The 144,179-nt window shown below is 41.4% G+C and overlaps 1 protein-coding gene and 1 long non-coding RNA gene across 2 annotated transcripts; one reads left to right on the top strand and one right to left on the bottom strand.

Moving 5' to 3' along the window:
• Positions 1-27,987: 27,987 nt before the first annotated feature.
• pcdh1a (protocadherin 1a) lies at positions 27,988-123,787 on the top strand (the record flags this gene model as incomplete). Its single annotated transcript, XM_080435564.1, has 4 exons — positions 27,988-28,797; positions 30,264-32,447; positions 88,408-88,627; positions 123,417-123,787. The coding sequence occupies exons 1-4, from the start codon at positions 28,003-28,005 to the stop codon at positions 123,785-123,787; spliced, it is 3,570 nt and encodes a 1,189-aa protein (XP_080291690.1). The 5' UTR covers positions 27,988-28,002.
• Positions 110,057-114,486, bottom strand: LOC308090408. The gene is made up of 5 exons (XR_013933618.1): positions 114,407-114,486; positions 113,420-113,481; positions 112,718-112,809; positions 112,112-112,195; positions 110,057-110,410 (listed from the first exon to the last, which is right to left on the bottom strand). It is a non-coding gene; the product is annotated as an uncharacterized lncRNA (long non-coding RNA).
• Positions 123,788-144,179: the final 20,392 nt, after the last annotated feature.

Here is a 144,179-nt window from a genome sequence, read left to right as displayed (position 1 = left end):
TGTGTCGATCGACCAGAAGGACCCTTGAGTGACGAGGCAATCAGTCGCCCCGAGGTGGCAGACCGAAGTGGTCGGGCAGGGGTGTAGGCATCGACCATAGCCCGGAGGTAAAAAGGAGCTGTTCCTTTCACTGCCCTATAGGCTAGCACCAGGGTTTTAAACTGAATGCGAGCCGCTACGGGGAGCCAGTGCAGAGAACGGAGAAGGATAGTTGTGTGGGAGAACTTGGGGCGGTTGAACACCAGACGAGCCGCAGCTTTCTGAACAAGCTCCAGAGGTCTGATGGCTGATGCCGGAGCACCAGCAAGGAGGGAGTTGCAGTAGTCCAGGCGGGAGATGACAAGAGCCTGGATGAGCACCTGGGCTGCCTTCTCCGTGAGGAAGGGGCGAATCCTCCTGATGTTGTAGAGGAGGAATCTGCAGGACCGTGTCACTGATGTGATGTTAGCCGAGAACGACAGTTGATTGTCCAAGGTCACACCCAGATTCTTCGCAGTCCGAGTTGACGTCACCACAGCATTATCAATGGTGATGGCCATGTCTCGGTGCGGACAGCCCTTCCCCGGGAGGAACATCAGCTCGGTCTTGTCCAGGTTGAGCTTCAGGTGGTTCGTCGACATCCACTCCGAGATGTCAGCCAGACAAGCAGTAATGCGTGCCTCCACTTGTGTGTCAGAGGGGGGGAATGAGAGGATCAGCTGGGTGTCATCGGCATAGCAGTAGTAGGAAAAGCCATGGGAGTGGATGACAGCACCAAGAGATGTAGTGTAGAGAGAGAAAAGAAGAGGACCCAGAACCGAGCCTTGGGGAACCCCAGTAGTGAGCCTGTGTGGTTCTGACACAGACACTCTCAGCATCACCTGGTAGGAGCGACCCATCAGGTAGGATGCAAACAGGGAGAGTGCAGAGCCTGAGACACCCATCCCCTCGAGGGTGGAGAGGAGGATCTGATGGTTCACCGTGTCGAACGCTGCAGACAGGTCCAGGAGTATCAGGACGGAGGAGAGAGAGTTCTCCATTTGCGCTCAGCCGCTCTCAGGCTCCGTCTCTCAGTCCGCACTGAGTCCGACAACCAGGGGGCAGGTGGAGTTTGGCGTGCAGGCCTGGTGGTGAGGGGACAGAGATGGTCGAGAGAAGAGGATAGAGTAGAGAAAAGAAGATCTGTGGCGGTATCAGGGGAGGGGATAGAAGAGCAAAGGATTCAGGGGCAGGGAGAGCAGAGAGAACAGAAGAGGAAAGATCAGTGGAGGAAAGTGAGCGAAGATTGTGACGTGAGGAAATCATGTGGGTAGGGAGGGGCTGTGAGGGGGGAGAGGAGAGAGAGAGAGAGTAGGACATGAAGTAGTGATCAGAGAGTTTCTTACCCTTTTCACTGGAAAGAGGAGTGACAGACAGGTTAGCAGTAGAGCAGCCTCTGGTGAAGATCAGGTCCAGTTGGTTGCCCGCCTCATGGGTAGGAGGAGATGGGGAAATAACTAGGTCAAAGGCGGCGAGAAACAAAAGTAGTGGGTCTAGCTGCTTCTCAGTCGGGAGGTTGAAGTCACCCAGAAGGATGAATCCAGAGCCATCGACAGGGAAGTGAGAGACTAGATGGTCCAGCTCCTCCAGGAAGCCACCAGCAGGGCCAATTGCCATGTTGATACTAGGGGAGGAGTCTCCAGATTCTCAAGGTGTATTTAAAGTCTGTTCAGCCAAAGTCTCTCCAGTGTGTTATTCAATCTCCTGGAGGAACTCTGTAACTGCCTGACTCACCTGTAGTCTGAGTATATATTTTCTTGTATTATCAGGTTGCTTAGCTGTACTTTGCTTGCTTCAGAGTATCAGTGCTGTATATAGTTAGTGTGTTTAAAAGTAATTTGTTTAAAAGCATTAGAGCTATATTGTGAGGTGTGACCTGATTGCCCTATCAGAGGGAGTTTCAGCTGAACCAGGCCAATTGCCTTGTTCATACTAGGGGCTCCAGTCCTGGCAGACAATTAGCAATCAGTTGAAGTTGTTTTAAAACACCTGCTCTGAAAACGGTAGCTTTCAAAGCGCACACACACACACACACACACACACACACACACACACACACACACACACACACACACACACACACACACACACACACACACACACACAGTTTAACAATTTATTTATGCCACACACAGGGAAAGCATACAGGGACACAAATATTTTAGGTGCAGTAAAGGTTACATTCACAAACTCATGGATATGTCCTCATGATACAAGTAGCGGCGGCTCCGCCACATATGGCAGCAGAGACAGCACAATACTTTGCCAGCCTTTCTGCCTCGTCTTTGGGCATCCCAAGTTGTTCGAAAGAGGAAACAAACTGCTTAGTCTTGCACTGCTGCTTGGTGTTAAAGCGCCCTCTGTTGTGTACACACACACACACACACACACACACACACACACACACACACACACACACACACACACACACAGTCACACACACACACAGAGACAGACAGACAGACAGACAGACAGACAGACTACTAATAGCCTACACATTATTACTGATAGAAATGTCCAAGAAGAATTGTATGAAACCATACCCCAACAGGTTATCTATATTGGTGGTTGGTATAGAAATTTGGTGGTTTCAATAAAGAACCCAGCTAAGAGGATCACAGATGTCTCTCATCAAAGCCATTGCGGGTGGTCCACCTCTTGTTTCCATTAGATGTTTCGGTGAGAAAAGAGCTTTTTTCCCTCTACGTCTCCTGACATCATTAGGCTATATCACATTATTAATGCTGCTCCCGTATATGGTCGCACGCTTTCATTTTGTGCATGAGCAGATCTGTTTCCTCAGCAGAAAGTCATTTGCGTCTCTTACAACTGTGATGCGTTTTCGTTTTATTTTCGTTATTTGACGCACTATGAAGTATTTATAGTTTTAAGTGTTTAAATAACAATGTGAGACAATACTCTGATTGGTCTAATAATTTTTGTTATGCCCAAAACATACCCATTATTAATTCAAAGATTATTGCGCCTTACTTTGCGCCGAGATTATGCGCCGTCTCACTATCAAAATTGGCGTTCGACCGCAAAGGCGAAGCTTTTTGACCATACACTACCGGCTTGCACCATAAATGGTCTAAATTGGGCCCTTAAAGTCTGGTCTGGATTTGCATGATGTATGAACTATAAATATAAATGTTGACACAGTATCAATGTACAATCTGTCACCAGTAGTTTGGGCATGGGTCTGCAATTGCAGTCTTTATCCAACATGATTAACAATTTGCACTACATTCACCCATTCCACACACATTCACACACTGATGTCAGAGCCAACCAAACAAGGCACCAACCTGCTTGGTCAGGGGTTCAGTGTCTTGCTCAAGGACATTTGCCATGCAGGAGGAGCCGGGGATCGAACCAAGAACCACTGTACCTCCTGAACCACTTATAATGATCTAACTTTCATGGAATTGGCTGTCAACAAAGTACTGGTCAGATACAGTACCATGTGCATGAGATGAAGACACCACATCTCTCTTTATTCATTGACCTTGTCTTTTCCCTCTTTTAACCTATTCAAACCGGGAACGCATCTGTGTAACCACTTTATCCATATTTTATACTTTGGCTATTCAAAAATAGCAGATATGCAAGTTCATAGTGCGGCACCGAGTGCCCCGCTATTAACTTGTAGATCTTGTAGATAACTTGTAGATTGAAAATGTTTGCAAATCTTTGAATATATATTCTTTTAACATTTTTAACTCAAATCTTTGTTCCGGGGGGTTCTGGAACACGGGGGGTCCGTGGGTCCGTGGCAAAATACATTTCATTTTGGGGGTCCTTGACATGAAAAGGTTTGGGAACCACTGATATAGCAACATAAGATAAATTAAAAAAAACTGTTAGGATTTAGAAGATATTTGTAAAATATATATTCATAGATTTGCACAAATGTTCACGATTTTTCAAAATTAATTCATTTTAATTAAAGAAAATTCAAATCTGCTATTTTTTAACAGCCAAATAAATCTAAAATGACAGAGATGCGTTCCCAGATTGAATGGGTTAACACTCATCCAGATATGGCCAACAGGAAAGGTGGGTTGGAATCAAACAGAACTGTACGCTTTCAACTAACTAATTAAAAGATGAAACGAGCCAGTATCTCAGCCTGCATGTCCTTTTACATCCACTACAGACACAGCACACCTTTGTATCATATTTTTCACTTAGCTTGCACAAAACTAGATGAATTTCAGAATATAAGGTTGAAAATATTATAATTCGAACTGCCCAGTAGTTCTGGCTTTGTAATTATCTCCACCAGGCCTGAATGGCCAGCGGTGGGATATTGTGTTTTCGCCCCTTATCCGTGTGTGTGTGTGTGTGTGTGTGTGTGTGTGTGTTTGGCTGTGCACAGGTAATCTCAAAGCTGGACAGATTGGCGTGAAACTTTGCAAGCACACTCCCATAAGGCCATGGAAAGAGGCAATTTTTTTTTCAAACTGGCCTCATGGTGGTGCTTTAACAGCCCGCTCCACACTTTGGCCTATAACTGGATTCTGCATCATGATGCAACTCCCAATATAGGATACGCCCATTTCTGGCTGACTGTATTTTTCTAATTCCATTCCGATTGGCTCCCCCGATCTTCCCCAAATTGGAATCACACAACTCTAAACAATGTAGAGCCAAAGGCGATTTCACAAATGCTACAAATGTCACTGTTCATTGCAGAAATGAGACCCCCCCCCCCACACACACACACACACACACACACACACACACACACACACTATAAATTAGGTGCAAATGGTCCCCTGAATCATGTGGCAATGACCGTCAAACAGGGTTTTGATACTGGATACTTTTGACCCTGTGTGTGTGTGTGTTTGTGTTTGTCTGTGTACAGCTAATCTTTGACACTACTGGACAGATAGGCATGAAACTAGGAAGTTTTTTCCCCCTCTGAATTGGGAAGTCTTGTGAGTCATGTGACAATGACCGTCAAACAGGGTTCTGATATTCAATAACGTTTGCCTGTAATTGCCTTCAAAGATTTGTGTGTCATGAACGCATCATTCAATCGTAACCACATGTCTGTGATGTTGAGGGGCCTCTGTAGAGTGCACCTCCAAAACCGCTTTCACTTCTGCAAGGGGCACCACAAACAGTTGAACCCATTCAGCAACAGTATATTTTATCTGGAGGAGGCACAGAAAATCCCTGCCCACTCATTTCAATGAATGTTGCTCACCCAGTACATACCGCGCTCCTTCCGGGTTTGGGCCAAGTTGGGTGCTTGGTTGCACCATCTGTTGTACAAACTCCCTTGCAGCTTCCTTGTGTCCTGTACTCTGCACCCCATCACTGACACAGCCCTATAGGCAACAAGTCCTGGCTGGCAGAGAACTTTTCTAGTTCGCACATGGTAGCACTTGACCATTTCACACACACACATTAGGATATAATGAGATATCCTGAAAATTGTAATAATGAACCTACAGTATACTATTTTTCTCATGTTATAGATAAAGACTGATAGGCTCCATCCTTGTTAACCCATTCAATCCGGGAACACATGTGTGTCATTTTAGATGTCTTTGGCTATTCAAAAATAGCAGATCTACAAGCTCATAGTGCGGCACCAAGTGCCACTCCATGGGCTTGTAGACCTGCTATTTGTTTTTGAAAAATCTTTGAATATATATATTCTTTTTTTAAGCGAACGTTTGTAACTCAAATCTTTTTCGTCTTCTAAATCCTAATAGTTTTTTTTTATGTTTTAAACTTTTGTTTCTATATCAGTGGTTCTCAAACTTTTTTCATGTCAAGGACCCCCAAAATTATAGGTATTTGTCCGCGGACCCCCCCCCCCCCCATCTCAAAATATTTTGTTCCACGGACCCCCAGAAGCAAAGATTTGAGTAATTTTTTTTACATATATTCAAAGATTTGTGCAAATGTTCACGATTAAAAAAAAATAGCAGCTCTACAAGCTCATAGCGCGTCACTCAGTGCTGTATGAGCTTGTATATCTGCTATTTTTGAATAGCCAAAGAAATCTTAAAGGGATAGTTCACCCCCAAAATGATTCTATCGATTACTCACCCCATGGAGACTTGAAATCATGGATATTTTTTAGTTTTTGACGCATTCCTAAGCCAATAATTTGATGACCGGTGGTGGCTCCGGTAGGAGACTCAAAGTGTCAACTTTGAGTCTCCTACCGGAGACATTATAGCCGTCGGTTATCAAATTATTGGCTTAGGAATGCGACAAAAACAAAAAAAGTCTCCATGAATTTAAAGTTTCATGGGGTGTGTAATCGATAGAAAACGAGTCATTTTTGGGGTAGGCTGCACCAGCGCTCCTGTTTTCGTGTATAAAGGGGCGGGTGTATAGAGGCGCGGAGAGATTGCGCCTGATCCCATTGGTTCACCGATCTGTCCGTCAACCCCCGCCCCATTAACACAACATTACGAGCGACGCCCACTGCACTCTGGTTGGTTGGGGAAATGAAACACTTCCCATACCGGGTACACCGACGCGCTCCTCCAGGCTTTAATTTTTTAGCAAAACTAAACAATAAAAGCCTGGAGATCGAGGCTATTTTTGGGGTGAACTACTCCTTTAAGTGTCATAGATGCGTTCCCGGATTGAATGGGTTAATACAAAAAGAATAGTGGCTTGTGAACAGAAAGGACACTCTTTGTTTCACTAGAAACTTTCTTTCGTCATGCAGTGTACTTGTACACCATTATTCTATTCTCTCAGCACTCATTTGTCAGGTAGTAATTGTAAACTGCAATGATGAGTTCAATTTTTTAAAAAGCCACTTATGCTTTTGAAAGATATACTGTAGCCGCTTGAAAGTTTCTGCTCCCCAAACACCACACTTGAAATTGAAAATGTAGAATTACATTTTCTATTACGCTACAGTAAGTGGTCCATATTGGAGAGAATGAATGTAATTTCAAATGTCTCCAAGGAGCTTTTATTTAATTGGTTTAAGATAAGAACAATCCCTGTTTAGTAAGGCGGAATTTGATGGATTTGACTTGAACCAGAGAGGATCTGTTGTCCATCCTTATAGAGATAGCCTAACTGCTGTATTATAATCGTCCTCTATAACAAGGGTTCCCAAACTTTTCAGGCCACAACCCCCCAAAATAATGATATTTGAACTGGGGACCCCCACCCTGACAAGCACTTTAGTTTGACTCTGTTCCACAGATAAATGTTGTGAAACTAGCCGAACTACAAGCTCACAACGCCTGGCAATGTATCGGCTATTTTCACAATGCTTGCCTGTTTCTTAGGTAATAATTGAATATTTGACTAATATTTTGACTTAAAAGTCATTAAATTGTAACTTTAGGAATGTGCAGATACCCTGTTTACACTTATACTGTATGTTGGTTTGTTTACTGTTGAGTGAGAAAACAATGTTGCACATTAAGCAAATCATCTGGGGACCCCCCAAAATAATCTGGGGACCCCCTTGGGGTCCTGACCCCCAGTTTGGGAACCACTGCTCTATAACATGTGCTCATCTCCAAAACTCTTGCTTTAATAGAGCACCGAAGTCTGACGTATTTTACACATCCTATACCTGGGTCGCGTTTCCCCCCCCCCGTTCTGAATTCCCATAGATTAGACGTGTTTAATATCGCGTCAAATAAGAACTGTGTTCCAAAAATAAACAAATGACCCCGGCGGTTTTACTCTTATGGATATGAACCATCAACTGACGGAAAACTAGAGGTTACGAATGTAACCCCGGTTTTAGTAGGTTCGGAGTTTACTACTCACTATGGGATATCAGCGCCCTCAGGCGTTGGACAGAGCAACACACACGCTCCCGACGCCAAATACTGATTGGCTAAGGGTATGTCACGAGTCCGGAAGACCCGGGAGTATAAAGGCTCCCCCGTGACATAGGCTCTTCCTCTTAACATTCTCCTCTCTGCATGCCAAATGCGCACAGAAAGGGGTGTCTGGTGAGTAGTAAACTCCGAACTTACTAAAACCGGGGTTACATTCGTAACCTCTAGTTTTACCACGGTTCTCCGTTTACTAGTACTCACTATGGGATTCATAAACCCCCCTTGAGGTAATGAGCCACACAACCCTGACAGGCCCGCACGCCCCTCAGCCCCTAGGTCACGTCCCCACGGACATGACCTATGACCCCCAGGCCATAGGTCCACGACCTTATGGCCCCTGGGCGCCCCCCAGCCCACCGGGCTGGGGTGCGGGATAGATAATAAGATTAGGCCCTGACAGACTCTAGAGTCTGCCTTATTCTCTAACAGGCAGACACAATCCGCCTCATATACAATGAGGAACAGGGCCCTATTCCCCGAGACACAGCCCTGCTGGTCCCAAGGAAACCTAAAGAGGAAGTCGAAAGATATGGAGAAAGGCCCCAAGCCTACTCCCTATCCTCCACTGACCTGGAGGCAGCAGCCACACCCAGGACCGCGTGCGCCACTGATGACGCCGCCACGTCCAGGCTGTAAAAGGCCGCAAAAGTCGATGGTGACGACCAATTTGCAGCTGCACAAATCTCCTGGATCGAAGCTCCCTTGTAGAGAGCCCAGGACGTAGCCATGCCTCTAGTAGAGTGGGCCCTCAGACCCCCCGGGACTGGGACACCACTACTCACATAAGCCAGCTTAATGGCATCTCGGATCCATCTAGAAAGCGTCGCCTTGGTGACCGCCTTCCTCTGAACCCCCACGCCAAAAGAGACAAAGAGTTGCGTCGATGAACGATTGGCCGCCGTCCTCTGTCAATAGAGCTTCAAGGCTCTCACCGGACAGAGGCAATGTAACCACCTGTCCTCCGCCGAAACGAAGGGAGGTGGATGAAAAGCCACCAATTCAACCGGATCCGGGGCCACCACCCCGGTCTTTGTAACGAACGTCAGGTTTGGTTTAAGCAAAACCCTCCTGTCGTTGTTCAGAAAATTCATGCACTCCGGACTCACCGAGAGCGCGTGCATGTCACTGACCCGTTTAGCCGTAGACAGGGCCACCAAGAGGACCGTTTTGAGACTAATGACCCTCAGATCCACAGACTCAAAAGGCTCGAACGGGGGACGGCACAGTGCATTCAGCACCACCGTCAAATCCCAGACTGGGAACAGCGGCCTGTTAACCGGTCTAGCTCTCCTGGCGCCGTTCATAAACCGGCGCACAAAGTTATGCTGACCCACCGTCTTGCCATCGTCGAAACCTAGGTGGCAAGCCGAAATGGCCGCCAAATACACTTTCACTGTCGAGAAGGATAAACCCTGATCTAACCTTCTCTGTAGAAAAGTAAGAATGCTGCCCACCTGGGCCTGGAAAGCCACCACCACTGGTGACTGCTCCAGACACCAAGATGCGAACATATTCCATCTGACCTCGTAAGCCTCCCTCGTGGACATGGCCCTCGCGCCCTGGATGGTAGCCACCACGTCAGGGGGGAGGCCACACGAGTTCAAATTCGCCCTCTCACGGGCCAAACCCACAGGTCTAGGTCCTGAGGGTGCCCGTGGAACAGCTCGTCCCCTCCCTGCCTCACCAGGTCTGCTATGAGAGGGAGGGCCAGAGGCGCATCGTAAAGGAGCGGAGCTATCTCCGACCTCCACGTGCCCCACGCTGGGGCCACCAGCAACACCGACAACCCCTGGAGCCTGACCCTCTCCAAAGTGGGGAGGATCAACTCCATTGGCGGGAAGGCATAAAGCAGTTCGCTCGGCCAACTGTGTGCCAAGGCGTCCATGCCCATGGAACGGTCCCCCGCCTTCACTGAGAAAAACCGAGAACACTTCGCGTTCTCTTTGGAGGCAAACAAATCGATCTGGGGGCGACCGAACCTGCACCAGATCTGTTCCGCCACCATCGGGTTGAGTGACCACTCTCCGTACCGGAGACCGCCTCTGGACAGCAAGTCCGCTCCGTGGTTCAGGAGGCCCGGTACATGAGACGCCCGTATGGGCGCGAGGCGTGAATCGCACCAAAGCGTCATCTCGCGTGCTAGACCATCCAACACCAGGGAGGTCAGGCCTCCCTGCTTGTTGATAAAACACATGGTTGTAGTATTGTCCGTTCTGACCGAGACATGACAACCCAAGATCTGTGCCTCGAAATGTTTCAGAGCGAGGAAAACCGCCAGCAGTTCCAGGTAGTTGATGTGGGCCGACCGCAGTGTCGGACTCCACACTCCCCTGGTCCACCTGCCCTCGTGGACGGCTCCCCACCCCGTCAAACTGGCGTCCGTGGTGATGACCTTCCACGAAATCACAGCTCCTATACTGACCCCCTGGGACAGAAAATGTCGATGTAGGTCGACAGACGGATTCCCTGTCTCCGTAGTGGATATACCAAAAGGGAGAACCATGTACTCGTACACTTCCCCTTCGAAGCCGAAGCGCAGGAACTTTCTGTGCGGGGGATAAATTGGAATGTGGAAGTAAGCATCTTTCAGATCGATGCTCGTCCACCAGTCGCCCAAACGCACCGTGCATAATAACTTCACGGTTGTTAGCATTTGAAAATGAAAAACTGACAGGAACCTGTTGAGGCCCTTCAGATTCAATATGGGTCTTACGCCCCCCCCCTTCTTCTTCACCAGAAAATATTCCGAATAAAACCCCAGACGGTTCTGATCCGGAGATAATTTCCTTATCGCGCCCTTGCTCAGGAGGGAGGCTACCTCCTCTCTTAGAGTCTTGGCCGCTTGGCCCGACGCTCGAGTGTACAATACCTTGTCTGTCGTGGGCGGCTTCCTGGAAAACTGCAGTCTGTAACCCTTGCGAACGGTACGCAGCACCCAAGGGTTCAGCTTGCAAAGTTTCCATTGATCCAAGCATTGAGCGAGCGGATTGTCGCTGGATGCTGCCGTCGTTAGTTCCACTGGTCGTAATACCGTGACCATGGGAACCGGAGACGCTAAAACTCTGCTCAGCGGAGCTACAGCTGTGGAGCCCATTAGAGACAACAGAGGTCGCGTCGATCCTGACGGTCTGCGTGTAGAGATCACGTGACCTAGTGCGGAAGTGTTCCACACTATTCCCTTGTTGCCTACAAGGTCCGCCGCCATCTTGTTTAGGCCCCTTGGCCTGACTAAAGGAAGCGACGGAGCCGCCTCTACTGAAGGAGGCACTCTGTCGCCCTCCAGAGGCTGGCGTGACACGGTGCACGGCAGGCTGTAAACATTGGGGTGACCCTCGACCCGCGCCGCCATCTTGCAAACCTTCCTTCCCACAGTGGGCCTCTGGCGCCCTCTGCTGGATGGATGGTAGAAATGGAAATTTTGGCGTGACCCTTGTACATTGCCGTTTAGAATTAGCAATGGATTTATTACCTTTGTCTTGTTCATAGCATGCACAGTATTCATCCCAGCAGCGTTTGGACAGTCTCCAAAGGGACTGACCAAGCGCTGTGGGCTTATGGGTGGGGAGCATCGATACGGAGGGGCCCCCCCAAGGGGGGTCTTTGCGACGGACGTCGCCGGCTCCCAGCGACATGGGCCCTTCCACTCTGGAGGGTCGGGCCGAGGAGTTGCGAGAGCCGCCGCTGGCACTAGACTGGCGTGACGAGGAGGGTCTCCCCCTTATGGCAGACCTCTCCTGGCGAGGTCTGCCTGGTTGGGGAGGCTTCGGGGCCAAAAGACCCGCCGCTGCCTCTTTCCGAGCCCTCGTAGACTCCGTGGAGTCCTTCAGGTATTTTTCCGCCCCGCAGAAAAGGTTACCTGGTGTGAGGGGAAGGGCCAGTAACTTCTTCTTCGCGTCAATCTTCTGCGCGTCCTTTGTGAAGGTGGCGAGGTCGAGCCACCTCACCCTCTCGATGGTCGCGCAGTCGTCCAACACCCGGCCCGTCCAATTGATGGCGTGTTGGGTGCAGGAAATGGTGAGCTGGTTCAATCGATGCAGCTCTTTCGCGTCATCGCCCCATTTCTCCTTCAGCTCTGCGAGCCGCACGGCAGAGGAGCCCTGGAGGATGGTGACGGCGTTGAGGGTCTTTGCGACCTGTCCAGCGGCAGCATAGGTCTTTTTCAGCGCCGCGGAGGATTTTCTCAGCTCGTCGTTGTAGAAGGACGGTGTGGTGCCTCCAAGCACCACCGTACCTGTCTGCATGTCCTCCAGCCCTTCAGCCAGCACCGGGTCCATAGGAGGGACTTCGATCAGACCCAGGTCCCTGGCGGAGATCAGGTCAATGGGGAAGGCTAGCCTTTGTGGGTCGTTGTGATCCCCCCAGGAGCTCATCAACGCCGTCTTGAAACCCATTGCCTCTGGCAGCTTCTTGGACTCCACCACTCGTGGTGGTGGGGCCTCCAGGCCCTGGAAACCTGCTGCGAGAGCGGTAGCGTTGCGGCTCTCCACGGGCTGCATCAAACCGCACCTGCCGATGGCCCGCTTAAAAACCGCCGTCACCGGTTCGAGGACCTCTTCCTCGATGGTCTCGGGGTTTCCGCCTTCACCGTCGGCGCTCGCCATGGACACCTCCTGGACGTCCTGGTATGGCGCGAGCTCCAACTCATCTTCCTCTTCCTCCAACTCTTCGAAGGCCAGTGACTCCGTGCTGTCGGCCAACGAAGCTCCCCACTCGTAGTGTCGATGGGGGGAGGGAGAGGCGCTGCTGGTGAGCTGCGGCGGCGACAGGTCCCTGCTTGCAGCGGCAGCGGCGGAAGGTGGCATCAGCGTCGCCGACGCTAGACGCTTCAGCTTCGGCATCGGCACCGGCGGGGGTCCCATGAGTGGCTTCCCGAGCGGCACCCCTGGGGTCCCTGTGCTGGTGGCGGTGGAAGCCTCGCCGGGATCGCTCCTGACCCAGCCGACCAGGGTCTCTACCCTGGCAAGCCGGGCGTCGAGCTGCTGGCTGGTGAAGGACGCGCACCCTGGGCACTCGTCCCTCTCGCCCTGGCGTTCCTTGGCGACGAGGGCATGGTCGACCCCCAAGCAGTAGATGCAGACACGATGGGGGTCGTCTGCGGCGACGAGGAGGTCGCACCTCGGTAATCCGCAGCTCCTCTGTGGTTCCATCCTGGTCTGGGAACACAGCGGCCTAAACTTTTCAGCTAGTAGCACCTAGCCTAGCTGCTAGTAGTAGCCTAGCCGCTGAATGAATGAAACCTAGTAGCAGCTAACCGGTGTTAGCCGCTAACCGGCGTTTTCAAATAGACCAGGAAAAACGGAAAGGACTTGAGTGGATAGGAAAGAAATAAAATTAAGTTCCGGGAGAGAACTTAAACAAGATTTTCCTGTGGGGAATAATCCTTACTCCCGCTATGGGTTACGTTGAAAAATCTTGCTAAACTTTGTGTGTGAATAATCTGCGCATTCGCATGCAGAGTGGAGAAAAGAGGAAGAGCCTATGTCACGGGGGAGCCTTTATACTCCCGGGTCTTCCGGACTCGTGACATACCCTTAGCCAATCAGTATTTGGCGTCGGGAGCGTGTGTGTTGCTCTGTCCAACGCCTGAGGGCGCTGATATCCCATAGTGAGTAGTAAACGGAGAACCGTGGTAAAACGCTAATGTTACTTCCGACAAATTAGTTACATTTTCGCCAGAAACAGACTGTTTCAAATTTGAGTGATTATCATAAACTATACAGAGCCACCTCCCTGACAATATCGCTGAGACAGTTTGTTTATTTTTGGACCACAATTCTTATTTGAGAGGATTCTAAGATGACCCAATGTTATTCTCCATAGCGAAATTACTTACGAACCAGGGGATGGACGAGTGACGTCAGGACTTCTGTACTCTATACAGTAGTTGCATGAAGCCAGGCCTGCAACTATGTATGTGGTTGTGTGTGGGCGGGAGTTCTAACATGATTGGGTCCTGGGATATCGTGAGTTTGAGTGGCAGCCCTTAATGGGAGCCCTGGAGAGGTAACCCAACAGCTGTGAGTGTGCAGCTAATGAGAGACAGGAGGAGTAGCGAAGATCACATAAGAAACTCTCTGATAAACTGTTCCTTTAGAATGGCCATGCAATGACAGGAAATCATGTTTTCTCCAGAGATCATTACCGAAGGCTCTCTTTTTTTGCGATAAAGCTTGCTTTTGACGTATTGCCTGTGGTCTGTTTCTAATGCTTAGCAATTATGATCACAACAGTGCCAGGTGGAAGAAAGGATGAGGATAATGGTTTTGTGCGTGTATGGTGGCCTTTGTTCAATGACTAATGACGAAGCTGATTTATTGCAGTGAACAAGGCATAAGTAGGCCTACACTGCTGCAGTTTGAACTGATTTCACTGATAACTAACAGTATAAGAGGAGGCTACAAGGTGCCGCCTTTGTTTTGCAGTGGTGGAAAAAGTACTCACATTTGTTACTTAAAGGGTTAGTTCAGATTTTTGGACTTAAAGCTGTAGGACATACTTGCCATGAATGTAGTGGTTGCAAAGGTATTAATTGATTTCCTGAGTCCCGTGGTCAGAGTTCTGGTCCGGTTCTGGTCCGGTTCTGATGAATATTAAGTAGTTCCGGTAGATTAGTAGATTTGGTGGGGGCCGCCCATTAAAAATAAATTAATAAACAAAAACTAGAGTCATTTGTTTTGTTGACCTATTTCTACCATATAGTGCAGGTTTCGTTCAACTTCGACCCCTCTGTCCCATGGTACTATTTTTTGTGTCATATATTTTGTGGGTGAGTAGGCTGCCGCGGCGCAGTGATTCTGGACACAGACAATAGTTCCATGTGACAGAGGGGTCGAAGTTGAACGAAACCCGCACTATATGGTAGAAATAGGTCAACAATACAAATGACGCTAGTTTTGACGCTAGCGCGCTCCCACCACACTTTTATTTTACCTCTGGGGCGGAATCTGCCAATGCTTTGTCAATGTAAATGCGTGGATTCACGCAAGAGCGGATCTTTCCGCATGTCGCGCAGACCTTGCGTTTATCTGCTCTACACGACTTGTCCATTTGAAGCATATAACTGCTGGAGGCAGGAGCTGATTTTCCCCCTCTGCCCAATCAGGTGAGCCGTCCCGAGACTCAGGTCAGGAAGCACCATAGTGCTCAAGGCAGAAGGCGGTGCGGGCTACGGGGAGGGTCCTGAAAGTGAGTGACACTCCCGAAAGCGTCACTCCCGTTTTTTTGAATCCGCTGGCTGCAAAATACTGTGGCCGCGCACAACCTGCGTTTAACAGCAGCTGACCATGTTTTGGTGGGAGCGTGCCCTTATAACTAAAAGTACAGAATCAAAAATGTACTTGAGTAAAAGTACAAAAGTATTGGTATCAAAATGTACTTAAGTACCAAAAGTAGAAAGTACTTTCTATGTTCATTTTTCAGGAAATGACAAAAACAAAACAAAAAGTGGAGTTAGGAGGTTTTGTTCATCATTGATAAGAACAGCTAAATGGACCTTCAAGCACACAATGAGGTTGGAGGTCAACAGGGGGTGGAGCCTGGAGTCAGCTAAACCAGCGGACTCCACCCCCTTTGGTGGAGTCAGCTGGTTTAGCAGACAGTTTAGGATCCTATAGATGGGTTTCCGCGCGACGTCATCACAGAGCAGAGTGCGCAATCTGCGCATGCGCGGGGGAGAACGAACCGGAAGTGCCATTCACTCTCTCGTTATTTTCGGGATTTAGATAGGCATAATGCTGCTATTATAGGCATAATAGGCATAATGCTGCTATTATATACAAACAGATCCAACTTTCGACAAATCATTTTTATTGAGTAAAGAAGATATTACAAACTGCATCATTTAATCTACTTTCATTAAACCTGGTGAAGACCATTTATTTTCTGAATGTACAATGCCAGAGCTGCTGCGGGTAATAGCGCCCTCTACAGGCTACTCCCGCCACTGCGCGCGCATCATCCTCTGATGTTTACAAACAGGAAACCCATCTATGGAGTTAGCTGGTTTTGTCAGAAGCGCTTTTTAATACTTTTCATTGGTTCAATATTGTTTTTATCAACACACAGACATAAAGGGTGTTCAATAGCACTGATTTATGGAAAAAAAATGCTAAAGCATCAAAATGGAGTTAGCTGGTTTCTGCCGGACAGCAACGATATGCAGAATGTAAGTTTTCAAATGTATACAAATCTTTTGAAAATATCCGATCTACAAGCTGGCAATGCATCTCATCGTGACACACGATGTAGAGTGGCTATTTGCAAATGGCCAAAATGGGCCAGCTGAGAGTGGGTAATGTATGTATGTTTGTTTTGTAATAATAATCCAAATCTACAAAGTAACTAAAGTTTTCAAATAATTGTAGTGGAGTAAAAGTACAATATTTGCCTCTGTAGATGTAGTGAAATAGAAGTAAAAGTACTGACAATTGGAAATATTTCAGTAAAAGTTTTAAAAAAAATACCAAAAATGTTTACTTAAGTACAGTACTTGAGTAAATGTACTTAGTTACTTTAAGGTGATGCCTTATTTTGTTTTGTACGATTAGGGGCCAATTTCCTCACTGGCAATAGACCAAGTCTAAAATGCACTGACTGCTGCTCCAACATCAAACAACGTTAACAATCAATTCTCCACATTTCCCGAGATGGCTGAGACAACCAAATTATTTCCCCCACTCATAGTAATTGCCGGAGGGTGGCGCCAAATGAGTAAAGTAGCGCTCACATCTCGGGTACTCTAAACACAGAATCCATAATGATAAATTGAATCTAAAAAGTAATGTATTCGTGCAGCTTACTTTCTATAGGTCTACGTTCTGTAGACTAATAGGCATACATACATTATGCATAAGATTGATAGAGAAATTGATTAGGGCTAATCATATGTAGGCTGTCTGTTTTTATCCATCTCTCTTGCACAATATCCAGGTAACCGGAAGTCTCGCCCCAAAACACGTTCACCCCCATTTTTTTGCGGTTCTTTTATTCTTGTATTTGTTTTACTGAGGATAAGGTTAGAAATAAGTTAAGGGTTAGCCATAGCTTTACTGAGGTTAGGTTTTGGCACCGTTTTACTGAGGTTACGTTTTGGAATAATAAGGTTAGGTTTAGGCATAGTTTTACTGAGGTTATTTTTTAAGAATAAGGTTAGGTTTAGGCATAGTTTTACTGGGTAACCGCCTTCCATTCCGACATCTCACTGAGGTGGTGAATACGCCGGATTTGCCCCGGGGGGGACTGTGTTTTGGGGCGAGCGTTTTGGTATTCCAGCTAAAAAGAAACCAGATTCATAAGTGCTGCTGGCCTGATGCCCATAGCCTCTGTTGACCTTATGTCAGTCAGTGACTACATTTTAAGGCACCTGGAATGATGATGACACGGTTTAAATATCAATCTCAAGCGATGTTCTGGAGGCATAAGGAATGCGAGTGAAGTTGTTCAGTGCTGCGGTGACGGGCAGGGAGCCCCGCCTCCTCCCACGCTCCGATGAGCGGACTGTAGAGCAGTGTTGCCAGGTTTTGCGAGAGAAACAAGCAACCAGGTCTATGAAAACAAGGGCACTTCAGCAGACTATTTGAAAATAGCGGCTATTTGGAAAATACTGTAGCTTACAGATCTGCCATTTATTTAAAAAAAAAAGTAGAATATTTTTGAAACATTTTAACAACACAAATCTTGTACGGGGTCCTCCCTGGCACAAAATGTTTTCAGATGGGGGGGGGGGGTCCAAGGACACTTTAGAAACAAGCCCAAATAAGCAACTACACTTAGAAAGAAGCCCCAAAAACGCAACCTGCAACTAGCAATATCAATTACAACCAACTTTACAGAAAAACAAGCCCAAAGTCGCTTATAATAAGCCGACATGGCAACGCTGGTAGAGAGGGGGCAAGTAACCTACCGACAGTTTCTCATCACTTGCTCCCAGCTAAACGCTACAGTTGGGCTTGGCGTTCAGAGTCAGACCCGGGGTATTTATTTTGAGAGAGAGAGAGAGAGAGAGAGGGGGGAGAGAGAGAGAAAAAAAAAACAAGCTGCATTTAAACTGTTCTTAGAGGAGTCAGTGCGTCCTTAGAGTGCGCTTTCTTTCCTTATAAGAAACCAAACGCTTGATAAACTTGGACCGAAGGGATCGATGAGTCTTTGGCAACGATCCGTCAAGCATTGAAAATGGCATGCGATAGGTTTATATCCAATGGAATAACACGTTTATTTTTGCAACGATATTATCATAAACGAATCTGACACAACAGACAGGGTCGATCATTGCCTGCAAATATTTTTTATGGACAAAGATTCTATTTTTTGAACGATATGGATGGCTGCCAATAAACGACTGATCTCCGCGAATGGATTGCACAATTTTGGATGGGAAAGTTATAAATCGTTTTTAATGGATTTGCTGCTCCCTGCTCAAGTTATTTTGATAATAGGCTACTACAACTGATAGGTGGCGATTGGAGGGTTAGAGACACGGAGATCAACCAGGAGAAATATCACTAACGGACGGATTACGCGGACAAGCGCTCTTTGACAAGTCTTTGGCTCAGGTATTGGAATAATGGCATTATCCAATTATCAATTAAAACTGGTTTAGCTGCTTAATCCTTTTGTGTTTGGAATGTTTAAGCTGTAGCCTTGGATCAAGACTATCGTAGATGTATTTTATCGATTTATATATATACGAAAGTAAAAGTCAGACTCGATAAAATACGGTAGTCTTGATCCAAGGCTGTTTAAGCTGTACATTGGACAGATGGACCAATAGTTATTTTTGGGAAAATATTTTCTAAAGTCTAATGATGACTATAATAACCTGTAGACCTAACAGTAGCCTATAATGTTCATCAAACAACTTCCTCGGTATTATGACGATGAGCTTGTGTGGCCAGTGGTTCTCAAGCCTTTTTCATATCAAGGTCCATTATTTATTCGGCATTTGAGCCACGGACCACCATTTGATGAGATTTAACCTCTCAAGACCCAAAACTTAGATTATTTTGTTATCGTTGGACACATTTGTCCACAATTCCATGCTGTATTGATGTTGGCACCTTAGGAGAGATATCGGGCAAACGTTGATCAAAATAACAATAAGTAATGCAATAACGTGACTCTTGAGATCATAAAATGAAACCAAATGGACCCGTAAGGGTTCATTTGGTTTCATTTGATTCTCAAGAGTTAAAGATATATAAGGGTCCATTTGGTTACCAACTCATTTAGCTGGGGACCACCTGGAACCCTCTCAAGGACCACTGGTGGTCCCTGGACCACTGGTTGAGAACCACTGCATAGCCTCTCCTGTTTCTTGGATGTTACAGGTTGCGATGTAGGACAAGTAGCCTAGGCTCTTCTAGAGCCATATGGGAGAGAGTGATGGCATAAGTGATAAGACGACACGCTGCAATAAAAGCACATCAGAGACGAGTAGCCTAAATATAGCCTGGATAAAGGTGTCTGTATGTGGAATCACTTCATGTCTGTTCATAATATAAGTGCAATGATGCGCTTCACTCTGATCATTTGCCGCTGGCCTACTATAGCGATCGGCTGCTAATTTAATTTAATGTAATTATTCCAATCTGATTTCGTGAAGCAGAAAATGTGAGCCATTTGCCTCATCTGGTATCTATACCACCGTGTTGCATTACATTCTTTGACTAATCATAAACGCAGCGTTTCCACGGCATTCCAAGATCAAATTGAAGCCATTTGCTCAAATGACAGTTCAGAAATTAATTGGAACCACCATAGTTGTATATATAGGCTATCCACTATATTTGATCAGTAATAACGTTGTTAAAATTCGTAGGCTATTCTCATCCACTTAATCTATTCTCTCCTTTGGTGAGAGGTTGGGACGCACTGAATGTTGGCACTCTTCAGTGGTCACATTTTACAGCGCTCTAGTTTATAATTCTGCATTTGTGACGTCTGCCAATGCTCCCACACTCCAGACCATCAAAGCAGAATGTAGGCCTGTAGCTTTTGATTCCAGAAACATTGTTGTGCCTGTCTGTCTGAAAATGTATAGGCTACTATATAATAGTTGGGTTGTTTTTGAAAGCAGACAGTTGCATGTAATGTAGACACACACAACTTGACCACTTAATACAGCCTACATGGACAGAGTGGAAAGAGTCAGCAGCAAATTGGGTCGCCTAGTTGTGGAATTTGTTACTGTATGTGTGGATTTCTATTAGTCATCTTATTGCAAAATAGGTGACATACTCCCCTATAAGATTATTAAATTTCATGATCAGGTTACAATGTACCTAATAATACATAGCCTACAGTAATATAGTTTTTCATTCATCAAAATGACACTAATTCTAATTTAAATATCGAATGCTTCCTTTTGATTGTATTCGCTGCCAAATGCAAATTGTAAGGTACTATGACTTTTTATGGAGGTGAATGTATGGATTATCCATAGACTGACTAAAGTCTGATTTAAACGTTGGTGATAAATATGTGATGTATAGCTCGACAGAAACAATGTATTTTCATCTCACGAAAAGCGTTGACGTGTCACATGACACTTACTTATAATAAAATACGTTCTTTCTTTCGTGTGACATCATGTTGCATGATATTCTGTCACCAAATAATACATTAGGCTTTAAATGTCACAGCCCCATGCCTTTGTACTTTATTGTCATGGTTCTTGCAGACTAAACACATTTAGAAAATAAGCCAAAACTGGTCCCATGCTGAGGTGATACTGCATCACCTGTTGCATGGTGGTGGGAGAGCAGTGTTGGCTCGACTGTTGATTACGTGTCTGGATATTGAGGCAATCATTAGATCCATCCATGCATTCCATCATGTGCCAAAGCTGGACATCAGTGGGGTGCATTGTATTGCCTAAGCTGTAATTTGGGTTCATCAGAGCATCTCAGAGGAGATATGGAAAATCTGGTTAGTCTAATGGTGCTTAAACGGTAATGAGTCAGTAACAATAAGGAAAAGATTATATCTCACCTGTAATCGGCTGAATTTGGAGGAAAGGAGCACAACAGGGACCTTTTCTCTTGTGACAACAAAACATGCAGTCAGAATCAATGAGTTGACAGTATGCATACAGTATTTTTGACATATTCTTTGCTAGAGCTGTCGAAGGGACTAGTCTACAGACTGAATGTCATGCAGTCACTCACTGTTTCCGCACTTAGCATCTTGTCTGTTTCTATAGTAACCAGGCCAGGCACGCATCATTTACTTTGAATGAAATTTTAATAGTCTGCTTGCAAAACAGGACACGTTTTAGTCCGTCCTCAGCTTCCATCGCTAAAAAGTTGACAGCTATACTTATTAATACTTTTAGGATAAATTATTGATTCAATATTAAACTGTGCTATGTTTTCTCCCTTCAAAATTCTATTTTATTTTTTATTTTTTATTTCTAGCCTTTTTCCCCACATGCATAATGTGATCTTAATGTGAGTCAGTTGATGGGGTTCAAGTGAACAGTAGTATCGTATGATGGTGTCACAAGCCAAACATAGCCGATCTACAGATCAGCTATTTTCCACGCACCTGCGTGCAACTACTCAGGCCTTACATTATGTTGAGAACCACTGGCTTGTTCAATGTTATATCATTATTGTTATTGTGTAATATTGTTTAAAGGAGCACTTTACCCATTTTCAACCTTATCTTGTAGAATTGGCCTCACTAATGATCAATATAAGATGGCACAATTTCCATCTACTCATTATGCGTGTTATTAGTAGGCTTATGGACAGTTCAGAAACCTACCTACAATGACATCATCGATGGGGATTCCGAGCAGCCTTGCTCTTGCTCTTCCTGCAAAGTTAGCATGCTGAAATAGAAGCCATTGTTCTTACATTAATAAAACATAAGTTTGATATCTTGTTTCAAATGAACAGACCTGAACTGTCCGAAGCCCTGCTCTGAGACACAAAGCGAATAGACAGAAATGGTGCCATCTTATAATGAGCGTAGTGAGGACCAATTATGTGAAGATAGATTGAAAACGGTTGAAGTGGTCCTTCAAGACTGGGATGCCACGGTTAAAATGTTTAATAAAGAATACACTTGTTTCATTCTACATCGTGGGCAACTTTGTACTTAGAACTTCGTAATACAACCTTGAGTTATAGTTTTTACTGACCAAAACATGAATTGGCAGCCTTTGGTGTGATTAAATCATCAATCATCATCACACTATACAGTACGTCATACTACAATAATCTTCTGTATGCTCAGAAATATTCTGAAATCTGACATACTATTTGATGAATTATAGAGCTTGAATTATATTAACTATTACAAAGTATCCTACAACTGTTGAATGCGGTAATTTTACTAGAACTAGGCTATGACATTTGAGAACAGTATTATGCTATAATAGTGCAACTCAGATCTGGCATACTGTTTTGTGTCACATAAAAGACACTATTACGATTCAATTTAATAAGCCTATTGTTTTACATACAGCTTGGTATACAGTATATTTTTGTAATAAAAGCATACACATCAGTTTATCGGTTTGCACTGCATTATCAGGGATAATTAAAAAAATAATTATATATATATATATATATAATATTAATATATATATACACGCACACACACACTCTGTATTAGCTGGCCATCATTGATTTGGTTTAGAAGTTAACAAAAAACTACTAATTTCCTTACATTGCAATTTGTTCAAAAAATTGCATTGTGAGCAATATTCTGCATTCCAAATCATTATAATTCACACCAAGCTGACTGACCTGGATACATTTCATTGGGTGTTTAAAGTGTGGAAGGACTCAAAGCATGATGATGGGGTGGAACGTGCCTTTATTTTAAAGATGGCAGTAGAGTCCAATTGCTCAGGCTTCAATGATAAATAGATCATAATAATTATCTCCTTGCAAAGGACTGTAATGTGATTACCTTTTAACGAGTGTTTGGAGAGTCTTTACTGAAGGACAGTCTGGTTGGTGGCTTTATCAAATAATTTTAAATTGGAAATATGTTACGAGGAAAATTGGTAATAGCTCATTCAATTACATTTGTCTTGTTACCCTCTTGTAAAGGGACATACTGGTCACCTTGACATGCCAATATGATAGGAAGAGATCTGTTTGGGAAAGTAAAATATTGTGCTTGGATTACATTAATCCCATAATTGCATGGACCGTGACACATTGATCTTTGGGTCTGTATTCTTATTACTTAAGATGTGGAGAATGACCAATAAGTATGAGCAGAAATTGCAGATCATTCGCTTAAAATGTAATGCATGTTCCACCATCCTTAACAGAACAGAAAGTCATACCTAAAGCAATTTATTATTCACGGCCCCTTCATTTCAAGGTGGAAAAAGTATTTATTTTCAAGCCCCTCAGGGCTGATTAAAGGTCATTGCCTTGAACATAACCTGTAACTTTGCCTGGTAGAAAGAATGATTGTAAACTGCCTAGTTTGCTATGCTGCTCATTTACAAAAAGGTTGTAACTGCTATGGAATTATAATTTTTTTAAATCGAGGGACTTATTAACACAGTCTGAAACAGAGGATTTTTGGAATAATGGTTCTGAATTTGGTAAAAATGTGACCCATGTGTAGATTTTTTTCCCCACAATGCATATATATTTTATGCCCTCCAGAGTAGTGTATTCCTCAAATTTGAGTAGTTTGATAGACATATAGCTGGAAGTGTAGTTACGTAGAGAATTTGGCACATCCAGTATTCCTGTAGTTCCCCATATACACACAGGGAGGGGTTCTGTTCTGACACATAGCGATGTCTCCACCATATGTACTGCCTTATGTCTGGGCCAAGCTCAGGATCCACCAGGAAATCCAGGTGGCAACTACAAGCATTTATTGTAAAGTAATTCTGGTGTTCGGTGCAGAGTTGAAGTCAACAAATGGGCTCCTGGCCTGGAGGTGTTCTAATGTTCCCGGACAAAGTCTTGGCACTTGGTGACTTCATCTTCTACTGACTGATTTGCCCGGCAGGCAAACTGCCCGGGGGTTGAGGAATGAGTGTGACACTTCTAAAGTTGGACTGTACCAGGTGCTTAACGTTGTAGCAGCTTTGTTTTGGAAGTTGTTCAAGATTCTGGTTGAATGCTTGGGCCAGCTGGTCTGCACAGTACCTGAGAGTCCCAGGTAAGACAGGAATGTCTCCATTCCTTCACTTGTGTGATGAGCAGTGGGTAGAGGCTCTGGGCATTGGGCTGTGAAGAGTTTTGTGCTGAGCAATGATCACAGCGTCCCTGAGACAATGTTGACAAACAGAGTCTGCTCTCGCACAGGGACTTAGCAACTATGACTTTGACTGCCTTGTTGAGTTGGCTTTTGGCCAGGTGGTGTTCAGCTCCATTTCCCCATCCTTTTGATGTCCCACAGGGTTTGTAAATATTATGTACAGTGTACCACCCAGAACCATTTGAGTGAAATACATTCGCCAGCATGCTAACAGAGATCCCCTGCTTAAGTTGTCCGGTAAGATCTGTGTTAAAGTCCACTTATATCAGCTCCACAGTTAAACCAAGAAAAATCCTGAGGACTAAATCAACTATGAGAATGTTGGACCCATTTTACATTCTCCAAGTTAAATTTAACACTAAGGAGTTAACAGTGAAGTTTTGCAGAACAAACATGCTCAGATATGGGCCATTGTTAGACTATGTCGGTGGTTGTAATTCATTCATGTTGTTGCCCAGGGAGTGAACATTGCAAAGTCATATTCTAGGAAGTGCCGCAAGGAATCCTTACATCCCCAGGGGGGACTTTCCCCTTCAACACAAAATGCACTACGTTGTGTGCAAGAGTTTCCCTTAGGCTGTTAAGTGTATTATTAAATAGTCTACTGGACCGATCAGAAATGTGGTATGAAGGCCATAACATAATGATTTCAATGTTAAGTCGGGTCCTGACTGATTTCAAAATGAACACAATTCTTAATGTAAACAAAGATCACCACTTCATGGTTGCTGCCAGGCACAGTGCCATCTGGAAGACAGGCACAGCGCCAATGAACGTCGTCAACCATAACGATCATGTCACTAATGTTAGCAATGCAATACTTTTCATAAAGGAAGCAATGTGGCTAATAATAAACAATACTCACTAAGTAAGCTGTTTAATAGATGTAAATGGGATGAGTCATTTTCTATCAATATAATTGTGACTGCATTCATGCTTGTATATGTACATACTACATAGTGTTATTTTAATGTCTTAAATACGCATTGATTTAGCTTAGCATAATCTTAGTTAATGCCTTTGACCTAATTCAGGATTGTGACTTGCGGCATTTTGATGGCTGCCAAATTACAGTCCCATGTTTCTATGTCAGTGCAGGCAGCTCTCAGAAACTTTGTTCTGTTCTGCTCATTGCAGTCTCTATCCAGTGTTTTACCCCTCCCTCTCTCTCTCCCTCTCGACCACACACGCATGCAAGCTCACACGCCCGCACACTGTTCAAGCCACATCGACGAGTGGCTCCCCTACAAATGTAAAGGGGACACATCAATAACCAAGCAATTAGTGCATCAATAACCTGCACTTCCAATTTTAACGAATTCAGAGGAGTTGGATTTGTGATTGGATTTCTATATATTTGTGTTTTGCTGTCTAGCTTTCCACATTTGCTTCTTTTGAACATTGTTTCATGCAAGGAGGAGCAGAAAAAAATATTGATTCAAGTTTTTAAATTATGCACTGTCCGCGCGTACGTTCTCTTAGACTTGTTTTTCTCTCTGTTTCTCTCACACACAATATACAGAAGGGGCTTCCAGCCTGCAGCCTGTACAGAGAGCTTATGCAGAATTAAAATCACCTCATTATACACAGTAAAATCCCCAGTGTTAGTTTAACTCCAAAGGGTGTGCAGGTCCATATGGTAAAATGTTTGTATTTTTCAGAGTTAAATTGACATTAAGGACTTTACTGTGTATGTACAGACATACTGTACATTCTCTCTCTCGTGCGCACGCGCGCTCACACACACCGCACACACACACACACACACACCATGTAAAGGTTGTTAAGAGCTTTTGAGAACCTTATATTTCACCTCAATAAACTCTCTGCTCCTATTTCAAGTTACCCATAGAACTCTTCACGCATAGGAGATAATTATAGTCTAAATCCATTGCAGCATGAAAAAGTCAGAATTCTTTAGCTGCAGGGAATATGGATCAAAGAATATGCAAAAATGGTGGGTAGTAATTAATGGGGAGACATAGCAGCGTAAGAATCAAACATGATGATTACAGTGTTTAAATTGGCCAATAACAATGGAGCAGAGATGGAAATCCCTGCATTGCGCATTGATGTACTGTAAGCTGCATGAGGTGATAAGGGATACCCCCGTTAGAGAGGTGATAAAGGATAGGACCCCCAGACACCCTCCATGAGAAGAAATGCCTTTATTGCCTCTTCATGGATCTTCATCTAGCGCAGGGTCTTGGGTGTTCATGACCTATTCAATGTGAAATCCTCAGTGTTCATTTAACACTAGAGAGTGTAGCCTACACATGTCATTCAAATTTCTAACTAGTCCTGTCCAGTAAGGGACCCATAAGGTCCATTTATCATTCAGAGGGAGTTTAGGCCTGTCCTTATTATCAATATTTTTTTTCTTCAACGACCCACAGTTTCACACGGATTAGGCCACGGATCCCAATTTAATAAAACATTTTTTCCCCCCAATCTACACTGTAAAATAATCACACTCTGAAAGTGTACAAATGGAACCATTAGGTTCCTAACTGATCATTTAGCTGTAGACCCCCTGGAACCCTCTCAGGGACCCGTGGGGGTCCCCAGACGCCACATTGAGAACCAGTGCCTTGACAGATCCGTAGGTTTGTGTTTGAGGATGTGTTTTATTCTGTTGGATTTTATTTCCTGCTTTCCTCAGACATTTAATGATGTCGAGGAATGTTCTGTAATATTGAGTCTCTTAGGCTGTATGAAGTCTTTGTATCAGATCTACATTTGATTGTTCTGCTGCCATAATGCATACTGGCCCTCCAGCTTGTTTTCTGTCTGAACTCTCTAGATATTTCCACAAAATGAAATTTGTACAAAAGACGTATTCATTACAGCTCGAAGACAAAAAAAAAGAACATGTTGACCTATTGTAATAACATTTGGAAAACGCTTCTGTAAAAAAAAAAAATACCACAACAACTAAGTTCTGCAATAACTTTGCTAACTGTTGTACTGTGCTTGCAGGGCGTCTGTATTTTGGGATTTGTTTTATTGACAAATAACTGTATAGGATGATGTACATCCTTCCATAAATTCACATAATCTCTGTGTGTGTGCTTGATTGCGTGTGAGTGTGCAGTGTTGGAAATTAATGAGAGTAAAGTAATGAAAAAAGTAGTATTCTAACTTTTTTTTCCCAGTAACAAGTAATTACCTGCGAGTTCGCTTGAGAGATCCATCTGCTAAAAAGACAGGAAAAACTTCTAGTGTTGTACATGAAAAGACCCAAATTTTGAGTTGAAAGGATGCATTTACTAATTGTGTGGGGTGTAACGGAAAAGTAATGAGTTGTGTAACAAGTTACTTTTGGCAGGTAGTAATAAGTAAAGTATTAATATTATTTTTGGTAACGAGTAATGATATTATTGCTTATTACTGTTTTTGAGTAACGAGCCCAACACTGTGAGTGTGTCACCAACGTATCTCGAGAACGGCATTCCCAACTTGAATCGTTCCCGACTTACATTGTTACCGACTCTGGTGTATGAAATGCAGTGTTAAGCTGTGTGATGCTGTCTGGGTACATAGTACATAATCCTCTTCATTTTGTTGTTGTTGTTGTTGTTGTGGTCCTGTAGTATAATTAAGTTGCCACTGCGCTTTCATCATGGAAAAATGTTTTCTCGTCTGAGAGGTGAAAGGTTATCAACCATCACCGAATGTCTTTGTCTTTATCACTCTCTTTGATGTGCACTGTGTGACATCCCTATGTAATGCAAGTAAATGATTTGCCAGCCTTGAAGATTTTTAATAATAGAGCAAGTGCTTTCTATTAACTTTGCAGTCAAAATGTCAAGACGTGGTTTTCAGAAGGAAATAATGCAATAGTTAAATGTGGATTTGTTTATCATTTACAGGCAGATCATCTGATGACGAAATGGAACTGAATTTGGGAGCAGTGCTGTTGTGGTTGCTGGTTTTGGACTGTGGTTTAGCTGGAGCCAGTATCCTGTATCGCGTCCAGGAGGAACAGCCTCCCAACAGTCTCATAGGCAGCCTGGCAGCAGACCAAGGGCTGCCAGATTCAGGCCATCTCTACAAGCTGGAGGTTGGGGCACCTTACCTTCGCGTCGATGGGAAGACGGGAGACATCTTCACCACGGAAGTCCCTATGGACAGAGAAACCCTAAGGGACTGCCGTATGCTACCTAAGGGTAAGCCATGCTACCTTGAATTTGAAGTGTCTGTGACGGATCTCATCCAGAACCAGAGTCCGCGGCTCATCGAGGGACGCTTCGAGGTGCAGGACATCAACGATAACACACCCCAGTTCCCCTCCTCTGTGCTCACCATCTCTGTCCCTGAGAACACTCATATGGGGGCGTTGTTCTCGATACCCGTTGCTACAGACAGGGACTCGGAGAGGAATGGGGTGGCTGACTATGCTCTCACAGCAGGGCCAGATGCAGCAACCTTGTTTGGCTTGCAGGTGGCTGAGGACAGGGGCGAGAAGCTGCCCCAGCTCATCGTCCTGGGCAGCTTGGACCGCGAGTTAAAGGATTCCTATGACCTTACCATTAAAGCAGTTGATGGGGGAAATCCTCAGCGCTACAGTAGTGCTTTGCTGAGGGTGGTAGTCACTGATGCAAACGACAACTCTCCCAAGTTCGAGAAGTCCACGTACGAGGCGGAGGTGTCGGAGAACAGTCCTGTGGGGCATTCTGTGTTGCAGGTAAGGCTGTGTTTCATTGACTTCCTTCATGTGTTGCGTGCTTATTTTTTAATTTTTTTTTAATTTTAATTTTCATTTGCTCAATTCCTTTTTGGACCAACTGGCAGTAGTGGGGTTTGAAACTTTAATCGCAAGCAAATTATTTTGTGCTGTTGTCTGCATTAGTCTTTTAAATTTCATATTGAAGAGCTGACAAGCGAAGTACCGCTCAGCCAGTTTATTACAAAATAATAATAGCCTTTTCGTATAATTCTCTCCTTGAGATGCATAGATTGCATTTCTATTTCCATATCTCCCTTTATAGATATAACATTAATTCTCTCTGAATATCAGTTTATTTTCAGTGGAAAAATAAATTGAGGGCTAGAGATCTCTCTCTGATATGAAACTGTTATGTAACACAGGCCACAGTTAGTCCTTAAGGGATGTCCCATTTTCTTGTACTCTGTTTCCTGATTCACTGGTTATTTGCTCATTTATTTGATTTATTTATGCTGTTGGAGTCCTGCAAGTATTTTAGCATTACTAAATGTCAAGTGTAATTAAATGTTGATGTTAATTTGATGTGTTATATTGATTTGTGGTGATAAGACCACTGGAAGAAATTGATTTAGCTGGAGTGGAACCCAATAGAAAAAAATGAAAATACACCACCACTATTAGTGATGATTGATCAAAACTAATAACATAGCCACATAGTGCTCTGAAATGTATGTGATGTAACCTGTCACCTACTAGCAGCATGCATTCATTAAGTAAAAATGTGCATTTATCTAGGCCAGGGGTTCTCAAACTTTTTTATACCACGACCCCATATTATGAAGGAATTCTTTTTGGCGACCCCATCAGCTCATATTGAACATAATTCCTAAGTAAATCGTTTATGAACAGAGCTAAATCAGTTTGAGTGCCTCAGCTTCTGCAAGGACTTGTGTGTGTTGTCTTGTTGCTGCTTGACAGTTCTCGGTCGGTGTTGGAGGCGGAGCTGTGTGTATGTGTATGAGGAATCAAGACAATAGTTTGTTTGGTCGCGACAACCTCACTTTCTTTAATTTTTTTTTACCGTTTCTTGATATAAAAAAAAGACGTATTTTTTGGTTGCCACTGCGCGACCCTAACAGCACCTTCCCGCGACCCCAGTTTTATAGTTTGAGAACCGCTGATCTAGCCCAATTCCCTGCAAAAGTGTTTTAAAAAAAAGGAAAAGAGAAATACCAGTGGGGAGTGAACGCAGTGAGGAGGGGAAGTAGTGAATTATTTTATGCCTCTAAAACGGTGCACAGAACCACACACACACACACACACACACACACACACACACACACACACACACACACACACACACATGTGTATAATCATTATGACAATTAATTTGACAAAAATATGCACACATTCCCTTTGGTTCTAACCCTGAATTGTTCCCCTTAATTCAAACCTTTAACCACAGACATTCTTTTTTATTGTAGGTCAAAGCAAATGACTCTGACATGGGCCCTAATGGAGAAATTGAGTACACACTTCACCAAGCATTAGAGCCAGTGCCAAAGCTCCTACGAATCGATCGGTCCTCTGGCGTTATATACGTCAAAGGATCACTGGACAGGGAGGAAATCAGCAGCTTGTCTTTCTATGTGGTGGCACGGGATAAGGGCCCACAACCTAAGAGCTCTAAAACCTTTGTAACCATCGAGGTGACCGACCAAAACGACAATGCTCCAGCGGTGGAAATCCGAGGGATTGGTCTCGTGACTCACAGCGACGGCGTGGCCAACATATCAGAGGACATGCCTGTGGGCACGGCTGTAGCTCTGGTGCAGGTCTCTGACAGGGATGAGGGAGAGAACGCTGTCGTCACCTGTGTGGTGGCAGGGGACGTGCCCTTCCAGCTGCGGCCTGCTAGTGACTCCTCCACTGACAGCAAGAGGAAGTACTTCCTACAGACCACAACCCCTCTGGATTATGAAAGGGTGAGGGATTACCGTGTGGAAATCGTGGCCGTTGATTCTGGCAACCCTGCGCTTTCCAGCACCAACTCATTAAAGGTGCAAGTGACTGACGTGAATGATAACTCTCCGATATTTTCCCCGACCCTTTTTGAAGTAGAATTTCCTGAAGAGAATCAGCCAGGGGAGAGGGTGGTTGATGTGACGGCCTTGGACGCCGACAGTGGCACTAACGCGGAGCTCGTCTACAGCATAGTAGGGGACTCGTCCATCAAGGGCCTGTTTGAGATTGACCCAAATTCAGGGGAAGTGAGAGCCCGAACCCCACTAGATAGAGAGCATAAAGAGCACTATGAGTTCCGGGTGAGTGCAGCAGATAAAGGTTCACCAAGCCATAAAGGAACAGCAACTGTTGTGATAAAGGTTCTTGACCGCAACGACAATGACCCCAAGTTCATGCTAAGTGGCTATAGCTTCTCGGTCTTGGAGAACATGCCTCCCCTTAGTGCTGTCGGTATGGTGACAGTTATGGACATGGACATGGGTGATAATGCTTTTATTCACCTTTCTGTGGACCCCGATGGCGGGAAATTCGTGGTTCAGAATGGAACGGGCACCATTCTCTCCAGCATATCGTTTGACAGGGAGAAGGAGAGCAGCTATACCTTCCGCCTAAAAGCAGTGGATGCAGGGGAGCCCCCCAGGTCTTCATACGTAGGTGTAACCATCAACGTGTTGGACGAGAACGACAATGACCCTGTGGTCACCAAGCCATCAAATTCCTCCTTCAAGCGCCTGTCTCCTCTGGCGACACCAGACAGCCATGTGGAGTTAGTGGAAGCCGAGGACCTGGACAGCGGGCCGAACGCAGAGCTGGCCTTTAGCATCACGGGTGGAAATCCTTACCAGTTATTCCGCATCTCCCCCACCAACGGCGAGATCACTCTCGCCAAGGAGATGTCCAGAAAACATGGCGGGCTGCATCGCTTGGTTGTGCGGGTGAATGACAGGGGCAAGCCTTCACGTCACACCACCGTCCTAGTTCACATCTATGTCAATGAGACTATTTCAAATGTCAGCCTAGTGGAGGCACTGGTGGGGCACAGTCTTTACACGCCGTTGGACAGAGACATCGCCGGTGACCCCGACAATGGTCTGGCTGCTCAACGCAGTAACATTCTTTACGGCAGCCTTGCCGGCGTGACGGGCGTCGTCCTGTTGATTGTGGTGGTGGTGTTTATCCGTCACCGCATGCAGAGTGAGGCCAAGAGCGGCTACCAGGCTGGCAAGAAAGAGTCAAAGGACCTGTATGCCCCTAAACAGGGCCCGAAGAGCAGCAAAAGCAAAAGAGGACGGAAAGGTAAATCCCAAAAGTCATCAAAACCTCTCGGCGAAGAGGAAGAAGTCAGCCTTCAGAAGAGTCTCAAGTTTAACCTTGATGGAGTCAACGACAGCCCAAGGATTCACTTGCCACTTACATATTCTCCAGGAAGCCCTGATATAGGCAGGCACTACCGCTCCAACTCTCCCTTGCCATCCATCCAGCTGCAGGCCCAGTCTCCCTCTGCCTCCCAAAAGCATCAGGCAGTCCAGGATCTTCCTGCCACAAACACCTTCGTAGGAACTGGGGGAGATGATAACTCGACCGGCTCAGACCAGTATTCAGACTACAGCTACAAGGCCAGCCAGTCCAAGTACAACAAACAGGTAAGAGACACTCCTTACTGTTTATCAGAGCTGTGTGTGTGTGTGTGTGTGTGTGTGTGTGTGTGTGTGTGTGTGTGTGTGTGGGGGTGTGTGGGTGGGTGGGTGTGTGCGCGCGTGTGTGTGCGCGTGTGTGTGTGCGCGTGTGTGTGTGTGTATTCATGTATTCATGTTTGGAGGGTGTTAAAGTCAGAATACCATACAGTTTAGGAATTTGCATATGCAAATTTTATATTACGCTGCAGTCCAATCAGTTTGTGAAAATGAACAATCCTCTTAGCATCAGAAAGTCCAGGACTGAGAGCTATGATGTCCCTGTGTACTCCAGAGACAGCGAACTTCTAAAATATTTCTTTAAACATTTATGTAAGTAAACATTATAATAGATTTGTGCCATTATTCCCATTTATAAAATGGAAAGTGTTCCAGCTGGAAAAAGAATTAAGAGTGCGCAAATTATTCCTTAATTTTGCCCATACTTTCATTATGAAAATAATTTGGTTAAGTAGTTAAACACGCATGACAGAAGATTGCTCTTTTCAGATTGCAAATTTCAGGCAATTATGCATTCTGTTGTTCATCCACAGCTGAGAATGAAGGTAGAAATGCTTGCATAAATGATAGTGTATAATGCAAGGTGTGTTGGTTTAAGTATCAAAATGAATTTACAGTAATTGTGAGAATTAACTTTGAGTTGAAGAGTAATATGAGAAGTAAACATCTTTCTAGTTATGCAATGTACAACACAGTAATCCACATCTTCAATACTCATCTTCAATAAAAATAGAACTAGGCCTATTAGTTATATGACCCACATCAGAATCAAATTTACACACACACACACACACACACACACACACACACACACACACACACACACACACACACACACACACACACACACACACACACACACACACACACACACACGTACACTTTTGGCCACTCTCTTTCTTTCTTTCTTTCTTTCTTTCTCAACAAATTTAAATTGAGTTTGTTCTCAACCCATGGAAAAGTAGCTCCATGTCTATACAAAAATATAATAATAAGACCCAGTGGAATATTGTCTGTCTAGCATACCAGTTATTCACTTGTAAGCAATTGCAAAAGAATTGCAAAAGAAGAAAATCACTTTTGGCTTTGTGTTGACGCTATGTCTACAGTACCTGAAAATGAGCTCAAATATGAGAGTAGTGTTAGGACTGAGACACTATTGTGTGTCAAAACATTCAATACTCTCTCACATTACATCCTGCAGAGGCAACTGCTTTATATTTTAGATTCTGCCACCCTTGCATGAAATTGTTTTTCTATACAGTAAATGTTGCACTTACAGCAATCTTACTTTTGAGTTAAGTTCTTGCTTTGTAAACAAAACAGCCTGACCATGTCATCATTGCACGGAGAAGCTGTAATATGAGCATAATTCTAATTCATATTCAAATGACTCCCTTTACTATGGTTGAGCAGAATTCTAAGTTATAATGTTTTTACAGTCTTAAACACCCCCCCCCCTATTATTTATTTATTGCAACCCTGCTAGCGATGTCAGTCCATCCAACATTAGCCCCAAACAAGATATCTCCAAAACACCGTGGAATTTGCTGTGCCCCTTCATGATCCAGAGGAAGGCCCTTCCATTTTGTTGACCCAATGGCCATTACACCCACTCGCACATTGCCCATCCCACACTTTGATCACAAATAAGATCAATCTAAAACTACTGGCTTTATTTATGGCTGTGGAATTTGATGTGCACCTTCATGCTCTTCTAGGTCACAAGGGGTGTAAAGGAGCAGCATGACTCAACCTTTAGGGGATGCTAGCGGGGCTTTTGCTGAGCACACGTTCTGCAAAGCACTACTTTGGATCCATACCCCATATACAGCTGTACACAATTGTTTACTGCTGACCGCTGAACATTTTCACTGGACAATGTGATAGCATATATTCAGGGAACGGGGTGCTCTACTTATTCACATTCCGCACCCAGATTTCCCAGCCTGTACCAGAGATCAGAACTGGCAACTTTCCAATCACATGCACACTTCTATGCCCCTTTGCCCCCCTCCCCTCCCCCCTGTAGATTAGGCCTCATTTCTCTATATTTGTTTGGCTTACGGTGTAAAGAGTACTTTTATAAATGCACAAACAGGCCTTTGTGTTTGTCATAATGAATGCTTGTCATTGCAGCACATCTTGCAAGATGTTGACCAGTCATCAACATGGCTTCATCAATAATAGCTCTACATGCCAAGCAGTTCATCAAGTCGTGTTGTTGATTTGTTTGTTTGTTGAATGAATAATTTTCCTATATGCCTAGGAGCAACACCAGTGAAGAGAAGACAATCTGTATCATATCAATGTCATGTTGATAGAATAGCATAATTTCCTATTCCAATAGACAAAGGGTTCAGTGTATGGACCTTTTATTCACACAAATGCAATCTATTGCACCAATGGTATTAGGAAGCCCGGTTCAGAGTGAAAAAAAGGCCAGCTTGACACCGATTTGGCTGTATGACTGCAGGGAAATTGAATATATTCCAGGGCTCATTTAACAATTGGATATCCCACACTGGGCAGTATGTAGCATGGAGGGCTGGGATATTTCACAGTGGTCACCAATCTACCTTTGGAAAGTGTCAGTGGCGACAAAAAGTCAAGTGCTGTTAGCAGTTGTGTCTTTGTTTGAATGACATAAGGTCTTGTTTGCCTTGTTAAGTCTGTCCACAAGATGCTGCACAGCCTCACCATGGTTCTAGGGAATCACCATCACCTCATGACTCACTCATCACCCTCACCCAGTCAGCCTAGTGCCTGAAAATGTGCCCCCACCAGTGAACACTGGACAATTCCTCCAATAAACAGTGTATCTATATATGTACAGTATATATCTCTGTCTGTCTGTCTGTCTGTCTGTCTGTCTGTCTGTCTACATATCAGTTCAGTTATCCTTTAAACAAAAAACAGTATAGTATGGCCAATGTAATCAAATAACAATTAAAAAGCTGTAGTAGTAGTAGCCTAATAATAATACAAATAATTGAGAACAAAATGTACACACAGAGGGGTGGTCTCATGTTTTAATTAATTCCTGTCACGTTAATACAACTTTAGTAACAGCTTGATACGAAGGAAGTACTCGAAAAAGCATTTGTATATTATTAGATAAAATGAGACCCATTGTTTGGATCTGACTTTATGAAACACCAATACTTGTATCCAAGTTTCCAGCAGATTTCTTCTGAAACTTGAAGTGTTTCTGGTGGTTCTTGATCAGAGGGAAGTTCCTCATTTGGAGTTGCAGCGGGTAGCAAGGACTGGCAGTCTCTTAGATTACCCTATCATCACTGTCAAGTATGCTGATGAGATGGGCACTCGAGATCCACTTCACATCAGGAATCTAGAGGGCCCCACTCTTTTCAATCCAAGAAAACATTGGAATGTGTTGTTCAGACCTAAACCCTTTCAGATGGATGAAAACACAATTACGCGCACGCATGCGCGTGAACATTTACACACACACACACACACACACACACACACACACACACACACACACACACACACACACACACACACACACACACACACAGATACACACACACACACAGCGCACGCACACACAGAGCACACACACAGAGCACACACACACGTTCAGCAAATAAAGTTATGAATACTTAAGTAAGCCAGGGCCCACGTTTATTAATTCAGCCAGTGAACAGCAGAGGTGAGCAGACAGAGGAAGGTCCATGGCTCTCGTCTCCTGCCTGACCTCCAGTGCTCTGATCTCTGCAGGTCACTTGCACTTATCTCCCCACTCCTTCTGCGCTTATCTCCTCTTATCTTTACTGCTTTTAGCACAGCCAGAATTGCCATGGAAACCGAAATATTAATAGGCTCAGAGGGGATTACAAATGGAAAAAACGTAGAATCTAGGGGCAGAATGCTAGCTTGTCTGTTGATTTCTGTGTCCTCTCAAAGTGTCCTATGAGTGCATTGCTTTGATGAGAAGAAAAGTTTCAAATGTTATTTAATCGTTTCATAACATTCAAGAGTATGACCATTGTATTGGAAAGAAAAATCTATATTATTGATATATTGATATTGATGTTTGTTTTGATTTTATTACAAGTGTCATGCACTCTGCACACTACAGCTCACTTGGAGTAACAAATGCATCTCTAGGCATCACATCCTTTTCAAATATACAGTAATATGAACAAAAACCCTCCCTCAAAAAACTTAAAGGAATACTCAACTGTTTTTCAACCACAAATCTATGTCTTTATTGGAACATGCACTGCCAAAGCAACAAACCAAAAGCACAGCAATGTAGTTGTGTGGACATAACAAACTACAGCTATTCTCCCTTCTGCCAGTAGGGACACCCCTCTCGAGTCACCTCGAGAGGGGTGTCGAGCATTCACAGTGAATCCTGGGTATTGTAGGAACAGATGGCACAGTGTCATGTTTGTAATGGGAAATTAATATCTGTGTGTGTGTGTGTGTGTGTGTGTGTGTGTGTGTGTGTGTGTGTGTGTGTGTGTGTGTGTGTGTGTGTGTGTGTGTGTGTGTGTGTGTGTGTGTGTGTGTGTGTGTGTGTTGGGGGGGGGGGGTTATAGTGCATGTTATCAGAACGTATTTCCATCAATGAGAACAGTTAATGTCACAAATTGATAATATCCATATATTTCACAGTGGAATATTCCTTCAGGTACTGTGCCTATAATACATTTATAATCAGCTGACATGTTTACACACTTTACAAATAATAGCGTGCAATGCAGAACCTACCGTTTCTCTGGAATACTGCATTATACGTCTTTCATTCGTAATTACAGGTAAACTTCACCATCACAAAACAATGACGTGTTTTGTGACATCATCACTTGGCACCAGAGAAATACACAGAATACATAGGGTATTTTTAGCCATGCAAAAAAGTGCAAAGTCTTCCTTTCACCAAAAATAAACTGATAGAAATAGAGGTGGAAGACATGCTGCGGAGACGTGAGCTATGTGTATGTGACACATTTTGGGAGTGTTTTCCTTCAGAGCTAGTCAGTTGCACTTGGCTAGTGGGTAGTTTCAGCAGATGGTGTCCGACAGCGCGGGTGATCACAAGCTTTGGTGGGTGGAGTCAGTTTAGGGAACAGTCACCCAAAGCCACCAGTGTCTCCTTGATGGACGGCATTTGGGAACAAAGTGACTAGACGCCTTGGGGTGTGTGTGTTTGCGAACATGTGTATGTTGTAAGTCCCCGGTGCTTGTGTTTGTACAGTAGGTGTGTTATGTTCTGTCTTTAGCTGGGTTTTAATTGTATCTGTTACCTGCGTGTTAACCCATTTAGACCGGGAAAGAATCTGTGTCATTTTAAGATGTCTTTGGCTATTCAATAATATTAAATCGTGAACAACATTTGTAACTCAAATCTTTGCTTCTGGGGGTCCCTGGAGCTAAATATTTTCTAGATGGGGGTCCACGCCAAATACAAACTTTTTCATGTCAAGGACCGCCAAAATGTATATGTATTTGGCCGCGGACCCCCATCTCAAAATATTTTGTTCCAGGGACCCCCCAGAAGCAAAGATTTGATTAAAACATTTTTCCCTTTAAAACATATTTATCAAATTATTTAAAAAAAATCAAATAATTTTTCAAAAAATAGCAGATCTGCAAGCTCGTAACGCGCCACGCTATGAGCTTGTAGATCTGCTATTTTTCAATAGCCCAAAGTATAAAATAATGGTTATAGCTCAAATGTAAAATGACACGGATGCGTTACCGGATGGAATGGGTTAAGTTGTAAACCAGCTGCTCTCAGTCACACGACCATATATTCCTGTTCCTCAGCATGACAGTGTAAAGAGTTTGAGACATGATTCAGGTGATTGACAGGCTGTGTGAAAACACGGGCAGATGTTGGAACTCCTGCGACGTACCTCAGCAGATGTTGCCTCGTGTATGGTGTCCCCCTCCCACATCGGGGGGGAACAGATTGACCAAAATAAATAATGAAAGTAATTGCCAAGTGATGTGACAGATGTGTTGTGACTTGTGGTGCCCTTGGTTTTTCTTGGCTCTGTTGAATTTGCATCCTTGTGGTGGAAAGTATTTACATTCTTGCATCCACAATGAGAACTATGCTGTATAGCTCAGATGTTTTATTTGTGCATTTTCAAACAAGTTTTCTGAAACACTTATGTTGCTGTAATATCAGGGGTTCTCAAACGTTTTCATGTCAAGGATACCCAAAATGATATGTATTTGGCCGCGGACCCCCATCTAAAAAAGATTTAGTTCCAGAAGCAAAGATTTGAGTTACAAATGTTCACTTCAAAAAATAGATATTCAAAGATTTGCACACATATTCATGATTTTTCAAAAATAGCAGATCTACAACCTCATAGCGCGGCACTCGGTGCCGCGCTATGAGCTTGTAGATCTGCTATTTTTAGAATAGCCAAAGTATAAAATAATGGTTAAAGTCATCTAAAATGACATACTTTCCCGGTCTTAGAACACACATTGGTAAAATTGTGATTAACCACCGCCATTCATGAGTCATGACACAGACAGCCTGGAACTTTTGATCAGTCACAGGACCTTGATGGATTTTATGAATACACTTTAGCTCCATACTATTAAACATTATGTAACTGCTATTTGCTGCTATTTTGCCCGCTGGTTTTTCTTGCTCTTTTCTCCCTCTGGTCCTAATTAAAGCCACCGTGCTTCTTATTGGCTTTGATCTATGAATAGGTCAGATAAATGGTCAATGAGCAATTGACAAACACCCATGTGATCTGTAACCTATGGATTGTGTGCAGTGACACCCAGTAAATACAAAACGCATACACATGCATTGTGTACTACACGGGGACATGCACACGCACACACGCGCAGACACACTTTGACAAAAAATACGCTATACACGAGTGAGTTCATGTACGCACCAACGCACGCCCATATGATTTATACGTGCGTGCACACAATGCCCTTACACACACTCACTCATTTAACATTTCCATATGTGACTGTGTGTGTGTGTGTGTGTGTGTGTGTGTGTGTGTGTGAGAGAGAGGAGAGAGAGAGAGAGAGAGAGTGAATTGCGAGTGGTTAGCATTTGTATGCTGTTGTGTTCAGCTAAATCTACAGAAGTTGACATTATGGAAACGCTACAGTGCTGCTCCACTGCCGTTGCCAAGTTTTAAGGGGAATTAATTGGACTATCTTGCAGTACTGGCAAAACAGAAACCAGACTGGGAGACTTTTTTTGCATTTGCGAGGATCTAGGGCTTCTCTAATTTGTCTCCACCTTTTTGAATGTGTGATGTTGCGTGATGGTTGCTGGGGAAACCAGTGGGCTCTCAGTCAGCCCAAGGTTGATAATTGGTCCAGTTGGGCCCCAACATCTAACACCTTTCTTTGTGCACGTACGGCGGCATTTAATCGCGTATCCACTGCTCCTTTTGGACTAAACACAGTCTGAGATATATCTAACGCAGAGAACAGGATCAAGGGAAAAGGGCTCTGTTCATTTTTAAACGTCTGTGATGACAGATTGTGAGCCTTAAACCATTCAATCCGGGAACGCGTCTACTAATGTCTTCTAAATCCTAACAGGTTTCCGAAAAACTTATGTTTCTATATCAGTGGTGCTCAAACTTTTTCATGTCAAGGGTCACCCAAAATGATATATTTGGCCGTGGACCCCCTACCTCAAAATATTTTGTTCCAGGGAAGCAAAGATTTGAGTTAAAAATGTTTGCTTTAAAAAATATAAATATTCAAAGATTTGCACAAATGTGCGCCTTTTTTTTTTTTTTTTGCAGATCTACAAGCTCATAGCGCGGTACTCGGTGTCGCACTATGAGCTTGTAGATCTGCTATTTTTGATTAGCCAAAGATATCTTAAAATGACACAGGTGCGTTCCCGGATTGAACGGCTTAATATAAATTCACACAATTAAAAGGCTGTAATTGTCATAGATAAGTGAGTGTTATCCCCCTGTGGTCTGCTCCTTCATCTTCATCCCTAGGCTGCAGCTATTTACAGCCAATCAGATGGATGACAAGAGCATGGAGAGTTGCGGATGGGGTGGGGTGGGGATAAGAATCGGGGCTAGTCTTAATTAACCCGCATAATTATTAGACAGGGTGTACACTTTGTGAACTTTAGGCATCCCTTTGAGCTGGGATTAGCCCAGTTTAGCACAAAATGCCGCTATCTGAAATCAGCAGATGTATATTTTAGAGACAAGGCCCGCGGCAGAAATGTGCTCTCCTGGTAGAAAGCATGACGTAGAATTTTCGTACTTTCCAGCAGGACCAGTGAGTACTAAGAATTATTGGAGTTTTGCCATCTGGAAATCTCTTTTTTCTTTTTTTGGGTGAGGGACGGGACACAATGGTTGCAATTGAGTTATTTATCCCTGTCTTGCTATCCATCTGGCAGAAGTTCAATAGTTTTAGCAACTATTGAAACAACACACACGCGCGTCACGCACACACACACACACACACGCACGCACGCACGCACGCACGCACACAGAGAGAGAGAGAGAAGGATGGTTCTTTGTGCACAAAGTACTTGCTATGGTTGATTACACAGAGAATGAAGGCATGGAAACTGAGTATAAGAGCATTATAGAGAATAATTTACGTGATTTCTGTTTTATAGACCAATAACGCGATGTAGTAGTTTGTGCTGCCATTGCTGATGCTGAGCACTGAAAAGTGCAATTTTCAGTTATCAATATTGCTGCCTTTTCCCCCGTCCTATCTTAATGCTATTTTCACAGACATGGTATGCTCATTGACTTGCCAAAACTCACTTCCGATGAAGACTAATGGCCGTAGTTGAAAAGAGACAGTGAGAAAAAAAGGAAATCTTTGCCGGCTGTAACTCAACCAAAACATTTGAAGCATGAAGCTCGGTCACTGGCTCTGCAGATCGTTGCCGTCAGGCGGAAACCTCATATCTCCATATTTCTACTTTAGTATGCTTTTTTGTAAATGAATGCCCTACTTCGTCATACTACAACTACAGTGTCACACAAAAGTAGCAAACGTAGCCAATCTAAAAGCTCGCAGCGTGTCGCATCGCGACGCGCTGTGAGCTTATAGAAAAATAGCTATTTTTGCTATTTTTGAATATTCTTTAAGTGCAAGTGAAAGTGGTTAAGTCTGTCTGTGGGGTTTATACATATTGAACCAATGAAAAGTATTAACAAGAGCGTGTGACTGAATAACTAAATTGAATCCATTGGAACTCAGGTTATGTTTTTCCATTTCCTGAAAAGTCACGTTTCTTGGACATACAAGGTTTCTCCCCGACAGTGACGAGATGGGATAAGAGTGCACGCATCACTCATGGTTGGCTGACTGCGGAGTGGGGTAGACAAGCAGTTGGTGTCGTAGCATCTGCCCTCCAGTCCAAGGTGAGGAAACAAAACTCTCTTCGCTGGCAACAACAGTACAGTTACATGCTTTAATGAACCTGCTGGAAGGTTGCAGGTAACTACCGTGAAGCAGCAATTCATTATCAGATCAGATGGCGAAGTAACAGCACGCTGTCAGAGCACTCATAGACATTCTGTTAAAGGTTCCTGAAAATATTCAGACAATATTTCAAGCAACTGTCAGAGCTACTGTAGTAGCCTATACAAAATGTTTAGGGGCATCACATTGTTACATTATCTCTGTTTACATGTTTCTGGCTTTGGGAGTGACCTGCTCATTTAACATGTAGCTCATCTAATCGCGCTCATAAACTCTTTCATTGCATGGGCACCAACAAATTAGTAATAACTTGAAATGTTAATGACGTGTTACTGTCAGGGAAAGGTTTGCACTGATCAATTCAATTGTTAGCAAATCATTTGTTAGAAGATTTCTATAGCTCCTTTTCCTACTGACTGGAACGGCGTAGGTGTTGTCTTTGAATAATTCAAATACATCTGGAGCTTCCACTGACTTCATGGTCAACATGCTGAGGGTGAGAGAGAGTGTAGATGAAGATTACTTCAATTAGCAGGCCTGCCCTAATGAGGGAGCTGCTCTTTTAACCAGGACATACAGCGATCGATTTTTAGTTTGCCCCACATTCTTGGACTGAATGTTCTCCGATGGGTGGCCTAGCCTGGTGTTAAGGGATTAACGATCGCAGACAAACTCTCTGGGGCTCGCTTCCTCCTTGAGCGCTGATGGGCCTAGATTTTATGTGGAATGAAGCAGTCACAATATACAGCATGCGAAGGAAAATCGAGGCGCTTTCCCACTGCTGTTGAAGTGAAGAGAGCAAATTATGGATAATCTTACTCTGATTACCTCTTAAGAGAGATAGAAGTCATAGCCCACGTGAGTGTCAGTGCTGACAGTACTTGCTTCAGCTCCTCAAATGTCAAGAAGTTACTTTTGAGAATGAGAAGTGTGTGTGAAAGATGTTGATTATTAGAGGAACACTCGACTGTCGAATTTGTGACTGTTAAGTCAATTTGTGTCGTTACTGTCAATCGAGGTCAAAGTGTTTCGATTACATGCTTGCCTGGAGAGCTCCAGACAGGAAATGATGCCCCTTGTGGAATGTCATTGAAGGCAATGGGAAAGTTCTCCATGGCAATAATTGAATAAAAACAAAATACGGCCCGGTCCAATCAATGTCCACAGAGTTGAACATCAACAGTGGTGATTTATTTTCTTCCATCAATGTATGGCATTTAGTAAATTGCCTTTACTAAAATAACAATTCAATTATTTTGTTAAACTAATATGTCAGATTAGACTTGGAATATTTCTGTTTACACTGGCTAAAAAGTAGTTAGATACTTTCGTTGACATCAAACCCTCATGCCAAAGATAGTGATAAGTCTATTCCGTTTAGCTACCACCTTTAATTACAGAGGCTGTGAAAACTTAGCTCAACACCAGACTGATATTGTGGTAGCAATAAATCAGCACAGACCTCTCACGGCTAATTACATGCAATACCGGCTAAGAAAATGCAATTTTTCGGTTCCATTCCCAACATGGCACTTACTGTAGCTGCCTGATCCTACAATACCCAGAATCCACTTCAGTTTTCACTCTGACAAATCTGTGTTGCTTTCAATTTCCTGCTTCAGTGATACAGAGAGTATTGATGGCCTTATAGCAGCAGCATGTATTGAGCATTACTACTGATAAAGACATGGAGGTAAGGTTGAGTGCAGTAGGCCTACTCCTTTGAGATAAACATAATGTTTAAGCAAGAGATTAAGCTCCATATCATAATTGTATAGATGTATGCCTCATGTCAGCTTTCATAAAGGTTTTATCTATTACTGAAAATGTTATGACGGCATACCAATTTGCGTCCTCCTTGCCAAGGTTTCAGAAATACATTTCTGAAATCAATTTCTGGGTTTGCCATAGAAAGAATCTCCCCACAATAACCCTAGTTAATTCAGGATAGCACATGATGGAAGGGCAGTATTAAAATGCAGTGTTCTACCACCATTGATCATGTCTGATGAAAAGCCAAGCATTTTGGTCCTCAAAGCTCTGTTGTCATTTTCTACTGGCACATAAAGTATGTATGCTTTTTTTGCACGTGGCCGGTGGTCATATTCCCTCTTTTATGTAAAGAAAAAAAAACAAAATATACATAAAAGGAGTAACTCCTTTAGGTAAAGCTGTGTGGAGGCTCAGCTCCCTCACGGCATTGCCTTTAGCTCAGATATTTTATCACCACACATCCCAGCCTCCTTACCTTCTGCCAGGCAGATTAGTGCTTTTATCAATAAGCAGCTTAGCACCAAAGTGTCCCTCAATAATGTGCCACGGTATTTCCTCTTCTTCTGCTTGAACTACTACGCTTCTCTTTCACCGTTTATTGCTCTCACAGAACTCTTCCACTCTCATATTTCCCTGTTTTCGCCATCAGAATTCCTCACTTTCTTTAACTCTGAGCATTAACCTTTGACTTGGGAGAGAGAGAGAGAGAGAGAGAGAGAGAGAGAGAGAGAGAGAGAGAGAGAGAGAGAGAGAGAGAGAGAGAGAGAGAGAGAGAGAGAGAGAGAGAGAGAGAGAGAGAGAGAGAGAGAGAGAGAGATAGAGATAGAGATAGAGATAGAGATACATTATGTGCTCTCCTCTACAGGTTAGATTAGGAACCAAGTCCCGGCTCTATAGAGCCAGAGAGCAGCATCCCCATCAGACATATAACCCCATTAGAAGCCCTGCAGTGCACCATAAAACCCATTAAGATCCATTAGGGAGGCTCTCTGGAACACAGACACCTTTAAGACCAGGCAGCCACAAAGGTGCACAGTTACAAATGGAATAAAACTCATTTTATTTTTTGATAAAATTGTCATATTTATTCATATCTTAGTTCAAGGTCTCACGCTAGAAACCTTGACATAACAACCCAGGAGTGATGGCTGATTTGTAAATGGACTGGTTAATTTAACTGTGCTACATAATAATGATGATAAACTTCTAATTTCCCTGCATACAGACTAAATAGCATTAACACTACTGTATAAGCATCACTTTGCCTACCACTGATCATCATTGGAACCGCAGCATTTAGGCGAGGGTTCGGCATACTGCCTCTCATGTCATTCGAACACTGCTTATTACAGTACGTTTGATTTGTGTGACCCAAATCTTCCAGAGATAGGCACATTTGACAGTGAGTGGGAAATTCTGAATGCTAAATAACGCCAAAGATCAATCTTTATTTTGATCATGGCTGACGCATTGCTGTGGTTAACAAGGCAGCGCCTTGTTCTAATAGATGTGCTTGGAACACCCTGTTGAAAATTATCGACATACTGTGTATGCCCATTCTAATAATGATTGTCCTAACCCACACGCCATGAAGTTACAGGGGTGCAATAGTGAATATGCTGTAATTTAATGAAAGACTCGAAAAAGATGCACTTCTACATTGTAGACATACTGTACTGGATTTGTGGTTGGATTTTGACAATGGACAGCATAAGACATGTGTGAGAGGAAAAACAAGTCTGTGTTGCACTGGTCAGTACTATGACGTCAGGGATCTCCATAATATATTATGGGCATAAAAGGGACACAGACAGGGAGATACAGACATTTGTGGATTTATAGATATATTTATGCACAATCATCGATCCAATGGACTTCACGCTGCACATCACAGTCGATCAGTCAGATGGTTCTTGAGATATGCGAGGGACAGACAAGCTTGTAGATCTGATATTTTTGGTGAAGATTTGGTGTAGAGGGAAAAAGAAGGGGGTTAAGTATAGCCCACTGGGGGATTTCAGTCAACAAAGTATAGGGTTATGTGGTTAACTCTGGTGAGGACTCTAGCAGCTACCTTCTGACCTTATTGCAAGCATGGCGAAAAGCCTTTTAGCCGAGACAAGGATTTTTTGGCTATAGTCAAATAAAGAGGAGGTAATTACTAATTATCTTGGTTGATTTCACTAGATCAACAAAAGACAAGGCAGCAGTGAACAATCGTTTTGATTTGTTTGCCAGTTCTTAAATGTGAATTAAAAGTTAGTCCACAGTTTCTTGTGAAAGGTAATTTAAAAGTAATTTAATAGCAATTGAGTTGTTCATTAATCACATTTGTGACATTTATCAAGCTAATTTAGGCCAGTCTTAATTAATCTGGTTAAGGTTCTAAGTCATCCAACACTAAATGTCATTTAGGCAGTTGTTAAATACAGCTAAGCTGTTGGTTTAACAGATAAGGCCAATTGCATATATTGACATTCTTCATATGTGTGTGTGTCACTCTCATGAACCTTGGTGTGACTGTCTCTCCTTTGTACTTCACTATACACCCCTTAACCACAGCAGTGCAACCATAGATCTTCAAAATGTCCATATTAAATCCTTGAATTGCCACTTGAGGCCATATTTATTTCCACTGTTGGTAGAGGTTTGTGTCTGATTCTAATGGCATTTAAGTGCAGGCAAAAAAAAGATAGAGCACCAGGGATAATTATTAACATTCTTATTTGGATGACGAAAAAACAATTCCAGTGTTTTAAAACAGCCTGCAAAATTTTAGAAATGGGTCAATGACATGCTGCAGAGTAAAGAAAGAACAGTATATTCTGAGGACAAATCTATCCCTTTCGCTAGTAAGGAGACTAACCTCTTCTATCAGGAAACCAGCTCTAATTGATAAGAAGAAAGACTGCAGAGTAAGGAACCGTGTCCTTATCAAAACTGTCATGACAATTCTTTTCAGTGAAAAAAATGTTGAAATGCTTGTCTGATAATTGGCCGAGCGGTGTACTGTAGATAGCTCCCAGTTGTACATAATTGCATAGTTCGAATATACATTACAGGCAATTCAGGATTATTATCCATTGTAAAGCATCCGCACTAACCCTCTCCAACTGGGGACTTGAGCCTGCTGTCTGTTTTGACACAACACTGTACTTCCCGAGCCAAAAAATAAATAAAATTCTGCTCGATCAGAGAGGTTTTCACTGAGGAAGCACTACAGTGTTCATTACACAGCATAGGATGGGTTGACGTGGATGTAGAGCCAATGAAAGTGTGTAGAATTCTGCCTGTGATGCATCCAGGAGTGCTACATCAGCAGCCATTACAAGAGATACTACGACAGATCCTACAGAGAACAATGAGCGGGCTGTGGAAGGAATTGGAGCGGTACTCATTTCAGACCAAAAATCACACTCGTTCAAACCTTCTCTCGTATCATTCAGGGTAGAATAACAGGATTACACGGATATCGCTATGGTTATGGCACTATGGTTTCGTCATTACCATTCACCAACACACAAGAACAACAACTCAGCAATTGAAAATTTGCTTCTGAAAGAGATTCTAATAGCATTCAACCATATCTTCGGTTAGATGATTTTACTCCAGGCTATAGTTAGTGCTACTGTTAGTGGGACATACATTCAGTTAAGCTCAGTGAGCATGCCCATACAAGCAGACCAAATTGTGTGTGTGTGTGTGTGTGTGTGTGTGTGTGTGTGTGTGTGTGTGTGTGTGTGTGTGTGTGTGTGTGTGTGTGTGTGTGTGTGTGTGTGTGTGTGTGTGTGTGTGTGTGTGTGTGTGTGTGTGTGTGTGTGTGTGTGTGAATATAATGTATTGTAGCATGGGGTGCATCTCCAGTGGTGTAAGAGAAAAGGGCAGGTGCTTGCAGAGGTTGGGGGGGTAGATCATGGGTGGTTTGGTTAAAGAAAGAGGAGTATGAGTATATGGGGGCTGTGGTGTAGACCAGAGCATCGTCCTTGCAGTTATGAAGGAGAAACAAACTGATTTGACAGTGACAAATGAACCATCTCCTCTCCCGCAACTGCTGGCTTTATCCCTCTCCAATTCCTCTCTCACTCTCCGTCTCTCATCCTCTTCCAACCCCCCCAAGCTCCCTTATTCTCACCTCCCAAGCTCTTTCTCAGCCTCATAATTTCCTGTCCTACATTCTTCCCTTCTATTCGCTTTCCTCCCCATGCTTTTCTCGCTCCCTTGTCTTCCAGACATTATCTTCTTCCATATTCTCTCTTTTTTTTGTTGCATCTTTTGTTTTAGAAGTACTGTATAATAAGTTTTTATTTTTCCTCTGAAGAAGTTTCTCTGCATGCTGTTACACAGTAGACATTGATTTTAGTGCGCAATAGTTTTAGCCCCTGCTCTCACCTGATGTCGCTCATGCCCTGAACACGGCAGTATCTAAATGAAGTAGAAATTACGTAGATGTGTCAAAATTGCACTGCTGCTTTTCAGGAGAGTTATAGTTGCTAAGGGCTTGTAAGCAAAAGGAAAGTGAAGAGGCACAAAAGATGAAGGGGCACCTTTGCTTTGATTATTGTTTGGGTTTTAATGAGTGCCTTTGCCCCTGAAATAGACTTTATTTACTTGGGTGCATAAATGAGATGCCAAACAGAAAAGACAATTAATTGCTTGGCTTCCTTTGCTGTTTCTCCCCCCCCCCTCTCCACCCCTCCGTGCACCCCCATGACGTCTATTATGTGTACTAGACTGAAACCTGATAAGTTAAAGGTTTAGGGCACCCCTGATAGCCTAAGGTACTGTCTGACAATGTTTTGCATTTCTTGTGCTGAAAGGCATGACATGAGCAGCATTGTGTTGCTATAGGAAGCTCACAAAAATAATCCTCTCCTTATTCCATAAAACACCTGTCCCAGAAGGGGGAAATGGTAGTATGGCAGAGAGGATTATATTATGGGTACATGGCACAATGTACGGTATGTACACTTATTCAGGGAGTTTAACAATTTCAGGCTAGATAAAAAAAAAAAATCTTTGCATGACATCTATTTCTTCTTACACACTATCTGCAAAGGTTTCTATTATAAACGGACTAGCAATTCCACACCATCCACAGTGTACGATGACAACACCATGGTGGCATCATTTATAACTTGTTGTCACAATTGTTGGGTTACATGGTCTTTTGACCATGAATATACGGTAGTTATAACTCACATTCCATGCATCAACACATCGAGATCTCCTACACTAGGATAAGACTCGGGCTATTAATTGTGTTTCATACTGCCAGGTTAGATCTATCCACTACCACAGTTGGCTGAAGAAGCCGTAATCATTTTAACACTGGTATCCCACTCACCCCTCAGGCTTTTAAAGTTTTGAGTCATGCGACGCTAATACAAAATTCCATCGCACTTAGTAGTCGTATACAGCAGCATTCAACATTTCATACAAAAGCATTGCTGCAGACGTCACCACATTATGCAGTTACATGGTGGAGTTAAAATATTTTTCATACTAAATCTAGAATATCCATTGTTGTTCATGGGCATTAAAAATGCATTGGCGTCCTGAATCATTCTAATGCAAATTGTTAGCCTGTAAAGGAATGGTGCACAGTGCACAGTGCACATGCTCGATGAGTGCAAATCCATCAGGCAGTGATAAAAAAAGAAAAAGAAAAAAGTATTGTGTACTGAATGTAATTGGAATAACAAATAGTATATTATTCAACATATGGTCAATAGCACAGAAGATTAGACCAGGGGGAAAAAAAGTGATTGTTTGCCAGACCATTTCCTCTGGGCAGGCCCAATTTGCAATGTCATTAAGAGAATATTTGACTAAAGGTAATGGGAGGTATGATTAATAATACAATCTCACATACATATTGGTAAGCCGTTTAAGATTAATAACATAAACTTCACACTTAGTGCATCTACTGTATACAATTTAAATCGTTTTGTCTGTATCCATCTGGCAGGCTTTGAAGTTATGCTAAAATAATTTATCCAGTTACAAAAAAATACTGAAATCTTGCTTCCTCTACAAGTTTGTATAAACATAGCGCTAAAGAATGAATACTTGAGGCGTTGTACTGTGGAAATCTAGCTCTCAACAGGAAAGGAATGCCTCTTATTGCAGTCATATGAAATGTCATTTATCCAGTCCCCTCCAGAGAATGCCGCTGAACTTCATGTTGTCTGCTATCACTCTCCTGTTACAATCAAGGGCCTGTGGGTGACCGTCGTCATTGTGTGACAGAGAATTAAAAGTTATTAGCCATTGGATGATCGTGGGCTTTTACTATTTCAGAATGACTGCAGGCCTTTTTATACTCCCAAGCTGCCAAGAATAATGAACTGAGCTGATATTTCATTATGAATTCAAACAGATGTTTGGTTTGTTTGATAACTTAAGTTATTCTCCTTAAAGCACAATACAAAACTCAATTGTATTTGTTTTCTTCTGCTCAGCTGTGTTTATTCATAGGGAATGAACCAAAACAAAAGTCATCGGCAGTTGTGTGTTTCCACAACTTCCGAATTTGATTCACTCAGTGAGTTGGCTCGCTGGTTTCTATGGTAACTGGGTGCATATAGTACTTCTCAGTTCAGGGATACGCTGACCTTGTTTTCTTTGACGTTTCAATGCATCACTGTTTAAACCATCATTGTTGTTTTCCAATCTGACCATTTCGCAAATCATCTCACCTTGGTCTGTCTGAAACAAACTTACCACTCCAGGGGAAGAGACAGTGATCAAATAGGGCCTGCACATGCAGTACCCCCTGTCCTGGGTTCCAGCTGTCGGGAGGTTTAGTGGCACAGCTGGAGTGGATCTAAGTGAATCTTGTCCAACACATTGCTATTTTCATGGCTGCACTTCTTGAGCTCCGAGGCATCTTACACAGTAGGATGACTGTCCAGCTTCCACGTCAGTTCAGACAGCATGAACTGACTGCAGCTGCATCAGCTTCCACGTCAGTTCAGACAGCGTGAACTGACTGACTGCTACTTTATTGAAAGTGTAAAGTCAAACAGATGGCATCATATATCTTCCTTAAACGTAAACTTTCTTCTGTTTTCTCCCCTAAACGTTTCACAAAACAAAATATAAAAAAACATTCGGACAACAACACTAGTATATGCAAATTAGGATCTTAGATCGATGTGATCAGTGGCGTTTCTGGACGTTCTTGCACCCTGGGAGTGATCCTCAGAGTGTGTGTGTGTGTGTGTGTGTGTGTGTGTGTGTGTTCGTGTTCGTGTGTGTGTGTGGGGGGGGTCATTTCCTCGCCTAGGTTGCCTATGTATGCCTATTAACGCCCCTGTATGTGATCTGCAATGCCTAGTTTGACAGATTGATCTGACATCATGAGCCATGGGGGGGGGTGTCTTATAGTATATGCAGGCTCATCTTTATTTGGGTCAACTCTGTAGGTGCAGTATTTCTGGATCTGAAGAAGGCTTTTGAAACTATAAACCACCAGGTACTCCTGGCATTTTTTGTCTTCCTCACTGATGAATACTGTTCAGCTTGTATAATAATGACCTGCTTTTAGTTTGCCTATGTGTGAACAACAAGCTGCAAATTAACTGCAGCCTTGGTCCAAGTATCTCATTGGTTCACAATTACACCTGAACACAAACGAAACGAACCTAATGTGTTTTGTCAAAAAGGAAAAGCTCAATGTGGTGTATGATTTGAAATACCTTGGAATTTGTCTAGATTTGAACCTGACATTTGAAGGTGGCCAATATTATCAAATTCAACCTGGCTAACTTCATGCATATACTGTAAGACCATACTTAAAGGTAGGGTAAGTGATTTTATATGTATTTTTTTTATTTTTTTGTTAAAAAGGTTAAAGTACTATATTATGATAGTAATCATTGCTACAGAGCGTTTGTTTGGTCACAGGGGTCTCTCCAGCTCTTTAGTAAACAGAACATAGAACATTTTCAGGTAGGTGACACATTCCCAATCAGGAGAGAGCACTGAAAATGCATTTTCTGTTTAATAAAGAGCTGGAGAGACATTGGAGACTCCTTACATGGACAGGACACTCCATGTAACGAGCACTATCAGAACATAGACCCATTTTGCAATTATTTGAATAATTGCAAATCACTTACCCTACCTTTAACAATAGAGGCAGTCAGCCTCTTTATGCTTGCTATGATCTTTTCCCACACTAGAGGTTTGGGCCGGCCCTCACACCTACGTCGCACCCCCGATCCGACTGATATGCCCATATAAGGAGATCTCTGTATCTGTCAGTCCATGTCCCTTTTATGCCCATACTGTATATGGAGATCCCTGATGTCATCAGTATATACCCATATATGGGCATCACGATATGCCCTTATATGGAGATTTCTGTAGCTGTCAGTCCTTGTCCATTTTACCATATATGGTGATATGCCCATATATGGAGATTTCTGTGCCTGTCTGTCCTTGTCCATTTTATGCCCATATATGGAGATCCCATATCTCCCTTAAGACAATTTTAATATAGGATAACACATCGTTTTAGCTGGTCACAAACAAGCTCGAGCTTTGAACTCTGAAACCAACTTTGTAAAACATATACTAAGAATTGTGCCCAAAAGGCCAGTAGTTATCACATTGCCATATAGTTTTAAAGTAAAATGTATTTAACCACTTAAACCCCAGCATCAGTATTGACATGCAGCGTCCGATTGAAAGGCCTAAGAAGAAATGGCACCCTTTTCACATTGGCCTATTATAGCGCCACCAGGAGGCCACAATAACCTACCTGACCTGGCGGAGACCTGTGCTCCGATGAGCACTTTTTCTAGTTGTGTTTGCTTTAAACATTTTGCAGATGCTTGCCTCATTTGTAAGGTCTTACATGGGCTTGCACCTCCTCCACTGAGTCAGGTCAGTTGATAATGCAGTATAGTTTGGTAGTGTCAGTGCAACAAGGGCAACCAACAGACTGGTTGACTGACAGTGCAATACAGACCTAGGGCAAACTATCTGACTTCTCTGCTAGAGCTACCCACTACTGGAATAGTCTGCCTATTGAATTAAGAGAGAAAACAAATTACCTAATCTTTAAACATAGAGAGATATGGCTTAAAGCAAATTAAACTAGCAATCACCACTAATCATACCACCGCAATCCCTGGCTGACACTGCCTTGTACACTGACATTATTGTCTCCGCCAGGCCGAAGGCATGGCGAGAGAGTATGTTTTACCCCTTGTCCGTGTGTCCGTGTGTGTGTGTGTGTGTGTCCGTCTGTCACCAGCTAATCTCCGGCACCGTTGGCCCGGTCGCTCCGAAACTGTGCACACACACTCCCTGGATGCCAATTCAGAACCTCTGCTCCAAATCTTTCACATGGGCCTGTTATAGCGCCACCAGGAGGCCGATTTGTGCAAAACCCATTTTTTAATATTACTCCTACAAACTTTATCCAAACGTCATGCCAATCGGTACACAGTATCACTATAGTCATGTGATCAACACGGATCTGTCCGATTTCCCATATTCCATCCTCATTGCCTAAGGTTGGCTTCCAAAGTTTGCAGGATTGGTCCGTTTTGAACAAAAAGCCTCAAAGTATACACACAGCTTGGGATTTCCGTGAAATTTCACACACACATTCCCACTAGGCCGAGGAAGAAATGCCACCCTTCTCACATTGGCCTGTTATAGCGCCACCAGCAGGTCTAATTTAGCAAAACCCATTTTTGGAACAAAATGCCTCAAATCATGAATGCAGTGTCAATGCAAGAATAAATGGCACGGTTGGCACCCTTTTCACATTGGCCTATTATAGCGCCACCAGGAGGCCAGAATAACGTACCTGACCTGGCGGAGACCTGTGCTCCGAGGAGCACTTTTTCTAGTTTTCATATGTAATTGTTTCTTTTAGAATGTATTTATGTATTTAATTGTATTGTATTGTACTGTAGTGCTTGTTGAAACATTGTATCGATAATAACGCTAAGCTACCTATTTTAATAACCTGCCCAGGGAATAAAGATGGATATTTACTCTGGCTCATTTACATTGATTTGGAAACTGAAATGTTAATTAATGTGCATTGTCCCAGGTAAATAATTTAAATACATGATCATCTCCTGAATCAGTCACTGAAACACTGTCTTGTGATACCCTGTGGTCCACCCGAGACGCGGCGACTATCTTAAGTATTTCAATACCATATATATACCATACTGTATTGTATACCGTACATGTCTATCTGCTTGATAGTTCAGTTGACAATTATTCCAGAGATCAGCCTGACTCCTCTTCTCAGGTAATCAATCATGTTTGAAAGCTGCATTTAAACAGAGCACTCAAGGGAACCTGACTTCATCATACATAAAGCTGAGGAGGGCAGTTTCACAAATTTGACTGAATAGAAATTTATATTTTTTTCCCCATCACTTTCGGGAGGACCCTCTCCTCTGCCACCATTTCATGTTTTTAACTTGACAACTGATATCCCAAGAAGTGAAGTATCACTTGATGTGGATGATAAACAGTAAAATCCACACAGTAGTTTAACTCTTGAGTGTGTAGTTTGTACTTTAGTTTGTATTTTACAATTTGATGTTGCAGTGTTTGGGGGGGAAAAACAAGTACAGCTCATTACTTACCCGGTGAGAGCATATGCCTCAGAATTATAATACTGTATAGTATACTGTATGGATATAGGCGTATGCATTCACTATATTATTATGGGGTGGTCTGATAGAAACTCCTTAATGTGCTGTGTCAGCTGCATGCTCTCTTATGATTACTTTCACCTGAATTGACTTAGAGAAAACTGGTAGAAATGGACTACCGGTAAGCCAAATGCAACCTATGAGAAACCCGAAATTTTCGGGGGCTGTTTTGAGAGAGGCCCAAGATTGTGTGATATGTTTGAAAGAGAGTGCATTTGATGATGTTTCTGTGTGTGTTTGATAAGCTCATGTCTTAAATCAATGCACTGTGAGTGCATGATAAGCCCATCGTTTGATTATTGCTCCCCTTAAAGCCTGTGTCTTTGAATGGTGCTCTCTGTGAATTTGTTTAACACTATGTATTTGATCCTGACTCTGAGTAACTTCCTTTAAGCATATGGATTATTGTCTATAACAGGGAGGGTGTCTCTTATCATGGCGCTACTGCTGTGCCGAATAGGCCATGTCTTTTGGTTCTCTTTCAGATTAAACAGTTAGTACATCTCATAGCTATGGGGATTACTCATAGTAGGCCCACAGTTAAAAATCCCTTTTTAAGTCATGCCTGTAACTGTGCATGTAAAGCAAGGCATGTGTTCTTTGTGACATATCGTACATGGGGTTTAGTCTTTATAGAGGCCCTAAATGTGGCACACGCCATATTGTCAGTGGAGAGAAAGGGGGATTGTCAAGTTTCTCTTGCTCAACTGTGGGTCTGCTAGGGCTTTGACTGTACATTTCTACAATCAGTTGTACAGGCTTTAACTTACTGAAAGGCGAGAAATTATTATGAAAATAAACCCGACTTCAAACTTCATAAGCAACAAGTATTTTACAAGAGAGTGCCTGGCTTTATTGGAGTGCAGATGCAGTTGAAACATGGTTTTCAGTTATTGCATTAATGATCCCAATGGCTTTACATCTTACTGTATCCTTTTCTGCTTTAGAGATTAAGGGCATAACCTTTTTTTTCATGAACTTTTATTAGGCAATTGTTGACTTGTCACACAGACGATCCATTATACAGTATACTCTCCCTCTCTCTCTCTCTCTCTCTCTCTCTCTCTCTCTCTCTCTCTCTCTCTCTCTCTCTCTCTCTCTCTCTCTCTCTCTCCCCCTCCCTCCCTCCCTCCCTATATATATGCACCCTCCTATATATATATATATATAAATTATGTGTGTGTGTGTTAGGGCATTCACAACTAATTTTTACTAGTCGACTCATTTGACCAAGTACTAGTCGACTAGTCGAAATTTACATACAAAAAAAAAAAAAAAGGGGGGGGGGGGTTTATTAGTTTTTTTTAGGGGGGGGCAATGTTTTAATGCCATCCTACTACTATATTACTATTATTATTATCCTCCTGCCCTTATTTTTATGGCGTTTTAAGGGAAGCTCTTCTGGCACAGCAGCACAGCACCACAGCAGCGTCTCCAAGGATCCCCATTGCCCAATAATAGGCTTTTATTGTCTCCGCCAGGCCGAAAGGCATGGCGAGAGAGTATGTTTTCCCGTCCGTCCGTCCGTCCGTCCGTGTGTGTGTGTGTCCGTCCTTGTCTGCGACCAGCTAATCTGGGCCCGGTCGCTGTGAAACTGCACACACACACTCCCTGGATGTCCCAGCAGAACCTCTGCCCCACATTTTTCAGATCAGGCTGTCATAGCGCCACCATGAGGCCGACTTTTTTGGATATGACTCCTACAGATTTTCTCCAAAAAACACGCAAATCAGTACACAGTATCTCTATAGTCATGTGATCATCACGGATCTGTCCGATTTACCAGATTCCATCCTGATTGGCTAAGATTGGCTCCCAAAGTTTGCAGGATTCGATCATTTTGAACACAATGCCTCAAATCATGAACGAAGCATGCGATTTCCGTGACATTTTCCACGTAGATTCCCACTTGGCCCAGGAAGAAATGCCACTTGAAAACTTTCCTTACAGCCTCATGGTGGCGCTATAATAGGCCGATTCACGTTTTTCCCTATAACTGCACCGATCTGCGTGAAACTTTGCACGCACACTCCCCAGAGGCCAAGGAAAAACATCTGCCCTGCATTTTTCACATCTGCTTTTTATAGCGCCACCATGAGGCCGACTTTTGCAAAACACATTATTGGATATTACTCCTACAGATTTTCTCCAAAAAACACGCAAATCGGTACACAGTATCTCTATAGTCATGTGATCAACACGGATCTGTCTGATTTAGCAGATTCCATCCTGATTGGCTAAGATTGGCTCCCAAAATGTGCAGGATTGCTTCATTTTTAACACGATGCCTAAAATCATGAACAAAGCATGCGATTTCCGTGAAATTTTCCACGTAGATTCCCACTTGCCCCAAGAAAAAATGCCACTTCAAAACTTTCCAATCAGCCTCATGGTGGCGCTATAACAGGCCAATTGACGTTTTTACCTATAACTGCACCGATCTGTGTGAAACTTTGCACGGACACTCCCAAGAGTCCAAGGAAAAACAACTGCCCTGCATTTTTCACATCTGCTTTTTATAGCGCCACCAGGAGGCCGACTTTTGGAAAACACATGTTTGCATATTACTCCTTCAGATTCTATCCAAAAAACTAAAAAGCAAATCAGTACACAGTGTCTTTATAGGCACCGTTGGCCCGGTCGCTGCGAAACTGTGCACACACACTCCCTGGATGCCAATTCAGAACCTCTGCCTCAAATTTTTCACATGGGCATGTTATAGCGCCACCTGGAGGCCGATTTGTGCAAAACCATTTTTGACCTGTGCTCCGAGGAGCACTTTTTCTAGTTGACATACTTTTGACCCCCTTTTGATAAAAAATAAAGTCAGGAGGATAATAATAATAGTAAGATGGGCCATTACTATGGTATTAAAACAAATAACAACTATTCGACTAGTACCAACAAAGTCGACTAGTGGTTATACTAGTCGACTAGTCGACTAGTTGGTGAAAGCCCTAGTGTGTGTGTGTGTGTGTGTGTGTGCGTTACACACACATACATACATACATACATACACTAGGCCTGTCCCCGAATAAGCATTTGTATTGTCGAATCTGATTGGCGACTAATTGCCAATAGTGACTGGCAGTCGACTAATGCAACACCCCAAAAAAAATACAAAAATTCGACTGCCAATCTCTGTCAAATCATGCAAAAAATATGTTATGCAATAGAGGAACATTCCATTTGGGCTGTAGGGGTGCTTAGTGTCTGATTTAACATATACTATTGGTTTCTCCCAATAAATCATGATGTATATCCTATTTTTGGCAAACTATTAGTTAATTAATATAACAAACTAGGCCAATCTCTCATTCGAATAATTAATATAAATAAATAAAAAGATTTATGATTCGACGAGATTGGCAGTTGACTCAGACACCCCTCGACTAATTAGTCTAGGGGTGTCTAATTAGGTCAGGCCTAATACATACATACATACATACATACATATTTATATTAAAAAACACACACACACAGATGGGTGGATGGATGGATAGATATGTAATTTAGATGGATAGATAGATCGATAGATAGGTGTGTTTGTGCGCGCGTGCGGATGTGTGCACATTAGAAATAGAAAGAGCCTTTCATTATAGCTACATTGTTTCACTTTCATGCCGTGAATGTGTTCATTTATTTCTTCAGCTGAGGCTTGTTTGTGTCTTTCAGCATGTACGCCTTGCTGTCAGAAACACTCACTGACTCAGAAACAATTACTTAAGGCGAGGTTGGAGGGTGTGGGGGGAGCTTATGACTTGAACATAATTCAATTAATTTTCGGATATTTCAGTGGTAATAACGCTTGCCAGACTTATGTAGTCCTCTGTATTCCTACGTATGTGGAACAAGACTTCAGTGAGAAAGTGCTGCTGTGTTGGCTTCTGCTTTCTTGGAGATACCGTTCCATGGAAAATTCATTGTCGTTCATCTTCCAAATTGATACACTTTGTTCTTCCTTTGGTGGGACACACTCTCTTTTTTCCACGTTCTGTCCATCTTAAATATGTTTTGTAGAGCAGATTTGTTCTGTATTAAAACTCATATTCTTATTAAGAGTCTTATTAAAGTAATTTCACTGCTAGTTTTTTTTTTAAACCACAATGTTTAAGATTTTATTTGACAAGAATGTCTTGGATATTCTTCAGACATTCTGTTATGAAATGTTAATACATTTGGCTCGGATGTTACTTTCCAACATAAACCCTACTGTACAAGGCCTAATAGTTTGTGATGTCAATATTGAGAATTGATGTGTTTTACCAGGATTGACTCATTGTCTTTTATTTAGTTAATCTGATTTGACACTTGGCTTGGTGAATACCATGCTGTCTGGCAAGATGAAGACATTACATGAGCACAATCCGTAGTATCTGCTTCTCTCTCATTTTAAGGTTTTTCTTTTTGGCCAGTCACTATAGGCTACTGTAGTACTGTTGAGTAGGGATCGAGGGAGATTACATCTCATTTTACCTCAATGTTTTATTCCAAAAAGGCTTGTGTCGTAGAGCCATTCATCTAATTCAGCTAATTTAAATTTGACATTAATTGCGCAATTCACTTTATTATATCGTCACTGTTGGACAGAAACCTTGTATTTCCATATTTCAACTTTTTATGTTTTTCCATACGTTAATGCCCTACTTCGTCTTACAAGAATGTTGCTCAAAAGTAGCGAAAATAGCCGATCTACAAGCTCGCAACACGTTGTAGATCTTGTAAATCTGCTGTTTTCGCTATAGTAGAAATATTTTTAATGTGAAAGTTAAGTGTGTCTTTGGGGTTTATAAATATTTAACTAATATATATATACTATAATATATATATACTATAACTATTACAAACTTATTTTTTTTACATTTCCTGAAAAGTAACTGTTTCGGACATACAAGGTTTCCACCCGATGGCAACGATATGCATTACTATTTTATGGATTCACTAAAGTGCAGCATTATCTATAATCTTAATGCATGTACTGTAAACTATCACGTTGTTGTTTTTAAGAGCATGAACTGGGATATATGGCATTGCTTTAGTATGTTTATGTGCTCCTTCCCTGAAATGATCCTGTTATCCTGAAGAAATGATCCATGACTGATGCTATTCCCTGAAGGACAATCTCCCAGTAAAGATTTGAGTGGGTGGGAGGTTACAATATGATGTTCCTGCAGTTATTACAGTTGTAAAACCATCCCTTTTACAGTAATTTGATAATGCTGATGGTTTTCCCTTTCAGGTGGTATTTCCTCTCTATCCCAGACATCTTAAAGGATCCTGTAGAGAATTCTTAGTGTTAATTGTTCTCGCGAATGGAACCTTTCAAGGCTGACCCTATTATTTCCCTAGTCTCTGAGTATTTCTCTGAGATTTAATGGCTTCCCTGATGGTTTCACAGATCCGACCAAGGTTCAGGTCCATGCCCTCAGGAAAAGACCTGGGATTTCAACAGACAACAGTGGGTGTGGCCAGTTTTATATTTTGTCAAAATTTGTTGAAAGTCTTCACATTAATAAGGGAAGTGAAGCTGTCATTTCCTGTTCATGTGTGCCAGTATCTGCTAAATCCTTTGCATTATTTATGATGATGGTTGTTTTATTTTTCCCAGAGGGATATGTAGGTATTGGGTAAAGCATAATGTAATGGGACCAAGTCCCATTATGAGAAATCATGAGAAAATGACCACACGACCGGGGGGTGCTATGGCAAAAACATTAAATGTTACGTTAGAAAAGTCTTCCATGATTTTTGCAGCCGGGTGTTGCTAATTTACAAAGTAGACTACTTCTAAGAATTAAAAGCACATTTTACAGCTACAGTATGGTGAGGGTATTGACTTGTTTTTGTTATAGCTATGAACAAATTCTACACCTCCATCTCAGGAGCATTCCATCTGTTATCATTCCATCTGTTATCATTAGTAGTGTTAGAGGATTAATGGCCAATAAGAATGGCATATTTGCCCTTGTGGTCTGTTATTTTTAGGTGTTATGGCGTTATACATCTCAAAGTTATTTATTGACGAAGTACACAGAATATCCACCACAGCTTTACCCCAGCTTCAGAGAACAGTGTGTGTAAATCTGAGGAGCATATAAAGGTTCATGTTTATTATTTTATAAATGTGCCTCAGCAGAAAAGAACCAACAACAATGAGTGGGTTGGAGGTGAAGGTGCAGAAAAAGTCTTGTAGGAGATTGGAGCTCCAGCTCGTCACCTGGGGATTGAGGTCAGGCGCTGGGCGCAGAGGCAGAGGGCAGAGAGAGGTGCTCAGGATTGTTGAGTAGGAGGGATGCAGGAGGGATGATGTTTCTGTGTAGTCTGTAATGGAGGGAGTTGCTAGGATACAGGGGAGCAGGAGACGGTATGCTTTTGGAGAGCATGCACGGAGAATGTGCCAACTGAATTTTATGTCAAGCAAACGAGAGCCACTGATTGTCGATTCTTATGAGAAAGCAACCAGGAATTTGCAATTTTGTGATCATAACACTTTTATTTTTTTTGCCAAATCAGCATTCCTCCTACAAATATTGCAAGGGCTTGCAATTTTGACCAATTTGACCATTCCTCTTCTACAAGAAGCCCTTCATGCCTGATCACAATTTTACTAGGGCTGTAAAGCGGAGAGGGGATGTCAAACGTGGCTGTAAAGTCGAGGGGCACAGTGGGGTGTAGCACTAGGGCAGCGTCCGAAGTCGAAACAGATATCCAGGAGCTTTCCCTCTCAGAAGAATTGAACCTGACACAGCAGAACTTACGGCATAGTGTCAAAAGGAGAAATCATTACACACAACCTTATCAGCTCTGTGTATGCATAATTTAAAGGGAAGATGTTCAGTAATTGGCAAGGTTTAAATATCTTGAGCTGAGGTAATTGAACAGTCTCTCCACTAATGGAAATGTGTCGGACATGCTCTTCCACCCAGCAGACCGCAGACAGTGAGTGACAGCAAGCCAGGCAGAGAGAATGGAATACGTGGAGCAAAAGAAAGGAAATGCTGTCTTATTATTTGCTTGGCTGTGGAGAAGAAGATGTCATGAAGGGAAAGAGTGGCTGGGTCATGTTGTTCTGCTGCCATTGAGCTGCATGGAATTATTCCATCTCTTTCCTCTAATATTTATCTTATGATAAATCCACTGGTAGCTCCAGGGCTGTGTGAGTACTATTGTCTTTTCATCACCCACCCCTCCTGGCTATTGAGTTTGGTTTGCATGCAGTCTGAGGAGAGCTTCCCTTTCTCCCAGTGGGAGCCTGGTTCCTGAGAGGCAATGCTCCATTTTAAAGATATATGAATGTTTGCCTAATTTGATATTCGCTTTGTGATAGTTTACAAACCTTATGTGGTGCTGTGCTTTGGTTTACAGTTTACAAAGTTTACAGAAGTGTTGACTGACCCTGGACTAGACATGCAGTACAGTACCAGTCACAGCCAGCTGCATTATTGTCTCCGCCAGGCCGAAAGGCATGGCGAGAGTATGTTTTCCACCCCGTCCGTCCGTGTGTCCGTGTGTCCGTGTGTCCGTCCGTCCATCTGTCTGTGAACAGCTAATCTCCGGCACCGTTGGCCCGGTCGCAGCCAAACTGTGCACACACACTCCCTGGATGCCAATTCAGAACCTCTGGCCCAAGTTTGTGCAAAACATATTTTTTGACAGTACTCCTACAGATTTTGTCCAAAAATCACGCAAATCGGTACACAGTATCTCTATAGTCATTAAACAAAAAAGTTCTTTCAGATTTCTCATATTCCATCCTGATTGGCTAAAAATGTCTTCCAAAGTTTGCAGGAGTGCGCCTCAAATCATGAACACAGCATGCAATTTCCGTGAAATTTTGCACGCACATTCCCATTAGGCCGAGGAAGAACTACCATTTGAAAATTTTCGAATCAGCCTCATGGTGGCGCTATAACAGGCCGATTCGTGTTTTTACCTATAATTGCACCGATCTGTGTAAAACTTTGTATGCACACTCCCTAGAGGTCAAGGAAAAACCTTTTCCCTGCATTTTTCACATCTGCCTTTTATAGCGCCACCAGGAGGCCGACTTATGTAAAACACATTATTTTATACTACTCCTTCCAATTTTATCAAAATTTCACGCAAATCGGTACACATGATCTCTCAGTCATGTGATCACGACGGATGTGTTTAATTTTTCATATTCCATACTGATTGGCTAAGATTGACATCTAAAGTTTGCATTATTGGCTTGTTTTGAACAGAATTCCGCAAATCATGAACGCACCGTCCAATTGCGCTCAAACTTTGCACGCACATTCACACTATGTTGAGGAACAAATGCCACCCTTTTAACATTGGCCTGTTATAGCGCCACCAACAGGTCTAATTTGGCGAAACACATGTTTTTAACAAAATGCCTCAAATCATGAATGCAGTCAGTGTCCGATTGTCGTGCAAGGCCTAAGAAGAAATGGCACCCTTTTCACGTTGGCCTATTACAGCGCCACCAGGAGGCCACAATAGCCTACCTGACCTGGCGGAGACCTGTGCTCCGAGGAGCACTTTTTCTAGTCTTGCATAATATTTTCCTCCACTGTTCCTAAACCCTAAACCTGATTTTATACAAGGTGAACACTAGGAATATGTCAATGTGCAAAATCTAGATTAAATGTTTCAGGGTGATAACAAATGATCCACTGTAAAGAATAAAAACAGCCCTAAAGAGACAAAATAGAATGCATCCAATACAAAACAAAACAAATCCTTGTTTATTGTTTTTGGAGATGAAACGAAAGCACCCTCAGAAGATGTGCATTTCTTCAAGAGATAAAGATTCTCACAGTTTTTGCTTTTGTTCAGATGGCTGGTCCTGTCTTTGGATGCCTGTCTATTATCAAGTACAGTGCACAGTAACATACACAATATGTTTTCACCTAATTCTAACCTTTTGTCTATGTTTTAGAAGACTTCTCCAGTCTTCTGGTCAAAAGTGTGTTGGCCCAAGCCATGAGAACACTGGCTTTTTAAATCTACTTTTTACCTCCTCTGTTCATAGAGTACTTTTGTCCTGACTAACTGTGACTACGTCGGGAGAACAATTTGGGTGACGTTGGGTGATATCTCACTTTAAAAGTTACTACAGCTGACAGCTGATGGCACTGTTATGCACCTGCGTGAGAGGAAGGTACATGAATAAATAACGCTACATGCTAAAGCCTACCCCTCGCAAAAAGTCCACTGACTCTGTAATGAATGCAGCTCTTTTAGTTGTTGAACACACTCCTGCATTGGGCGGGTTTCTACAAGTGAGGTTGTTCCTGTAACATTGACCCTAAATATTGGCCTCATCACGCAATGCATCATGAAAAGTAGACAACCGATAATACATTTGAATAATAATAAATTTTATTTATATTGCACTTCACACTTGAAAGAAATCTCAAAGTGCTACAGAACAGAATAAAAACAATTGCATAAAAGCAATACATCTAAAGCAGAGTCTAAGAAAATGTTAAAATCACATGGGGGCATATAAGACCTACTAAGTTACTAGCTAAACCATTGGTTCTCAAAGTGGGGTCTAGGAGTTCCATGGGGTCCCCAGCTAAATGATGGATTGTTAGGAACCAAATGGACACTTATGGGTCTGTAACTCTGAGGCCCCTATTTTGCGTGTCTTATACCGGCAGGTCTTATTCCTTAATTTAAGACGTGGAGGCGTGACCAATGCCATTTTGCTATTATGGGTGCGGTAATTGCGCACTGCACCAAGGCGCTATGCGGTAAAACGGCCCTGAATTAGTCATGGGTGTGTTTGGGTGTTACTTTAATCAATCCAATCAGAGTACCCGCTGCCATTCCCTTTAACACATTGACTGCCAGAGTCTGTAGCCTCTGCCAGGGTTTTGAACGATTTTGGTACCTTTTCGCATAGCCACAGAATATTTTTCTCCAGTATGATTGATCCCCAGATGGTTTCTAATCACAGATGAGATTCAGGTGTGGTTTCACAAATGTCAACGAGGTCATTATGACCTTGTTGTCATGTGTTGTTTGATGTTTGAAAATAGCTCAAAACCAGTAGTTTCAAACCAAAAAACAATGTGAATTGTTTGTCCGTTTGAATTTTAACATTGAAGTGGATGGAGCAGCAAATCTTTGGAAATTGTTATCTCCCTTATTCGTTTGGAATATCGAAAGAGTGTCAATACAAAATAATTAGAGAATCTAATATTTTTTTATTTATTTTTTCAGGACGTTTTTAAACATCTTTGGCAGGCAATAGCTGAATTCCCAAAGACGTTTATAAACGTCTTTGGCAGTTAATGTGTTAAGATCAGCGCAAGACGCAGTGCTATTTTCCGTGCGTAAAGCAGTGAAACCAAAGAGAAAGAAACCTCACATTGAAAGGAGACATGTCCAACTGCAGGCATGGCCGTCATAACCACTGTAGCCTCTGTCTAATTATGTGACTGTCTCCAATATCCAAAACACATTGATATCTCTTGACAAGCTCTTGCTGCCTATATATATGCATCCATGCGCTCTGCGCGCCCATCGGGGCCGACATTTGCTTTTCGCTTGATATCGTTTGATGGAGAGACAATACAATTGAATTATAACAATCGGTTCAGAATTAACTGAGCACGGATTAGTTAAACTGCCGGTGTCCTTATAAGCAAACATTTCTTTTTGCATTTAAGACGTGGTCTGACCACGTCTTAGCGGTATGCAGCGAGTCTTTTTAAGTCAAGGTAGCAGATACCGCATTGCGCCTTTAATTAACATATTCACTGCCAGGTATTAATTAATTAATTAATTAAAATAAATATGCTGGCGAGTCTTATTCCTTAAGTGTTTGCGTTCAGCGCAACTTGCAAAATAGGGATTGCGCATACGATGTTGGCGTTATCACTTAATTACCGCATAAGACCTGGATTTAAGAAGTGCTTAATAGGGGCCTGGGTGTGTACAAATGGAACCAAATTGACCCGTTAGCGTCCATTTGGTTCCATTTGTACACTCTCAGAGTTAAATTAACATTGATTTTACAATATAAATTGGGGTCCCAGAGATTGAAATGCCATTAAATGGGGGTCCGTAGCCTAATGCATGTCAAACTGGGGGTCCTTGAAATTAAAATGGTTGAGAATCACTGCTAGAGCCGTACAAATCTTCTATTATGAGGGTCTCTGGCATATATTTTCAAATGGGGGTCCATGGGCTAATAATTGTCAATTTGTGGGTCCTTGACATGAAAAAGTTTAAGAACCACTGAGCTAAACGAAAAAACTTTGTTAAAAAGGAAAGCCTTTAGTCCATCACAAACATCAAACATCAACAATAGAGGTCCCAGGTGGTCAGGGAGGGAGTTCCGCAGTCGAGGGGCAGCTGAGCAGAAGGCCCCGTCGCCGATGATGACTATCGCAAACCCTACTGTACATCTCATCATGCATCAAGCACTGAAAGAAAAGTGATTAGTCCCCTACATATACAGTAACTCCCTGTAGGCAGTAGGGAGTATGAGTAAGTGATTTCGGACACAGCCTTTGATATTAAACTGCAGAAACAAAGAGATGGTGGTCTGTGAACTTCTGAATTCGCTACAGGAGCTACAGTGTATCCACCGTTACAATAAAACAATATCTGTCATCTTAACAGCATTCTTTTGCCAGAAATGAATGTGTTCCATAAAATTTGCATCCGTGAAGTACCAGTGATAGGCGAGTGATCTCTCTCTCTCTCGCTCGCTCTCTCTCTCGCTCGCTCGCTCTCTCTCTCTCTCTCGCTCTCTCTCGCTCTCGCTCGCTCACTCTCTCTCTCTCTCTCGCTCACTCTCTCACCCTCTCTCTCTTTCTCTCTCTTTCTCTCACACTTGTTCATTCTCATTCTCTCACTTGTCACTTGTTCTCTCTCTCTCTCTCTCTCTCTCTCTCTTTCTCTCTCTCTCTCCTACTTTCTACCTCTCTCCCATTCGGTCACTCAGTCACAGTCTCTCTCTCTCTCTCTCTCTCTTTCTCTTTCACACACACTCTGCCTCACCCCTTCTCTCTCTCGGCTTGTGCTGTCCAAATTGTTTTTTTCCCAGTTTGCAGTGGGGGAAATCCTTTGAAAAGGCTGTCCCATTGCAACACATCCCACCACAGATTCAACATGCTCGATCGTGTGGTCTGGCCCCACTAATGCCTGTCTAAAACCGATACATTATACAGTACAACAATTTTTTTGGCACAGACGCTAAGCAATGGCCCGATGGCCCAACAACTGCTGTTGCCTTTAGAGGATACAGTTTCAGTCATTGTTCTCTATTATCATAAGCAGGTATCCCACTGTCTCTAGTTATCTTTGTTGGTAATACTATCTCCTTGTTATGGCTTTCAAACAGAGTATACAAAACAATAGCTCTCGTTTCACTGAGGCAGCAATCGTTTTCCAGAGCAACTGTCATGGCAAGTTTAGCTATTATTATTGTTTGACTGAATGAGTTCTTTACATTCCAAATTATTTTTATTATTATAATTATTTATTTTTATTTGATCAATAATTGGGTATTTAGAATTACTTACTGCTGGAACAGGGCCATATTTATCTAATCAATCAATATTCACATCACAGTTACAGGTAAAAGTAGGTGAAATTCTTGTTTGTGCAGGCTCTAAATTTTGCAGTTGAAAGAGAAGTAAAAATAGAATAGTGGTGTCCGAATATATAGAGAAGAATCACAAAGTGCATAAAATAGTAGCTAGTAGCATGAATTAGTTAATTGACTAATGCTGACTGCACATTGCACATTTTGATCATTGTGTGAGCCATTGGTACAGTAGTAGTGCGGGTGGGGTTTCCCATGCACCAGGTATATGTGCTCATGTCATTCCTTTGTCTTGTCTTGTGGGGCAGCGCCCAGACATTCCTATGACCAGACCGAAATGAGGTACCGGAGGTAAGCTAGCAACAATAGCACTGTTTTATTCTTCCTTCCGTCTTCTGATTTCCTCTCCCTGCAGGGTAATACTGTGTGCCTCGAAATGAAACACCAGATGGGTGCAAATCACTTTCAAGTTACGCTCTGCCTTAGACACAAAACAAAAAGAATAACAGTGTCATATAATTTCAGTGCTGGAGCTCTATGGTAATTTGTAAATCAATGGACAAACAAATGGTATACTGTAAAACTTACAAATGGGGAATTAATTGGAGAAAAGATAGAGATGGAGAGATGGCCTGGTGGGGGTTGAGGATAAAAGCCTGACACGAAAGAAATTAATCCTCAATATCCACTGCGCCCACTGACTGCACCTTCACTATTGCAGGCTCAAGCTGTCTGGTCCATTCATGAATCACTAGAGCTGGGAGACAAGCAGGAGAAAACCACCAGCTCTCATAAATAAAGCAGGAACCTACTAGCGTCTGCCACTGACTCACCCAGCTCTGTTCTGATTCAGTTTTGGGAATGGGGAAAAAAGCCTGACAAACCTACCACAGAGACTAGAGAAAACCTGCCACTACTGCATTCAGACTAAAAAAGTAAGCCTCTTTCCTATTACCCAACGGTATTCTCTGGCTATCGGCTAACACCGTGGGATGAGAAGAAACACTTTGCTTATGGAAGAAATGAGATGTAGGTAAAGGGAATATTAAATCACACAAGTTTAATTTCCTGCTATTGATTCAGGACGGGCACCTGAATTTGAGTTCCAGCTATTCATCTGAGAGAGGATATGGGGTCGTTATCTATTACAAGTATACTGACTTTCTGCTCAGCCTACAACATACTGCAGAGTTCACATCAAAATGTCACTAAAATGCCAGCAGGAGAAAAAAAAGAGCCAATTTCTCATACTCCGCCAGTGTTTGAAGAGAAAAACATGACTGAATTCCTTGAGTGGTTGCTCATAATCTCCTTCAAATAGCAATGCTCTCAACCCAAGTATATCTGATAATCTACACTGTTTGAATTTCAATGGCAGTAAATTCCATCCAGATAAATCTGAACATTTCCTGCTTCTCAAAGTTGTCACCCATATACTGTAAAAAGCAGTCTGCTTAAATCATATTTTAAATTCTGAAATGTTGTGTGTATGTGTGTTAGAACATTGTACCTTTTAAATCAGCATGTAGCCTCTCATTTCAAACGGTTGATGTGATATCTTGGTTAAGCTGACCTTAAGTGGATATGTTTTTATTGCTTTTAACAACACAATCTCAATGCGTGCAGCCATGAGTAAAAAACAATTTAAGGGAGAAATGAAAAAGACCAATTGAATGAAATAGACCAATAGAGGGGAACAACAGGAATCACAATACCGGACAACAGAATCAAGTTAATAACTTAAAATAAATCGAAAATACAAAGTATTGTATCATTGTCATTCAAGTATTCCTCTCACAGATTCTCTCTCTCTCTCTCTCTCTCTCTCTCTCTCTCTCTCTCTCTCTCTCTCTCTCTCTCTCTCTCTCTCCATGTGGCTCTCACAGTGTAGCCCTGTATGCATCTGCTCAGTTAGTTTTTAGTGAGGTACGTATGTGTCCACATGGCGACGTATAGTAGACTAGAGATCAAACCCTTGCAATGTGTAGATGGACAGGGTCAAACAACATGAGTATTTATCAGTGGGCTGCTGCTCTGGTGCTGTAAATGTGAATTTAAAGCCTCTTTATCCTCTTTTTTCCAGCTTTACAAGGTAGGAGATCACATGCATCTCTCCACGCTTAAGCCAGAGTCTCAACAGCCCAGTGGGCTATCTGTAATACCCACGACCCTCCCAGTTTCCTTTTTTTCCCCCTTACAGTATGTGGGAAGGTGGGTGTACAGTATATATGTACTTACCCACCACCACATCTGGTCCTTATGTTGCTAGTGCGGCATCTGTCTTTGGTGCCCAACAACTTAATTCACAGATTACCTGTTCACTCTGAAAATTATCAGGTAATTGAAGATAACACCAATTCAATTTCCAGATAATAACATGTCACTGCTCATATTAAGATTGCATAATAATTGGGCCTCAGAATCTAAAGGCACATTTAGCACTTATTTCGATTGCTGTACTCCTTCCCGCGCACGAGCGCGCGTGCGCACACACACACACACACACACACACACACACACACACACACACACACACACACACACACACACACACACACACACACACACACACACACACACACACACACACACACACACATGGAAATAGAGACAGATGGAGACGTGGGAGAGATGCGCCTTCATGTGGAAAAGTGTCTCATGGACATTGATATTTTGTTAACAGATTAGGGGGGATAAAGCACATCCTGTGGTTGCTATGCATCGATGTTATGTATTTGTTTACTAATTCTTGCCACGATGAGCATGAAAGGCACAATCTAGTTCAAATCAATAGCCCACTCAAAGCATTGTAATATTGAAAGGAGAGCATTGTTGGCCGCATTGTAACGAATCAGCCCTCCGAGTGCTCTTAGTAATTATGGAACGTCTCATGCTATAGATAAACTAATGACTGTCCATTTTATGAGAACAGGATCCAAAGAGCCACCTGCTCCCTCCATTTGGCCATCCGAGTGCATATTAATCGATGCTACAGTGCCATTGACAAACAACACAGTGTTTGGATCGTAAAGGGCACATTTGAATGAGTTTGACGGCCAGGTCGGCTTTGATATACTGATCTGGGATTTTCATTTCATCTCTATGAACCGACAGTTCCAAGCGAGTTCTGCATGTTATTCATCGCTAAAAATATCTGCTGATGCCGAGAGAACATTGAGATCTCAGGGAAGCTTGTTGATCATTGCTTGTGCTCATTATTCTTATGAGCTCCTGAGCCTACATAAAGCTCCTCACCACTGTCACCTCATTGTAAGGATTGCTTTCTAACATGACATTATACAAGCACGCAGAAAGAGAAGGTAATATGTAAGTGAATCTATTTTGGCAGTGTTGTTCTGTAACGACACAAACAGACTTCATAGGGAATAAAGGGAGTTGGGGGGGGGGGGGGGCAGGGTGGAATCATAGACTGTCACAACCATGTCTGTCTAAGCTTCAGGAATGCAGGAAGCTAATGCTGTCTGATGTATTAACCCATTAAATCCGGTAACGCATCTCTGTCATTTTAGATTTCTTTGGCTATTCAAAAATAGCAGATATACAAGCTCATAGCGCGGCACCGAGTGCCCCACTATGAGCTTGTAGATCTGCTATTTTTTGAAAAATCTTGAAAATGTGTGCAAATCTTTGAATAAATACTTTTTTAAAGCGGACATTTGTAAAATATTTTGTTCCAGGGACCCCCAGAAGCAAAGTTACAAATGTTCGCTTTAGAAAATATATATTCAAAGATTTGCAAAAATGTTCATGATTTTTCAAAAATAGCAGCGCTTGTATATCTGCTACTTATGAATAGCCAAATAAATCTAAAATGACAGAGATACGTTCCCGGATTGAACGGGTTAACCATGAAGGAGGGGGGCAGTATCTCTCTCTCTCTCTTCTTCTCTCTCTCTCTCCTCTCTCTCTCTCTCTCTCTCTCTCTCTCTCTCTCTCTCTCTCTCTCTCTCTCTCTCTCTGTGTGTGTGGGTGCACGACTGTGCGTGTGTGTGTGCGTGCACGCATGCTCATAGACTGTACATGGGCAAGCGTGTGGGGAATTGGGGGTGTTTGATGTATTAATCATGCATATATGTGATTGAGGGCTGCTCTGATGGGTTCGTTGAGCATTGAAACCATCTTCAATCAGGGTCTCATTTAGGTCCCTTTGTGAGAGTGCCGAACAGTGTTCAGTTAAAAAATAAGTGGAGCCTCATAAAACAGGTGCATTTGTGAACGCGTGAGTAGTGTGTGCGTGTGCATGCGTGTGTTATGAGAGTCAGAGTCTCTTCATCTTATTTTCCTTGTTATTATAGGCTCTGTATTCTATGGTGCCTGGCTCTGATGTGATATCTATCAAGTAATTATAAGTGGTCAGAGATGAAAAGGGAGCTTTGTGTATTTGTTGATCAATAATTCAAAAGCATGGATGTATGACACGTATGTGATCCATGTGCTATCATGTTTCGCCAGCTCTTACAGTATATCATGGGTCTCATTTGAAGGCAGCTGAACATCCATTTTGGTGTACTCGTCATTCAAAATGCTGTGACTAGTGTTGTTGCATGTCTGTCCACTGCATTCAGCCACACAGCTTGTGTTAACAAAGGTGCTATTGACATACAGAAGAAAATAATAATTGCTCTCCCCCACTTCAGGTATAAAGTTTAAAGTAGAAAGTACTCTCACTATCTACAGTTTAATCCATGTCCCTCTGGATTACAAATTTATTTAGTTTGACACTTTAATTTACTGCAAAGCTCCATCTCTATTGTTGCCAAGCAACTCTGCTATTGTGTGCAACACAGTGAATCTGTATAGATTTCTCAGCTGCATAGTGCTAATTTGGCACTTCTTTAAGAAGACATTGTTCTCTTCAATGTACAGATAAGTTTGTGTTTGTCCAATCTTGCCGTGGAGCCATTATTTCTGTCCCCTGTGCATTATAAGATGCAATATAAACAATAACATTTGTCATTTAACCATATTAAATAGGCATGCTTCGTAGACACAGTACACAATAAAATCCTCAGTGTTGTTGATTTAACTCTGAGAGAATACTAATGGAAACTAAAACTCTTACTGGTCCATTCGGTTCCATTTGTACATTCAGAAATAGGATTCAGAATTTTACAAATACAGCTCTTGAACACACCAACCCAAGACTCAAGCATCTATGCAAGAGTATCATAGAGTCAAGTTGACGCATCTATCAGCTGTATGCTGCTAACAGGAGGTGACAGCATGGCCCACAGTATTTAAAGGTTCATGGCGCTTGTCCTCTGATAGCTACGATATGACATGATGAGCCATAAATATGCCAGATATGATTCAAATGAGCTCTGAAAGGATATGGCAATAGAATATTCATGCTTGAGATTCTGCTTTGGGGTTCGCTGCTGTCAAAAGCCCATTGTGGAGCTATTCAACTAAATTTAATCAGCTGTTTAATCATATCTGTCGTCAATATCATGCTATATCTGTATCAACAGTGTTTACTGTATAGCTCAGAGCATTAGCAAAGCTTCAGGGAGATTATGACACACACAAATCCACTCATATTCTCCAACATCTCATAATGAGTAATTCTCTATTAGGTCCTTATGGCCATATTTGTTTTTTGATGTCAAGATGATTATACACTTACAGAATGTCAATTATGCCAAATGCTAAAGGAATCTAGTGTGGTGGTGGGCTCTAACAGCCACAAAGACCCCATCTCAGTTGATTTAACTGAGATGCACCATGAGAAAGGCTTTGTTTACACTTCACCTTGACATGCATGCCCATATAACTGGAAATGCCAAATCAATACTTTACTGCTTTGGAAGATAGTTTGTGCTTTGCATCTAGCAGGGCTTTTAGGACTTAAGAGATAGCAACAATACAAAGACTATAACTATAAAGATAATGTGAGTAAAGTGAGTACCCACACTTCTTTCGTGTATCGTCAGATGGCCGGCTCAACGCTGGGTGGCCATGTCCTCGTCTCTGGACCTACGCCAAAGAGGCAGGATTCTGAGGGTAGTCTGTGTAGGGAGCCAGGTGGTAATTATATATTCAGCAGTCTGCTGAGACTCTGTTTGCCAAAGCCTCACTTCTTCACAGATGATTTGAAGCGGACGCTCCCAGTACACGGGCGGTTCAGCAGGTTCCATCGGCGGCATGGTAGGTCTTCACCTTTGATGCCATCAGCAGTCGTTCATCAAATCGCTTTGAAGGTGATCAGCCTTTTAACAGTTTTTTCCCCCCTTTTCATCTAAATGATTTTTCTCCAACTGCAACATTGCAACTTATATGCATATAATAAATAAATCTGTAAGTTGAAAATGTGGATATTTCAGCTGCTATTCCGGTTTGAAGAACACTGGTAGAAAGTGTACAGTCTACCCATTTGACTTGTGGGCTTTGATGTTATTGATTTGATATTCTCAACGTCAAGATTCTGGGCTGCCCTGCCGTGTGATTGATCACCGTTTCAAGCTCGTTCTACCTCAATTGAGTGGGCAGACAGGAGGAAAGAAAGTGAATGGGAAGTTACTGTGGATGCAAACTATGACATCTTTGGCCTAGACACTCACACAGACGTCAGCCCTCGGTTGCTGACCAACATCGTACATGATACCCCCTGCCCACCCGCATATTATATCAGATGGGTAATTGAAGCAATATGAGTGGAGAGAGAGAAATGGAGATGGATGAGGTTTGTCTTGTCTGCCAAATGGGTGAGGAGACTGGAGTGGAGGGAGGGGGGCACGACTTGATAATGTTGAGTATTGCTAGGATTGGCATGCAGTTGGCCAATGAATTAAACGGCACTCTCCTCTCCGCCATGCGCTAACTCCTGAATTCTTCAACACATGGAGCATTTCCCTCAAATCAATGTGATCTCTTGATCTGATGATTTTCGGTGAGCTGTTTTTTTCTGCCTCGTTGGGTCTAGTCTCTGTGCAGATGGATCAATGGTGAAAGCATGCTCCAGTGGTTGTGGCTGGGCACTTGTAGCCAGGGAAAGGAGAGAAAAAAAAGAATGAAAAAAAAGGTCGCTGTGAATCTAATTAAGGATGATCTTTTGGTTGCCTGATAAGATGAAAGGACGCATGGGGCGCACATACAGTTACATCAAAAGGATTACTTCGAGTAAAGGAATGAGATGCACACACATTTCCAAAAGCCTCCAGCTCTCTGAATGTATTGCCAATCAGGGCATCTTGGATGCGCTAACAAATGAAGACAAGCGAGACCATGGGAGACGTTATTAATAGCATCACATGTGCGCATGCTCACATACTGTACGCACGCACGTACAGTACGTGCACACACACACGTGCAGACAAGGAGCAACACACACACACACACACACACACACACACACACACACACACACACACACACACACACACACACACACACACACACACACACACACACACACACACACACACACAAAGACAAAAAACAGTGGATGCCCAGAAAGAAAGTTTTAAGTATGGTTGAAGGCTTTGTCATCCTTCTCCCCAATCCAATTACGTTCCAGTTCATACAGCTGGAAGTCTACGCATGCTTCCCAGCCAGATGCTGTGGGGATAGAGGTATTAACTCTGAAGATGGGAAGTTTGAGCGGGAGTAAGGTGCCCAGCAGGGAGTGGATATTGAGGATTAATTTCTCTGGCGTCTGGCTCTTAACCCCGCTTCTCCCCGTCCCATCAGCCTATCCCTTTCTCCCTCTCTCCTTCGTTGTCTGTATTACTAAACTCCCGCTATGACTTTCAGAAAGACATCTGTATCAAAATATTTTCAATTTGATGCTCAACATTAACCTTGCTCTAATTACTTTATCCTTCCTGGCTGACATGAGTATGTTGACAAAGGCTGTACTGTCTCATAGACAACTGGCATTGTTTAGTGGCTATTCAACTACTCTGGGCTCCAGAACATTGTAAATATTGATTGATTCTGCTGAACTTGAATTGAAAACATCTTCAATTGGCTCTTTCTTGGACAGACTTATTGTCATGCTGCAAGCCAAGCCATTCCCACTTCGGCTTGAGGCCCTCTCCCAAACAATGCCCATAAGTTGGCCACCGACCACATTTGAGAAAATGTTTATTTACTTGAACATTTGAACACAAGTTCAATAAATCCTCCTTTCTAGCAAATGTGACCTACATCGTTTGGATGTTTGATTAATGCTGAGTGAGTTTTGACAGTAACAGTCAGGCTGTACAATTTCACCCTTGTAAGGAAAATATGTTGTGTAAGAATTATTTTGGGACGGAAGCATAATTCTCTCCCAACCAACTTCTGCATTGACCACGCCCCACAGTTATAACGGTGATTTCATTGGATAATGTGCATCACACACATTTCCAGCCGAGTTCTATGGTGAGAGCCTTACCCTAACCTAAACCACATCTAACCGATACCTAAAGTGAATCATATTGTAATGTCCCGGGTGGTTAGGTAGGGAATTAGATTTCCCAGGGGCGCATTAAGTTGTTTATTGTCCTTTTATTCGTGATATTATTTGTATATGGGAATGCGTTATGGGCTTATGTTGTGGGGATTTATGTGTTAAGTGGTAGCAGTTATTTATTTGGGTTGAAATGCTTTTGTTGTTCTGATCAGCTCCTCTCCCCTTTCCCATTGAGAAGAGTTGGTGCGTTGTGTGCTGATTGCCACAATAAAAAGATATTCCTAAAAGCCGTTCTCTTGGCTACTTCTTCGCATGAGCAAACCACGGCTCAGTACACCACTACTGTAATCGTGCCAAACCTTAACTAAAATGTATTAGTTAATTAATTAATTAAACCCATGCCTAAATGTGATCCTACAAACAGTGCCAAACCTTAACTAAAATTAAGCAATTAAACCCACACCTAACCGTAACTAAAAGTGATCAATCAAACTTCTGTGTAAACATGCCTGAATACATTTCAGTCAGATAACTCACGAATAGATTGAGACCATTAATAGCTTGAGAACATTGTATTTATAAGATGTAACTACAAGCGTGAATATTTTGATCTTGGCGTCCAGGCTCTGCCTACATTACTCCCTGCTCAGCACATTAGAAGACAACCATTTAAGAGCAGGGAGATAGATATACATGTATAACAACCCCCCTCAGGGGAAAACGGAACACTTAGGGAAAGCAAAGCCTACTTACTGGTTGTGCTGGGGTGGTGGTGTGAGCAAACAAAGCGCATACAACATTCAGTGGCAGCACTTACAGCAAGAGGAAGTACAATGAATCAGGGGAGCTTAACTAATTCAGTGCCAATGACATGTAACACGTAATTTTTTTTTCCGAAAGCCCAATGACGTGCCAATGACGTGTAACACGGCAAAACAGTGTTTTCAGTGTTTACGCTAGATGGCGCTCTTCGCCAACCTATGAGCGATCCTATGACTTCCGGGGGAAGAGTATACCCGGAAATAACGTGATCACAACAAACCCAGCCCCGTCCGATCTAATGTTAAAGGATTCAGAAAAATAAAAATGTCTCTGCTTTCTTGTTTTTTTCGAGAACAAGCTATATTCAACAGCCAATAACTGAGAGCTCAATTGACTGACAGATGGACCGGTTCAGGAAGTGATTTAGTCCATTTAAGAACTAGTCATTTTGAACAAATAGTTACAACAACCCAACACGAGTAACAACTCACTTCCTGTACACGTTTTTGCACAGACTGGAATAAGAAACATGAAACCTTTGACTAGGGGTTAATTTTTCATTTATTTTTTGACTAGCATTAGTAGCATGGAGTAACATGCACAATTGTGTGAAAGATGGTCTTTACACAATCAGCTGATGTGATTTAACAGTGGTGAGTCTCGCCTGTGAAATAATGGAGGACTAAACCAGATTTCATATCTATGCAGTATTTTCACATTTATAAGCCCGTTATTATTGCTGTTACAATGTCTGAGGAAACCAGAACAAAGTAATTTTACTCTTATACCGTACACAATATGTATAATAAAGATACCTTGAACCATTCGGTTCTGACTTTTAGGATCAGTAAATGAGCATTTAAAGATTACAAATCTGTATTTAACTTATTTTTGACCAAAATCTGATTAGACGGTTCATTTTCCGTACCTGTCAAGTGGACAGCCGTGGGATGACCATCTAATTATTTTGCTGTGTAACCAATTAGTGAAAGCACACCAAACCCAAGAAAACAAAAGGCAAAAAAGTTCTGAGAATCTCGTTTGTACAATGGTGTTGCGTGCCGAAAATAGTCGGATGTGCAAGCTCACAGTCACATCGCGTCGCAACTTGTAGATTGATCAGTGTGCAACACCAAAGTAGCTCCTGCCACTCTACATCTAATCTAAAATGAAGCAGCTGTAATAAGCTGCAACTATTTTATTATGGCCAATCAAATAGCATAGTTGAATGTGAGGTGTGGCAGAAGGCTAGCCAGCTAGCTATCAGCTGGTGAGAATCAAATCCTATCAGTGTTATGAAGCCCTAGTAGCTTTCACAGGATGTCCTGCACCCTGCAAAGAGCTGTGTGATTTGTTCAGTATGCACTGCATTTGCCTTACAATCATAACATTATAAAAATACAATTTAAAAGAATCCATTCCAAATAGCTAAGACCAACAGCTATTCTCAGCTGTCAGTACATAAGACCAACATTCTTTATGTACTGTATTAGCAGTAGCCTAGAATTTCAGTAGGTGTTAATGTTCCAACTCTTGTCAGAGATTCTTTGAGTTTAAACTGCGGGTCAAATAAAAGGCAGTGGGTTGAATGGATGGATGTCTGGCGAGGCTCGGTTCATTCTGAATGATGCCCCGAAGCAGTGAGCAGTGAGCTGACCAGAGCCTGTTCCTCCTGCCTCCCACTTGAGGTGTGTTCTATGGTGAGAGGTGCTTTAATGGAGAGAGAGGGGCAGAGAGAGAGAGAGAGGGAGGGAGAGAGTGAGGGAGGGAGAGGGAGAGAGAGAGGGAGAAGGAGAGGTAGAGAGAGGGGGGAGAGAGAGGGAGAGATCCATAGCTCAGTGTTGGACAGAGGGCTGACAGAGAGCTTTTTGTCTGAGGGTGATACATTCACACCAGCTCCTCCACATCCTGTCATACGGACTGGCGTGAACAGTCAGATTTGTCATTAGATGTGGCACTTGCATTCACACTCGGTGGGTCCTGCTGCAGTAATACTCGCTTTTTACTGTGACAACATTATGGTATTTCAAGGCCAATGTACTGTAGCTATACCCACTGTCAAGTGTACCATTTCCCATTATGTTTGGGGTTGAAGAAAATAAGTGGCAACCAAGAAACGTGAGGTTTCGGTGAAGTCACTGGTCAATACCGTTAGGGGGCGGTGTGAATGGTTTTCAGTGTGTTCGTATGAAATGTTGTTTTTCTCAATTTACACTCACAAATTACATGTGAATAAAGAGACCCCTGTTCATCATTCGATCCCTCCGCTGTCTGATCGCTTTATCCTCCACTCAAACCCGCACTGACTCCTCGGCACCCACAACCCCCCACCCGCCCGCCTTACGACAATGTCCCTCCCTCCCCCTCCCCATCGTGTTCCCTAGTTTTGTGGTAGCTGTGTCTCTTTGATAATCCAAGACTCTTTGAAGACTCCAATTCCACGCTGCTTGCCTTCAAGCAATTGCACCTACAAAAACAACTGTGCGTGTGTGTGGCGCGTGCACACATTAGAGGGAGAGAGGGAGAGAGAGAGAGAAAGGGAGAGAAGAGCAGTAGATGGGACGAGAATAACGGACATAATAGTGGAATGAAAAATAAAAACAGTTCCATGTGCAGTTCCTTTGCTTCCGCTTTGCCCTCAATGATTTTATGCTAGCTGCATATCTGAGAGGTGCACTCCTTCATTGTCATATTTGTTGGTGCAGCTCATTTTTCCTATGCCTTCAGAGGCAGCAGTTCATTGATTCACACCCACCCATACACACCCCAGTGTGCCAGCCACAGCCAGAACATATTCACAAATGCTGAAACTAACAGAGAGAGCCAGGTCTTACATTTGGAGAAGTCAGACAAGGTGTCAATTGAAGCGTTTCTATGCAGTTTTGAACCAAGTCCCACAGCTTTAACAAAACTAGCATAACACCAAGTACAGTAAGCTTTGTATCCATTATGACAGTGCAGCAGAGCGTAGCTTCCTCTTTTCTTTTCTGAGATAACAGTTTTGGTTTTCTTTTGTATATTGTTTGCATATTCTATTCTTTAGTTCCTAGATTCTCTGAGCTACTGTCTTTGTGCAGGAGTTGCAGAGGGTCGCAAAAATAATTAGCTAAACCTAAATTGTCTCACTAATCAAAAATAATAATTGCAAGAAAAACTAAGACCATTTTTGCATTAATTTCCCTCTCCTACTCACTGTAATTCTGCCGTTATTTCTTTTCACCTTTCCACAAATCTCTCTCCCCATGCCTTTCTGTGTCTTCATTGTTTCAGGCTCAATCTTTGCTCTGCATTCTTCCATGTTGCTCTCTCTTCCTCCCTTTCTGTCTCTGTCACTCTGCCTCTAGTTGGCAGAGGGGCTTGCCACTGGGATTTAGACGAAATTGAATTGAATTATGAAGGAATTTCTCTGCAGCACGATTGGCATCATTTCCTCCACACAATAGAACATCATTCTCATATCTCTCAGTGTGGGGGGAATGAAAATAGGCCGTGCACCATTCTTTCTCTCATCCTTTTAAATTGAATTTTTCATATCACAGGGGCACGGAGACATCAGCCGCTTCCTATAACATGGGCAGAAAACCCATTTCATAACATTGGAAAGGCACATAACTGTGATTCAATGGGAAAAGTCTGACTTACAGCTGCAGTGTACTGTATACCTCAACGTGGAATGATAAATGGTGCCACATGGGTTTCCTGCAGCATAAGAAGTTGAAAGTATTCCAATAAAATGCACTGTATTTGTTTGGCTTCGCAACCAATTTAAAGCACTCCACTGTAACCTAAATGAATTTTAACGTCTTTCTACTGACCCCCACTCATCTCCTGCTCTGTCTTTCTTCTCCCTGGGGCATGTAATTCCTTTTGTGCCTTTGTGTTCCACTCACAAAGGGCTAGTTTTTATTGTGCGTCATAGGCATTGCCTTGAGGCCAGACAAGGGTGACGGAGATGAGTGAATTATGTGTGATTATTTCTGCCTGCGAACATGTACACTAGTTTACACGTTTTTCTTTTTCATTTTTTTAAGCATCTTTGGAAACAGACAAATATGGGGCTAATTGGTTTGTTTTGTCACTGGCACAAACACCCTACTGCTCCCCGTCTTCAGGAATAAAATGGAGCATAAAGGTGTCATGTAGTGCATAAGCAGTGCTGACTAGCTAAGTTTACCTAAGTTATTCAGGGACCATGATAAAATTGAAAATAGACATTTAGATTTCATATTAAAGATCATTTTGTCTGACTGTGCTTTGTAGTTTCATACCAACAGTATAGCACCAGCAACCAATATTGCAGTTTAATTTATTCCAGATTACCATTTAGAAATACTGTTAAGCTTCAGCTTTTGCTGGCAATTTGGAGTTTACAAAACAGCTTATTGAAGTTCCAGTGGTAATAGAATCAAACAGTTGGGAGTGAATGTCATTTTGACAGGACTTTGACAGAAACTAGCTTGAGCCATCACAGCTACTGTAGCCTTGTCACGCTTTTGTCATGCAATCGGAAACGGTCTGCTACTCTAGCTAAGAAGCCATTCGTTTTGCTAGATTTCAGTCATGAAAAGTTTTTCAAGCTGCTTATTTTATTGCTCATGAAATGTATAATTGAAGAATTTCATGAACAATAAAAAAAAAATCACTTACTTTACAGTGGTACCATGCTGTAGTCTAGCATAAAGTCTAACATAGACCCTAAAGGAACAGCATTTACCGTTCGAGCATCGAAAATAGCAGATCTACAAGCTCACAACGCATCATGACGCGACGTGTTGTGAGCTTGTACATCTGCTATTTTCACCATGCAACACCAACACACAACAGAGTATGAATCAGGCTTAAAGATCTGAGACCACATGCTTGTAACCTAAATAGATTGTGAGCCTGGACTGAATTGGTGGAATGATGGCTTTGTGTATTTGTGTGTGTACATGATGGTATGTGTGTATTCATGTGTGTGTGTTTTGTGTGTCTTTTGTGCCTTTAGCAAGGATTTTTCATTTCATTCTTCCTAGCTCTGCCGTAATTGCCTCCACTGTGAAATGACCTGGGAGCCGCAGCTGTTAATTGTAGCATCACATTTTATCCGTTTACCTTTCCTAAGGCAAGAATACCTCCGCTGCCTCAGTGGAAGCTTCTTGTTCCACTTCCAAATTGTTGGCAATATAGCCATTATCTGAGTTCAGGTCGGCTATTCTAGCTATTTGCCTTAGCACACCCCACCTCCCAAAAGTTGAAATGAAACTTGCATCGTTGTGCATTACTCCCCCAAGAGAAATTCTGAATAATCAGCATGCTGCTCTGGATATTAAGAACCACCCTAGTAAACAATGTTGGTGTGTAATTACAAAGAATACTCTAACACACTATATTTTGCAGTGGAGTAGGGTCTTACTGTAAGTATTTTTACATAATGAGCCATTACATTTATGAGGTACTTTAGACATTAATGCCTCTGTGATCGGTTGGCTACTAGCACTGCAACTACATTACATCATAATGGACATCTGTATTTACTTCTGGGATATGAAACTGCATATCAAATGCTATAGCCATTGGCATTGCCACATGACCTTGTCTCAGTGGATATTAAGTAAATGGTAAATAGTCTGCATTCCTATAGTGCCTTTTATTCAAAGCACTTTACAATGTGCATTTTAATTCACCCATTCACAAACACTGACAGCGGAGGCAGCCATGCAAGGCATCAACCTGCTCATTGTGAGCAGTTAGCGGTTCAGTGTCTTGCTCAAGGACACTTTGACACGAAGCCAGGCTCTACCTCTTGAGCAACTGCCGCCGCAATGTATGAATTATACTGTGTGTATTCCAAGCATATAGATACAGTATAGTTATTTAGCTGCTGGCTGCTTGCACAATACCACTGGGCTGTTTTTCCATTATGCATGTCAAGAGCATATCGTTCCTGTCAGGCGGAAATCTTGTATGTCCACAACCTTTACTTCAGGAAATTGAAAAGATTTCCTGTGTTCCAATAGATCCAATTTAGTTATTATTTAGTCTCTAACTCTTGCTAATACTTTTCATTGGATTTACAACAAATTATATTATCAACACACCACTCTTGCTGCTCCCAAAGGTAATTGAACGGTATGTGGGTGGGTTGTCTATTATTGTCTTGTACTATGTATTTGTTTATCCTGCACACATTGCCATTCTCTCTTGGTCTGCGTAAATATTTACAAAACCCACAGACTAACAACTTTCAATTGTCATTGTTTCATTGTGTCATTGTTTTGGCCATGTGATTACAGGTGAAAATGATTTCAAATATTTTCAAACTCTTTCAGATACAGTATAGTGAAAATAGACGTTCTGCAAGCTCACAACACGTTGTGGTGCAGTGCTTTGTGAGCTTATAAATTGGCTACTTTCGCTACTTTTGCGTGACACTGTCATACGGCAAAGTATGAAATCGGGCATCTTTAAAAAGATGAAATACGTAGATTTAAGGTTTCTACTCAACAGTGACAAATGAAGGTGGCAACTTGTTCCCAGACCTTACACAGTACATGCCGATTAGTCAAACTGCACATGCACGCCAGGATTCAAGAAGACCAGAGGGCACAAGAGACTGACTTAAAGACTAAAACGTAAACTTCCCTAACATGCCGTTTTGTTAAATGCCTGTTCTCTGAGAAAGTGTAGCTGCTGACGGCAAATCTCTCAACTACCTGCACAAGTACTGGTAGCCTCGCATGCTGGCAATCACTGAGACTTTAGTAAGACGACAGGGCTCCTGACAGCGAGGTGGTGCTGGATGGCTCCAGGGCATTTTGGGATGGGCTGTTACAGTGTGTGATGGGAAAACATCACGGCAGCGGTGTCTGCCTTCTCATCAGGGATCAGTGGTGCAAATCAGCCATGGCAAGAGACATTCGACAGTCTAGACACTGAAATAATATGCTTTTCACCTCTGTCTGGCTATATACAGTATAGGAAAATTCTTGTTGTCGTTTTTGAATTGTCATTTAGCTTTGCTCTAAATCAGGGGTCTTCAACAGGGTGTCCGGGACCCCTAGGGGCTCTTCAGAGTTACTACAGGGGGTCCGCCAAATCTTTGTGTGATGGGGAACATTGGCCGAAAATACTAAAATAGCCGATCTAGAAGCTCACAGCGCCTCGCGGCCCGAGGCGTTGTAGATCTTGTAGGTCGGCTATTTTCAGAGAGTTGCTGTAGAGGGAAAAAGAGCACACCAAGTACAGAGCCAACGGTCAAGTTGACTAAATATTGAGGGTTTAAAAGGTCAACTACCCGAAAATACACATTAGCATGAATCCAACTATCTATAAAAAGTTGAATCTGCAACACAATTGTATACAATATGTAGGGGGGGTCCCTGCTTCATCTCTCTCAGCTAAGGGGGTCCTTGGCCTGAAAAACGTTGAAAACCCCTGTTTTAAAGTGAAACCCAGAAATAAGCACTTGACTTCCCATCTTTTTATTGTGTGGCATGGCTGTGCAGGAGGCTAGCCGTGTGTGTGCGTGCGTGTGCGTGCGTGTGGCCTAATCTCATAAACCGCTGGACCAAAGACGACTGATTATATATAGTTATAGATGAACCCCTCCGTTCCCATGTGGATCCCGAGATCCAAACGATTCGATTTGTCTGATTAGCTTCGTTTTTGTAGGTAAATTACAATTATTTCAGAAATCGTCATTGTTAGCTGTGTATGCACCAGTTAAATGCCAAACATATTGGAACATAATCTGATCAATGTCAGCCAACATACTGTCATTTACTCTATTAGTCAAAAGAGATAGCAATAGAGGAACGGATGCACCTCCATACACCCATAGCAGCAGAGGCAGTTCAGCTTGTATATGAGTGCAAATACAGTGAATGTTGTCCTCAGCATGAATGCAGATTGCATCTGCTCTAAGGGCCAAAACAGACTTAATTAAAATGTTCATTCAAGATGGGCTGCTACAGTAATCCTGTAATATGCATCTTTTTGACTGAGAGCATCTACATTTTATACAATCTGTTAGGATTGAAGTGCAACTGTGACAACAAAGGAACAAGGAAAAAATAGAAATGCTGGATGACTGACAGCTTTTGACAAGATGACATTTAGGATTTGGGCTATGGGGTGAAAACAACATAATCATTATCATGTCTGACACCAGTGAACCCTTGTTCTGTGAGTGTACAGTAGACCCCTCCCTTCTGATTACCAGTCCACAAGAATAGCTTGGTTTAGGGGGAAAAAGCATAATTTCCTGTTAAATTGGTAGCTGCACTGTGCTCAGACAAGGTGAGGTTCAACTCTTGTGCTTATTATTGTAGTTGCTTATAATAGCCTGCTTCCGCCTGCATTCATGTGTCTTCTATATTGTTGTAAAGTGCTACAATTATTTGAAAATGTGCTCCATCATCTTCTTCCACTATCTTTTCTGACGGTTAACGAAAACCCCCAAACTTGAGGACATGCAAAATTAAATAATTGAAATCTTTCAAAATTGAATGTCATTGCAGAAGGTTTCGCATAGGTGAACAAATTAATCAAATTTCCTTTAAGCTTTCGCTCCAGGTCAGGTAATACATGTATCTCCGTCTCATATATGAAGATTAATTTCTCTCTTCCCCCTTTGGTTAAGTACTATTATGAGTGGTGAGAGGGTAGTTGTACAGTATCAAGTATGCAAAAGGTGAGTGTCTGTGCAAAGCATTTATGGAAATGAAATTCATAACAAGCAGCTGATGGTAAAATAAAAGATAATGCTCATTCAAGGGTGACAGGTTCAGGGACAGACCCAAGATTTAAGGCTATAACTATCAGGTTGCAGAATGGAGATAAAAGCCCAGTCTATTTTTCAAAAAAGTATACAGTTTTTGTTCCATTTCAAATGGATTATGTTCAAGGCAGTAGAGAAACACAATGTCAAGTTCAGGGTGGTGAGGTATAGTCGGGACATGTATATGTGGGCATAGACTGGTACTGAATAGCTTAGATAAGGGAATTAGGCAGAGGCAGTGGCAACTCTCATTTTTTGTTGGTCATTAAACTTTATATATGGAAAAGCACTTACCTGCAGAACAAAAGAGCATGCCATGTGCTACCCTAGCTTGCTGAATGAGCACTGTGGGGATACAGCTGAAAGAGAGCTGATTCACCCATATTACAGCTTTTGGGAATATGGGCCTCGTTTATGAAAATGTACTTAGATTTTATCTTCACAAGATCAAGAGATCAGGTTGATTCCTCAGGATATTTTTGCATATGAATAAATCTATGCATGCACTTAACTTTTATTGCATACCAGAGCTCCGTAATGTGGCACAAGCACATAAGACAAACTTCCATTTCGTACCATATAAATGTACGACATAAAACTAATTGTTGATTTGATATAGCCTTTTTAGCCCCACTTCTTGGAGGGCCAGTCTGATTTTGCGTCCTTTGCTCCCAAGCAAAAAAAATCCCTGGAATTTGCTGTGCACCTTCATGCTCTGCAGAGGATGAGCCCTACTGATTTTGATGACCCAATGGCCTTTCCTCTAGTGCCACTTTTAGTTCAAAATGTCCACTTTTACACAAGATACAGTATGTCATAATTTAATGGGCAGATTGCCATTGCCCATGGCCTTTCCTCTAGACTAGAGCCTCCTTCAGTGATGACGTAATGATCCAATATATAACCCCCACCCCATATGTAATTTGCATGCGTGCGTGCGTGCGTGCGTGCGTGCGTGCGTGCGTGCGTGCGTGCGTGCGTGCGTGCGTGCGTGCGTGCGTGCGTATGCATGCGTGCATGCGTGTGTGTATGTATGCATGTACACTTTTAGACTCTTAGTATTGTTTTTACATTGCAATATGTAATACACAACATACTGTAGGTTTTCTTTATACTTTCAGCAGCACAGGTATATGCAGCATTTACACTTTTTAGTAAGCGGTTGTCTTCAACACTAGAAGTAGTAATTTTCGGGGTGGATTTAAGAATTCTGATCTGTGATCACTGCACAGTGCACACTCTCTCCTCCGCTCTCCATCCTCAGCCCTCCAGACTCCTCAATCCCTATACTGTACCTCAATGGCCACTGGCCAAACAAACGGTCCAGTCTCCTAGAGTCTAATCCTACTGCTCCCCCTCCAGTCCAAGGCTTTGTCCCCGTCTGCCTGACCATTTCCCCACTCCTGCCTCCGTCCCTCCGTCTTGCTGCATTCCTGCAGCCCCCCAGGCCTGGCAAAGGATTTGTGCTCCGACTAAAAGGAGAATCTGTTTCCCATCTCAGCAGCCTTAGCTGGTTCTCATACCCAGAGAACATGCTGACTCTCTGGAGCGATGCCTGGAGGAGCAGTTTAAGCAAGGATCCATATTTAAACAACTAAATGGCCTCCCTCCATTTAAATAGTCTCGGAGCCTCTGAGACCTCTAATCATATTCTGAGAACTCGCCTTGTGAATATCATTACTCTGCTCCAGCCATGTGAAGTGATATCACGTTTAATTGAAAAGTCACAATAGCCATGTGTCTGTTAACCATTGTCCAAATAAATCCATCCCATTACATGCTGACTGTTATCCAGGTCTGCTGTACGTGCACAACCTAACCACTTAAGCCTAACATACTTTGTTGTACAATGAAAAGCAAAAATAGACAATCTACAAGTACATCGGCTATTTTGGAAAATAGTGAACATTTAGAAAACTTTAGAAATTGTTTATATTGGGGGGGAATGTTTTGCCTATCATTACATGCCCAAAATAGGGTGGGTGAAAAAAATGAATTTTCCACTACTAATGTTTTTAATACATTATGTTCATATAACTGTGGCAAATTGCGTTTTCTACGTAAAAAAAAAAAAAAAGGACATGCAGATTGATAATATTTATTGATAGTATGGCAGGTAGAAATTCAGACCTGTGCTTTAAAATAATATGAACTGTTATGAGAAGAGATGAGGAGGCATCATGAAAACGTTGGAAGCCCAATGAATCAGATTAATGACACCGTTTTGATAGCACCTATGTACACGCTAAAAGCATCTCTCTATAGCCAGTGTAGACGGACTGAAATGACGACCGTTCCAATCATTGCCAGAATGGATCTGTTTGCCAGAAGAGTGGATGATGGGGGCGGGGGGGGGGGGGGCGAGTGCAGGGGCCATATTATTGATCTGGGCTGACTCCTGCAGCAGAATCAGGCGCGTTCTGCTGTATCAGTGCTTTCTTGACTTTTACGAGAGGTGGGGGTGGGAGAGAGTGTGATTGTGTGTGCACCGTACGGAGTCATCTTTCGGTTGGTCATTGGTGGTAAGTAGCCATTAGTAAACTGATCTGAGCAAGGAAGAGTCCCATCTTCTTCTAACTTTGTTTACTATCCATTCAGTTTCATATAGAGTGTGATCTTGAATGATTTATTATGGGCTCCTCTTTCCAGGCTGCTATATATAGAGCTTTCTTATCAGTACAGTATATCGCAATGAAATCAGTTGTGGTCGAGCACTCTGTTGCTTGCTAAGACATTTGAGTATTGCTGCCACAACCATTATTCTCAGTTAAATGAATATTTCATTTAATTTACTTGTATGAAGGTTTTTACAATGTAGTTAAATTGTGTAAATCATTTCTGGTATGCTGGTAAGTTCCATATCAAAAGCCATGGAAGCGGTAAACAATGAAATAGAACAAACTACAAATAGAAAATATATTGGAAGAAGAAATATCTGTATAGCCAGCACGTGACACAGTTTCAAAGTGGGCTCCGCTCAACTGAGGCAAAGGACCATTATGAGTATTAAAATAACAACACAACTTTACATAGAAATACAACATTATCCATGAAAGTACATTCAATACTTCAATAAGTAAACACTTAAACCATATTATACTGTATACTTAGTTCAAATCCGTGAATGACAACAATGTTATTTTTGTGAATTTATTATCTCTAAATGTGTTCTCTGAAACTAGGCGATCTACAAGCTTCCAAGTGTAGATCGGCAATTTTTTGGGAATGTTCCCCCCAGAATAGGGTTGCCTAGTGCAGGGTTCAAGTGGTTAAAACTGATATATTATTCCTAATGTATGCTCCATTGTACGACGGTGTTGCACGCCGAAAATAGCAGATTTACAAGCAAGCTTGTAAAAGGGCTTTAGACTGCCACAAACCCAGTACAGAAACATGACCACCCCACGGCATAAAAACAGCAATAGCAAGTATTCAGTGAAATGCAAGTTTGTAAACAGAAGAGATGACACGAATGTATTTTTTTTCCTTTCCAGCATCCCCATCGGCGCGTAACCTTCTCCACAACCAACCCAGTGCAGGACCTGCAGGATGCCTCTCAACACAATTACTATGACAGCGGCTTGGAGGAGTCTGAGACGCCCAGCAGTAAGTCATCGTCTGGTCCCCGCATGGGACCCCTGACCCTGCCTGAGGATCACTATGAGAGGACCACTCCAGATGGCAGCATCGGCGAGACTGAGCACCCTGAAAATGGTACCATGGCCATCCTTCTTTTTATTTTCTCTCTGTGTTCTCATTGAATATGCATGCAAATGTAAATGCCTCCAATAGCTTTGTGTTTTGTAGCGCAGGTTTTGACATTCTCTTTAAGATTTGCGTGTGAACGCACCCGCTCTGCTTTTCCATGCCTTTGCTTTGCCGCTTTAAACGTTGAAATGTTGTGCCGTCCGTGACATGCTGCGTCTGCAGATGGTTTCTAGACATGTTATCGGTGTTTAAGCGTGTGTGTGTGTGTGTGTGTGTGTGTGTGTGTGTGTGTGTGTGTGTGTGTGTGTGTGTGTGTGTGTGTGTGTGTGTGTGTGTGTGTGTGTGTGTGTGTGTGTGTGTGTGTGTGTGTGTGTGTGTGTGTCAGAGCTATAGGGTTAGCAGTGTCTCCATCCTCTTCATCAGCAGGTCCTCCGTCAGACACACTTAATGACCCTCTCTCACGAGTGTGCTAATTAAAAAGCCCAACTAATGGAGCATTTGCCCTCTAAATAAATCTAGACCCTGACATCTGTGCACACAACACAGTGTTTCCTATAAACATCCCCACCACCATCCCTCTGGAGTCGAGTTAAACTGCAGCATAGGTGTGCAGTAGCAGCCACATTCCCTGACTGCTGTGATCAATCCACATGCGGTGGGTCCATGGTAGAAAAAATAAATAAATAAAGATTTTACACATGGTAAGAGCTGTAACCTCCATTATTATCACCCATGCACCATGACTGAACAATTATGTGACCTTTAGCTGCTGTACGTAACTAGTCTTTAAACGCACTATGATAAGAGAGTCACGTGGTGCAATTCCTCTCAGCAATATACGCATTGCATCCACCCGGATTCTTTCATACTGTGATACTTTATTGCTCTACATTGTTACACAGCTCCCTTCTTTCTAGCATGATTACCATGATTACCATTCTCAATTTGTTAGAATTTTACATCTCATTTCAGCACTGTTCTGCTTCTTTTGTCTGAGTAGCCTGTGGGCTCCTATGAATTCAGGCAGTTGGCAGTGTCGTTGGCCTGGGAGCTGTAAGGAGCTGTTAACACCAGAAAGAAGGATAGAGACTAAACCTGGATGGTATATAGTGACTAAAACGTCTTCTCCATCTCAAAATAGAAATACAGAAGGAGAAAATGAGTGATGTGCTACAAGTAATGGGTTGTGCTCCTGTTTATGCTATCTCATGCACTTTCACGAACTTGCAATGTGTAATATATGGCTTTTCTAGTGACATTGTTGTTGCTGTTTATTATGTTTTCTTTTTTCTTTACTTTTTACTTCTTCTCCCATCCCAAGAACACAGGAATTTGACAGGCAGGCTTCTCTTTGTTGGCAGGAGAACGGAAAATTGTGGAGAAGGTGCAGTTAAAGAAGGTGGAAAGATGACAAAGGATGAGAGAGATGTTACATTGTGACAGGGAGTGGGGACTGAGTGCCGTGACAGGGAAGCAAAGCCCCCATAGGATGAGTACCTAGTGCTGGGAGACAGGAATGTGAACCACTAACCAAGGAGAGACCTAATTAAAATGTGATTCTCACTTCAGGGAGATAACAGTGAGCCCAAATAAAATGATGGATTGGAAAGAAGTCATGAAAGATGGAAAAGTTCCTCCCCTGACTCCACCTGCACGACGCCGTGACGGTGACAGCTTTTCTTTTCTTTTTTCTTTTTTTCTTACGGAAAATTTTGAGTGACGGGGTGACAGGCTGTATAGGGCACAGTGCTTTATTCGTTGCGGAGGAAATGACTGACGGGTGAAAAGTGCCGAGGTGTGTCACTCTATTTAAGCTGGATAAAAAGCAATATGTGAACTCCAGACTTCCTGGCATGTTGACATGCTGACATGGATGTGACCATGTTTTTTTTACAGGATGTGGGGGATCTAAATTTTGAAAGTGCACCTGATGTCCTGTATGTGGTTCATGTCCCACATTAGCCGTGATGTCCCCTGTTTTTGAATATGCCAGTAGTGCAGGGGTATTTAACTAGATTAGGCAGGAGGCCACAATTGTAAAATTACTTGAAGTCGGGGGCAACAAGACAAACAAAAAAAAGTTCATGGTTTAACCGGAAACCGGAAAAGATTATGTGTAACTGGTTGGTTAAACGGTTAATTTATTATGTTATTATTTTATTTCTTTTGTGGTGCAAAGGTACTTCCCTCTGGAGGTAGCCGTCCAGCCGCCATGTAACAAAGCTGCAACTGCTCCATGACTGCTGCCCAATTCTGCCTTGCAAATTATACATAGATAAATAAACTCTGGTTAAAAAGTACTTGAAAGTCATACTTGAGTAAGAGAACAGATATTTTACTTTAAATATATTTTTACTTTAGTAAAAGGTCAATTCACCCTTAAGAAAATTACTTTGGTCAAAGTGGGTTTTTTTCAGTGGCACATCAGCAGGGAAGAGCACTCTCTCTCTCTCTCTCTCTCTCTCTCTCTCTCTCTCTCTCTCTCTCTCTCTCTCTCAGTATGTCAGTATGTCTCAGTATGTCAGTATGTCAACAATTTGGACATAAAATGTCCATTATCGTCCTATAGGACCTATAGCACATAACAATGGACATCACGTTGTACTAGAGCACACAGTGGCCCCTTAATTATTAACCATTAACACGTTTTGGTTAACGGTTAAATTCAAAATAGTCACCCTGTACAACCAACCATCCAAGATTTTTATGCTTTTTTTGGTCGTATGGAATGTGTTCCAGGGCCACAAGAAAACTCCCCGCAGGCTGAATTTGGCCCGTGGGCCCCCAGTTGAATATCACTGCAGTAGTGTACACAGTATGGACGGTCGCTAGGGTCCATTTTACACTCCCATTTTTACACCATGTTTAATTCACACAGTTGAATGAAAGCTGCAATCCGGAACGTATTTTAACACATTAACCGCCAAGAACGTAGTCCTACGGTCCGTTAAATCCAACTGTTAAGCTACGGTCCACGGTCTTTTCGCGCTAAAAATTTCCGGGTTCACTTTCGGAATTTTTTTGATCCACTTCCGTTTCCGGTTTGATGACCGGAAACGGAATTATTTGGGATCCGGTTTTGACGATCACGTCCGCTCCCATTCTACAGACGAAACTGAAACTCAATTCTCTTCCTGTAGTTTTTTCTCCTCGCATTTCACTGTTTAACGTAATCCGCTCTAACTACAACATGGATGCCCCGTTTGACACGTGATTTTCACTGGGAGATACGTTGAGATGTCGCGGATGTAAACAGACCGTGTACGGCTCAATCTTAAGGATTTTAACAAGATCTATGGCGACATGAAAAAAAACAACAAAAACACCTTGGCACTGGTGAGTACATTATGAGATTAACCTCTGGCGGTCGATGTGTTAATGAATAAATGTTATTTTAACCAATATGTATGGCTGAGTATGTTATACAACTAGAAGTTCGGGCCGCTATGCAGTGCTCACATCTAGAGTTCACGCTCGACACCACGCTCCCTCGAGTATTTGCCATCGGTTGGTCCTATATAGGCACATGACCATATATGGTCATAGCGGTCGGATCTGTGGCTCTGGACAACCGGATCTCTGTATCTGTAAGTCCTTGTCCCTTTTATGCCCATATAGGGAGATCGCTAATGTCATCAGTAGCCTATACTGTATGCCCATATATGGGCATGCCCCCTTTTGTGCCCGTCAATAGAGTACAGAAGTCCTGACGTCACTCGTCCATCCCCTGGTTCGTAAAGTAATTTCGCTATGGAGAATAATGGGCGATCTTAGAATCGTCTCATATAAGAATTGTGGTCCAAAAATAAACAAACTGTCTCTGCGATATTGTCAGGGAGGTGGCTCTGTATCGTTTATGATATAGTCAGTCACTCATATTTGAAACAGTCTGTTTCTGGCGAAAATGTAACTAATTCGTCGGAAGTAACATTAGCGTTTTCTCACCGTCAGTTGATGGTTTATATCCATAAGAGTAAAACCGCCGGGGTCATTTGTTTATTTTTGGAACACAGTTCTTATTTGACGCGATATTAAACAAGTCTATGGGAATTCAGAACGGGAGGGAAAAACCGCGACCCAGGTAGGATGTGTAAATTACGTCAGACTTCGGTGCTCTATGGAGCTGACTGATTTGTTTGCGGCTGATGCAATGACGACACATTGAGGTTAGACAACACACTCCATATTTGGGCGTAGCTGCATTGGGAACTCCTTATACTGTACAGTATGGTTATGGCTGAGTCAGAGTGACGTCAGAGGTCCGCCGGCCCTCCCATTAGCCAATTTTAATATAGGATATAATTGGCACATGTGCAGTGGTTGTAGGAGGTTTCCACACTCTTCCAATTAGACATCTGTGTAGACCCTGGTGATGGGTTTTCATAAGCACATTCAACTGGGGATTCACTCTTGGAAGATCAGTAGAAATTTGGCCTCCCATGTGGGAGCCACAGGTTTGAATCCTGGTTAGGACATAAAACTTATGGATTGCAGCTTTAACACTCAAGATGTTGCTGTGTTGTATGTAAATTATTTTGCATCTTCCAGTCAGAGCTGTACTAAACAGTATTTGGGCTGATCTGATCCCAGGCTGTGATTTCCCAAGGACAAGTAGAGCATTTTAGAATGCATAATATTTATCTTAAATTGAACTGAAAAAAAATAAGGTAATTAAATTCAGCCTTTCCATGGAAATGAGTGTGTAATTGTATTCACATCTACACAATTGCTCTCTTCGAGAACAATCCAATGTGCTAATGTTAAATATTATTAGTACTGGAGAGGCAAATTGCAACTATGCCTTTTTCTAGTACTTAGGATGAGACTCTCTGCACTTGTTAGTGAAATTAGAATTTATATGTATCGTTAATAAGTTGTAAATTACTTTTTAAGTGAGCATTTCCTAATGAGCATTGGCTTGTGAAATAGCACTATCTTCAAATTATCTATTCCTTCTTTCTTTTTTGGAGCTAGCAGCCAGGGCCTTGTATGTGCAGTGTTTTAGGACTGTCTGGCAAGGTGAATGATCGTGTGGTCTTTGACTGCATATTGAGTTCAATGCAATAGACCTGAACATATTATCTCGTGGTGCTATAGGCTCTTGTATTTAGAGAGAGAGACGCGGTTTAGACTGCAGCAAACATAAGATTTGTGGTAGTTGACTTACATGCTGCTATCGATTCCTGGAGTTCCTTCTTTTTTGAGGGTCTGTGCAACTGCCCCCCCCCCCCCCTCCTCCTTACTCATTTCTGCCTACAGGCTCTTTTGGAGCACTCTGCCTTCCAGTTTCCCCTTGTGAATTCTCCACTTTCATGTACTCATGCATAGAATGCACATAGCTCAGCTGTTGCTTCATCTCATTCACAATATTTACCTCTTAGTACGTGTGCATGCGCCATTGCGCACACATCTGCGTGTGTGTGCGTCCGTGCGTGTGCACATGTGCATACACGTGTGCATTTCTGTGTAATAGAGGGTATTATGTGGTATTGCATCACGTTGCTAAATCATTTTAATTACACTTTTATGTTATATTAATAGCCCCCTGACCAGAATCAGTGAGCTCCGTAATTCATTTGAGATTGATCCTGGAATGTATGATACTTATCTTGTATGTCTGGTTGTTGTCAAATTAAAGTTATATTTCGCTTTTGAAATAATAGTTATGTTTTTTTCATCATTGTGTATTGTGCTTTAGCCATCACACTAGAGCTCCCCAGTAAAGGTATTAACTTGACTAGAGGCAAATACTGTAGGATAATCTGGCTCATGAAAAGGTCTTCTCAGAACACAATATCCAATTTCTTTAAAGGAGTATGTGTTAGAACATACATGGGCAACTGGCGGCCCGGGGGCCACATGCGGCCCCCACCTTAATGCGGCCCCCACTTAATGCGGCCCTTAGGTTAATATCGGAATACTGACATATTATTGATTTCAGCTGTTACAATTCCAAACATGCAAACCGCTTTAATTACGTCTATATTATAGTAGCTTAATGACTAGTATAAAAATTCTGTCGTCTTTTTTACGTCCAATGTATTTGTATTTAAGTTAAGTTACTTTTCAGGATTCCAATTCAAAAATAGCAAAAAGAAAAACAGGATTCCAATTCAAAAATAGCAAAAATAGCAGATCTACAAGCTCAAAACGCGACGCGTTTTGAGCTTGTAGATCGGCTATTTTTGCTACTTTTGTGTGACAAAGAATGGCGTAGTACGGCGTAGTATGGCATTAATTAATTAATTGGCATTAATTAATTAAAATACGGAGATAAGAGGTGTCTGCCCGACAGTATAAGCAATGTGGCCCTCTGGAGTGAGAGTGGAAATATAGTGGCCCTCTCCATCATCAAAGTTGCCCACCCCTATGTTAGAAGATTGAATTAATACAAATAAATTAGTTATTGACTGTGCATCACCAATGTTTCAGCCTGTGTGAGGCTGTAGGTATGTAAAATGATGAACATTGTATTAAAATGTGTCAAAGATACAGTATACTGTAAGTATTTACTATTTTTACTGTAAGTGATGTACATGCTTTGTTAGTCAGATCAAACATATTTTGTTTAACAATACATGATCAGAGCTTAAGAACTGTCCATCTCACTCTTTAAATAGCACTGCCCGACTTTTATTTTCCCTAATTATTTTTTTCTCTATTGTATCTGTTGTCTTAAATTTGCTTGCACTTACATTTGCTGACAAGCAGAAGTAATCCTATGCTTTGGTTTTCTAATGCCTATTGTAGTGTCATTGGCACGGGCAGATGAGGCCATAATCATGGCGGTTAATAATTTCAGCACATACACAGTAAAATCCTCTTTGCTAATGTATCAATTGGTAACTCTCCGAGTTACATGAACACTCAGGATTTGACAGTGTACCTTGACACAGATTAACTCTTGACCTCAGTTGCTTTGACCATACAGTTGTCCAGAATCCTGACTGAGTCATTGTGGATCCTCAATGGGACGACACTTTTCTCCCCGAAACAGCGGTTTGTCACTCCAGTCATGGCCTCTGACTTTGTGCCACTAATGACTCTTAGTTATTACCACCGATGGGACCCCAGTGGGCTCGAGACAGGTATCAGGGTGTGTACACATAAACACAGTTTACCACAGATGGAGGTCTTTCTATGTGGCTGGATGCCCAGCATGAGGTCTCACTGTGTCTCGCTCCGTGTGGACTCTGTGCCATATGGACCATTCAGAGGGGGGAGATAAAATGGAATAAATAGCATTTGCATGATAATGAGGTTCTTTAGTGATGCTGTCTGATTTCCCTCCCTTTAGATGTGTCAGATGATGCATGTAGTCTCATATATTTTCTCCTTTGAACAGCTGTAATAGATTTTTCCGTCGAAGCTTGCATTATAAGGCTTTAATGCCTTTTTTCTTTGCTTTACTAAGAATGCATCTGGACATGTTCATCTGTGTAACCTAAACAATGTGCCACATGGAACCCTATAAAGGACTTGAGATTCAGAATGAGATAGCAACAGATACAGAGAGCTTTAGGAAGAGAGTGAGGGAACGACAGACTGAGAGACAGAGCCGGAGCCTAATGGGGCTTGTTTGTCTTGTGGATGCCAGCCTGGGCTGCTTCCCGATGCCAGTGTGTGGTGTGGTGATGCAGGGGTATGGATTTCCTCAGACAGATGTCGCTGTTCCTTGTCAGAGTCCCTGCCTGTTAGTACAATTGTGTTCAGCAGCAGGTGCCAACTTCGCCCAGTGCAAAGGCCCTAGCCTAACTGCAGTGGGACTGCAACCCCTTGAGACGGTACAGGTCACCATGTGCCTTTTTTCCTTGGTGTGTGAGTGTGTGTGTGTGTGTGTCTGTGTGTGTGGGTGTGTGTGTATGTGTGCGTGTGCTGGGGGGTTGGGGTCCCTTGAGGCCTCTTGAACAAGCATTGTGCTCTTGTCAAATCATGCGCTAATGTTTATTACCCCCGCCCCCCACCATTTTTTGTGTAACTTTAATTTCATTTCAGAGCAAGTAGGTCGTTGAACAGCTTAACTGGGGCAGAATTAAACTCCCTAACCTGAATCAGGCTTTGACACCATGGACAATGATTTACTATTGCACTTTGAGCAGTCAGTCAGTGGGGGTCATGAGACAATGCAGTCCGATGGAGAATTGTGCCACTGATGTGTTGCGATGATGAATGTTCCGACGGTGTCCTCTTCCCTTATATAAATGTGAAGATCTGAGTTTGCGTCTCTTACGAGCAGTGACTGGGTTCCTCACTCTCATCCCAGAAATCTGACCACAGACCACTGGCCGTCCAATGATTGTACACAAGACACAAGACAGGCCATTAGAGTGTTCCCCAAGTGTGAATTTGGCTTTACGTGTCACAACACGCGCCAAAACTCTGACTAATGTAGTGTGAATTGTACCTTTTTGCCATTTATAATGAATTGGCTAGAACAGTAGTTTTCAACACTTTTCATATCAAGGTCCATTATTTAATCTGCATTTGAGCCACGGGCCACCATTTGATGAAATTGAAAAACTTTGTTTTTGTCCACAATTCCATGCTGTATTGATGTGGTACCATAGGAGAGATAACAGGCAAACTTTCATTAAAATAACAATCCTTCTACATTCTCTAATTATGTAGACTTCTTGTAAATTAAGTAATGCATATGTTTAAATTACTTTAATTTAGTTAAAGATATAATAAGGGTCCATTTGGTTACTCTCCATCATTTAGCTGGGGACCACCTGGAACCCCCTCAAGGACCACTGGTGGTCCCCGGACCTTTGGTTGAGAACCACTGGGCTAGAACACTGATTACAGCCTATTGTAAAATGCAGTTTGAACTGGAATGTGAGCCCCATTATCCCTGTGTCCAAAGTGTACCTCTTGCATCTGATTTCATATTACCTTCTGTTCTCACATAAAAGTGATTTCTCTTCAGTTTCATCATCTAGTCACTGATGTCTGCCCAACTGGCTGGAATAGTTTTGATATTATAACTGATGATACTTCCTCTTTTACTTTTTTTTTAACGTTTTTACATTTTTTATGTATTTTGTTGTGTTTTGAAGCTGTTGGAATCCATGTCATAATAATGTATTTTATTATTATTATTGTATTTATATATATATATTGGTTCTGTGCTTTCTTGTTAACATAACTGTCTCTGTAGTTGATTGTCAGCAATTCTATTCTTTGCCAAGAAAGAGGAGGTGGAAAGAATATTTTTTGTTTTCTCACAGTAACACAAATCATAATTTATTATGATGAAAGCATCATGTTTCAGACTTCATAAGAGGAAGTAGGGAGGAAAAGATCACAGATGAATATTAGCTTAAAGTGTGTATTAATATTATAGTTGTCTTGTTTTTGACTTTTTATCCCATTGCCTTGATAAATTCCCCATACCTCATTTAGTTCACTACATAAATGAATGTATCAACTTGATGATAATTTTTTTAAACTATATACATTATGCATTTTAACTATAAAACACAACAAATCACTCTGTATTATTTGTAGAAGTAGATAAGAGTACAGTAGATACAGTACATGTAAGAACATTGCATTCCAATTATAGTGCTTTTAATACCACGCTATCACTGAAAATGGCAGGTGTTAACATTAAGCCTGCAAAATATCTAGCATCTCTGAGCCAGTATCCTTAAGTAATATGGATGCACTGTATGTATTATTATTCTAATACATGTAGATGATTATAAAAAAGAAATCTTGGATAGGAGGTCATCTCTCCATCACAGTGGGAACACAGAGCCACTGAACCTATTTCAAACTAGCGCACTGCCCTGCTTTGCCATACCAGTAGGGCTGAGAAATGGCAAGTGGATGCTGCAAATGTGAAGCTGGCAGGATATGTGCAAGCATAACCTAAGTGGATGAGGTTATAGAGAAATAAGAAAGACATGAGGAATAATTCCTTCATTAGCCTGGGCTTGCTCTTGGCTACAGAAGAGGCTCTTTACAGCTGGGTCTTCAGCGGCAGCTCCATGGAATCCTGGGTGGGAACCACAGTAGCAGGATAATTATGGCATCAGAAATAGAAAAAGGTAGTGGTTCTAAGGTGGCCTCATCGGGCCTTACCCAATATCACCTCAGATGGGGTTCGCAGAGCAGGTAGCGAGCTCTGTGCTTTTGGGAGGGGCTGCTGGCTGTGGGCCAGATCCACTTCAACCTCAGTTGGTCTGACTGTTCAAGTTGCCATCAGTGAAAGGCCCAGGGGGTCACCTCTCCATCATAGTGTGATGGGGACGTAGAGCCTCTGAACGTCTTTCTAACTAGTGCAGCTGCCCTTCGATGATGGATAGCACTTGAGGGACTGGAATTGTGTGGGTCTCCGACATGTACTTCCTTATTTCCAGTGAGTCACGGAGGAATTGAGTTGCTCTGGCTTTAAGGCTTTTGCACAGTCAGTTGAGGATATCTTGGAATTCACATGGTTCAAGGACCCTAGCAACTCAATGAAGAGAATAGCAGCAGTGCAGTGAAACTGAAAATTTCCTCCACTATTTCCCTTCACAATTGTCTTGTAACATTTTACCAGACACATCATTTTCAGCTTTGTATTAGCAGGATAATTCTATATACACATACACGCACGCACGCACGCATGCACGCACGTAAAGTATATGAGATTGAAATGAAAATAATAAATCCTGGAAAACAATTTCCTTCTTAATTTTAGCCCTTTTTCTCCCAGTTTATTCATGTACAGTACAGTAGCACCTCCACCTCCACCTTCCCTTCAACATCCCCTTGCTGACAGTTGCTGCCCCAGCCTTTAGGAGTTGCTAACACAGCTACAAATATCACACTCCCCGCCTGGCTTCCCTACACCAAACATACAGTGTAGGTGTTTGTATAAACGCTTGGCCAAGCCAGATGTACCGCGGTGGATTTGAACCCCTAGACTCCACAATGGTGGACAGGTACTGTACTTGACCCCTGTGCTACCCAACTTCAACTTGGCACCTACCGGAAACCATTTCTACCCTACCTCACATACTGCATGCATATACAAACACATGCGTACATTTGCACTACAGTAGCTACCTCGTATTAAAATGATAATATTAATAATAATAACTGCTGTGATGGTATGATTTCTTGGTGAAACAATATTTCTGTTCAAATATTTCAAAAACAGATACAAGGAATATTTAATAAAAAAGGATCACAGAGAGCTGCTTTGCTAACCTTAAAAGAACTATTCTAAGGTGCCAGTATGTGTTGGTGGGTTTCTGTGGTTCATTAAAGAAAATAGACCAGACACAGACATGGTTAATCATATTCTTATTTCTAACATCTTCTGTTGAGTTCTTGCCACCAAAAAAAGGAAAGGGAAAAAAAGCAGTGACTTCTTTCCTTCCATGCTTAATAAATGTCTTGTCGGAAAAGTTAAAGACTGGCAGATAAGTAGAGATACGGGAGGAGACGGGCAGAGCCTTTTCTGATGTCACTCTGCTGCACAAAGAACAAGTTTTACATTTCCTCTGTTAGAAACTTGAATTGCCTGACTCAAAGCAACATAGCTGTATGGTTCAGGGCATTGTGGGAACCGGGAACAATGATACTTTACCAGTCGATTGTCAGACATGCAGAAACTTTCCTTTTCCTTTAATTTTTTTCACTCTGGTCAAATAAAGCTTTTGTCGCTTCAGGGTGATTATCTAAATGCTATGTAGGCAAGACGATGAAGACCTTACAGAAGACATTTACTACAGTATATAGCTGGGTGGAAAAAGTTGTGCTCTGCCTGTATGAACTTTATTTTCTGGGCACAGTTAGCATACATAGGCCTTGGAGGTCAAAGAGTTAGCAAAGTGATAAGAACGTAGCTGCAAAGAGAGGAAAAACAGCAAATGGTTTAGGGAAGACATCTATTTTTCTAACAACAGGTCAGTAGGATCAATCAATGATTGGTATTGAGCTTGAAAGAGGTACTTTTGGAATAAGCCTGGGAGGAAAACGAACGAGTGTAGAGAAGAATGTAGAGCAGGAGAGGTCAGAATGCTTTGGCTTCTTTATAGGTAGTAAATGGGATATGCTAGTTCCCATTGAGTGTGATCAGACTAAACACTTGCAATCTGTACAGAACATTGTACAACCAGTGAATCCGGATATCAAGTTCAGCAACAAGCTTGTGGATATATTCAAAGTGCTTTGAGTGATTGTAAGACTAGAAAAGCCCCATAGAAATGCAGTCCATCCTTTTACCATTCCAGGACATGTTACAATTATATTGTGTGAATGAAAGTGAATTACATTATCATGTGTCTTCTGCAGTCCGGTCTGGCCCTGTGATTGACAGACGCTGATTGGCTCTTCCACTTTTTGGTTTCTGCAAAACGGCCACCCATGTTCATGTTAATGTGAATTCATGCAACCGGGGTGGTTTAACAGGCTACTGTAAAGTAACAAAAATGTCGCTCGTATTAGAACTGGATACCAGCATGTTGAAAATGCAGCCACATGGACAGCATGCGGTAACATGACTGTTGAAACAAAATCATTTACAGAAAATGACAGCAGCTGAAAATAAAGATAAAACAATTTGGGTGTCCAGTCACAAACGGCTACAGCAATTTAGACCCTCTGACTGATGGGCTCTATAATATAATTATGGAGAATTGTAAATGTTATGCTTTCCCGTTTCATTTAAGTGTCATGGGAAACAGGCTGAAGATGGGGTAGAATGGGCAAAATGCAATTATGTCGGGAGTACAGCACAGATATCATTACTTGATGAGTACAACATTTCATGACTTTTTTTTGGTTTGTTTTTTTAAGACCGCTCTGATAGAATACCAATAGTGACATAGAATGTCTTATGTCTAATGTTTTTCAAACAGTGAACACGACCAACACAGAGGCCTTCACAGCATTGATTGCACAGATGAAATATTTACCTAATATAAAAGGAATTATTTCTTCTCTTGGTAAATCTTATCAACTGAAGCGTGCTCTAGGCTTATAGCCCATATAGACACAATTATCTGCCTTGAGTTGCCTTAAAACCATATCAATGAGTTATTGCCTAAACCATTATAGATTCTAGATTCCTCAGGATTCAGTCCTAAGCAGAATAGCCTTTAAACATTGGACAGAGCTTAAATGTTGATAGACACTAATCGATGTGGAATTGCATATGATAACATTATTTTTGTCAATTATGGAATAGCATGGATTTCTATTTTCCACATTATTTTCCACTCTACTCATTGGCTAGTATTCTTTGGTTAATAATTAATATGCGGGGGCGCCTGCTGGCCTAGCGGTCCAGTCGCATACCACATACGCTGGTAGTCCAGCTTGACAGCGTGTCGCAGGTTCGACCCCGATCACGACGACCTTTGCTGTGTATCACCCCCCAATCTCTCTCCCCATTTCCTGTCAGTCTACTATCGTATCAATAAAAGCAGAGAAAGCCCCATGCATTGAATATTGTAGCATACAAACACCAAGCAAAACAACTACACAATCAGATGTACTGGTACTTTTTGCCATTTTAATATCGAAGTGCTGTTCTTTCGCAGTCTTACTGTTTGTTTTGGACCTATTTTGTCTGAAGCTGTTTTTAGTATCACTATTGTATGTTTGACAAAGCCTTAGTATCGGTTGACATATCATGCCGTGTATCACTTTTCAACGGCAGCAGCTGATGCGTTAGGTGATAATGTCAACAACACTAAAGCTTTGCCGAATGTAAAAAAATTATGAAAGATATTCTACAAACAAATTAGGTCCAAAACAAAACGGTCAGTGCGTGCAAGAACTGACAGGAGATACAGTAGAGCCTTCTAGTGGATTATCCTGACGTACTGCTGGTGGACATGGTCCACACTTCAAGCTTTGACAGCAAGGGCTTTGTCTGCTCAGAAACAGCTTACCCCACCACACTAACACCTTACACCACCATACACACCAATGCCAACTACTCTAGATAGAATTTGATCTGAAAGCATCATATCGTGTTACAGAGTGTCCACCTCCCGAGTTTCCTATGTGGATGTTGAGAGACCTAGCCAAACCAGTTAACACAGAATAATCAGCATAGATTGGTAGCACAGATCAGCATAGATGCTAGACCACCCTCTCTCCCAGGGTTATTATTTCGTGTTCAAGAAAAATAGTGAATTGAAAAAATAAAATAAACACAGCAGGCAAAAGTTAATAGAGATGCAGATTCATGCACATTTAAAATAGACATTATTGACCTTATTCATGACCTCCCACTGTTATCCACCTTTGTTGGCCTCTCTGACTTCCAGGTAGAGAGATTGTTAGCCTGGGAGCCTGGTTCACTACGTTCGGCGGATTTTTCTCTCACTTCTGAAAGGGAAGTGAGAAAAAAAACATACCGCCAAACGTATTGGATCAGGCTGGATCCCAGGCTAAGAGATAGTGTGCTTGTCAGAAATGTTTGACAGTTTCAACATTGCTGTGAAATGTTGCGAGATGTTTGACAATATTGTGAAACATTCAAAAGTGAAGCGAGCAAAGATGACTGGACTATTAAGGTTGAAAATCTTTTGCATAGCCGTTTAGACCCCATTACCTTAACCATGTGACATGTTGAAAACAACTTGTTTGCAGAAATCCAGCTTTTCAGCGCCATTTTACAAGCATGTGATTTCCCACTTACACTACTATTTGTTATACTACTCTACTACTGTATTACGTACTGTCGATTTTCTTGCTAAACAATAGTTCTGTAGGCATATTCCTCTTCCACCGGCAGCAAATTGCAGCACCCTCACATATTTTCAACAAACATATAAGGTCAACTAGAGAAGTCTCAGCCAGGCCAGGTTGCCAGGCCAGGTTGGCTACCCAGGGTCGTGAAATTTGGAAGACAGTCATAGCCAATTGGAATGGAATATGGAAAATCGGACAGATATGTCTTGATCACGTGACAACAGAGATAATATGTACCGATTTGCGTGAGTATTTGACAAAATGTGTAGGTGTAGTATCAGATCAAGTCAGGTGGTCAAGAGTTATAGGCCAAAACATGAAGGGCCCTGTTATAGCGCCAAACTGGAAGTATGCGTGCAAAGGTCCTATTTTTCATATTCCATCCTGATTGGCGCATTCCGAACATTGCTGGCCCACACCTGACCTGGTGGAGACCTGTGCTCCGAGGAGCACTTTTTCTAGTTTTGTATATACAGTATGCCTGAATAGTAGCACACAATGAGATGGTATATATGCCTACCTGAATAGTAGCACACAAAGCAACCTACAGTAGCTGTGTTGTAGCGGACAAGCGAGCTTTTTAGAACAAAATATACAGAACCAACTGTCAGTGAATATTCTAACTTAAAGAACACCCAAAGCTCTTTTAAATGATACGCTTCATTCTGTTTTATAAATGTGGTTCTCAAGAACTCAAACCTAAAGCATTCACATTTGCCTATGATATACAGTAATATACTGTAGTAATCATATGCATATTTCATGTTGTGATAAATGCAATCAAATTCAAACCATTCGTTCTGTTAGAATATCTCTCTCTGTGCATATTGCTGTGTTTAGGTAGTGCCACTCTTGAGTCTGACACATTTCTGTCCTATGGATGTTCTCCTATGGGCGTCTATACTTATACTGAGGGAAGCTGTTGAATAATAAGGCTTAACATGTCAAAGTTAAACAAACGCAAAATCCTGTCTCCTTGTTCTTTTTCTCACCCCGCATGACAGCCACAGTGTACATTCACACCCTGTTCTGATAAGCAGCACTAACACTAGAGAGCCAAGAGAACATGTGAAGTGTGCTCAGATGTGTTTTTTTTGTTTTTTGTCGTGTGCTCCATTTACTGGATGCCTCGCACTGTAATTCTTGATGCGAGCATTTGCCGTGATCAAATATATACAATATATCATTGAAATCATTCTAGATAATCCCAAACGCTAGTATTTCTTTATTTCCCACATCTCTCTATGTGCCGTGGGTCTCATATTTGCTCGCCATCGATCATAGCGGTGTGGCACGCGCACTAAAAGGCAGCCGGTGGGGAGAGGCAGCATTTGCAATCAAACAGAGAGAAGCAGTGTGAAATCTCAGGAAGAGGCAGCTTCCCCCATCATGCCCGTGGGCAGGGGATCAGACGATGAGGAAGCCTGCCTCAGACACTTAACACCTCCCACTGGCGCCCTGATGCAAGCAGCATGCAAACCCACCCCTCACATGTATCTGTCAGCCGGGGGGTTAAGCTCTGCATGAACCGCCACTCTGTTACTGCTCTGTGGAGTGCGTGTTGTGTTGGGTGCAGAGGAGGCGCCTTTAGAACCAACAGCCAAAGTTCACGTGGACCTCGGATGTGTTATTGATGGAGGTGGCAGGGGTCTCAATGCAGAAATTTCTGTGTTTCATGCGATGGTTTCCTAAACAGGAAAGATTGAACGTAGCCGGAGAAAACCACAGGTACAATCTGTCTACCTTTGTAGAGTGCCACAGTGTGCTGCTGTGAGAAGTGGCAAAATGGCATTGAGTCACCGCTCTTCAAAACCAAATCACCTGCTCTCTAAATCCAGTCACCTCCCTGTTACAGCTACTAGCTTGACAGTGCTGTGATTTACCCATCTGTTCTCTAAGGGCCACCTCCGTTCTCCATCCATGACACACAAGACTATGAACTCTAAAGGGTTTGTTCCAGACCTTGAGCAGATTTATTCCAGGCATACATCCAAGAGGAAGAAGGCTTGGGTGGGTGAAAAAATACCTCATTTTTTCTCCTTGCTTCTCACTGGTCTTTTAACCTATCGTTGACTCATCTGATTCATCTCTGTTGTCCACAGTATATTTGGACGACGTTCATTCTAGCCAGGAGATGGTTGTTTTATGATCATGCTAGGCTTAGCAGAACTCTGCGACTATGTGTGTGTGTTACTGTAGTTCCGCAGCAAAGGTTAGAGCGGAATGCTGCTTATATGGTATATTAATTGAGTTTTCTGTCAAATTGAGCGGAAATAAAGACGATCAATAATGCTAGACTCCACCACAGTTAGATAAGTGACATGAATCAAGCTTTAATGGTTGTAATGATAGTCTTATTGAAATTGTCCATAATTATTTGCTTTGTTCATATTGGAAAACAGAGATTGTCAAGAGAAAGGGGTTATTTAGCCACCATGCCAATTATGATAATATCCACTCAATTTATTTAATTAATAAAGTCATTTTTTTTTGTTAGTTTTTCTTTTCTTTCTTTTTTCTTTTTACAGATTTTTGGTTTATGTGGAACACCAACAAATGCCTTCAAGTAATTGCATTTCACAGACTCATAGTCATGGCAACAATGGTCCACAGTGATCACCTGAAGATCAACTTGTTTTAAATAGGAATAGGAATAGGAAATTAAATAAGATAAATACCAACGTGTGAAGTTTATACAATTATCTATGGCTAATTGTATTGAGTGTGGAGTGTGGATAATAAAACACTCAATAATAATAAACACTCAATTTTATACTTCCTTGTACGATGGCGTCGCACTGCGAAAATAGCCAATCTATAAGCTCACAACATCCAACGTGTTGTGTGCTCGTAGACCTGCTATTTTCGATTTTTTTAAAAACAATTTTACATAATATGACATACACAAAATAGGGAAGCAAGGTTGAAAGTGGTTAAGTTAATTCATGTGTAAACATTGAAAACAAACACATTTATTGCATATATGATACTTGCTATCTGCAAATCCATGGAATGTGCATGTTTCCACTTTTTTTGTGCACTCCTTTTTTAGTGGTGAATCCATACAAAGGTTTATGACGCCCCCGGTATGGCCGTAAAACCTCTTGGCTGCTCTTTAGATGTTTTTAATCAAGTGTGAAATCCTTTTGGATTTGATGGCTTGGAAGCTTGCTTCTCAACACGGCCCGCCACTCCTCCCATGAACACCTCTTTGATGGGGAGAAGTCCATTTAACTGATGTTAGGGAACTGGTCTTAGAGTGCAGCTGAGTGAATGAAACTCTACTCATCATTTAGGAGGCAGCTCACACAGTTTTCCCCATCACCTATCTTCTCTTCGTTGTCCACATTTGATTCCCCCCCCCCCCAATTAGCCATAACAAGTGTAGTTTATTTGAAAGGAGTCTTAGTTCATTGACATGCTTCTAATAAGCACAATTTTAATTAGGTCTAGTAAACAGAGAGAAGAAAATTTGCCACTTAGGCATAATGACACGATTAAGCATGAATAAGTCAAGCTACTGTATATTGTGAATTGAATGTATTTAATAGCCTCAACATATTGCTATCCAGGATTACTGAAAAGAGAGATTAAGTGCAACAATAGATTAGGCTATGCATTGTCTTTTGTTTAGTATTAGTATTAATAAATAATTCTGTATGACTTATAGCCATGGAAAAACTGTAATCACTGACATAAATAACAAGGTGGGCCTAATTAAAAGATTCCCTTTCCATTACATTTCAAGATGTAGTTTAAAGATTTGAGTCACACCAAGCCAATACAGGAACTCTCTATAGCTAGCTTTTTGATTGTTGAATTGGAGGGGCCAGATGTCTTTTCTTCAGCATCAGGGGTCTGACATTTAGTGTGATAGCTATCTTGCCATTGATCATGAGGACAGTGCTGATGGTGTATCTCAGAAGGTGTACCGTCAAGCTGGCCTTTTCCTTCTGGCCAACATTGGATGTGAATTGTGAACACACGCTGTAGTGCAGTACGTCATCCCCCCCTGGTTGCATCATTCAACCATTGTTGCTTCTCTCCACTCATGTCTGTAGCTGTGATTGAGTACACTGTCCTCCCTGCAAACAAAATCACGACGGCCTTTGTCACACTGTGCTATTGCCACTGCTCTTAACACATTGGGTGCCAGAGGTTTATTAAAATATTATACTTTGAGTGCCAGGATTTTTTAAAAATGTTGAACCTTTTTCAAGTAGTCACAAAATATTTTCAGTGATCACCGTCCTCACGGTGATCCCCTCATTACACACATACAGGTCTCGTACAATCGGGGGGAAAAAATTAAAAACATTCGGTAATCCGTTCCATAGTTGCAGCCAGTTGAAAATAGTTAAATTAACATTGTAAAAAAAAAAAATTGTTAAAAAAAATAAAAATAAAAATAAAGTATTTTTTTTTTCAAAAAACGTATATATACGGTTTTGGCACTCAACGTTAGTATGGCCAAAACCGTATATATACGGTTTTGGCACCCAATGTGTTAAGAAAGTAAGTGTGATGTGGGCTGCTTTCAAATGTGTCTGAACTCACAATGTCGTAGTTAGCAGCACATAAGAATTTAACGTCTGTCTTTGTTCACTGATTTCTGGCTTTGGAGAGTCACTGATTTCTGGCTTTGGAGAGTGATTGGAGTTTTTTTTTAAACAGGAATGGCATACATATTGTTGTTGACGATGCAGAAACCTTGTATGTCCAAAACCATTACTTTTGGAAATTGGAAATGGAAAAAACAACGTGTTCCAAACGGATACAATGTTATTTACAATGTTACAAACTCTTGTTAATACTTGTCATTGGTTAAATACTGTGTTTATAAAACCCACAGACAGACTTAACCACTTTCAACCTGGCGTCCCTATTTTGTCCATGTCATTATAGGTGAAAATCACTGCGCAAAAAACCCAAGAATCCCTAGATATCGTTGCCCGAATATTACCAGATATGATGCAAATATGATGATATCCAAATGGGATACTCTCCGAACAGTATTTGAAATATATTTCATGGTCGGAGCATATCAACTACGGATGTGGGACCACTTTTATTCTTGATAGAATATGGAGTGTATCATCCCAGATACTGTATATTACCACATGCCATATTCGGGAAATAATTCTAATCAGTGTCTAAAATATCTCATCAGAAATGGACAGCTGTCATATGTGGAGATGATTAGTTACTCATATCCAATGTCAAGATATGACCACTATCCATATTTGAAGTCCAAACACCAGTTGCAGCTTATGTCAGGATATTGCATTGATACGATCTGTAACCATATTTGAAGTCCAAACACCACTTTCATTTTATGTCAGGATATTGTATCGATACGACCTGTAACCATATTTGAAGTACGACCTGTAACCATATTTGAAGTCCAAACACCACTTGCATTTTATGTCAGGATATTGTATCGATACGACCTGTAACCATATTTGAAGTACGACCTGTAACCATATTTGAAGTCCAAACACCACTTGCATTTTATGTCAGGATATTATATCGATATGACCTGTAACCATATTTGAAGTCCAAACACCACTTGCATTTTATGTCAGGATATTGTATCGATACGACCTGGAACCATATTTGAAGTCCTAACACCACTTGCATTTTATGTCAGGATATTGTATCGATACGACCTGTAACCATATTTGAAGTCCAAACATCACTTGCATATTATGTCAGGATATTGTATTGATACGACCTGTAACCATATTTGAAGTCCAAACACCACTTGCATATGTCAGGTTATTGTATTGATACGGCCTGTAACCATGGCCGATCTACTTTGAAGATAAATATTAAGCTAAAAATGACAACAAAAAATCACTTTCAAATGAGCAATATTTATTTTTTAACAGAGCTGGGGCCAAGACCTCCAAAACACACACACACCTCAAAACTCTTCTCCACACACACACCTCAAACTCTCCCTCTCTCCACACACGCACTTCCAAACTCCCTCTCCACACAACTAGGAACAAGGTAGGAACGACGGGTCAAGATTGGGCAGAAGTCTCTGGAGAACTGAACTGACTTTTTAAACGGAACGGGGTGTGAGTGATGCTAAAAAAATATTAAAATAAACATCCACACACACACACACACACACACACACACACTACCCTAAACTGTTCACAACTGTACTCCTAAAAACAGTATTAAAATAAAAACATCCACACACACCACCGTTAACTGTGCACAACTGTACTCCGAAGCTTTTGAAAGGGTGCATAAATGTTTCGTGTTCCAGTTCAGTTCCCCATAGCTTTGTTTGATTGGCTCAGCATCAGATTTGAACCAGAAACATAATGACACCTTCACGTGTTTCCAGTCCAAATCTGCCGCTAAGCCAATCAAACAAAGTAAACTGAACTGGAACCATTTATACTCCCTTCCAAAAGCTTAGGAGTCCAGTAGCCTATACACAAATCCACAGAGCGCTGCCCTGTAGGTGGCGCAGCCATTGCTGCGGTGTCAGACTCGGTGTCAGTCAGCTGCAGTCACTGACGTTACTCTTGAGTCTTTTACCTGCTTTTTACTAACTTTTACTAACACTAACTTTACAAAGATGTATAGTTATTTAGTAATTAAACCAAGCAGGTAAAGAGTAACGTCAACAGACGGACAGAACCGCAACAGCTGCTGACTGAGTCTGACACCGCAGCAATGGCGCGCTACCTACAGGGCAGCGCTCCGTGGATTAGTGTATAACTAAAAGGCTTTACACTCCAGTGTCGCCTTCTTCCTTCTCACTCTCCTGCAGATAGTGATGCTTGCCCTCTGCAGCAGGGGGGTTTGTCTGGTGAAGAGTTCGTAGTTTGTGCGAACACGGTTGGACTTCGGCTCCACACACTTCCTTCGGTTTTCATCCAGGGCAGTTTGACATGAAGCCATTATTTTGGACAGCCGTCCGGCGCGCCACTTTGGTGAAGTTATTTTAAAGGCAGTCTTGTCTTCATCACTCTCGACAAAGTTCGCGTCCGCACCACTGAGGTAGTCCAAGTCCTCTCTCTCTCCTCCCTTCTGCCCAATCTTGACCCGTTTCTTGAAAAGCTGTGTAACAGATGAGAAGAGGAGGTTAGACTTTTAAAGCGATCAACAAAACTAAATAAGTAAATACAGTATGAGGGTTATATTATGGCTAGCTCTAGTCCCGAGCATTAGAAAGTTCTCGCTAACCTCTGGACCAGGAACAGTGCATTTTCCATTGACTGTAAAATGAACAGGTGTACATTATGACAAGGGCTCCCAAGCTTTTCAGGCTGTGACCCCCCTTCATAATATTTGAACTGGGGACCCCCCACCCTGACAAGCACTTGGAATTTTAGGAGTTGAGGCATTACATTTAGTTGACACGGTTCCACAGATAAATGTTGTGAAAATAGCTGATCTACAAACTCACAACTTGAGGACGTCCTCAGAGTTACTACAGGGGGTCCGCCAAATCTTTGTTTGATATTTTTTTTTTTTTTTACATTAACCACTTGAACCCTAGCATCCCTTTTCTGAGGAGAACTTTAGCCAGAAAAAAGATCAGCAAAAGTTTATCTGAAACACAATTTTATACAATATAGAGGGGGTCCCTGCTTCAACTCTCTCTCAGCTTGGCCTGAAAACGTTGAAGACCCCTGCGTTAAACAGTATGTTGGTTTGTTTACTGTCGAATGAGAAAACAATGTTGCACTAAAGTAATTAAAAGGTCCCCGACCCCCAGTTTGGGAACCATTGAGAGTAGGATCACTACACTTGAGAAAACCTAAGTATGATTTTGATATTCACTGAAACAAGGCAGTTTTATGATGCTGAAAGCCTATTGTCTATGGTGGGAAGCCTTTTATAACCCCACCTTTTGTGTAAAATGCACTTTTTGGCCAGGAAATAAAACGTCCTGACAGAAAAGCTTTGATTCACTCAAGTGTGCCACCGATCTGGACTGGACAATAAAAAAAATGCTATGACAGATCTGTAGAATAGGCTTAAAGGTAGGGTAAGTGATTTGCTTTGGTTAAAATAAGTGTTAAATAGCTCTATATTGTGATAGTACTCATTGCTATAGAGTGTTTGTTCAGTAACAGGAGTCTCCTTGTCTCTCCACCTCTTTATTAAACAGAAAATACATTTTCGTTTCAGTTCAATTTTATCCAACCAGGACAGAGAACTCAATCAGGATACAGATTAGGATACAGATTAAACAAGTGAAATGTGAAATGGAAGTGATGACACTAAGAAATGAGCAGACAAAATTGGAACTGGAACACTATACAAATTAAGCTAAAAAAAATGTACTTTCTCCTGATTGGCTGAGATTTTGACACCTACCGAAAAATGTATTTTCTGTTTATTAAAGAGCTGGAGAGACAGGGAGACATCTGTTACTGAAAAAACACTCTATAGCAATGATTACTATCAGAATATAGTATTTTAACCTTTTAACAAAATACTTTTAGTTTTAACCAAAAAATATCACTTACCCTACCTTTAAGATCAGAAACCCATGTTTTTGTTTTGGCGAGTAGTGAAACTAGTATATTGTTTATTTTTTACTACTAATATAGCTCTGGACCAGAGCTATATTATGGCAGCTACACAACCCAAGCTATAAACATTTGGACTGTATGACCCCTCTGCTTTGTCTCCTCCAGTGTATTTCTCAGTAATTACCACCTCACTGTTATATCCCTTACATAAAAAAGGTAATTGATAATTCACGTGATCAATAAAATGCAACAGTAATAGAGCAGGGCAATAACTCACCCGATCTTTCCTGCTGGTAAGGGTCTTTATCCAGTTCCATCTTCTGAGCGGCTTTGATGTTCTCATAAGCCCTGTTGCAGGCTCCTAGTGAATGAAAATTACAACACAAATACCAAGTTATGAACTCTAAATGTATTATAGTAAGGCATCTCAAAAGGATAGTGATCACAGATAGTTTACATTTTGTCTGCTCAAAGAAATGAGCAGACAAAATGTAAACTGGCAAACAAAATGGGGGTACTCTCCTGATGAACATTTATTTTCTGTTTATTTGAGAGCAAGAAGAGACCCCTGTTATTTAGCAAACACTATAGAAATTACCATTTGAATAGAAAACTTACCTTTTTAACAAAAACAACAATATAACATTTTGCAATATTAGATGGTTAGTGTGCCATCTGTTATCTTTAACAGTGTCAAATCAACACTAATCTACAATGTAGGTATTTAGCAGACGCTTTTTATCCAGAGCGACTTGCAGTAAGCAAGGTAACGCATACATAGAAAATACCTCACGATCACAGGTAAGCAGCAGGTCATCCAATTGTTAAAATTACAAGCAATTTAAGGACATAAGTCCCCAAATTAACGTGATATCAGACTTACTTCTGACTAGGCTGGTGGTCCACTGGGGCTCTGAGTCGTGAATAGCCTGCATCACAGCCTGGGTCACCACCTCATTGTGAGCAGTACGGAAGCTGTGGAAAATCACACTTTTAAGATACCCCTCATTAAGCATAATATAATTTTTTTCCTAAAATGTTTATCCCACGATTTTGTAACCCCATTTTTTACACCCAGTGCCAATTGTCTATGTAATCCTGGGCACTACCTTCCCTCTGCCAACCTAGGGAGGCCAGGGCCGAGCTCATGCCTCCTTCAATGCATGAGAGCCAACTGACCTTCTTATCACCTGACAGGGGAGAGTTTCCCTGGTTGGACGTAGCGCGTGGAAGGAACACGTTATTCCAACCAGTTCCTTTCCCCTCCATCAGGCGCCCCTGGCCAGGGGGAGGCAGTATAGTGACCAGGATTACTGCATGTTTTTGTGAGGGTATCTACCCCCCTCCATCAGGCGCCCCTGGCCAGGGGGAGGCAGTATAGTGACCAGGATTACTGCATGTTTTTGTGAGGGTATCTACCCTAGGAGACACGGGGAGAACATGCAAACTCCACACAGAGAGGCCCTTTCGCCAACCCCACCTAGGGTATGGGCACTGATATTTTCAGCATAACATGATACAAAAGTGTTATGTTATTTCACAAACAGAGGCATTTCAGAGGTGGGGGGGGGGGGTGGGAACATACCTGTCCTCCGGCTGGACCTGCCATCTCTCTCCGAGGCTTCTATAGATTTAACGGACGGTGGTCTGTAGGGACATTAATACAGTGGTGTCAGTCTAACTGTACTTTTCAGCCCTGACCCCCCAAAATAATCATATTTGAACTGGGGACCCCCACCCTGACAAGCACTTGGAATTGTAGGCATTACATTTAGTTTGACTCGGTTCCACAGATAAATATTGTGAAAATATCCGAACTACAAGCTCACAACGCCTAGCACTGCTAGGCGTGAGCTTGTAGATCGGCTGATTTCACAATATTTGCCTATTTTTTACATAATATTTGGCCAATTTGGTATTAAAAGGTCTTAAATTCCTTAAATTGTAACTTTATAAATGTGCAGATACCCTGTATACACTGTATGTTGGTGTGTTTACTGTTGAGTGAGAAAACAATGTTGCACATTAAGCTAATCATTTTAGATCGGCTATCGAGGTATTAAAAGGTCTTAAAAGTCCTTAAATTGTAACTTTATAAATGTGCAGGTACCCTGTATACAATTTTACTGTATGTTGGTTTCTTTACTGTCGAGTGAGAAAACAATGTTGCACTAAGGTAATCATCTGGGGACCCTCCAAATCATTTGGGGACCCCCAGTTTGGGAACCATTGCAAGTATGATCACTACACTTGAGTAAACATAAGTATGATTTTGATATTCGCTTAAACAAAGGCAGTTTCATGATGCTGAAAGCCTATTGTCTATGGTGGGAAGCCTCTCAGACCCCCACATTTTGTGTAAAATCCACTTTTTGGGAAGGAAATAAAATATGTCCACCAGACAGAGAATCTTTGATTCACTCAAGTGTGTTTATTCAAGTCCTGCATCACCCTGTTAGCGTATTTCTCAGTAATGACCACCTCACTGTTAATTATCCCTTACATAAAAAGCCAATTGATAATACACGTGATCAATCAAATGCAACAGTAATAGAGCAGGGCAATAACTCACCCGATCTGTCCTGCTGGTAAGGGTCTTCGTCTTTTTTATGTCCTCCGGTCCCGTCCAGCTCCATCTTTTCACTGCCTCCTAGTGAATGAAAATTACAACACAAATACCATGTTATGAACTCTAAGTGTATTATATTAAGACATCACATACATGCAGAGAGACAGTGTAGTGCCTCAGTAAAGTAGGATCACAGGTAAGCCAGGTCATCAAATTGTTAAAATCACAACCAATTTAAGGTCATATTACTACTCAGATTAACAGCCTGATATAAAACTTACTTTGGAGTTGGTGGAGGCTCAACTTTGGTGTCTGAAATCCTCTATTGTCTGGATCACAGCAGTTGTAACCTCCTCCTTATGAAGCGTTCGGAAGCTGAAGACAGACACACACACACACACACACACACGCACACGCACACGCACACACACACACACACACACACACACACACACACACACACACACACACAAACAGATGCATTTAAAAACCAAGACCAGACCAAGGTCAGTGGACAGTGGTGTCCAAGGCAATTATGTGCTGTGGAAGGCAGATAATGTTAATTATAATTGGATGCTTGGTCAAACATATCAATAATAATTTAGAAACAAATATAGTCTGGGAAAGCCAGACGATCAGAGATCTCTGCCTACTGACATGTCTGTGGTCATCTAAATTCAAAATGGTCACCATTATGTTAAATATATGGACTCAAGGCAGACTGTCTCACGATTATAAACATTTTGATATTGACCATTTGAGTACATACTGTACAGCTACCTTCACCAGTGGAATGCAAGTATGGATTAAAATTGTAAATACTAGTAGCCCACCAATTTGGAATGAGTAAAATGATTTTTCTCAAAATCTGCTGCCTTTTAAAATTGACATGTTTTGGGGGGTCTTTTTTGGATTGAGATGGTCCAGGGGCTGGGTCTGGCCCCCAGGCCCATGTAAAGACTATGCAATAAAGAGTGTATGAATGGTACCAATAAATGGACTCAATTACGCCCCATCATAGGTGTGCGCTGGTGTCACACAAAAATAGCTGATCTACAAGTGATGCAACACATTGTGAGCTTGTAGACCAGCCATTTTTAATACAGGCACCGTGTGCAACAAAGTATAAACCAGGCTTTATGGTTCATTTGTATCTCTGAGTTAAATTGTGTATCAACGCGTTAATCTTTGTATACAGTCAAATAAATTATTATGACATGACATCACAGAAATGTAACAGATGCCTGTTAAGTTGCACTGACAAGACTATTCATTCATATTCACACTTGATAGTGTAAATATACTCATAGTACTGAGTCATTATATTCACTGCTGATGGTTTAACACAGCCACAATTGGCACAGTGTACAGTAGGCTACAATAATTTAGATTACATTAGTAAAGGTCAATTGTAATGGTATTTGCCTTATTTTCTCACTGTTTGCATTTGCCCAGATTATTACTATCTCTATTAATTACCTGTCTCTGCACCAAAAGGTAGACACAAACAAGAAATAGCATAAGAGATTGGATGACAGCTCATTTTGGTTAAAGGTAGGGTAAGTGATATTTTTGGGTTAAAACAAACAATTTGTAAGGTTAAAGTACTATATTGTGATAGTAATCATTGGTACTGTATAGCAGGGGTCTTCAACAGGGGGTCCTCAGAGTTACTACAGGGGGGCCAACACATGTTTGTGTGATAGGAACTTTTTTTTTTAACCTGTTGAAACCTAGAATTCCTTTTCTGAGGGGAACATTAGCCAAAAATAGCAGATCTACAAGCTTGTAGATCGGCATTTCGGTTTGGTTAACAGTTACTGAACAAAATCTCTATAGCAATGATTACTGTCACACAATATAGAGCTACTTAACACTGTTACTGAACAAACACTATAGCTACTATCACAATATAGAGCTATTTAACACTGTTACTGAACAAACACTCTATAGCAATGAGTACTATCACAATATAGAGCTATTTAACACTGTTACTGAACAAACACTCTATAGCAATGATTACTATCACAATATAGAGCTACTTAACACTGTTACTGAACAAACACTATAGCTACTATCACAATATAGAGCTATTTAACACTGTTACTGAACAAACACTCTATAGCAATGAGTACTATCACAATATAGAGCTATTTAACACTTATTTTAACCAAAGAAAATCACTTCCCCTATGCCTTTAATTAAGTAAAAATACACAGTAGATTATCAAAGTGGGGTCCAGGGAGGGACCACCAGAGGTTTCTGAGGGGGTTCCCTAGCTATATTAGTTAATATAGCATGAAAAAAACTGTTTAACCACCCTATTACATCAGCTATTTGAAAATAGCAGATCTACAAGCTCAGGTTGCAAATATTTTCAGAAGGGGGTCTGCAGCCAAATAGCCTCTATTTTGGATTTGGGGGTCCTTGACATGAAGGACCACTGCATTTTCATGAGAAAATATAAAAGCTGTGCATTACCTGTAATATTATCTCACTGCTCCAACCTCTGTGACTGTGCATGCCAAAAGTCTCCAAAAGTCTCCACAAATATATCAGCAGCTTGTAGAAACTTACTTTCTTGTCCAACAGTCTTTTAGTGCCTTTATTTCAGTTCGTTTTAACCTAAATCACTTCAGCTATCACAGAGCCTGCATCCTGCATGAGAGTTACTGACTGCGCGCACTCAGAGTTCATTCAAGGTTCACTGCTGCTCCAATGAGTCAAGAGCCAATAGCTGCCTGCAACGTCATGGCACTTTAGCACACAGCCAATCGCATTTCGTTTTTTCAAACTGAAATTTGGCGGGCATGCACCCACAAAGCAACAGACGTCTGCAATGCATTGTGGGACTTGTAGTTAATTTTGGAAGTGCTTTCCATTGACACGCTGTATGTGTCGTTTTTTTCAGAAACTACAACATGGCGTCTACATTCATTCACTGTTGATATGCAATATATTCAGTTAGTTTGGGCATTAAAATGTGTTTAAATCAGATTTCATTACAGCTGATCATTTGCTTATATAACCTGTCAATGAATATATGATGTCTGTTGTATGATGTCGTTTTTTTAAACTTATTTCAAGCATGATTATTTGTGTTAGGCATTGATGAATACAGTAAATTATGTTTAATATCTGGTTGCCATATATTGTTCCAATTTTTTAAGTATTTTACCCATATTTGCATATTTATTTAAAAGGATTTATTTATTTTTTTCTGTGCCACTTTTCCCCAAAACAAGTGTATGTTGGGCTGATATATACACTGTAACAAGTTCTGTCACATCTATAATGTGAATTGTAGTTTTTTCATTACATTAATATATTCCGCATGTGTGTGCGTGTGCGTGCGTGCGTTTATCATTAAATGGGTGATAATTGCCCCCATTTCCATAGTCCCCCATAGATGTTTAACAATGACCATACCTGACAGCTGAGGTCAAGACCTTTGCATAGTCAACAGTTTGCCATATGTATACAAGCCTTTAATCATGGAGTCTGGGTTCAAGACCCGAGGTCATTATTTCAAAGCAGTATGCTGCTGTATACTTTGTGCAACAAAATAACACCTTGTACAAGCGGCATGCACCTATTTTGTATGTTTGAAAAGCATCATACTGTGTACTCAACCACTGTATGTGTTTTGTTTACACACACTGTCTGTCTGTCTGTCTGTCTGTCTGTCTGTCTGTCTGTCTGTCTGTCTGTCTGTCTGTCTGTCTGTCTGTCTCGCCATTGCAGTCCCGAGTTTAGGCCTGCATTGGGGATTGTGTTCCATTACTCCCCCCACTAGAGGAATATAGGCCTATCCCTACTTGTCCTCTCAGTTTCTATCATTTCAGAATAGATACACTAGCCCTCCTATTTAGGATACAAAGCTAGTGTCCTCATGGAACTTATCAAGGAACTTTGATGTTCTTGCTAGAGGCCTTGATCACTTAGCATGGTCCTTACCAAGAGAGGGCCATAGACTCACTGATTATACACTGGTCTCGTTCACGTCCAAGATGATTAACTGAATGCTTACACTTACCTAATACCTACCATTAAATTCAAGAGAAACGCTGATAGAGTCCAATGTATGCCTTGATCAACATTCAGACTTCCCTAAATATAATGACAGCTTGCTGTCCCATAGCCAATTCAACTGCATACTTTCTGGGGGTCTTTAGTCTTTACCCAGAGATGTTCTGTTTTTATCCAGTTACCAGCAAAGCAGAATCATTTGCAATGCATACAGAAATAAGGACATGTACAAGCTTGCTGCCTCTGTGTTGTTTATGAAAGGTAAAAACAACAGATCTGCATGCTTAGCTTCCCTGGTAAGGATCCTTGGGCTCTGTGAGCCCCATCCCATTTTGACCCTACCTGTGAGACAGACTGTATCCACTTAAAGCTCTTGAGCTCAACCCATTGCATAACTTATACATCAGTTAAATATTTTACATAATATGAACCCAAGATAATTGTGACACACAAAGATATGCCATAGATGTAATCAGTACAGTACTAGTCCATACCCGGGGATGTGAGCACTGAAAGTATTTGCAGACTTTGGGTTAGGCACTGCGTACACAGTATGCTTAGATCAACTAGGAGAGGAGGTTTCTCATTTGATCATGGCTGTGTGTAACAACTTGTCATTTACCTGACATTGAGTAGTCTTTACCATAACCTGACATTTCCAGACCAAAGGTCATATTTGGAACGCATATATGACACAAATAAGATGTAGCTGGAATCCTAGTATAATATACTATGTCCTCTGTAGGATACTGGGTCTATATTTGACTAGATATCATATGGCACATATCAACAAAACTCATTTGCATCAGCATTGGTCCGTATTCTGTAGAGAATCCAAGGAAATATACATTGTTATAAGTTAAGGATTCTGGACCTTTTCACTTAGTGATATGCTATGGATACTGTCAGTATTCTACACAAATTAATACGAATATCTTAATATTTTTGTATCAAAACATAATATGACAAGAATAACATATGTGTCATATGAAAAGGTTTTATATACCTCCCAAAGTCATATATTGAGTCAATATTTTATCAAATGTGGAGCCTACCGACAAAACTTCAAATATGTTCCAGAAATTATCCATATTCTCAAGATAATCAAGAAAATAGAAATCACCAGATTAAGATGTAGCTGGTATTTTGACATAATATATGTCCTCATGATGTATGTTGGGTTCACATTTGACCAGATACTCAGGATAAGTATCGGAAATGGTCCGTATTCTACAGAAAATCTAATGATATTTCTGGATAAATATTTTGGGATTTCACCTGGTAAAAATTACCAGATTCTGTCCATTTTCATGACCTATCAATATCAGGTAAAACTCTCACCCAAAACAGGCCCAATGGCAACATCTTTGGTATTATGTTATGACAAAGGGTGATGATATATGCTACAGATATTGCCATTATTCTACTCAAAATAGGGTATCAATATATTCCGGTATACTTAATTCTCTAGTGGCTCCAGAGTCAAGATATGACTTTAAGTGATATGAGCTTAACATAGACTGTATTTGTGACACATTCAGATATGCCATAGATTTGATCCGTATTCTAGAAAAAAATTTGTGCTCAGATATGTCCAGATAGGATATAAGGTGATATTTGGAACACACAGATGACACAAATAAGATGTAGCTGGTATCCTTATATAATATATGTCCTCATGAGGTATCTTGGGTTCATATTTGGCCAAATATGGCATATCAATAAACTCAGGATATGTATCAGAAATGTTCTGTATTCTACATAAAATCCAGTGACGTAGCCAATGAGATATTTTCGGATTCTGGCTCAATTTCCCCAGTATAAATCACCAGATTCTGTCAATTTTCATGACCTATCAATATCAGGTAAATATCTCACCCAAAACAGGCCCAATGGCAAAATCTTTGGTATTATGTTATATATGACAAAGGGTGATGATATATGCTACAGATATTGCCATTATTCTACTCAAAATAGGGTATCAATATATTCCGGTATACTTAATTCTCTAGTGGCTCCAGAGTCAAGATATGACTTTAAGTGATATGAGCTTAACATAGACTGTATTTGTGACACATTCAGATATGCCATAGATTTGATCCGTATTCTAGAAAAAAAATTGTGCTCAGATATGTCCAGATAGGATATAAGGTGATATTTGGAACACACAGATGACACAAATAAGATGTAGCTGGTATCCTTATATAATATATGTCCTCATGATGTATATTGGGTTCATATTTGACCAAATATGGCATATCAATAAACTCAGGATATGTATCAGAAATGTTCTGTATTCTACATAAAATCCAGTGACGTATCCAATGAGATATTTTCGGATTCAGGCCCTTTTTGCCCAGTATAAATCACCAGATTCTGTCCATTTTCATGACCTATCTATATCAGTTAAATATCTCACCCAAAACAGGTCCAATGGCAATATCTGTAGTAAATATGTTTTATATGACAAAAGATGATGATATATGCTACAGATATTGCCATTATTCTACTCGAAATAGGGTGTCATTATATTCCTATATACTGCGTTACGTCATATTCATACATTGTGTATGACAAGCAGATGAATATTTCATCCATATTTGTATGAATATGGCTTATGTCAACAAAACTTTCAATATGCATCGGAAATGGTCTGTATTCTTTAGTGGTTCCAGAGTAAAGATATGACTTTAAGTGATATATGAACTCAATATCTGACACATCCAGATATGCCATAGACTTAATCAGTATTCTAGAAGAATATTGTGAACAGATATATCCAGATATGATCTAAGGTCATTTACGGAACACATACATGACAAAATTAAAGTGTTGCTCATATCCTAGTACAATATATTATCTTCATGATGTATATTAGGTTAATATTTGCCCAGATATGTTGCATATCAACAAAACTCAGGATATGCATCAGAAATTTCCGTATTCTAGCGAGAATCAAAAAACTGATATTTGGGGATTCTGGCTCTTTTCGCCCAGTGAATGTTTAATTATCATCCAAAATGTGCAAAAGTAATGAAAAATTGCAGACACAACAGATTGCATCGACTCGTTTGTATATTAGCCATTTTTTCTACGTTTTTGGACGCTGTCATAGGATGTACAGTAGTATAAAAAAGAGCATTCATTTAGGAAAAACGTAAAAAGAAAGCAGACAACATGGCAGCACACGACAGTGCAGAGGCTTCTCAGCTACCGCTGGTCGAATGCACTTTCACCTTTCTTCCTTGCTGTTCTGTTATATGTCATACTGCCATGTTTATCCTGACTTGACAAGCTGCTCTGTTTTGGAACTGCTGCTCAGTTTTTAATTCCCTGCACTATAGTATTTTATTAGATATACTTATGTGGATATGGATATCCTTATCCTTATGTGCTTATTTCTGTCATTTCTTCTTAGTTTATTTTAGACTTATTGTACAATGCTGAGTAAAATTTTCATTTCATGTGTAAACATGCAAATGACAAATAAATGAACCTTGAAGATGAAATAGGTTTCTGCACGACAGCGAAGATATATTACAGTAAATTGAGTGGTCGTCTTCAGATGTGACTCCGTTTATAGATTCTCAACAGGTGTTTGCTCAGCAGGTATAGGCTTGCCATCTGTGCATTTGTGGCAAACACATGGAAGGGTTCCTCAGTGCAGAATTGTTTTCCGTACCAAAACAGAGGATTCAGAATTCACATTGCTAGTTGTTTTTCTTTGTGCTACAATATCTGTGTTGCGGTTTCAGAAGAGAAGCATTCACAGAGTAAACCATATTCAAATTTTCTTTCCTTCTTTTTTTTTGTGATAGCTGCATATTAACTACGCTCATTCGAGAGCTATCAGCCTTGCACATGAAAATGAGGTCACTGGGTCATAGAGTAGACCTATTTATTAAATTAGGAACACTTGAATGAAAAATGGATAATAATCAGGGGAATGGAGCTCATTTCAGTGCTGTCAATCAATAACCTGTGCAACACTTGCTTTGCCCTGGGGATCCATGGTTCTCTCTTTTGCCAAACATGGTATTTTCGTTATGTGGGTGTCTGAGCTCGAGCTTGTTTTTCTTTTATGTTGTATGTTGACAGGCCTGACACACATTTAGATCACCAATTACAGCCACCGAACATGGAAACGAGTCGCATACAGTATGTTGTCGCTGTTGGAAACCTTGTATGTGCAAAGCCGTTACTTTTCAGGATGTGGGGAAAAAGATTACCTGTGTTCCAATGGATCCAATGTAGTTATTATTTTGTCACAAACTCTTGTGGCTAAATATTTTTATTTAAAAAAAAACAGACAGACCAAAAAGACAAAAAAGATATTCAAAATATATATATATATAAAAAAAACTAGAATAGCAGATCTATTAGCTCACAATGCATCGCATCGCCATGTGTTGTGAGCTTGTAGATCAGCTATTTTCACTCTATTTTTCCATCACGTGCAGTTGAATGAAATATAAAGTATAAAATAGGGCATTCTATAATCATAGAAAAGGATTATGGAGATACAAGGTTTCTACGCGACAGCGACAATATAATGGAAAGAAGTCACTAGACTGCAGTGAACAGGGTGATGTACACATGCCAGACATACCATTATAATCCTTACCAAGTCACTTACCAGTGACTATAGAAGCTCTGAACAACATGTACACAACAAACCAAGGCATTGAATGCATCATATCAACTATTGGGCGACGAACACACACACAGTAGGTCTCATTACACAGTGCATAGCAACTGCTACATAGCAACAGCTGATGATTGCTTAGCAACAGCTGCAAAGACCTCACAGAAGACGGGGAAGATTTTCATGGGGTGTTGCACATGAAGCCATCTCTGTTCACAAGCAGCCTTTTTTTTCCTCCAACCTACGACATGTATTAGTGATATGAAATTCAGTCTGATGTTTGTTTGTTGTATGAACTTCACTCATGGCATTCTCTCTCTCTCCTCCTCTTGCCCACAGATATCCGTTCCCTCCCTGATGTGGCCATGACCGGGAACTGCACACTGGAGTGCAGTGAATTGGGCCATTCAGACGCCTGCTGGATGCCCGGGCATCCTTCCCCTGTGCACAAGGCCAGGAACCCCCCCAAACTCTCTACCTTCGTGCCTTACCAGGAAAGAGGGAGCCTGGGGCGTCTGGCAAACGGGAGCGCCAGGCTGGGTGGCGAGGAACACCGGGCCCGCCTTCCACCCTCCCGCAGTGCCTATTCCAACAGTGGTCATGCCCCCAGTGCGGACAGCCCCCTAGAGGAGATGCCCCTGAGTGTAGCCTCCGAGTTCCCGCCCACCTCCCCCACCGTCCACACTCCAAAACGAGAAATTTACCTGTGAGGAATGCTCTCATCTGATTGGTGCACAGCTGAATGGAGCGCCTGAGAGACACATACTTCATAAAGAAACATAGGTTGTCCATATGTTGAAATCAGTGCCCTTTTTGTAGATAAAAAATAGGCTGTGATTCATTCAATCACAAGCATGTACACATTGTTTTTTTTTATTCATTAATTTATTCATTTTTATGTATTATTTAACTTATTTATTGTGGAACTCTGCTAATTAGGTGATACATTCATTTATTTATACAAATTATTGAAGGTTACTAGTAAAACATATTACAGTAAATACAGACTAATTAATGTGAGTACTACTGATTTAGTTAGCCAAGTCCCACTTTGTGGAACAATTTCTTGAATTTTAAAGTTGTGATCAGTGCTTCTGTGCCATTATTAGATATACTTCGATAGGGTGCCAGTGAGGCCCTAAGGGTAGGCATAACATGTTTGATTAACAATCAAATGAAATGGTATTTCTTAATGTATAGTGCTGTAAATACATTTGAATGGTGTGTTCTACATTATATTTTTGTCTGGCAAATACTGATAAGAAGAAAAAAGCCCTTGCCTCAGAATTTTAGCATATTTGAGATTTCCTTTGCTGCTGCTGTTTAGACTTGATCGAAACCACCTCCAGAAGTAGAGCTAGATATTGTGGAAGGCATTTGGATGGAATCTTTGCAACTCCCCACGAATATACACCTGTGACCCCCGCAATCACAATAGAATGGCCTTTGACTCTGCTCTGTTGGCGTTGGTGGGCATAACCGAATGGCAACGTTTAATTTGACGTTGTGACTCACTGACTCTCAGCACTGTGACCTATCGTTCATCTCACACAAAAAGCCACAGTCCACTCGGAGTCACATTGAACCACCCCCCTAATCCCCCAAGATGCGTTCTGATTGGCTTCTCAGAGAAAAAGCCAGCGGATCCGCGCGATTGATGAGATCACACCGTTGCAGTCTGAAAATCCTCCTTTCTGTTGTGACAATCACACCTACTCAGCCTGTAACCCCTAAGCCAATCAGTTTGTATGCAGCACTGAAGTAACAATTCCTTGCTAGGCTTAGAGGGTTTCCTCCACACGGTCTATAATAAATCTCGGTCGGTCTGATGAATGCACTGGAGGTATTGTATTTACACAGGCATTTAGATCAAGACACTTCTGTCTCTAAAACAAATTGCAGTGTTACAGTGTGTGCGGAAGCTCCCTATCATGTTCATCAGGCTGGTCGTGCCACCTGCATCCACAAGATATTTTTTACTTCCTGTGAGGTGAATTTGGTACGCTGCCTACACTGTAAAATCCAGTGTTAATTGTACAATTTGGGTACATTTGTACACTCTCAGAGTAAATTTAACAGTCAGGATTTTACTGTGCAGTGTGCTCACACCTCACTGAAAATAATGATACTGCTAATTTATACTATAAATATATTTCCTATATGAAAACAAAACCACAGGGACCTCGAATTGTTATCAACAAAAAGAAAGAAAGAAATCTAGAAAATGGTTTTCCAGGGTACGCAGGATTTGAAAATAAGTGTGACTTTATATCAATTAATTATATCAGCAGAAAAATGCTGAGATGGACCCAGTAAAATAATAAGGGTTGGATAGCAGGAGTTGAGTTCAATTAGCCGCCTCTCCTCCTGTCACTTCTTACAGTATTTACATTGAACAAACATTACCTTGTTAAGCATTTTGTTCCTGTTTCTGCTATTTGGAAAGAATAAAAATAGGACATCCCAGTGGGCTTTATCTATCTTTACTAAGACTTCTTTTCCCAGTGATTGGAAAGGATACATCTGAAGGACATAGAATATTAGTTCGTAATTGGATGATAATGATGACTCCACTATACCCTGTCTCACAGCACCATTGAATTGCAGAGTATCTTTGATTTAAACATTGATTTGATTAGATTTGTGGCTACCTTTCATTCTCCTTTTGACCTCTGCACAGTATTTCCATAGAGAGATAGGGCCTGGAGTAAGTGTGGAAGGGCCTAGAATGGACATTTCCTAATTAGGGTGAGTAATGAGTCCAGAGCCAGGGCATATGTGAGCACACCCCCAGGACAACAGACCCACCAGATAATGTGAATCCACCCGCACAACTACAATCATTTAAAAGGGGTAGTTTCTTTTTAAATGTATTTATATTTTATCAGCACTTACCTCATCGTGCTGCCGTTGCACACCACATTTAGAATAATTAAGCTGAAAACATATGGAAATTACTGGACATGGCCATGATTAAATAAGGTGGGCGATTATCCTGCCTTGAGGAAAGAAAGCACATTATGCTGTTTTCAAAGCCATTTAGCAACTGAAATAAAATTCAAGTAAGAGTCATAATACACTGTGATTAAGCCCCCATTGCCCCCAGCTCCTCTCTCAGAGCTGAGGATAGCAGCTTCACTAAACTGAAAGCAGCGGGGAAGATCACTGACCTGGAATTAATGATAAGTGTGAAACATAGCAAATGAGTGATAAAGTCAATGTCACATTAGCCTCAATAACTTTATCTTTTTGTCCCTCTGCTCTGACTCAATTCAGATTCACTCATTTTGACTCCTTTATATGGAGATTAAATCTTACCTGGTTCCAGCCTACGTTTTCTCTCTTCTTTACTGAGTCTGGTCCTCCAGATCGGTCGTCTTTGATACCCTATAGATGAGTCACAGGGGGAACTTGAAGCTTAGGCTCAATCACCGGATCTGACTGGGACTAAAAACAGCTGGGCTTGAGTCCCTTTATGACGCAAGTCCTTCCACCAGACCATTATCCCCTGTCTCAATGTACTGGATTCTTATTACAGCCAATAGGACTTGGTCTCATGCCTGGAACACTGTACCACATGGTTCGACCTCTCTTTTGAACTCATGCTGAATTGACTGTGTTTACTTCTCTCTCCAACACGACATGGTTCTCCTTGATCAAGGTGAGAGGACATCATGAAGCACTTAAGTACACTCGAGAGTATGTAAAAAAAAAAAAAAAAGAACGAAAAAAAAAAAAAAAAGATTTGTATTTTAGCATTGATTTCATGTTGAATTCACTTGAGTATCTTTTGCCTCTCTGTAGTGCGTGTTGTATGGTGATCATTGCTGTGGTGGACAGATGGACATATGGTACAGTATGGTCAAGGAATTTTTATTACAGATTTAACACTCTTAGCTAACTGGTCGTTAAAAAGAATATCTCTTGATGGTGTACATAGATCTCCACAACCCCATGCCTGCTGTCAAGCAGACTATGAGTTTAGCATGAATTCCAAAGATAATTGGTAGAAAATGTTTACTGTTTTTTCCGAAATGTTAGTGCTGGTTCCTGTTCGAGAGCCCTCTCCCTAACGAACTGAAATTAACTGAACATTTCATATTTTTCACAACTCATGTAGAATAAAGTGATGATTGCCTTGAAAATATGTCTGCAGGAGAGAACCCAGTTGTTATCCTAATTGTTGGTTATATTTATATAGGACAAAATGCTTGTGATGCCATGTTTTTGTACAGTTTTATGTACATACAAGTGAAGCTTTCTAAAAGTTCTGATAAAAGCCGATGGCATATAAAAATTGTAACATGTTTTCTTGAGATGTGCACATCTTGCCTTGGTTGGATTGACCTATTGACCTTTGCTGAGTCGTGTGAATGTGGCCGTTCTATGCCTGCACTGTAGTCATTCACAGACTCCCGAATCCCGAGGACTTTATCAGATTTTATGTTTGTTGTGAACAGTGGATTGTCCTATCTTACCAGTTTGTTCAATTCCTGTGTTCTGCTTCGTTCCGTTTCCGCATGTTGACAAATTCTCTTGTAATACTGTAAGTCCTCAAGAAGTTTGTAATAAAATCACTTCAGGGAAAGAAAAAAAAAAGTAGTGCCTATAGTGTGTAAGTGTTGCAAAGGGATTCTTAAATTATGGGGAGATCTTATATTTTATGGAAGTTATAAAAAAAATTACAACATCGTACCAAAATTCTGCCTCACCATGGGGCCCAGGTGCTTCTTGTTATGTGTTAGAGTGATTAATTTGTACATTGGGGAGCACTAGCGAATTGAGGTGCAATTGTGTGCATTTTGGACATTTTGGGGGACATGGAGTAGGGAAATGTTGCAGTACATTTCCATCATACAGATTAACATTGGTACCAAATACATCTGTGAAGCATAGAGTTTTGGTTCTCATTATCAAGATAGAATTCTGGTTTGGATTTCATTGTACCAGAATATTTTTAGTGAGTTAAAACAGCTTTTAGTGAATATGAATGCTATGTCAAGGAACATTTTAGTCACAAACACCAGTTTTTGTTGAACTTTTGCTATGAATATTGCATACTGTAGATATAAGGGCATTTCAGCCCAAAAGTTATTCTCTCTGGGGCAGCCTAATGATCATTCCCACATTTCATGAAAATTAGTTATCCTGCTAACAAACCAATTAACAGACACTGAAATTCAACATTAAACAGTACCTTTTTTCACCATCAATATAGACTTTTGTTTGAAAGAAAATAAAGTAGTCCAAATCTCATTTAGCTTACGGTAATTGCTAAAACAAAAAAACAACTACTACTGTGCTGTACTTGGTGAAACCAATGGGTTGGGGTTGGCTATCAGGGAAGTCGATGCCTACACCTCCCAACAGACACAGACCCACGGACAGACAGATACAGACATTCATGGTTCTGGACAACCACCGGACCGAGAGAATTCCCATTCGACACAAACCATCCCCGGAACAGACAGACAGACAGACAGACAGACAGACAGACACACACACATGATTCTGCAATTTATAGATAGATAAGCAAGACTCACAATACAGGCAATTCATAATAATGGCGTGGCTTCAGTGTGCAGTCAGTATATGGGGGCCAGTGTGGAGCCATGTGGAACTCCATATTTGCGACGGCTGACCCTTTTGGTGAAGTTAATGTCAGAGGTCAACATCTGCCGGCTAAAGACTACAGCAAACTCCAACCGAACAAGAACTTTTTAAATTTGCAATTTAGGTATTTAGCAGATGCTCTTATCCAGAGCACCTTACTAAGCAATTTAAATAATCACATACATAGAATGCACAGAGAATAGTGTAGCGCCTCAAAATATTTTTAAGGTAAACCATGAACCTAGCATAGCCTACTTAAACAATATGCTATCTAAATAACAATCGGTACACTGAAACGATAGGAACAATGAACCTGGCATCTGTCTAAATAACATGCCATCTAAATTGCATTCTTAACATTTGTGGTCAAGAAAAACAAACATAAGGAACAAAAACATGAGAACGAGTGACCAAGATATGTCTGCAGCCATATCTTGGTCAGTCGCTACCATCAATCAAGAGATAAGTTGGCAAGAAGGGGGACAGGGAGAGTTAAGTGCCTGGGTTTGATGTGGAGTCTGAAGAAATGAGTCTTCAGACTCATCTTTTCTCGCTTCGGCAGGTCAATAAGAACAAAATGACACCATGAGAACTTCGGCAGTGCCTTGCAAACGTTTAGTTTTGCACCTCCAAGATGTTCAAACTAGCTGAACACCTCCTTTCCAATTGGTCAGACTAATGCACTTGTGAATTATTATTACAATTTTGAAGAAAGGTTGGCTACAAACCTCCCTCTCTAAGCGACTACAAACAAACACAACCAGATGGCAGTTATTTAATGGAGAGAGTACACACTTAGTCCACTGTGTCAGTCTCCAGAAATGGTGAGATCTCTGAGACAGATGATGTCAAAACACATCGGAGGTTGATGAAAACAAACAGCGGAGATCCTATAAACATCGCCGTGTCCCGCCCACTGTATATACTGTACAGTGGGCGACTAACATTCAGAGCTGAGCTGCAGGGAGTATAAAATACTTTGAACTTCAACTAACTTTCTTCAGGCCTGCCCAAGCCAAAAAAAAGTTCAGTGTCGTTTGTAGTATGCTGCAGCCTTAAAGTGCCTTCATTTGGCCGATTTTAAATGTAGCATTGGAGTATCCTTCTCAGGGTAACATTAAGATATTCCGCAATTCAATTTGCATATCGTCACCTTGCTAAATTAATGGCCTAAGTCATTTTTTGAGGAAAATGATATTTTTGCCTAAGTCAGCTCCTCATGACACTGGCCACCTCTGGTAAAAATTGCCTACCTCCCAGAGCCTTCTATTAGAGAGTTGCGCCAATGAGGGGTCAGAAACAGCGTCCGTCACGTGGTTCATTTAGCTGGAAATAGTGACAAGGAGCCGTCGACTTCAATGCATTCCATGAACTTCCGGTTTAGGGATTTGTCACTATTCGCCAATGTATGTGTATGTAGAAGACCTGGCCCGAAGAAGTGAACGGAGTTGGCGTAACTCTCTAATAGATGGCACTGCTACCTCCTAATTGAAAAGGATCATGCTGTTCCCTCCCCTTTTAGTATAATGGCCTAACTCCCTAGTGTGACTTAGGCCAAAATAGGCCATTTTTTTGGCCTAAGTCACATGGTTTTGTGACTTAGGCCAAATTATTTACTGATTTAGGCCATTTAAAAAAAAATGTTGGCCTAAGTCAGATTTAATCCTATTTAAACCTATTTAAATCTCTTATGTTACATAACTGACAGACAGTGTTATTTTTAATTTCATAGTCATAATTTGTTATAAACATTTTGGCTGAAATGCTTAAGAAATATATAGTTTTGTTTTGGATCATTTTTTTTATTTTTCCTGAACAACTTTAAAAAATTACATAGGCCGTTAGTTTAGCAAGGCGACGATATCAAAGTTATGTTATTATGGGGTGACTCGTCAGAGGTGAGCCATCTAGAAGAGGGTCTGTCTGTCTGACTGTATAGAGCCAATTTCACAACCTGCTGGACTGCATCACATTTCTTGTGCACACTACCAGTAGGCCACAGAAGTACCTCCACTCTTTATTTTATTTTTTTACATACTGTATGTTTTATACTTCAATTTTGTTTTTACTTACATTGAAAAATGATGGGGCTCTGATCAGGCTGAAACATATGGAGACATACATTATAGATACATCATAGACGACTGATGACATGGTGGCTGGTGTTACAGGCTGGTCACATTATCTGAGATCTACAATGGAGCTGTGCCATTTCTATGGGGATCCTGAGAGAACCATATCATTTCCTAGTTTTTTTTCTCCACATATGCTCAGTGGTGGACAAAATACTCAACCCCAGTACTTGAGATCAAATATTACTCTACAAGTGAAAGTTGCTCAGTACATTTTTTACTTGAGTAAAAGTACTGCAGTAGGCCTACTCAAAAATAGTATTCACAAAAAGGTATTCAAAAGTGCAAGCTTTCAGAAATCCTTAAAGGAACACATTTTCAAATGACTTTTCAACCTATCTTCATATAATTTTTTTAATCTTTTCTACTCGGCCTGTGTCTCAGAGGAGGGCTGTGGACACTTCAGAAACCTGCCTACCAGTGACATCATCGTTTTCAAGATTTCAATTATTATTATTTGTTCATTAACTCAAGAACAATGGCTTCCATTATAGCATGTTAACTTTCTAGGAATAGAAAGCCTGTAGTCTATTAGCTTGGATTCCCCATTGATGATGTCACTGGTAGGCGGGTTTCTGAACTGTCCACAGCCCTCCTCGAGACACAGACCGAGTAGACAAAAATGGTGCCATATAATAATGAGCATTGGTGAGGACCACTTAAAATGGGTGAAGTCGTCCTTTAAGTATTCAAAAGTACAAATTACAAAGTGCATTTATAATATCAATGCATTGCTGTATTAAAATGTAGACATTTCCCCCCAAAATTCTGACCACCCGTCACTATCTTGCAATGATAACTGTTAGCAGCTAGTTTATTTTAAATTAAACAAAATGTTACTTTTTTCAGAATGGTTGATGGATATGACATACTGTATTACAAACACCAAAAGTCACCTATTTAAACAGAGATAGCTAACTATGTCATTAGATTAGCCATTAAAGGTTTCAAACGATTTGCCTGCGGATGTCGCTGTTGAAGGATTTTGCCTGTCAATCATCGGCTCTGCTCCGCCCCCCCAAAGGAGAAGGATAGGGGAGGGGAGGGGTGGGGAGGAGAGGGGGCGGGATTAATGGACTGTGACATCAAAGTCCAGGGGCCAATCCCAGCACTTATTATTCAGAAAACCCCAGACCACAGAAAATCCACTGAATGTTCAAAGTTCAGTTTTTTTGGATGTAATTGAGGTCATCAAACAAAACAAAACAAATGAAAATTTGAATTAATGTCATGAAACCTTTAAGATTGTTGTTTGATTATGTAAACAAAAGAGCTGTGTGTGAGCCGCCCATCTCAATCGCATTCATCTCAGGCTAACTTCACACATAAACGTTGCATTAAAAGGATGGAGGCAGCGAGGAGGCTGCCTTCTGTTTGAGACACAGCCCCCCAGGTATTATAAAAGTACTGGATGAAAAGGTGCATGTGCACCGTGCAAACCTACTGTAGTGCAACTATCTAGGTAGAGCGAGGGTCGGTGCCATGATGAAGTGACTGAGGGTGCAGTTAAAATAGCGATGGGGCAAATCTATCTAGTAAAACAATAGTTTGTCATCCTGCTATGTCTATTCTTATGATTTAGTCATGCAATAGCCCCTGAAATGCTTTACAACAAAACAAGACTAGGCTACTGTCAATAATACAATTATTTCACAGCAGTGGTGAAGCCAGTTATTTTATGTAGGGTATAATACTTGAACTAGGGGGCAGAAAATACAAACAAACAAAACCATGAGTCCCTCCAGCAGGTTTAGCATTTTTAGTTTTCCACTGCCAACCTGTAATGGCATACCCTACATTTATTCCGGAGCCACCGTGACCTGTTTCTGACAAATGCATTTTGAGTGCAAAAAATAAACAAATTATAAAAAGGAGCCTGTCTAGAAATGGTATTTGGCTAAAAGTGTTGTATGATTTTCCATTGCCATTATCCATGGAATAGCTGTGCTATTACTGGCTAATTGGTCGTTTTAGATTTGATTTAATGCTAAAGGCAGGAGCGTAAATATATACAGTGCAGGCAGTGCAGTTGGACTGGGACCCGTGGGTGGGGGGATCATAGACGGCCCTCCAACAATGTGTTGGGTGTAGAATTGGCACTTGTGAGTAATTCAGATTGCCACCTCGGAAATACACCTGTATTAGGATATGATGGGAATATGATGGGAATATTCGCTAACCCATCAATATCATGTTTTTCCGTTCCTTTTTTACTTTCTTTGGTGAAAAAATCGGTAGCCAAAAAAACTAAAAAACTTAACAAAGGGCGGCAAATTTCCTAGTAAGCAGTATACTCTCTCTCCCCCTCTCTCTCTCTATATATATATATATATATATATAAATATATATATAATATATATAATATATACAGTATATAAGAGAGAGAGAGGGAGAGAGAGACACACACACACACACACACACACACACACACACACACACACACACACACACACACACACACACACACACACACACACACACACACACACGTAGATAGCTGTAATTTGCTTTCAAGGGAGGGCAATGTAAAGGTTGTTTGTGTGTGTGTGTGTGTGTGTGTGTGTGTGTGTGTGTGTGTGTGTGTGTGTGTGTGTGTGTGTGTGTGTGTGTGTGTGTGTGTGTGTGTGTGTGTGTGTGTGTGCAATGCATATTATACATCTGTAAAAACTAAGTAAACTAATAAAGAGGCAATTCAATTATGCAATGATGATTGCTGGGTAATATGTAGATATAATTAGTTTAGGTGCACAAATCTGAATGTCAAGGCTGCAAGGTTGAGCACATCTGTAAGACAACTGAGCTATCATGTCTTTCAAACATAAAAGCGGCAGTAAGAACAGACTAGAAAAAAAGAACAGGAGGAGAAGGTAGCAAAGCCCCCTAAAGTAGATTCCCAATTATATGAACATAGGTTGAAAATAGGTGAAGTTGTCCTTTGGCTTACACTTAGCAACTTTCATTTGCAGTTGAGTAATATTGACCAGGATCATCTATACTTTGAAGCACATACTGGGGTTGAGTACTTTGGCCACCACTGGTCCTAAATAAGTTTGCAATGACTGTAACCCTGCAGCCTGGATCATCCCGTTCATCCCGTCTCTTGCCTCTCTCCTGGTATGAAGGGATGTGTAAACAGGGACAAAATAGCCAGGCAGCAATAGGCAAGCTGCTGTATGTATCAATCAATTACATTGCATGATTTGATCAGCTCATTTTATAAATAGTATGATAGTTTGGTCCAAAGCAAGCTATAATTTGCTTTCAAGGGAGTGGCAATGCAAAGTGTGTGTGTGCGCGTGCGTGTGCGTGCGTGTGTGTGTGTGTGTGTAGTCGCACTAAAAGCTGACTCCTTGGTACAGCGAGCTATACTATCCACTGGATTCATTCCAAAGTTGCATTTGCCAAGCTAGTGTGTTTGGTCATCATCCGCTGAAAGGTTGCAGATTACACAATTAACTCGATATTTTATTAAGAGGATATGTTTTGTACAGTATATGTATCATGTGGCTAGTAAACAACATGATGATGATTCATTTTAAAGCACGGTTCTTAATTAGAATTCTGCCCAACACAATCACTGCAAACTGTGGTGTTCAGAAGCTGCATCTTTTGACCTTTAACAAGAAATGCTTTGAAGCAAAATACAGTAACGGTGCTAAGGGAGGGAGTGCCATACTGCTACACTTACTGTAACCTACACTGCACAACTCAACTGACGTGTTCAGAATCTGCAAGTCTTGACTAAACAATATTTTTGAATCAAATAATTTAATGGCCTGTTAAGTGCTTGAAGCTAAAGATAAGGTACCGTATGTTTAAAAAATAGTATACTTTCAATAAGCTGCACAAGTTAACTGATTTTTTATGTTCAAAATCTGAAGAAAAAAAAGATCTAATCTCTAAATCTAATAAAATGTGTTATGTGTCTAAAAGTAAAGTAATAAATAGGCATATGTATTTCAGATTTGGTTCGTATTGACCTTTAAAATAGGTTTTGAAGCCAAATAAAAATACTGAACGCTAAATGTGCATTCAAAATATGTGTGGGCCGGGGGTGTACTACACACTGTGAACTACAAACTGAAAAGAAGCAATGGCTATAGTATTTTGTTGCTCACTTTGCCTTGAAGAATATGGTGCTATTTTTAAGGTATTCAGTTTTTCACCCTTGCTGGCTGCTTGGATTTTCAACTGTGCAATGTTGGCATCTCTCTCTGTGTTAATTGAACTTTATCTGTGTTAATGCAACTTGTACTTTCACTTTTAATTTGTAAGTCAAAATCAGTGTTGCCAAATCTGCTTATTATAAACGACTTTGGGCTTGTTTTTCTCCAAAGTTGCGGGTTGTTTTTTGGGGGGCTTGTTTCTAAAGTATAGTTGTTTATTTGGACTTGTTTCCTAATGTCATTTAAAACAGTTTGACACAAAATATTATTTTATATTATATTATATTAAAAAAATCAAAATGTTTAATTTTTTCAAGATTTTCTTTTGAAAATAGCAGATCTAAAAGCTCACAACACGTCGCATTGCAACTCGTTGTGAGCTTGTAGATCAGCTATTTTCAAATAGCCAATTTAGCCTATATAGGTTTAAGCGCTCATGTGGCTTCTTTTGGGCTTGTTTTCATAGACCTGGTTGCTTACTTCTCTCACAAAATCTGGCAACAGTGGTCAAAATGTCTGTGTGTTCGGGTGGCACAGCTTAGAACTACTTGCCCACCGCCGTGGAGACAGAGGTTCAATTTCTCCACGGTTCCCCCGGCTTGGCTGGGTGCTCTAACAGTTGGCGGTGTTCGTGGGTGGAAGCCGTCCACATGCATTACCCTCTTCCGGGGAAAAGATGTGGCTGGTGACTCCATTGTGTACTGGAGGAGGCATGTGGTGGAGGCATGTGGCACACCCTCCCCAGGCCAACTGTGAGGGTTTTAAACGACAGCGACAGGGACCATGTAGGCTACTGTAGTTCATTGTCCATGGGGAATTGGCAGAATGACTAAATTGGGAAGAACAAAAATAAACAAATAAATATAACAATAAAGACTTGACTTCGGACTTAAGCATTTCCAAGTCTGCCTGGTTGCCATAGTGGTGTGATGTATGATTTCCAACCATACGTGGTGAGACAATTAAAGTACATTGCTCTGCAGCCTGTGAACGATCCAAGCACCACCGAAGAAGCGTACACCCAGAAATCACGTGATCACAACAAGAAAAGGCATTCATGGTAAAGGATTTATAAAAGTAAAAATGTCTCGGTTTTCTGTAGTTTTTTGGCCAAAACAAGCCACATTGAACTGGCCATTGCTCTGGAATGGAGGATCGCGACCAGCCTTTTTTCCCCCGATTCTACCGGACCCCCGTGCGTGTAATGAGGCGATCTCCGTGGTGCGGGCTGTGGCGGAGAATATTCCATGATTTTTCAAAGGTACAGTAAAATCGCTCATTTTGCTGGCAAGGGGACGTAAAACGATGTTATAACTCTGGGCAGTTGTGTTTAGGAGAAAAATCTTAAATTGGCTGGAGAGTGGGGTTAACCATTTTCACTGTGGCTCAGAGGTGTGGGAATTTCACTCCTTCAAGAAGTTTCTTCTTTCTTTTGCATATTGTCAATATTGTGCATGAGTCAGTATTATGATTTTAAACATGTATTGCTAATGTCCATCCTAGCAAGGGAGTAGGCACTTATAGACCCATTATTTGTTTACCAACATTGAGACTGGATGCACAGGTGATTGTTTCACGCAATCAATTCTCAACCTGTTGTTTTGGGGCGCACCCCAACCCCCTCATGTTTCATTGGGCGCATACTGGTTCTTCTTATCAGTGTGACGTTGTCTGTTAAGGGGGTCTATTTGTTTTGGTTGTGAGCAGCACAGGACCTAACCAGTGTTGCTAGATTTTGTGAGAGAAATAAGCAACAGGTCTATGAAAACAAGCCCAAAAGAAGCAACTATAGGCCACATGAGCACTTTAAACCCATTTGAAAATAGCCGATCTACAAGCTCACAACGCGTCACATCGCAACACGTTGTGAGTTTGTAGATCTGCTATTTTCAAAACTAATCATGAAAAACATAAATCTTGTATGGGGTCCCTGGAAAAATATTTTCTGATTGGGGGTCCTGCTGACAAATTCATATTAATTTGGGGTTCTTTGACATTAAAATGTTTTAGAGCCATTGATTTAAACAACATTAGGAAGCAAGTCCAAATAAGCAACTAATAAGCAACTACACAAAAATAAATAGCAATATTTACAAGCGACTTCACAGAAAAACAAGGCCAAAGTCACTTATAATAACAGACATGGCAACACTAGTCACATGTTGCACTCTGGGTAAATGAGTGCTTTACCATTTATAATTGTAGTGGAGTAAAGTCTAATATTTCCTCTGAGATGTAGTGGAGTAGAAATAAAAGTATTGACATTTTAAAATACTAAAGCAAAAAATACCTCAAAATTGTACTTAAGTACAGTTAAGTACTTGAGTATTAGCACTGTTTATTTCCACCACTGATGAACAGAGACAACCTGATTGGTAGTATCATGTAACTAATGTAGAATTTGCCACAGCTTGCTCCTCTGGTTCCCTTGGTATTGGTAATCAAGCTTTTTATGCCCCTGGCACCCATTGTGTAACAAATTAACTCACCAATTCATGCCATTGATTACAATTTTAACTTTATGGATGACATTTTGGGGATTTCAAGTTTACTTATAAGTTTATTTTGATTGGAATTACTTTAAAAAAAAAATAGGCCTCATATGGGATATCCTACACAGCTGAGGAACCACTTCATGGAAAGTTTGCCAAATCAAGGTAGGCCTACTGTACCTACCTTTAATCCTTTATGCTTCCTACTGTAGTGAGACAGAACTAAGATACCACCTAAAGATGTCCTAAAATACCACCTACTTAGGAGGTTTCCTCGCAAACAGACGATATACTATGTGATGCTTGAGCTTAACTTTCTACAAACCCAGACACTGCTTTGTAGTCTTTACCATCATATTCCCCACTGGTTCTCTCAACATGCGGTCCAGGGACCCCAGGCTCCCCAGCTAAATGATTAGTTAACCCCTTAAACCCCAAAATTGGTTTGCCTCAGGGCTTTAATGTCTTTACTGTTTTCAGTCTACATTAAACATCTTTGCTAAAAATAGCCGATCGACAAGCACACAGCATGTTTCGTGATGCGTTGTGAGCTTGTTGATTGTCTGCTAAGGTTTTCCCCAGAATATGAGTCCATTTGGTTCTTAGGTAAACCCCAGCATTGCTGGGGTTTACCTAAGAACCAAATGGACTCTTGTGGGGTCTGTAACTTCAATTGTTCTATTTGTACACTCTCAGAGTTAAAATATTAGGATTTTACCATGTAGGGTAGTCTTTGGGTTTTATCAAATGGGAGTCTGTTGCCTAATCCATATCAAATGCATATCAAACCGGGTTTGATATGCATTAGGGGTCCTTCCTTGTTGAGAATCACTGATATAGCCTATGAATTACATAAGATTTATACAATGTTTTGGTCTGGTTTCCTTTTTTTACATCTAAACTTGCACTCTGCCAGAAAACACTCTGGTAAGCTTTTATTTTTGATAAATGCACTAAATAATATTACTATCTGGTGTGTCCCAACCATAACATGTCAACTCCGTCAGTCATTCAAAATCCAAAATAAAAAATAAAGTGCAATTCTATTAGCATTAACTCATTGAGTGCCATTAACGTGTTTCACGTGTTTTACCGCTATGGTGCAACGTGCCATTAACGTGTTTCACGTTTTTTTTTTTTTTTTAACCCAAGATATCATTATCTGAAGATTTGCAGCTCCATCCACTCCTTGTTTAACTTATAACTGAAAAAGGCTGTATCTCGCTTCCTAAGCACTTTTTTTTTACTTTTAAAAATTGTACTGGCCAGAAATAGCCAGAAATAATTCTGGCACTCAGTTAATAGAACCTAAGCAACTTTGAAAAATAAATTGTCAACTCACTACAACTGTGCTGTGGAATGAAAAAAACATAGCATTTTGTCAACTCCGTCAGACTCCGTCAGATGTCAACTCCGTCAGATACTCCATCTTATGGAGATGACACCAAAAAAAAAACTGTGGGAGGTTGGCCCATTACATGGTTTAATAGTCAACACTTTGATCTTTTAAAATATATTTCCCCGGCATAATTGAAGAATATAGAACAAAATGTATAAAAATAAAGGTTTTGTCCCGATTCTCAAGAATGGGTAAGCAAATAATTTAAGCGAAAAACTGCCAGTACTGAACACTGGAGAGAAATGGGCCGGTATTGATTGCTACTGTGGCAGGAGGTGTGTGTATCCATATCCAGTCATTATTTCTAAGTTGTAATTTGCATTTTCCCATTAACCTTACCTCAGGGAACTTGTATTTGATAATTTGAGTCAGTGTGACTTGTTAGGCATTCCACTTTAGTATTGCATTGAGAGGTGGCATAACTGACACCTGCGAGACTCATCTGCTGCTGGAAATGACTCCTGTGCTATCGCAGGCCCATTGCTTTTCAGAAGGCGCATTCTTTTTTCAGAAGTGCACTAGTACTGCTGACTGTCTATCTATCAATTATTAATGTGTCTACTTTCGGCGGGGCGAGTCACTTGAAGGATGTGCTGTCTCAGTATTATGGTTATTATCAGCTTTTTGACCTATGAAAGTGTTCACATAGCTTTCCGTGGGAGTCACTTAGTGGGGAGAGAGACCTATGACCATGCAGTAATTGACAACACAATAAAGATGAGACCAGGAAGATGATGAATTGGAGAAGACGTTAAATTGAATCAATAACTCAATACATAGCTCATGTACAGTCAGACCCATAATTCAATTTGTGAAGTGTGATATTTCTTTTACAAAAGGGTTTGCTTACTACACTACTGGAACATGTGGTCTATAGTGGTAAAACATGATTATTCATTGCATATTAAACAGAGTCAGGTCAGTAACTAACGATGACCTGCAGTATAAACAACCCAATATAAATCTAATATGGGTGAAACAGTGCAAACTGACACCTTCTGGATGCCAAGGAAATTGCATTGATATTCTCTAAGTGAAACAAATGACAGAGAAACTTGAAAATAAAGAAATATAGAAAAATAATATGGCATCGGCATTATTTTACGTCAAACCCAGTACAGCCTACCTACACGGTAATCTCCTCAGTTTTATGTATCCATTTGTAACTCTGAGAGTGTACAAATGTCATTTGTACTCATTTGTACACAGATTTAAATTAACCCTCAGGATTTGAACGTGTGTTTTTTTGTATTCTTAAGCTCACTGCATTAATTACAGCGTGTAGACCAATACAACTCTCAACGTGGGGTTTGGAGATAATTATGTTCACCTAGTCCTAGTATATTTTAGCATGATTTAAAAGGGAGGGAAAACAATATTTGATTAGTTGTGCTGTATTTCTATGAGTATATATATCGTTATAGATATTCATCACTAGGCTGCAGGAGACTCTGCAGGGAAACACTGCTCTCCTGTAGCCTTTTCCTCAAGATGAAAATACTACTCGGCTACTGCTGCTGTTGCCGTGGAAACCTGGTCACTCTCACTCTTTTACCCACACTCTCCAGCGCTCTGCTTCATTAAGTGCTTTTGCTGCTGGCAATTAGAATAAAACCAGCGGCAGGGCTGGCTGCCTTGAAATGCAGTCTCCAATTAAATACTGTCAAATCGCAATGTCTCTTCAAGCTACATCTGCTCTCTCTATAATAAACCATGTGTCGTGCTTCTATGAGCCTGAATTGTGGTATAGCTTATATGAATGTGTGTGAAATCCATTGCAAAAAATCCTGGGTGTTACTTTAAGTCATGAGGGTAAAAAATGGACCTGTTCTACAGCTGTGAATACAAATGGAAATCAGGTTTCGCTGTAGCTTCTCTGTTTAAGTGATTTGCTCTTTAAAGCATGCTCTGTGCTTATAAGCAAAATAATACCCTAAAACCCAAATCTTCACGTTTAGTGTGCAGTGATTATATGCTGCATGATCGACTCAAACAAATTAAGTATGCTTGTTGATCATGACCCAATAAGAACTATCCTAGTCACCATTTTGATTTTGATGCACTGAGAATGTAATCAGCATTAAAGGCGATATGGCAAAGAGCATCATTTTAATTTTATTATTATGTTGAACTGCAGTTTAGCCACCCTAATAGCCCCCTATTCTGGGGTGAACATTCAGCAAAAATAGCCGACCTAAAAGCTCAAAATGCATTGTGTTGTGAAGCTGTAAACTTGTAGATGGGCTGTTTTCGGCAAGTAGATTTGGTGTAGAGGGAAAAAAGGAGCAGACCTAGTATAGAGCCCTTTGGGATTCCGGTCCACAATGGATTTAGAGTTTAAATGGTTAGAGGACTACTCTGGACTGAATGCATGTAGACCATCCATCATTGTAATCTACATAGATCTCTCACATTCATTCTCCTAGAGAATAGAGGAAAATAATATTAGCCTATACAAAGTATATAATCAGTTCTGAATGCAGTCAGTGCAACCGCTACTCAGTTGTCTATGACGCTTTGCATTGCTCATTTAACACTCTATTACCCACCACCTGAGGTCATACCCTTAATCATTACACAGTCAAATCCTCAGTGTTAATTGAACTCCAAGAGTGTACAAATGGAACCCTTAGGGGTTAATTTGGTTCCATTTGTACAATAGAGTTCAATTTAACACTATGAATTGTACTGTGTGCTGAACTGCATGCATGCATTACACTTGTACATTGTATTTTTACATTGTATTGTAGTTAGCTCATGGTACACAGACCACCCATGGTCAAATGTAGTTACTGCTGTTTTTACACAAACACTATAACCTAAGCATTGGACCATAACATCTCATAATTAGGCTTTTTGCTGGAGGGCAAATTTGAACACGAATAGTTTGAAGATACAATCTTCGATTGATTTGCTCTCACTCTACCTCTACCCTCTACCTTCTCACGGACTTGCCCCCCCCCCCTAGGCTACTTTGCAGATGGAGTACTGTTTTTATTCAGTGTTCATAATATAGGAGGATGTATTTGCACTGTATTAGCCATACTGGTGACAGTAGATTCATAGTGTTGTCCCTTGACAATTTGTTGATCTGTGAGCCCAGCCCACCTGCTATTTAGAGAGGATACAGGATAGGTGGGCACTAGGGACATCTGAGCATCTTGATTGGCTATTTTGTCCAAAATGTAAAAAAATAAGATATTTGAATGTGAAGTATGCATGATGTGAACATGCACGGTACATCATTATCGACTTCATTTCTTGTTTATGTCCAAAAATTACTGGATATACAGTTTTTGTAGCAATTGTAGAAATATTAGACGTTAATTGTCGAATGTTTAAAGGGTAAGACCACTTTCTCAAAGTCACTCTTTTAGCACATAAACGAACACAAACAAAGCTGATTCAGACAATATAGAACATCACCAAACCCAGTACTGTTTGTTTTTTTAATAAAAATGTTAACTTCCTGCTGATTTTACTATTTGAAGATCCGGATCCGGATCCGCGAATCCAGTTCAGGTTTTTTCTTAATAAAAATAGCCAAATCAACAGGAAGTTAACATTTTTATATTTAAAAAAAACAGTACTGGGTTTGGTGATGTTCTATATTGTCTGAATCAACTTTGTTTGCGTTTGTTTACGTGCTAAAAGAGTGACTTTGAGAGCTGTTTTACCGTACAATGTAAGTCAATGAGGAGCATATTTTGAATTATCAATTTCTAATCAATGGAGCAATTTTTTTTTATTTCTTGTCCACCTTTGGAGTTACATCATGGCAAGGTAAATACACAACCCAAACCTCTACCAAAGTGGTCTTGCCCTTTAAACATGTTCTAATCATGTATACTTTACTTTACTTAAAAACATTTTCCAAATATTTTTTTTAACATTTTGGGAAAAAAATGCCAATTTGACACAGAGGTGCCAAACATCTTGCCCCCCCCCCTCCTGACAGAGGCTAAAATTGCCTATGCACCTATTTACACTGTAAACCTTTGATGTGACAAATAAAGTTCTTCAGTCATTACTTGATTTGAATTCAAACATTACATTATTATTTTCTCTGTACGTGAGGAACATTTTCAGCAAAGGGAGTTTAAAAATGGAGTGAAAATCAATTTAAGAACAAACACTTTGGTGCAGAGACGGTGTTTCCACTTAACACTACTTCATGATGACTGACTGGGTATTTCAGTTAGGTTATCATTTCAGTGAGTTACCCACCTAGTTTTGACGATCTGTTTTTGATTCAATTGTTTACTTCTATAATTGGATATTTCAGGTCTCAAGTCTCCCACATGCACAGATTTTAATTTACATTATTTTAACCAAGTGGTTCTCAAACATTTTCCTATCAAGGAGCCCCAAATTCATATACTGTATGAAGCCATTTGAAAATATGTTGTGCCAGGGACCTCCATAAGAGAATGTATTTGTTTTTAGATTAGATTTAGTACAGGATTCTACAACCGTCTATAGGCTACTGTAGTTGGGGGATAACAGTGGAGAGAGTGAAACTTATGATCTAAGTACTCACTCTTAAACATTCTCTCATTGTGTTAACTTCTAGCTAGTGAAATAGCAGTAGGGTGTCCCTCGAGAATAATGGTGAATTAAACTGCTGGAGAACCCCTGGAACCCCCTGAAGGATGCCTAAGGGTCCCCAGACCTCACTTTGAGAACTACCGTTGTAGAATATGTTAATAAAATATCATTAGTACATCTGCAGTGCATGGTTAGAGTCTGTCTTACTCTTCTATTGAGAAATGTAGACCCTGGTGCCGACACCTGCTTGTTGACAGGCAGTGGTGGAAGAAGCGATACCACAATATAAAAATACTCTGTTACAAGTAAAAGGCCTGTGTTCAAAATGCTACTTGAGTAAAGCACAAAAGTATTGGCATCAAAATATACTTAAGTGCCAAAAGTAAAAGTACTAAAATGTTTGAAAATAGCAGATCTACAAGCTCACAACGCCTGTGAGCTTGTAGATCGTCTATTTTCAAATGGCCTATGTATAAAATAGGGCTTAAGTGGTTAATGTACGTTTCATAATATAATAATTTATATCTGCAAAGTAACTAGTAAGTATAGGTTTAAAATAATTGTAGTGGAGTAAAAGTACAGTATTTGCCTCTGAGATGTAGTGGAGTAGAAGTAAAAGTACTGACAATTGGAAATACTCCAGTAAAGTAAAAAAATCACACCCAGTGTGAAGTGAGCGGTGCTATTTATGAGCGAAGTTTTAAGTTAATGTCATCATGTGTCTCGCTAGCCAATCACAGCACGTCCTGCAA

The sequence above is a fragment of the Gymnoscopelus braueri genome, assembly GCF_963280865.1.
Source record: "Gymnoscopelus braueri genome assembly, chromosome: 8".
Taxonomy (NCBI): Eukaryota; Metazoa; Chordata; class Actinopteri; order Myctophiformes; family Myctophidae; genus Gymnoscopelus; species Gymnoscopelus braueri.
Note: the sequence above shows the minus strand (reverse complement) of the source record. Positions and strands in the feature narration are given on the sequence as shown.